At 60.0% G+C, this 134,870-nt stretch overlaps 2 long non-coding RNA genes across 6 annotated transcripts; both read left to right on the forward strand.

Annotated features, from left to right (window-relative positions):
* The first annotated feature begins 47,232 nt into the window (after positions 1-47,232).
* Positions 47,233-103,016, forward strand: LOC135311218 (uncharacterized). Of its 3 annotated transcripts, XR_010371007.1 has the most exons (6): positions 47,233-47,302; positions 73,583-73,692; positions 80,330-80,439; positions 96,945-97,136; positions 97,395-97,504; positions 102,911-103,016. It is a non-coding gene; the product is annotated as an uncharacterized LOC135311218 (long non-coding RNA). The 3 variants fall into 3 exon arrangements; XR_010371006.1 differs by lacking the exon at positions 96,945-97,136; XR_010371008.1 differs by lacking the exon at positions 96,945-97,136 and having other exon boundaries at positions 102,908-103,010.
* An 8,697-nt stretch (positions 103,017-111,713) lies between these two features.
* LOC135311219 (uncharacterized) lies at positions 111,714-113,503 on the forward strand. Of its 3 annotated transcripts, none has more exons than XR_010371011.1 (5): positions 111,714-111,743; positions 112,779-112,938; positions 113,160-113,228; positions 113,318-113,373; positions 113,459-113,503. It is a non-coding gene; the product is annotated as an uncharacterized LOC135311219 (long non-coding RNA). The 3 variants fall into 3 exon arrangements; XR_010371010.1 differs by lacking the exon at positions 111,714-111,743 and adding an exon at positions 112,025-112,173; XR_010371009.1 differs by lacking the exon at positions 111,714-111,743 and having other exon boundaries at positions 112,646-112,938.
* The last annotated feature ends 21,367 nt before the right edge of the window (positions 113,504-134,870 follow it).

A 134,870-nucleotide genomic window follows, 5' to 3' on the forward strand; every position in this document is an offset into this window, starting at 1 on the left:
GCTCCGGTTTTTGCGCGGCGGCCCCGATCCGCTCCGGTTTTTGCGCGGCGGCCCGTTCCGCGGGCCGGATCCGCTCCGGTTTTTGCGCGGCGGGCCCCATCCACTCCGGTTTTTGCGCGGCGGCCCATTCCGCGGGCCGGATCCGCTCCGGTTTTTGCGCGGCGGCCCCGATCCGGTCCGATTTTTGCGCGGCGGCCCGTTCCGCGGGCCGGATCCGCTCTGGTTTTTGCGCGGCAGCCCCGATCCGATCCGGTTTTTGCGCGGTGGCCCGTTCCGTGGGCCGGATCCGCTCCGCTTTTTGCGCGGCGGCCACGATCCGCTCCGGTTTTTGCGCGGCGGCCCGTTCCGCGGGCCGGATCCGGTCCGGTTTTTGCGCGGCGGCCCCGATCCCGTACAGTTTTTGTGCGGCAGCCCGTTCCGCGGGCCGGAGCCGGTCCGGTTTTTGCACGGCGGCCCCGATCCGCTCCGGTTTTTGCGCGGCGGCCCGTTCCGCGGGCCGGATCCGCTCCGGTTTTTGCGCAGTTGCCCCGAGCCGGTCCGGTTTTTGCGCGGCGGCCCGTTCTGCGGGCCGGATCCGCTCCGCTTTTTGCGCGGCGGTCCCGATCCGCTCCGGTTTTTCCGCGGTGGCCCGTTCCGCGGGCTGGATCCGCTCCGGTTTTTGCGCGGCGGCCCCGATCCGCTCCGGTTTTTGCGCGGCGGCCCGTTCTGCGGGCCGGATCCGCTCCGGTTTTTGCGCGGCGGCCCCGATCCGCTCCGGTTTTTGCGGGGCGGCCCGTTCCGCGGGCCGGATCCGGTCCGGTTTTTGCGCGGCGGCCCCGATCCGCTCCGGTTTTTGCGCGGCGGCCCCTTCCGCGGGCCGGATCCGCTCCGGTTTTTGCGCGGTGGCTCCGATCCAGTCCGGTTTTTGCCCGGCGGCCCGTTCCGTGGGCCGCATCCAGTCCGGTTTTTGCGCGGCGGCCCATTCCGCGGGCCGGATCCGCTCCGGTTTTTGTGCGGCGGCCCCGATCCACTCCGGTTTTTGCGCGGCGGACCCTTCCGCGGGCCGGATCCGCTCCGGTTTTTGCGCGGTGGCCCCGATCCGGTCCGGTTTTTGCGCGGCGGCCCGTTCCGCGGGCCGGATCCGCTCCGGTTTTTGCGCGGCGGCCCCAATCCGCTCCGGTTTTTGTGCGGCAGCCCGTTCCGCGGGCCGGATCCGGTCCGGTTTTTGCGCGGCGGCCCCGATCCGCTCCGGTTTTTGCGCGGCGGCCCGTTCCGCGGGCCGGATCCGCTCCGGTTTTTGCGCGGCGGCCCCGATCCGCTCCGGTTTTTGCGCGGCGGCCCGTTCCGCGGGCCGGATCCGCTCCGGTTTTTGCGCGGTGGCCCCGATCCGCTCCGGTTTTTCCGCCGCGGCCCGTTCCGCGGGCTGGATCCGGTCCGGTTTTTGCGCGGCGGCCCCGATCCACTCCGGTTTTTGCGCGGCGGCCCGTTCTGCGGGCCGGATCCGCTCCGGTTTTTGCGCGGCGGCCCCGATCCGGTCCGGTTTTTGCGCCGCGGCCTGTTCCGCGGGCCGGATCCGCTCCGGTTTTTGCGCGGCGGCCCCGAGCCGGTCCGGTTTTTGCGCGGCGGCCCGTTCCGCGGGCCGGATCCGCTCCGGTTTTTGCGCGGCGGCCCCGTTCCGCTCCTGTTTTTGTGCCGCGGCCCGTTCCGCGGGCCGGATCCGCTCCGGTTTTTGCGCGGTGGCTCCGATCCGGTCCGGTTTTTGCGCGGTGGCCCGTTCCGCGGGCCGCATCCAGTCCGGTTTTTGCGCGGCGGCCCCGATACGGTCCGGTTTTTGCGCCGCGGCCCGTTCCGCGGGCCGGATCCGGTCCGGTTTTTGCGCGGCGGCTCCGATCCGCTCCGGTTTTTGCGCGGCGGCCCGTTCCGCGGGCCGGATCCGCTCCGGTTTTTGCGCGGCGGGCCCGATCCGGTCCGGTTTTTGCGCGGCGGCCCGTTCCGCGGGCCGGATCCGATCCGGTTTTTGCGCGGCGGCCCCGATCCTGTCCGGTTTTTGCGCGGCGGCCCGTTCCACGGGCCGCATCCGCTCCGGTTTTTGCGCGGCGGCCCCGATCCTGTCCGGTTTTTGCGCGGCGGCCCGTTCCGCGGGCCGGATCCGGTCCAGTTTTTGCGCAGCGGCCCCGATCCAGTCCGGTTTTTGCGCGGCGGCTCGTTCCGCGGGCCGGATCCGCTCCGGTTTTTGCGCGGTGGCTCCGATCCGGTCCGATATTTGCGCGGCGGCCCGTTCCGCGGGCCGCATCCGCTCCGGTTTTTGCGCGGCGGCCCCGATCCCGTACGGTTTTTGCGCGGCAGCCCGTTCCGCGGGCCGGATCCGGTCCGGTTTTTGCGCGGCGGCCCCGATCCGGTCCGGTTTTTGGGCGGCAGCCCGTTCCGCGGGCTTGAGCCGGTCCGGTTTTTGCACGGTGGCCCCGATCCGCTCCGGTTTTTGCGCGGCGGCCCGTTCCGCGGGCCGGATCCGGTCCGGTTTTTGCGCGGTTGCCCCGAGCCGCTCCGGTTTTTGCGCGGCGGCCCGTTCCGCGGGCCGGATCCGCTCCGGTTTTTGCGCGGCGGCCCCGATCCGGTCCGGTTTTTGCGCGGCGGCCCGTTCCGCGGGCTGGATCCGCTCCGGTTTTTGCGCGGCGGCCCCGATCCGCTCCGGTTTTTGCGCGGCGGCCCGTTCCGCGGGCCGGATCCGGTCCGGTTTTTGCGCGGCGGCCCCGATCCGCTCCGGTTTTTGTGCGGCAGCCCGTTCCGCGGGCCGGAGCCGGTCCGGTTTTTGCACGGCGGCCCCGGTCCTGTCCGGTTTTTGCGCGGCGGCCCGTTCCGCGGGCCGGATCCGCTCCGGTTTTTGCGCGGCGGCCCCGATCCGCTCCGGTTTTTGCACGGCGGCCCGTTCCACGGGCTGGATCCGGTCCGGTTTTTGCGCGGCGGCCACGATCCGCTCCGGTTTTTGCGCGGCGGCCCGTTCTGCGGGCCGGATCCGGTCCGGTTTTTGCGCGGCGGCCCCGATCCACTCTGGTTTTTGCGCGGCGGCCCGTTCCGCGGGCCGGTTCCGCTCCGGTTTTTGCGCGGCGGCCCCGATCCGCTCCTGTTTTTGTGCCGCGGCCCGTTCCGCGGGCCGGATCCGCTCCGGTTTTTGCGCGGTGGCTCCGATCCGGTCCGGTTTTTGCGCGGTGGCCCGTTCCGCGGTCCGCATCCAGTCCGGTTTTTGCGCGGCGGCCCCGATACGGTCCGGTTTTTGCGCCGCGGCCCGTTCCGCGGGCCGGATCCGCTCCGCTTTTTGCGCGGCGGCCCCGATCCGCTCCGGTTTTTGCGCGGCGGCCCGTTCCGCGGGCCGGATCCGCTCCGGTTTTTGCGCGGCGGGCCCCAGCCGGTCCGGTTTTTGCGCGGCGGCCCGTTCCGCGGGCCGGATCCGCTCCGGTTTTTGCGCGGCGGCCCCGATCCGCTCCGGTTTTTGCACGGCGGCCCGTTCCACGGGCTGGATCCGGTCCGGTTTTTGCGCGGCGGCCACGATCCGCTCCGGTTTTTGCGCGGCGGCCCGTTCTGCGGGCCGGATCCGGTCCGGTTTTTGCGCGGCGGCCCCGATCCACTCTGGTTTTTGCGCGGCGGCCCGTTCCGCGGGCCGGATCCGCTCCGGTTTTTGCGCGGCGGCCCCGATCCGCTCCTGTTTTTGTGCCGCGGCCCGTTCCGCGGGCCGGATCCGCTCCGGTTTTTGCGCGGTGGCTCCGATCCGGTCCGGTTTTTGCGCGGTGGCCCGTTCCGCGGTCCGCATCCAGTCCGGTTTTTGCGCGGCGGCCCCGATACGGTCCGGTTTTTGCGCCGCGGCCCGTTCCGCGGGCCGGATCCGCTCTGGTTTTTGCGCGGCGGCCCCGATCCTGTCCGGTTTTTGCACGGCGGCCCGTTCCGCGGGCCGCATCCGCTCCGGTTCTTGCGCGGCGGCCCCGATCCGCTCCGGTTTTTGCGCGGCGGCCCGTTCCGCGGGCCGCATCCGCTCCGGTTTTTGCGCGGCGGCCCCGATCCGCTCCGGTTTTTGCACGGCGGCCCGTTCCGCGGGCCGCATCCGCTCCGGTTTTTGCGCGGCGGCCCCGATCCTGTCCGGTTTTTGCGCGGCGGCCCGTTCCGCGGGCCGGATCCGCTCCGCTTTTTGCGCGGCGGCCCCGAGCCTGTCCGGTTTTTGCGCGGCGGCCCGTTCCGCGGGCTGGATCCGCTCCGGTTTTTGCACGGCGGCCCCGATCCGCTCCGGTTTTTGCGCGGCGGCCCGTTCCGCGGGCCGGATCCGCTCCGGTTTTTGCGCGGCGGCCCCGATCCACTCCGGTTTTTGCACGGCGGCCCCTTCCGCGGGCCGGATCCGCTCCGGTTTTTGCGCGGTGGCTCCGATCCGGTCCGGTTTTTGCCCGGCGGCCCGTTCCGTGGGCCGCATCCGGTCCGATTTTTGCGCGGCGGCCCGTTCCGCGGGCCGGATCCGCTCCGGTTTTTGCGCGGCGGCCCCGATCCGCTCCGGTTTTTGCGCGGCGGCCCGTTCCACGGGCCGGATCCGCTCCGCTTTTTGCGCGGCGGCCCCGATCCGCTCCGGTTTTTCCGCGGCGGCCCGTTCCACGGGCTGGATCCGGTCCGGTTTTTGCGCGGCGGCCACGATCCGCTCCGGTTTTTGCGCGGCGGCCCGTTCTGCGGGCCGGATCCGGTCCGGTTTTTGCGCGGCGGCCCCGATCCACTCTGGTTTTTGCGCGGCGGCCCGTTCCGCGGGCCGGATCCGCTCCGGTTTTTGCGCGGCGGCCCCGATCCGCTCCTGTTTTTGTGCCGCGGCCCGTTCCGCGGGCCGGATCCGCTCCGGTTTTTGCGCGGTGGCTCCGATCCGGTCCGGTTTTTGCGCGGTGGCCCGTTCCGCGGTCCGCATCCAGTCCGGTTTTTGCGCGGCGGCCCCGATACGGTCCGGTTTTTGCGCCGCGGCCCGTTCCGCGGGCCGGATCCGCTCCGGTTTTTGCGCGGCGGCCCCGATCCGCTCCGGTTTTTGCGCGGCGGCCCGTTCCGCGGGCCGGATCCGCTCCGGTTTTTGCGCGGCGGCCCCGATACTGTCCGGTTTTTGCGCCGCGGCCCGTTCCGCGGGCCGGATCCGCTCCGGTTTTTGCGCGGCGGCCCCGATCCGCTCCGGTTTTTGCGCGGCGGCCCGTTCCGCGGGCCGGATCCGCTCCGGTTTTTGCGCGGCGGGCCCGATCCGCTCCGGTTTTTGCGCGGCGGCCCGTTCCGCGGGCCGGATCCGCTCCGGTTTTTGCGCGGCGGCCCCGATCCGCTCCGGTTTTTGCGCGGCGGCCCGTTCCGCGGGCCGGATCCGCTCCGGTTCTTGCGCGGCGGCCCCGATCCGCTCCGGTTTTTGCGCGGCGGCCCATTCCGCGGGCCGGATCCCCTCCGGTTTTTGCGCGGCGGCCCCGATACGGTCCGGTTTTTGCGCGGCGGCCCGTTCCGCGGGCCGCATCCGCTCCGGTTTTTGCGCGGCGGCCCCGATCCTGTCCGGTTTTTGCGCGGCGGCCCGTTCCGCGGGCCGGATCCGCTCCGGTTTTTGCGCGGTGGCTCCGATCCGGTCCGGTTTTTGCGCGGCGGCCCGTTCCGCGGGCCGGATCCGATCCGGTTTTTGCGCGGTGGCTCCGATCCGGTCCGATATTTGCGCGGCGGCCCGTTCCGCGGGCTGCATCCGCTCCGGTTTTTGCGCGGCGGCCCCGATCCGGTCCGGTTTTTGCGCGGTGGCCCGTTCCGCTGGCCGGATCCGTCCGGTTTTTGCGCGGCGGCCCCGATCCGCTCCGGTTTTTGTGCGGCAGCCCATTCCGCGGGCCGGATCTGCTCCGGTTTTTGCACGGTGGCCCCGATCCGCTCCGGTTTTTGCGCGGCGGCCCGTTCCGTGGGCCGGATCCGCTCCGGTTTTTGCGCAGTTGCCCCGATCCGCTCCGGTTTTTGCGCGGCGGCCCGTTCCGCGGGCCGGATCCGGTCCGCTTTTTGCGCGGCGGCCCCGAGCCTGTCCGGTTTTTGCGCGGCGGCCCGTTCCGCGGGCTGGATCCGCTCCGGTTTTTGCGCGGCGGCCACGATCCGCTCCGGTTTTTGCGCGGCGGCCCGTTCCGCGGGCCGGATCCGCTCCGGTTTTTGCGCGGCGGCCCCGATCCACTCCGGTTTTTGCACGGCGGCCCCTTCCGCGGGCCGGATCCGCTCCGCTTTTTGCGCGGTGGCTCCGATCCGGTCCGGTTTTTGCCCGGCGGCCCGTTCCGTGGGCCGCATCCGGTCCGATTTTTGCGCGGCGGCCCGTTCCGCGGGCCGGATCCGCTCCGGTTTTTGCGCGGCGGCCCCGATCCGCTCCGGTTTTTGCGCGGCGGCCCGTTCCACGGGCCGGATCCGCTCCGCTTTTTGCGCGGCGGCCCCGATCCGCTCCGGTTTTTCCGCGGCGGCCCGTTCCACGGGCTGGATCCGGTCCGGTTTTTGCGCGGCGGCCACGATCCGCTCCGGTTTTTGCGCCGCGGCCCGTTCTGCGGGCCGGATCCGGTCCGGTTTCTGCGCGGCGGCCCCGATCCACTCTGGTTTTTGCGCGGCGGCCCGTTCCGCGGGCCGGATCCGCTCCGGTTTTTGCGCGGCGGCCCCGATCCGCTCCGGTTTTTGTGCCGCGGCCCGTTCCGCGGGCCGGATCCGCTCCGGTTTTTGCGCGGTGGCTCCGATCCGGTCCGGTTTTTGCGCGGCGGCCCCGATACGGTCCGGTTTTTCCGCCGCGGCCCGTTCCGCGGGCCGGATCCGCTCCGGTTTTTGCGCGGCGGCCCCGATCCGCTCCGGTTTTTGCACGGCGGGCCCGATCCGCTCCGGTTTTTGCGCGGCGGCCCGTTCCGCGGGCCGGATCCGCTCCGGTTTTTGCGCGGCGGGCCCGATCCGCTCCGGTTTTTGCGCGGCGGCCCGTTCCGCGGGCCGGATCCCCTCCGGTTTTTGCGCGGCGGCCCCGATCCTGTCCGGTTTTTGCGCGGCGGCCCGTTCCGCGGGCCGCATCCGCTCCGGTTTTTGCGCGGCGGCCCCGATCCTGTCCGGTTTTTGCGCGGCGGCCCGTTCCGCGGGCCGGATCCGCTCCGGTTTTTGCGCGGTGGCTCCGATCCGGTCCGGTTTTTGCGCGGCGGCCCGTTCCGTGGGCCGGATCCGATCCGGTTTTTGCGCGGTGGCTCCGATCCGGTCCGATATTTGCGCGGCGGCCCGTTCCGCGGGCTGCATCCGCTCCGGTTTTTGCGCGGCGGCCCCGATCCGGTCCGGTTTTTGCGCGTTGGCCCGTTCCGCGGGCCAGATCCGGTCCGGTTTTTGCGCGGCGGCCCCGATCCGCTCCGGTTTTTGTGCGGCAGCCCATTCCGCGGGCCGGAGCCGGTCCGGTTTTTGCACGGCGGCCCCGATCCGCTCCGGTTTTTGCGCGGCGGCCCGTTCCGCGGGCCGGATCCGCTCCGGTTTTTGCGCAGTTGCCCCGAGCCGGTCCGGTTTTTGCGCGGCGGCCCGTTCCGCGGGCCGGATCCGCTCCGCTTTTTGCGCGGCGGCCCCGAGCCTGTCCGGTTTTTGCGCGGCGGCCCGTTCCGCGGGCTGGATCCGCTCCGGTTTTTGCGCGGCGGCCACGATCCGCTCCGGTTTTTGCGCGGCGGCCCGTTCCGCGGGCCGGATCCGCTCCGGTTTTTGCGCGGCGGCCCCGATCCACTCCGGTTTTTGCACGGCGGCCCCTTCCGCGGGCCGGATCCGCTCCGCTTTTTGCGCGGTGGCTCCGATCCGGTCCGGTTTTTGCCCGGCGGCCCGTTCCGTGGGCCGCATCCGGTCCGATTTTTGCGCGGCGGCCCGTTCCGCGGGCCGGATCCGCTCCGCTTTTTGCGCGGCGGCCCCGATCCGCTCCGGTTTTTGCGCGGCGGCCCGTTCCGCGGGCCGGATCCGCTCCGGTTTTTGCGCGGTGGCCCCGATCCTGTCCGGTTTTTGCGCGGCGGCCCGTTCCGCGGGCCGGATCCGTCCGGTTTTTGCGCGGCGGCCCCGATCCGATCCGGTTTTTGTGCGGCAGCCCGTTCCGCGGGCCGGAGCCGGTCCGGTTTTTGCGCGGCGGCCCCGATCCACTCTGGTTTTTGCGCGGCGGCCCGTTCCGCGGGCCGGATCCGCTCCGGTTTTTGCGCGGCGGCCCCGATCCGCTCCTGTTTTTGTGCGGCGGCCCCTTCCGCGGTCCGGATCCGCTCCGGTTTTTGCGCGGTGGCTCCGATCCGGTCCGGTTTTTGCGCGGTGGCCCGTTCCGCGGTCCGCATCCAGTCCGGTTTTTGCGCGGCGGCCCCGATACGGTCCGGTTTTTGCGCCGCGGCCCGTTCCGCGGGCCGGATCCGCTCCGGTTTTTGCGCGGCGGCCCCGATCCGCTCCGGTTTTTGCGCGGCGGCCCGTTCCGCGGGCCGCATCCGCTCCGGTTTTTGCGCGGCGGGCCCGATCCGCTCCGGTTTTTGCACGGCGGCCCGTTCCGCGGGCCGGATCCGCTCCGGTTTTTGCGCGGCGGCCCCGATCCTGTCCGGTTTTTGCGCGGCGGCCCGTTCCGCGGGCCGGATCCGCTCCGGTTCTTGCGCGGCGGCCCCGATCCGCTCCGGTTTTTGCGCGGCGGCCCGTTCCGCGGGCCGGATCCTGTCCGGTTTTTGCGCGGCGGCCCCGATCCTGTCCGGTTTTTGCGCGGCGGCCCGTTCCGCGGGCCGCATCCGCTCCGGTTTTTGCGCGGCGGCCCCGATCCTGTCCGGTTTTTGCGCGGCGGCCCGTTCCGCGGGCCGGATCCGCTCCGGTTTTTGCGCGGTGGCTCCGATCCGGTCCGGTTTTTGCGCGGCGGCCCGTTCCGCGGGCCGGATCCGATCCGGTTTTTGCGCGGTGGCTCCGATCCGGTCCGATATTTGCGCGGCGGCCCGTTCCGCGGGCTGCATCCGCTCCGGTTTTTGCGCGGCGGCCCCGATCCGGTCCGGTTTTTGCGCGGTGGCCCGTTCCGCGGGCCGGATCCGTCCGGTTTTTGCGCGGCGGCCCCGATCCGCTCCGGTTTTTGTGCGGCAGCCCATTCCGCGGGCCGGATCTGCTCCGGTTTTTGCACGGTGGCCCCGATCCGCTCCGGTTTTTGCGCGGCGGCCCGTTCCGCGGGCCGGATCCGCTCCGGTTTTTGCGCAGTTGCCCCGAGCCGGTCCGGTTTTTGCGCGGCGGCCCGTTCCGCGGGCCGGATCCGCTCCGCTTTTTGCGCGGCGGCCCCGAGCCTGTCCGGTTTTTGCGCGGCGGCCCGTTCCGCGGGCTGGATCCGCTCCGGTTTTTGCGCGGCGGCCACGATCCGCTCCGGTTTTTGCGCGGCGGCCCGTTCCGCGGGCCGGATCCGCTCCGGTTTTTGCGCGGCGGCCCCGATCCACTCCGGTTTTTGCACGGCGGCCCCTTCCGCGGGCCGGATCCGCTCCGCTTTTTGCGCGGTGGCTCCGATCCGGTCCGGTTTTTGCCCGGCGGCCCGTTCCGTGGGCCGCATCCGGTCCGATTTTTGCGCGGCGGCCCGTTCCGCGGGCCGGATCCGCTCCGGTTTTTGCACGGCGGCCCCGATCCGCTCCGGTTTTTGCGCGGCGGCCCGTTCCGTGGGCCGGATCCGCTCCGGTTTTTGCGCGGCGGCCCCGATCCGCTCCGGTTTTTCCGCGGCGGCCCGTTCCACGGGCTGGATCCGGTCCGGTTTTTGCGCGGCGGCCACGATCCGCTCCGGTTTTTGCGCGGCGGCCCGTTCCGCGGGCCGGATCCGGTCCGGTTTTTGCGCGGCGGCCCCGATCCACTCTGGTTTTTGCGCGGCGGCCCGTTCCGCGGGCCGGATCCGCTCCGGTTTTTGCGCGGCGGCCCCGATCCGCTCCTGTTTTTGTGCCGCGGCCCGTTCCGCGGGCCGGATCCGCTCCGGTTTTTGCGCGGTGGCTCCGATCCGCTCCGGTTTTTGCGCGGTGGCCCGTTCCGCGGTCCGCATCCAGTCCGGTTTTTGCGCGGCGGCCCCGATACGGTCCGGTTTTTGCGCCGCGGCCCGTTCCGCGGGCCGGATCCGCTCCGGTTTTTGCGCGGCGGCCCCGAGCCGGTCCGGTTTTTGCGCGGCGGGCCCGATCCGCTCCGGTTTTTGCGCGGCGGCCCCGATCCGGTCCGGTTTTTGCGCGGTGGCCCGTTCCGCGGGCCGGATCCGTCCGGTTTTTGCGCGGTGGCTCCGATCCGGTCCGATATTTGCGCGGCGGCCCGTTCCGCGGTCCGCATCCAGTCCGGTTTTTGCGCGGCGGCCCCGATACGGTCCGGTTTTTGCGCCGCGGCCCGTTTCGCGGGCCGGATCCGCTCCGGTTTTTGCGCGGCGGCCCCGATCCGCTCCGGTTTTTGCGCGGCGGCCCGTTCCGCGGGCCGCATCCGCTCCGGTTTTTGCGCGGCGGGCCCGATCCGCTCCGGTTTTTGCGCGGCGGCCCGTTCCGCGGGCCGGATCCGCTCCGGTTTTTGCGCGGCGGCCCCGATCCGCTCCGGTTTTTGCGCGGCGGCCCGTTCCGCGGGCCGGATCCGCTCCGGTTCTTGCGCGGCGGCCCCGATCCGCTCCGGTTTTTGCGCGGCGGCCCGTTCCGCGGGCCGGATCCCCTCCGGTTTTTGCGCGGCGGCCCCGATCCTGTCCGGTTTTTGCGCGGCGGCCCGTTCCGCGGGCCGCATCCGGTCCGGTTTTTGCGCGGCGGCCCCGATCCTGTCCGGTTTTTGCGCGGCGGCCCGTTCCGCGGGCCGGATCCGCTCCGGTTTTTGCGCGGTGGCTCCGATCCGGTCCGGTTTTTGCGCGGCGGCCCGTTCCGCGGGCCGGATCCGATCCGGTTTTTGCGCGGTGGCTCCGATCCGGTCCGATATTTGCGCGGCGGCCCGTTCCGCGGGCTGCATCCGCTCCGGTTTTTGCGCGGCGGCCCCGATCCGGTCCGGTTTTTGCGCGGTGGCCCGTTCCGCGGGCCGGATCCGTCCGGTTTTTGCGCGGCGGCCCCGATCCGCTCCGGTTTTTGTGCGGCAGCCCATTCCGCGGGCCGGATCTGCTCCGGTTTTTGCACGGTGGCCCCGATCCGCTCCGGTTTTTGCGCGGCGGCCCGTTCCGCGGGCCGGATCCGCTCCGGTTTTTGCGCAGTTGCCCCGAGCCGGTCCGGTTTTTGCGCGGCGGCCCGTTCCGCGGGCCGGATCCGCTCCGCTTTTTGCGCGGCGGCCCCGAGCCTGTCCGGTTTTTGCGCGGCGGCCCGTTCCGCGGGCTGGATCCGCTCCGGTTTTTGCGCGGCGGCCACGATCCGCTCCGGTTTTTGCGCGGCGGCCCGTTCCGCGGGCCGGATCCGCTCCGGTTTTTGCGCGGCGGCCCCGATCCACTCCGGTTTTTGCACGGCGGCCCCTTCCGCGGGCCGGATCCGCTCCGGTTTTTGCGCGGTGGCTCCGATCCGGTCCGGTTTTTGCCCGGCGGCCCGTTCCGTGGGCCGCATCCGGTCCGATTTTTGCGCGGCGGCCCGTTCCGCGGGCCGGATCCGCTCCGGTTTTTGCGCGGTGGCCCCGATCCGCTCCGGTTTTTGCGCGGCGGCCCGTTCCGCGGGCCGGATCCGTCCGGTTTTTGCGCGGCGGCCCCGATCCGATCCGGTTTTTGTGCGGCAGCCCGTTCCGCGGGCCGGAGCCGGTCCGGTTTTTGCACGGCGGCCCCGATCCGCTCCGGTTTTTTGCGCGGCGGCCCGTTCCGCGGGCCGGATCCGCTCCGGTTTTTGCGCGGCGGCCCCGATCCTCTCCGGTTTTTGCGCGGCGGCCCGTTCCGCGGGCCGGAGCCGGTCCGGTTTTTGCACGGCGGCCCCGATCCGCTCCGGTTTTTGCGCGGCGGCCCCGATCCGCTCCGGTTTTTCCGCGGCGGCCCGTTCCACGGGCTGGATCCGGTCCGGTTTTTGCGCGGCGGCCCCGATCCGCTCCGGTTTTTTCCGCGGCGGCCCGTTCCACGGGCTGGATCCGGTCCGGTTTTTGCGCGGCGGCCACGATCCGCTCCGGTTTTTGCGCGGCGGCCCATTCTGCGGGCCGGATCCGGTCCGGTTTTTGCGCGGCGGCCCCGATCCGATCCGGTTTTTGCGCGGCGGCCCGTTCCACGGGCTGGATCCGCTCCGCTTTTTGCGCGGCGGCCCCGATCCGCTCCGGTTTTTTCCGCGGCGGCCCGTTCCACGGGCTGGATCCGCTCCGCTTTTTGCGCGGCGGCCACGATCCGCTCCGGTTTTTGCGCGGCGGCCCGTTCTGCGGGCCGGATCCGGTCCGGTTTTTGCGCGGCGGCCCCGATCCGGTCCGGTTTTTGCGCGGCGGCCCGTTCCACGGGCCGGATCCGCTCCGCTTTTTGCGCGGCGGCCCCGAGCCGCTCCGGTTTTTCCGCGGCGGCCCGTTCCACGGGCTGGATCCGGTCCGGTTTTTGCGCGGCGGCCACGATCCGCTCCGGTTTTTGCGCGGCGGCCCGTTCTGCGGGCCGGATCCGGTCCGGTTTTTGCGCGGCGGCCCCGATCCGCTCCGGTTTTTGCGCGGCGGCCTGTTCCGCGGGCCGGATCCGGTCCGGTTTTTGCGCGGCGGCCCCGATCCACTCTGGTTTTTGCGCGGCGGCCCGTTCCGCGGGCCGTATCTGCTCCGGTTTTTGCGCGGCGGCCCCGATCCGCTCCTGTTTTTGTGCCGCGGCCCGTTCCGCGGGCCGGATCCGCTCCGGTTTTTGCGCGGTGGCTCCGATCCACTCCGGTTTTTGCGGGGTGGCCCGTTCCGCGGTCCGCATCCACTCCGGTTTTTGCGCGGCGGCCCCGATACGGTCCGGTTTTTGCGCGGCGGCCCGTTCCGCGGGCCGCATCCGCTCCGGTTTTTGCGCGGCGGCCCCGATCCGCTCCGGTTTTTGCGCGGCGGCCCGTTCCGCGGGCCGGATCCGCTCCGGTTTTTGCGCGGCGGCCCCGATCCGATCCGGTTTTTGTGCGGCAGCCCGTTCCGCGGGCCGGAGCCTGTCCGGTTTTTGCACGGCGGCCCGTTCTGCGGGCCGGATCCGCTCCGCTTTTTGCGCGGCGGCCCCGATCCGCTCCGGTTTTTCCGCGGCGGCCCGTTCCGCGGGCTGGATCCGCTCCGGTTTTTGCGCTGCGGCCCCGATCCACTCTGGTTTTTGCGCGGCGGCCCGTTCCGCGGGCCGGATCCGCTCCGGTTTTTGCGCGGCGGCCCCGATCCGCTCCTGTTTTTGTGCCGCGGCCCGTTCCGCGGGCCGGATCCGCTCCGGTTTTTGCGCGGTGGCTCCGATCCAGTCCGGTTTTTGCGCGGTGGCCCGTTCCGCGGGCCGCATCCAGTCCGGTATTTGCGCGGCGGCCCCGATACGGTCCGTTTTTTTGCGCGGCGGCCCGTTCCGCGGGCCGGATCCGCTCCGGTTTTTGCGCGGCGGCCCCGATCCGCTCCGGTTTTTGCGCGGCGGCCCGTTCCGCGGGCCGGATCCGCTCCGGTTTTTGCGCGGCCGGCCCGATCCGCTCCGGTTTTTGCGCGGCGGCCCGTTCCGCGGGCCGGATCCGCTCCGGTTTTTGCGCGGCGGCCCCGATCCTGTCCGGTTTTTGCGCGGCGGCCCGTTCCGCGGGCCGGATCTGCTCCGGTTTTTGCGCGGCGGCCCCGATCCGCTCCGGTTTTTGCGCGGCGGCCCGTTCCGCGGGCCGGGTCCGCTCCGGTTTTTGCGCGGCGGCCCCGATCCTGTCCGGTTTTTGCGCGGCGGCCCGTTCCGCGGGCCGGATCCGGTCCGGTTTTTGCGCGGCGGCCCCGATCCTCTCCGGTTTTTTGCGCGGCGGCCCGTTCCGCGGGCCGGATCCGGTCCGGTTTTTGCGCGGCGGCCCCGAGCCTGTCCGGTTTTTGCGCGGCGGCCCGTTCCGCGGGCCGCATCCGCTCCGGTTTTTGCGCGGTGGCTCCGATCCGGTCCGGTTTTTGCGCGGCGTCCCGTTCCGCGGGCCGGATCCGGTCCGGTTTTTGCGCGGCGGCCCCGAGCCGGTCCGGTTTTTGCGCGGCGGCCCGTTCCGCGGGCCGGATCCGGTCCGGTTTTTGCGCGACGGCCCCGATTCGGTCCGGTTTTTGTGCCGCGGCCATTTCCGCGGGCCGGATACGCTCCGGTTTTTGCGCGGCGGCCCGTTCCGCGGGCCGGATCCGCTCCGGTTTTTGCGCGGCGGCCCCGAGCCGGTCCGGTTTCTGCGCGGCGGCCCGTTCCGCGGGCCGGATCCGCTCCGGTTTTTGCGCAGTGGCCCCGATCCGGTCCGGTTTTTGCGCGGCGGCCCGTTCCGCGGGCCGGATCCGATCCGGTTTTTGCGCGGCGGCCCCGATCCGCTCCGGTTTTTGCGCGGCGGCCCGTTCCGCGGGCCGCATCCGCTCCGGTTTTTGCGCGGCGGACACGATCCGCTCCGGTTTTTGCGCGGCGGCCCGTTCCGCGGGCCGGATCCGCTCCGCTTTTTGCGCGGCGGCCCCGATCCGCTCCGGTTTTTGCACGGCGGCCCGTTCCGCGGGATGGATCCGGTCCGGTTTTTGCGCGGCGGCCACGATCCGCTCCGGTTTTTGCGCCGCGGCCCGTTCCGCGGGCCGGATCCGCTCCGGTTTTTGCGCGGCGGCCCCGATCCGCTCCGGTTTTTGCGCGGCGGCCCGTTCCGCGGGCCGGATCCGCTCCGGTTTTTGCGCGGCGGCCCCGATCCGCTCCGGTTTTTGCGCGGCGGCCCGTTCCGCGGGCCGGATCCGCTCCGGTTCTTGCGCGGCGGCCCCGATCCGCTCCGGTTTTTGCGCGGCGGCCCGTTCCGCGGGCCGGATCCCCTCCGGTTTTTGCGCGGCGGCCCCGATCCTGTCCGGTTTTTGCGCGGCGGCCCGTTCCGCGGGCCGCATCCGCTCCGGTTTTTGCGCGGCGGCCCCGATCCGCTCCGGTTTTTGCGCGGCGGCCCGTTCCGCGGGCCGGATCCGCTCCGGTTTTTGCGCGGTGGCTCCGATCCGGTCCGGTTTTTGCGCGGCGGCCCGTTCCGCGGGCCGGATCCGATCCGGTTTTTGCGCGGTGGCTCCGATCCGGTCCGATATTTGCGCGGCGGCCCGTTCCGCGGGCTGCATCCGCTCCGGTTTTTGCGCGGCGGCCCCGATCCGGTCCGGTTTTTGCGCGGTGGCCCGTTCCGCGGGCCGGATCCGTCCGGTTTTTGCGCGGCGGCCCCGATCCGCTCCGGTTTTTGTGCGGCAGCCCATTCCGCGGGCCGGATCTGCTCCGGTTTTTGCACGGTGGCCCCGATCCGCTCCGGTTTTTGCGCGGCGGCCCGTTCCGCGGGCCGGATCCGCTCCGGTTTTTGCGCAGTTGCCCCGAGCCTGTCCGGTTTTTGCGCGGCGGCCCGTTCCGCGGGCCGGATCCGCTCCGCTTTTTGCACGGCGGCCCCGAGCCTGTCCGGTTTTTGCGCGGCGGCCCGTTCCGCGGGCTGGATCCGCTCCGGTTTTTGCGCGGCGGCCACGATCCGCTCCGGTTTTTGCGCGGCGGCCCGTTCCGCGGGCCGGATCCGCTCCGGTTTTTGCGCGGCGGCCCCGATCCACTCCGGTTTTTGCACGGCGGCCCCTTCCGCGGGCCGGATCCGCTCCGGTTTTTGCGCGGTGGCTCCGATCCGGTCCGGTTTTTGCCCGGCGGCCCGTTCCGTGGGCCGCATCCGGTCCGATTTTTGCGCGGCGGCCCGTTCCGCGGGCCGGATCCGCTCCGGTTTTTGCACGGCGGCCCCGATCCGCTCCGGTTTTTGCGCGGCGGCCCGTTCCGTGGGCCGGATCCGCTCCGCTTTTTGCGCGGCGGCCCCGATCCGCTCCGGTTTTTCCGCGGCGGCCCGTTCCACGGGCTGGATCCGGTCCGGTTTTTGCGCGGCGGCCACGATCCGCTCCGGTTTTTGCGCGGCGGCCCGTTCTGCGGGCCGGATCCGGTCCGGTTTTTGCGCGGCGGCCCCGATCCACTCTGGTTTTTGCGCGGCGGCCCGTTCCGCGGGCCGGATCCGCTCCGGTTTTTGCGCGGCGGCCCCGATCCGCTCCTGTTTTTGTGCCGCGGCCCGTTCCGCGGGCCGGATCCGCTCCGGTTTTTGCGCGGTGGCTCCGATCCGCTCCGGTTTTTGCGCGGTGGCCCGTTCCGCGGTCCGCATCCAGTCCGGTTTTTGCGCGGCGGCCCCGATACGGTCCGGTTTTTGCGCCGCGGCCCGTTCCGCGGGCCGGATCCGCTCCGGTTTTTGCGCGGCGGCCCCGAGCCGCTCCGGTTTTTGCGCGGCGGGCCCGATCCGCTCCGGTTTTTGCGCGGCGGCCCGTTCCGCGGGCCGGATCCGCTCCGGTTTTTGCGCGGCGGGCCCGATCCGCTCCGGTTTTTGCGCGGCGGCCCGTTCCGCGGGCCGGATCCCCTCCGGTTTTTGCGCGGCGGCCCCGATCCTGTCCGGTTTTTGCGCGGCGGCCCGTTCCGCGGGCCGCATCCGCTCCGGTTTTTGCGCGGCGGCCCCGATCCTGTCCGGTTTTTGCGCGGCGGCCCATTCCGCGGGCCGGATCCGCTCCGGTTTTTGCGCGGTGGCTCCGATCCGCTCCGGTTTTTGCGCGGCGGCCCCTTCCGCGGGCCGGATCCGATCCGGTTTTTGCGCGGTGGCTCCGATCCGGTCCGATATTTGCGCGGCGGCCCGTTCCGCGGGCTGCATCCGCTCCGGTTTTTGCGCGGCGGCCCCGATCCGGTCCGGTTTTTGCGCGGCAGCCCATTCCGCGGGCCGGAGCCGGTCCGGTTTTTGCACGGCGGCCCCGATCCGCTCCGGTTTTTGCGCGGCGGCCCGTTCCGTGGGCCGGATCCGCTCCGGTTTTTGCGCAGTTGCCCCGAGCCGGTCCGGTTTTTGCGCGGCGGCCCGTTCCGCGGGCCGGATCCGCTCCGCTTTTTGCGCGGCGGCCCCGAGCCTGTCCGGTTTTTGCGCGGCGGCCCGTTCCGCGGGCTGGATCCGCTCCGGTTTTTGCGCGGCGGCCCCGATCCGCTCCGGTTTTTGCGCGGCGGCCCGTTCCGCGGGCCGGATCCGCTCCGGTTTTTGCGCGGCGGCCCCGATCCACTCCGGTTTTTGCACGGCGGCCCGTTCCGCGGGCCGGATCCGCTCCGGTTTTTGCGCGGTGGCTCCGATCCGGTCCGGTTTTTGCCCGGCGGCCCGTTCCGTGGGCCGCATCCGGTCCGATTCTTGCGCGGCGGCCCGTTCCGCGGGCCGGATCCGCTCCGGTTTTTGCGCGGCGGCCCCGATCCGCTCCGGTTTTTGCGCGGCGGCCCGTTCCGCGGGCCGGATCCGCTCCGGTTTTTGCGCGGTGGCCCCGATCCGGTCCGGTTTTTGCGCGGCGGCCCGTTCCGCGGGCCGGATCCGTCCGGTTTTTGCGCGGCGGCCCCGATCCGATCCGGTTTTTGTGCGGCAGCCCGTTCCGCGGGCCGGAGCCGGTCCGGTTTTTGCACGGCGGCCCCGATCCGCTCCGGTTTTTGCGCGGCGGCCCGTTCCGCGGGCCGGATCCGCTCCGGTTTTTGCGCGGCGGCCCTGATCCTCTCCGGTTTTTGCGCGGCGGCCCGTTCCGCGGGCCGGAGCCGGTCCGGTTTTTGCACGGCGGCCCCGATCCGCTCCGGTTTTTGCGCGGCGGCCCCGATCCGCTCCGGTTTTTTCCGCGGCGGCCCGTTCCACGGGCTGGATCCGGTCCGGTTTTTGCGCGGCGGCCCCGATCCGCTCCGGTTTTTCCGCGGCGGCCCGTTCCACGGGCTGGATCCGGTCCGGTTTTTGCGCGGCGGCCACGATCCGCTCCGGTTTTTGCGCGGCGGCCCATTCTGCGGGCCGGATCCGGTCCGGTTTTTGCGCGGCGGCCCCGATCCGCTCCGGTTTTTGCGCGGCGGCCTGTTCCGCGGGCCGGATCCGGTCCGGTTTTTGCGCGGCGGCCCCGATCCACTCTGGTTTTTGCGCGGCGGCCCGTTCCGCGGGCCGGATCTGCTCCGGTTTTTGCGCGGCGGCCCCGATCCGCTCCTGTTTTTGTGCCGCGGCCCGTTCCGCGGGCCGGATCCGCTCCGGTTTTTGCGCGGTGGCTCCGATCCACTCCGGTTTTTGCGGGGTGGCCCGTTCCGCGGGCCGCATCCACTCCGGTTTTTGCGCGGCGGCCCCGATACGGTCCGGTTTTTGCGCGGCGGCCCGTTCCGCGGGCCGCATCCGCTCCGGTTTTTGCGCGGCGGCCCCGATCCGCTCCGGTTTTTGCGCGGCGGCCCGTTCCGCGGGCCGGATCCGCTCCGGTTTTTGCGCGGCGGCCCCGATCCGATCCGGTTTTTGTGCGGCAGCCCGTTCCGCGGGCCGGAGCCGGTCCGGTTTTTGCACGGCGGCCCGTTCTGCGGGCCGGATCCGCTCCGCTTTTTGCGCGGCGGCCCCGATCCGCTCCGGTTTTTCCGCGGCGGCCCGTTCCGCGGGCTGGATCCGCTCCGGTTTTTGCGCTGCGGCCCCGATCCACTCTGGTTTTTGCGCGGCGGCCCGTTCCGCGGGCCGGATCCGCTCCGGTTTTTGCGCGGCGGCCCCGATCCGCTCCTGTTTTTGTGCCGCGGCCCGTTCCGCGGGCCGGATCCGCTCCGGTTTTTGCGCGGTGGCTCCGATCCAGTCCGGTTTTTGCGCGGTGGCCCGTTCCGCGGGCCGCATCCAGTCCGGTATTTGCGCGGCGGCCCCGATACGGTCCGTTTTTTGCGCGGCGGCCCGTTCCGCGGGCCGGATCCGCTCCGGTTTTTGCGCGGCGGCCCCGAGCCGCTCCGGTTTTTGCGCGGCGGCCCGTTCCGCGGGCCGGATCCGCTCCGGTTTTTGCGCGGCCGGCCCGATCCGCTCCGGTTTTTGCGCGGCGGCCCGTTCCGCGGGCCGGATCCGCTCCGGTTTTTGCGCGGCGGCCCCGATCCTGTCCGGTTTTTGCGCGGCGGCCCGTTCCGCGGGCCGGATCTGCTCCGGTTTTTGCGCGGCGGCCCCGATCCGCTCCGGTTTTTGCGCGGCGGCCCGTTCCGCGGGCCGGGTCCGCTCCGGTTTTTGCGCGGCGGCCCCGATCCTGTCCGGTTTTTGCGCGGCGGCCCGTTCCGCGGGCCGGATCCGGTCCGGTTTTTGCGCGGCGGCCCCGATCCTCTCCGGTTTTTGCGCGGCGGCCCGTTCCGCGGGCCGGATCCGGTCCGGTTTTTGCGCGGCGGCCCCGAGCCTGTCCGGTTTTTGCGCGGCGGCCCGTTCCGCGGGCCGCATCCGCTCCGGTTTTTGCGCGGTGGCTCCGATCCGGTCCGGTTTTTGCGCGGCGTCCCGTTCCGCGGGCCGGATCCGGTCCGGTTTTTGCGCGGCGGCCCCGAGCCGGTCCGGTTTTTGCGCGGCGGCCCGTTCCGCGGGCCGGATCCGCTCCGGTTTTTGCGCGACGGCCCCGATTCGGTCCGGTTTTTGTGCCGCGGCCATTTCCGCGGGCCGGATACGCTCCGGTTTTTGCGCGGCGGCCCGTTCCGCGGGCCGGATCCGCTCCGGTTTTTGCGCGGCGGCCCCGAGCCGGTCCGGTTTCTGCGCGGCGGCCCGTTCCGCGGGCCGGATCCGCTCCGGTTTTTGCGCAGTGGCCCCGATCCGGTCCGGTTTTTGCGCGGCGGCCCGTTCCGCGGGCCGGATCCGATCCGGTTTTTGCGCGGCGGCCCCGATCCGCTCCGGTTTTTGCGCGGCGGCCCGTTCCGCGGGCCGCATCCGCTCCGGTTTTTGCGCGGCGGCCCCGAGCCGGTCCGGTTTTTGCGCGGCGGCCCGTTCCGCGGGCCGGATCCGCTCCGCTTTTTGCGCGGCGGCCCCGATCCGCTCCGGTTTTTGCACGGCGGCCCGTTCCGCGGGATGGATCCGGTCCGGTTTTTGCGCGGCGGCCACGATCCGCTCCGGTTTTTGCGCCGCGGCCCGTTCCGCGGGCCGGATCCGCTCCGGTTTTTGCGCGGCGGCCCCGATTCGCTCCGGTTTTTGCGCGGCGGCCTGTTCCGCGGGCCGGATCCGCTCCGGTTTTTGCGCGGCGGCCCCGATCCCGTACGGTTTTTGTGCGGCAGCCCGTTCCGCGGGCCGGAGCCGGTCCGGTTTTTGCACGGCGGCCCCGATCCGCTCCGGTTTTTGCGCGGCGGCCCGTTCCGCGGGCCGGATCCGCTCCGGTTTTTGCGCAGTTGCCCCGAGCCGGTCCGGTTTTTGCGCGGCGGCCCGTTCTGCAGGCCGGATCCGCTCCGCTTTTTGCGCGGCGGCCCCGATCCGCTCCGGTTTTTGCGCGGCGGCCCGTTCCGCGGGCTGGATCCGCTCCGGTTTTTGCGCGGCGGCCCCGATCCGCTCCGGTTTTTGCGCGGCGGCCCGTTCTGCGGGCCGGATCCGCTCCGGTTTTTGCGCGGCGGCCCAGATCCGCTCCGGTTTTTGCGCGGCGGCCCGTTCCGCGGGCCGGATCCGCTCCGCTTTTTGCGCGGCGGCCCCGATCCGCTCCGGTTTTTCCGCGGCGGCCCGTTCCGCGGCCTGGATCCGGTCCGGTTTTTGCGCGGCGGCCACGATCCGCTCCGGTTTTTGCGCGGCGGCCCGTTCTGCGGGCCGGATCCGGTCCGGTTTTTGCGCGGCGGCCCCGATCCGGTCCGGTTTTTGCGCGGCGGCCTGTTCCGCGGGCCGGATCCGGTCCGGTTTTTGCGCGGCGGCCCCGATCCACTCTGGTTTTTGCGCGGCGGCCCGTTCCGCGGGCCGGATCCGCTCCGCTTTTTGCGCGGCGGCCCCGATCCGCTCCGGTTTTTGTGCCGCGGCCCGTTCCGCGGGCCAGATCCGCTCCGTTTTTTGCGCGGTGGCTCCGATCCTGTCCGGTTTTTGCGCGGCGGCCCGTTCCGCGGGCCGCATCCGCTCCGGTTTTTGCGCGGCGGCCCCTATTCGGTCCGGTTTTTGCGCCGCGGCCCGTTCCGCGGGCCGGATCCGCTCCGGTTTTTGCGCGGCGGCCCTAGCCGGTCCGGTTTTTGCGCGGCGGCCCGTTCCGCGGGCCGGATCCGCTCCGGTTTTTGCGCGGCGGGCCCGATCCGCTCCGGTTTTTGCGCGGCGGCCCGTTCCGCGGGCCGGATCCGCTCCGGTTTTTGCGTGGCGGCCCCGAGCCGGTCCGGTTTTTGCGCGGCGGCCCGTTCCGCGGGCCGGATCCGCTCCGGTTTTTGCGCGGTGGCCCCGAGCCGGTCCGGTTTTTTGCGCGGCGGCCCGTTCCGCGCGCCGGATCCGCTCCGGTTTTTGCGCGGCGGCCCGTTCCGCGGGCCGGATCCGCTCCGGTTTTTGCGCGGCGGCCCCGAGCCGGTCCGGTTTTTGCGCGGCGGCCCGTTCCGCGGGCCGGATCCGCTCCGGTTTTTGCGCGGTGGCTCCAATCCGGTCCGGTTTTTGCGCGGCGGCCCGTTCCGCGGGCCGGATCCGGTCCGGTTTTTGCGCAGCGGCCCCGAGCCTGTCCGGTTTTTGTGCGGCGGCCCGTTCCGCGGGCCAGAGCCGGTCCGGTTTTTGCGCGGCGGCCCCGATCCGCTCCGGTTTTTGTGCCGCGGCCCTTTTCGCGGACCGGATCCGCTCCGGTTTTTGCGCGGCGGCCCCGATCCTCTCCGGTTTTTGCGCGGCGGCCCGTTCCGCGGGCCGGATCCGCTCCGGTTTTTGCGCGGCGGCCCCGATCCGCTCCGGTTTTTGCGCGGCGGCCCGTTCTGCGGGCCGGATCCGCTCCGGTTTTTGCGCGGCGGCCCAGATCCGCTCCGGTTTTTGCGCGGCGGCCCGTTCCGCGGGCCGGATCCGCTCCGCTTTTTGCGCGGCGGCCCCGATCCGCTCCGGTTTTTCCGCGGCGGCCCGTTCCGCGGCCTGGATCCGGTCCGGTTTTTGCGCGGCGGCCACGATCCGCTCCGGTTTTTGCGCGGCGGCCCGTTCTGCGGGCCGGATCCGGTCCGGTTTTTGCGCGGCGGCCCCGATCCGGTCCGGTTTTTGCGCGGCGGCCTGTTCCGCGGGCCGGATCCGGTCCGGTTTTTGCGCGGCGGCCCCGATCCACTCTGGTTTTTGCGCGGCGGCCCGTTCCGCGGGCCGGATCCGCTCCGCTTTTTGCGCGGCGGCCCCGATCCGCTCCTGTTTTTGTGCCGCGGCCCGTTCCGCGGGCCGGATCCGCTCCGTTTTTTGCGCGGTGGCTCCGATCCTGTCCGGTTTTTGCGCGGCGGCCCGTTCCGCGGGCCGCATCCGCTCCGGTTTTTGCGCGGCGGCCCCTATTCGGTCCGGTTTTTGCGCCGCGGCCCGTTCCGCGGGCCGGATCCGCTCCGGTTTTTGCGCGGCGGCCCTAGCCGGTCCGGTTTTTGCGCGGCGGCCCGTTCCGCGGGCCGGATCCGCTCCGGTTTTTGCGCGGCGGGCCCGATCCGCTCCGGTTTTTGCGCGGCGGCCCGTTCCGCGGGCCGGATCCGCTCCGGTTTTTGCGCGGCGGCCCCGAGCCGGTCCGGTTTTTGCGCGGCGGCCCGTTCCGCGGGCCGGATCCGCTCCGGTTTTTGCGCGGTGGCCCCGAGCCGGTCCGGTTTTTGCGCGGCGGCCCGTTCCGCGCGCCGGATCCGCTCCGGTTTTTGCGCGGCGGCCCGTTCCGCGGGCCGGATCCGCTCCGGTTTTTGCGCGGCGGCCCCGAGCCGGTCCGGTTTTTGCGCGGCGGCCCGTTCCGCGGGCCGGATCCGCTCCGGTTTTTGCGCGGTGGCTCCAATCCGGTCCGGTTTTTGCGCGGCGGCCCGTTCCGCGGGCCGGATCCGGTCCGGTTTTTGCGCAGCGGCCCCGAGCCTGTCCGGTTTTTGTGCGGCGGCCCGTTCCGCGGGCCGGATCCGCTCCGGTTTTTGCGCGGCGGCCCCGATCCGCTCCGGTTTTTGTGCCGCGGCCCTTTTCGCGGACCGGATCCGCTCCGGTTTTTGCGCGGCGGCCCGTTCCGCGGGCCGGATCCGGTCCGGTTTTTGCGCGGCGGCCCCGATCCTCTCCGGTTTTTGCGCGGCGGCCCGTTCCGCGGGCCGGATCCGCTCCGGTTTTTGCGCGGCGGCCCCGAGCCGGTCCGGTTTTTGCGCGGCGGCCCGTTCCGCGGGCCGCATCCGCTCCGGTTTTTGCGCGGCAGCCCCGATCCGGTCCGGTTTTTGCGCGGCGGCCCGTTCCGCGGGCCGGATCCGATCCGGTTTTTGCGCGGCGGCCCCGATCCGCTCCGGTTTTTGCGCGGCGGCCCGTTCCGCGGGCCGGATCCGCTCCGGTTTTTGCGCGGCGGCCCCGATCCTGTCCGGTTTTTGCGCGGCGGCCCGTTCCGCGGGCCGGATCCGCTCCGGTTTTTGCGCGGTGGCTCCGATCCGGTCCGGTTTTTGCGCGGCGGCCCTTTCCGCGGGCCGCATCCGCTCCGGTTTTTGCGCGGCGGCCCCGAGCCTGTCCGGTTTTTGCGCGGCGGCCCGTTCCGCGGGCCGGATCCGCTCCGGTTTTTGCGTGGTGGCCCCGAGCCGGTCCGGTTTTTGTGCCGCGGCCCTTTCCGCGGGCCGGATCCGCTCCGGTTTTTGCGCGGCGGCCCGTTCCGCGGGCCGGATCTGCTCCGGTTTTTGCGCGGCGGCCCCGATCCGCTCCGGTTTTTGCGCCGCGGCCCGTTCCGCGGGCCGGATCCGCTCCGGTTTTTGCGCGGCGGCCCCGAGCCGGTCCGGTTTTTGCGCGGCGGCCCGTTCCGCGGGCCGGATCCGCTCTGGTTTTTGCGCGGTGGCTCCGATCCGCTCCGGTTTTTGCGCGGCGGCCCGTTCCGCGGGCCGGATCCGCTCCGGTTTTTGCGCGGCGGCCCCGATCCGCTCCGGTTTTTTTGCGGCAGCCCGTTCCGCGGGCCGGATCCGCTCCGGTTTTTGCGCGGCGGCCCCGAGCCGGTCCGGTTTTTGCGCGGCGGCCCGTTCCACGGGCCGGATCCGCTCCGGTTTTTGCGCGGCGGCCCCGATCCGCTCCGGTTTTTGCGCGGCGGCCCGTTCCGCGGGCCGGATCCGCTCCGGTTTTTGCGCGGTGGCTCCGATCCGGTCCGGTTTTTGCGCGGCGGCCCGTTCCGCGAGCCGGATCCGGTCCGGTTTTTGCGCGGCGGCCCCGAGCCTGTCCGGTTTTTGCGCGGCGGCCCGTTCCGCGGGCCGGATCCGCTCCGGTTTTTGCGTGGTGGCCCCGAGCCGGTCCGGTTTTTGTGCCGCGGCCCTTTCCGCGGGCCGGATCCGCTCCGGTTTTTGCGCGGCGGCCCGTTCCGCGGGCCGGATCTGCTCCGGTTTTTGCGCGGCGGCCCCGATCCGCTCCGGTTTTTGCGCCGCGGCCCGTTCCGCGGGCCGGATCCGCTCCGGTTTTTGCGCGGCGGCCCCGAGCCGCTCCGGTTTTTGCGCGGCGGCCCGTTCCGTGGGCCGGATCCGCTCCGGTTTTTGCGCGGTGGCTCCGATCCGCTCCGGTTTTTGCGCGGCGGCCCGTTCCGCAGGCCGGATCCGCTCCGGTTTTTGCGCGGCGGCCTCGAGCCTGTCCGGTTTTTGCGCGGCGGCCTGTTCCGCGGGCCGGATCCGCTCCGGTTTTTGCGCTGCGGCCCCGATCCACTCTGGTTTTTGCGCGGCGGCCCGTTCCGCAGGCCGGATCCGCTCCGGTTTTTGCGCGGCGGCCCCGATCCGCTCCTGTTTTTGTGCCGCGGCCCGTTCCGCGGGCCGGATCCGCTCCGGTTTTTGCGCGGTGGCTCCGATCCAGTCCGGTTTTTGCGCGGTGGCCCGTTCCGCGGGCCGCATCCAGTCCGGTTTTTGCGCGGCGGCCCCGATCCTGTCCGGTTTTTGCGCGGCGGCCCGTTCCGCGGGCCGGATCCGGTCCGGTTTTTGCGCGGCGGCCCCGATCCGCTCCGGTTTTTGCGCGGCGGCCCGTTCCGCGGGCCGGATCCGCTCCGGTTTTTGCGCGGCGGGCCCGATCCGCTCCGGTTTTTGCGCGGCGGCCCGTTCCGCGGGCCGGATCCGCTCCGGTTTTTGCACGGCGGCCCCGATCCTGTCCGGTTTTTGCACGGCGGCCCGTTCCGCGGGCCGGATCTGCTCCGGTTTTTGCGCGGCGGCCCCGATCCGGTCCGGTTTTTGCGCGGCGGCCCGTTCCGCGGGCCGGGTCCGCTCCGGTTTTTGCGCGGCGGCCCCGATCCTGTCCGGTTTTTGCGCGGCGGCCCGTTCCGCGGGCCGGATCCGGTCCGGTTTTTGCGCGGCGGCCCCGATCCTCTCCGGTTTTTGCGCGGCGGCCCGTTCCGCGGGCCGGATCCGGTCCGGTTTTTGCGCGGCGGGCCCGATCCGCTCCGGTTTTTGCGCGGCGGCCCGTTCCGCGGGCCGCATCCGCTCCGGTTTTTGCGCGGTGGCTCCGATCCGGTCCGGTTTTTGCGCGGCGTCCCGTTCCGCGGGCCGGATCCGGTCCGGTTTTTGCGGGGCGGCCCCGAGCCGGTCCGGTTTTTGCGCGGCGGCCCGTTCCGCGGGCCGGATCCGGTCCGGTTTTTGCGCGACGGCCCCGATTCGGTCCGGTTTTTGTGCCGCGGCCATTTCCGCGGGCCGGATACGCTCCGGTTTTTGCGCGGCGGCCCGTTCCGCGGGCCGGATCCGCTCCGGTTTTTGCGCGGCGGCCCCGAGCCGGTCCGGTTTTTGCGCGGCGGCCCGTTCCGCGGGCCGGATCCTGTCCGGTTTTTGCGCGGTGGCCCCGATCCGGTCCGGTTTTTGCGCGGCGGCCCGTTCCGCGGGCCGGATCCGATCCGGTTTTTGCGCGGCGGCCCCGATCCGCTCCGGTTTTTGCGCGGCGGCCCGTTCCGCGGGCCGCATCCGCTCCGGTTTTTGCGCGGCGGCCCCGAGCCGGTCCGGTTTTTGCGCGGCGGCCCGTTCCGCGGGCCGGATCCGCTCCGCTTTTTGCGCGGCGGCCCCGATCCGCTCCGGTTTTTCTGCGGCGGCCCGTTCCGCGGGATGGATCCGGTCCGGTTTTTGCGCGGCGGCCACGATCCGCTCCGGTTTTTGCGCCGCGGCCCGTTCCGCGGGCCGGATCCGCTCCGGTTTTTGCGCGGCGGCCCCGATTCGCTCCGGTTTTTGCGCGGCGGCCTGTTCCGCGGGCCGGATCCGGTCCGGTTTTTGCGCGGCGGCCCCGATCCCGTACGGTTTTTGTGCGGCAGCCCGTTCCGCGGGCCGGAGCCGGTCCGGTTTTTGCACGGCGGCCCCGATCCGCTCCGGTTTTTGCGCGGCGGCCCGTTCCGCGGGCCGGATCCGCTCCGGTTTTTGCGCAATTGCACCGAGCCGGTCCGGTTTTTGCGCGGCGGCCCGTTCTGCGGGCCGGATCCGCTCCGCTTTTTGCGCGGCGGCCCCGATTCGCTCCGGTTTTTGCGCGGCGGCCCGTTCCGCGGGCTGGATCCGCTCCGGTTTTTGCGCAGTGGCCCCGATCCGGTCCGGTTTTTGCGCGGCGGCCCGTTCCGCGGGCCGGATCCGATCCGGTTTTTGCGCGGCGGCCCCGATCCGCTCCGGTTTTTGCGCGGCGGCCCGTTCCGCGGGCCGCATCCGCTCCGGTTTTTGCGCGGCGGCCCCGAGCCGGTCCGGTTTTTGCGCGGCGGCCCGTTCCGCGGGCCGGATCCGCTCCGCTTTTTGCGCGGCGGCCCCGATCCGCTCCGGTTTTTGCACGGCGGCCCGTTCCGCGGGATGGATCCGGTCCGGTTTTTGCGCGGCGGCCACGATCCGCTCCGGTTTTTGCGCCGCGGCCCGTTCCGCGGGCCGGATCCGCTCCGGTTTTTGCGCGGCGGCCTGTTCCGCGGGCCGGATCCGGTCCGGTTTTTGCGCGGCGGCCCCGATCCCGTACGGTTTTTGTGCGGCAGCCCGTTCCGCGGGCCGGAGCCGGTCCGGTTTTTGCACGGCGGCCCCGATCCGCTCCGGTTTTTGCGCGGCGGCCCGTTCCGCGGGCCGGATCCGCTCCGGTTTTTGCGCAGTTGCCCCGAGCCGGTCCGGTTTTTGCGCGGCGGCCCGTTCTGCAGGCCGGATCCGCTCCGCTTTTTGCGCGGCGGCCCCGATCCGCTCCGGTTTTTGCGCGGCGGCCTGTTCCGCGGGCTGGATCCGCTCCGGTTTTTGCGCGGCGGCCCCGATCCGCTCCGGTTTTTGCGCGGCGGCCCGTTCTGCGGGCCGGATCCGCTCCGGTTTTTGCGCGGCGGCCCAGATCCGCTCCGGTTTTTGCGCGGCGGCCCGTTCCGCGGGCCGGATCCGCTCCGCTTTTTGCGCGGCGGCCCCGATCCGCTCCGGTTTTTCCGCGGCGGCCCGTTCCGCGGCCTGGATCCGGTCCGGTTTTTGCGCGGCGGCCACGATCCGCTCCGGTTTTTGCGCGGCGGCCCGTTCTGCGGGCCGGATCCGGTCCGGTTTTTGCGCGGCGGCCCCGATCCGGTCCGGTTTTTGCGCGGCGGCCTGTTCCGCGGGCCGGATCCGGTCCGGTTTTTGCGCGGCGGCCCCGATCCACTCTGGTTTTTGCGCGGCGGCCCGTTCCGCGGGCCGGATCCGCTCCGCTTTTTGCGCGGCGGCCCCGATCCGCTCCGGTTTTTGTGCCGCGGCCCGTTCCGCGGGCCAGATCCGCTCCGTTTTTTGCGCGGTGGCTCCGATCCTGTCCGGTTTTTGCGCGGCGGCCTGTTCCGCGGGCCGCATCCGCTCCGGTTTTTGCGCGGCGGCCCCTATTCGGTCCGGTTTTTGCGCCGCGGCCCGTTCCGCGGGCCGGATCCGCTCCGGTTTTTGCGCGGCGGCCCTAGCCGGTCCGGTTTTTGCGCGGCGGCCCGTTCCGCGGGCCGGATCCGCTCCGGTTTTTGCGCGGCGGGCCCGATCCGCTCCGGTTTTTGCGCGGCGGCCCGTTCCGCGGGCCGGATCCGCTCCGGTTTTTGCGCGGCGGCCCCGAGCCGGTCCGGTTTTTGCGCGGCGGCCCGTTCCGCGGGCCGGATCCGCTCCGGTTTTTGCGCGGTGGCCCCGAGCCGGTCCGGTTTTTGCGCGGCGGCCCGTTCCGCGCGCCGGATCCGCTCCGGTTTTTGCGCGGCGGCCCGTTCCGCGGGCCGGATCCGCTCCGGTTTTTGCGCGGCGGCCCCGAGCCGGTCCGGTTTTTGCGCGGCGGCCCGTTCCGCGGGCCGGATCCGCTCCGGTTTTTGCGCGGTGGCTCCAATCCGGTCCGGTTTTTGCGCGGCGGCCCGTTCCGCGGGCCGGATCCGGTCCGGTTTTTGCGCAGCGGCCCCGAGCCTGTCCGGTTTTTGTGCGCCGCGGCCCGTTCCGCGGGCCAGAGCCGGTCCGGTTTTTGCGCGGCGGCCCCGATCCGCTCCGGTTTTTGTGCCGCGGCCCTTTTCGCGGACCGGATCCGCTCCGGTTTTTGCGCGGCGGCCCCGATCCTCTCCGGTTTTTGCGCGGCGGCCCGTTCCGCGGGCCGGATCCGCTCCGGTTTTTGCGCGGCGGCCCCGATCCGCTCCGGTTTTTGCGCGGCGGCCCGTTCTGCGGGCCGGATCCGCTCCGGTTTTTGCGCGGCGGCCCAGATCCGCTCCGGTTTTTGCGCGGCGGCCCGTTCCGCGGGCCGGATCCGCTCCGCTTTTTGCGCGGCGGCCCCGATCCGCTCCGGTTTTTCCGCGGCGGCCCGTTCCGCGGCCTGGATCCGGTCCGGTTTTTGCGCGGCGGCCCCGATCCTCTCCGGTTTTTGCGCGGCGGCCCGTTCTGCGGGCCGGATCCGGTCCGGTTTTTGCGCGGCGGCCCCGATCCGGTCCGGTTTTTGCGCGGCGGCCTGTTCCGCGGGCCGGATCCGGTCCGGTTTTTGCGCGGCGGCCCCGATCCACTCTGGTTTTTGCGCGGCGGCCCGTTCCGCGGGCCGGATCCGCTCCGGTTTTTGCGCGGCGGCCCCGATCCGCTCCTGTTTTTGTGCCGCGGCCCGTTCCGCGGGCCGGATCCGCTCCGTTTTTTGCGCGGTGGCTCCGATCCTGTCCGGTTTTTGCGCGGCGGCCCGTTCCGCGGGCCGCATCCGCTCCGGTTTTTGCGCGGCGGCCCCTATTCGGTCCGGTTTTTGCGCCGCGGCCCGTTCCGCGGGCCGGATCCGCTCCGGTTTTTGCGCGGCGGCCCTAGCCGGTCCGGTTTTTGCGCGGCGGCCCGTTCCGCGGGCCGGATCCGCTCCGGTTTTTGCGCGGCGGGCCCGATCCGCTCCGGTTTTTGCGCGGCGGCCCGTTCCGCGGGCCGGATCCGCTCCGGTTTTTGCGCGGCGGCCCCGAGCCGGTCCGGTTTTTGCGCGGCGGCCCGTTCCGCGGGCCGGATCCGCTCCGGTTTTTGCGCGGTGGCCCCGAGCCGGTCCGGTTTTTGCGCGGCGGCCCGTTCCGCGCGCCGGATCCGCTCCGGTTTTTGCGCGGCGGCCCGTTCCGCGGGCCGGATCCGCTCCGGTTTTTGCGCGGCGGCCCCGATCCGCTCCGGTTTTTGCGCGGCGGCCCGTTCCGCGGGCCGGATCCGCTCCGGTTTTTGCGCGGTGGCTCAAATCCGGTCCGGTTTTTGCGCGGCGGCCCGTTCCGCGGGCCGGATCCGGTCCGGTTTTTGCGCAGCGGCCCCGAGCCTGTCCGGTTTTTGTGCGGCGGCCCGTTCCGCGGGCCAGAGCCGGTCCGGTTTTTGCGCGGCGGCCCCGATCCGCTCCGGTTTTTGTGCCGCGGCCCTTTTCGCGGACCGGATCCGCTCCGGTTTTTGCGCGGCGGCCCGTTCCGCGGGCCGGATCCGGTCCGGTTTTTGCGCGGCGGCCCAGATCCTCTCCGGTTTTTGCGCGGCGGCCTGTTCCGCGGGCCGGATCCGCTCCGGTTTTTGCGCGGCGGCCCCGAGCCGGTCCGGTTTTTGCGCGGCGGCCCGTTCCGCGGGCCGCATCCGCTCCGGTTTTTGCGCGGCAGCCCCGATCCGGTCCGGTTTTTGCGCGGCGGCCCGTTCCGCGGGCCGGATCCGATCCGGTTTTTGCGCGGCGGCCCCGATCCGCTCCGGTTTTTGCGCGGCGGCCCGTTCCGCGGGCCGGATCCGCTCCGGTTTTTGCGCGGCGGCCCCGATCCTGTCCGGTTTTTGCGCGGCGGCCCGTTCCGCGGGCCGGATCCGCTCCGGTTTTTGCGCGGTGGCTCCGATCCGGTCCGGTTTTTGCGCGGCGGCCCTTTCCGCGGGCCGGATCCGCTCCGGTTTTTGCGCGGCGGCCCCGAGCCTGTCCGGTTTTTGTGCCGCGGCCCTTTCCGCGGGCCGGATCCGCTCCGGTTTTTGCGCGGCGGCCCGTTCCGCGGGCCGGATCTGCTCCGGTTTTTGCGCGGCGGCCCCGATCCGCTCCGGTTTTTGCGCCGCGGCCCGTTCCGCGGGCCGGATCCGCTCCGGTTTTTGCGCGGCGGCCCCGAGCCGGTCCGGTTTTTGCGCGGCGGCCCGTTCCGCGGGCCGGATCCGCTCCGGTTTTTGCGCGGTGGCTCCGATCCGCTCCGGTTTTTGCGCGGCGGCCCGTTCCGCGGGCCGGATCCGCTCCGGTTTTTGCGCGGCGGCCCCGATCCGCTCCGGTTTTTTTTGCGGCAGCCCGTTCCGCGGGCCGGATCCGCTCCGGTTTTTGCGCGGCGGCCCCGATCCGCTCCGGTTTTTGCGCGGCGGCCCGTTCCACGGGCCGGATCCGCTCCGGTTTTTGCGCGGCGGCCCCGATCCGCTCCGGTTTTTGCGCGGCGGCCCGTTCCGCGGGCCGGATCCGCTCCGGTTTTTGCGCGGTGGCTCCGATCCGGTCCGGTTTTTGCGCGGCGGCCCGTTCCGCGGGCCGGATCCGGTCCGGTTTTTGCGCGGCGGCCCCGAGCCTGTCCGGTTTTTTGCGCGGCGGCCCGTTCCGCGGGCCGGATCCGCTCCGGTTTTTGCGTGGTGGCCCCGAGCCGGTCCGGTTTTTGTGCCGCGGCCCTTTCCGCGGGCCGGATCCGCTCCGGTTTTTGCGCGGCGGCCCGTTCCGCGGGCCGGATCTGCTCCGGTTTTTGCGCGGCGGCCCCGATCCGCTCCGGTTTTTGCGCCGCGGCCCGTTCCGCGGGCCGGATCCGCTCCGGTTTTTGCGCGGCGGCCCCGAGCCGCTCCGGTTTTTGCGCGGCGGCCCGTTCCGTGGGCCGGATCCGCTCCGGTTTTTGCGCGGTGGCTCCGATCCGCTCCGGTTTTTGCGCGGCGGCCCGTTCCGCAGGCCGGATCCGCTCCGGTTTTTGCGCGGCGGCCTCGAGCCTGTCCGGTTTTTGCGCGGCGGCCTGTTCCGCGGGCCGGATCCGCTCCGGTTTTTGCGCTGCGGCCCCGATCCACTCTGGTTTTTGCGCGGCGGCCCGTTCCGCGGGCCGGATCCGCTCCGGTTTTTGCGCGGCGGCCCCGATCCGCTCCTGTTTTTGTGCCGCGGCCCGTTCCGCGGGCCGGATCCGCTCCGGTTTTTGCGCGGTGGCTCCGATCCAGTCCGGTTTTTGCGCGGTGGCCCGTTCCGCGGGCCGCATCCAGTCCGGTTTTTGCGCGGCGGCCCCGATACGGTCCGGTTTTTGCGCGGCGGCCCGTTCCGCGGGCCGGATCCGGTCCGGTTTTTGCGCGGCGGCCCCGATCCGCTCCGGTTTTTGCGCGGCGGCCCGTTCCGCGGGCCGGATCCGCTCCGGTTTTTGCGCGGCGGGCCCGATCCGCTCCGGTTTTTGCGCGGCGGCCCGTTCCGCGGGCCGGATCCGCTCCGGTTTTTGCACGGCGGCCCCGATCCTGTCCGGTTTTTGCGCGGCGGCCCGTTCCGCGGGCCGGATCTGCTCCGGTTTTTGCGCGGCGGCCCCGATCCGGTCCGGTTTTTGCGCGGCGGCCCGTTCCGCGGGCCGGGTCCGCTCCGGTTTTTGCGCGGCGGCCCCGATCCTGTCCGGTTTTTGCGCGGCGGCCCGTTCCGCGGGCCGGATCCGGTCCGGTTTTTGCGCGGCGGCCCCGATCCTCTCCGGTTTTTGCGCGGCGGACCGTTCCGCGGGCCGGATCCGGTCCGGTTTTTGCGCGGCGGGCCCGATCCGCTCCGGTTTTTGCGCGGCGGCCCGTTCCGCGGGCCGCATCCGCTCCGGTTTTTGCGCGGTGGCTCCGATCCGGTCCGGTTTTTGCGCGGCGTCCCGTTCCGCGGGCCGGATCCGGTCCGGTTTTTGCGGGGCGGCCCCGAGCCGGTCCGGTTTTTGCGCGGCGGCCCGTTCCGCGGGCCGGATCCGGTCCGGTTTTTGCGCGACGGCCCCGATTCGGTCCGGTTTTTGTGCCGCGGCCATTTCCGCGGGCCGGATACGCTCCGGTTTTTGCGCGGCGGCCCGTTCCGCGGGCCGGATCCGCTCCGGTTTTTGCGCGGCGGCCCCGAGCCGGTCCGGTTTTTGCGCGGCGGCCCGTTCCGCGGGCCGGATCCTGTCCGGTTTTTGCGCGGTGGCCCCGATCCGGTCCGGTTTTTGCGCGGCGGCCCGTTCCGCGGGCCGGATCCGATCCGGTTTTTGCGCGGCGGCCCCGATCCGCTCCGGTTTTTGCGCGGCGGCCCGTTCCGCGGGCCGCATCCGCTCCGGTTTTTGCGCGGCGGCCCCGAGCCGGTCCGGTTTTTGCGCGGCGGCCCGTTCCGCGGGCCGGATCCGCTCCGCTTTTTGCGCGGCGGCCCCGATCCGCTCCGGTTTTTCTGCGGCGGCCCGTTCCGCGGGATGGATCCGGTCCGGTTTTTGCGCGGCGGCCACGATCCGCTCCGGTTTTTGCGCCGCGGACCGTTCCGCGGGCCGGATCCGCTCCGGTTTTTGCGCGGCGGCCCCGATTCGCTCCGGTTTTTGCGCGGCGGCCTGTTCCGCGGGCCGGATCCGGTCCGGTTTTTGCGCGGCGGCCCCGATCCCGTACGGTTTTTGTGCGGCAGCCCGTTCCGCGGGCCGGAGCCGGTCCGGTTTTTGCACGGCGGCCCCGATCCGCTCCGGTTTTTGCGCGGCGGCCCGTTCCGCGGGCCGGATCCGCTCCGGTTTTTGCGCAGTTGCCCCGAGCCGGTCCGGTTTTTGCGCGGCGGCCCGTTCTGCGGGCCGGATCCGCTCCGCTTTTTGCGCGGCGGCCCCGATCCGCTCCGGTTTTTTGCGCGGCGGCCCGTTCCGCGGGCTGGATCCGCTCCGGTTTTTGCGCGGCGGCCCCGATCCGCTCCGGTTTTTGCGCGGCGGCCCGTTCTGCGGGCCGGATCCGCTCCGGTTTTTGCGCGGCGGCCCAGATCCGCTCCGGTTTTTGCGCGGCGGCCCGTTCCGCGGGCCGGATCCGCTCCGCTTTTTGCGCGGCGGCCCCGATCCGGTCCGGTTTTTCCGCGGCGGCCCGTTCCGCGGCCTGGATCCGGTCCGGTTTTTGCGCGGCGGCCACGATCCGCTCCGGTTTTTGCGCGGCGGCCCGTTCTGCGGGCCGGATCCGGTCCGGTTTTTGCGCGGCGGCCCCGATCCGGTCCGGTTTTTGCGCGGCGGCCTGTTCCGCGGGCCGGATCCGGTCCGGTTTTTGCGCGGCGGCCCCGATCCACTCTGGTTTTTGCGCGGCGGCCCGTTCCGCGGGCCGGATCCGCTCCGCTTTTTGCGCGGCGGCCCCGATCCGCTCCTGTTTTTGTGCCGCGGCCCGTTCCGCGGGCTGGATCCGCTCCGTTTTTTGCGCGGTGGCTCCGATCCTGTCCGGTTTTTGCGCGGCGGCCCGTTCCGCGGGCCGCATCCGCTCCGGTTTTTGCGCGGCGGCCCCTATTCGGTCCGGTTTTTGCGCCGCGGCCCGTTCCGCGGGCCGGATCCGCTCCGGTTTTTGCGCGGCGGCCCTAGCCGGTCCGGTTTTTGCGCGGCGGCCCGTTCCGCGGGCCGCATCCGCTCCGGTTTTTGCGCGGCGGGCCCGATCCGCTCCGGTTTTTGCGCGGCGGCCCGTTCTGCGGGCCGGATCCGCTCCGGTTTTTGCGCGGCGGCCCCGATCCGCTCCGGTTTTTCCGCGGCGGCCCGTTCCGCGGCCTGGATCCGGTCCGGTTTTTGCGCGGCGGCCACGATCCGCTCCGGTTTTTGCGCGGCGGCCCGTTCTGCGGGCCGGATCCGGTCCGGTTTTTGCGCGGCGGCCCCGATCCGGTCCGGTTTTTGCGCGGCGGCCTGTTCCGCGGGCCGGATCCGGTCCGGTTTTTGCGCGGCGGCCCCGATCCACTCTGGTTTTTGCGCGGCGGCCCGTTCCGCGGGCCGGATCCGCTCCGCTTTTTGCGCGGCGGCCCCGATCCGCTCCTGTTTTTGTGCCGCGGCCCGTTCCGCGGGCCGGATCCGCTCCGTTTTTTGCGCGGTGGCTCCGTCCTGTCCGGTTTTTGCGCGGCGGCCCGTTCCGCGGGCCGCATCCGCTCCGGTTTTTGCGCGGCGGCCCCTATTCGGTCCGGTTTTTGCGGGGTGGCCCGTTCCGCGGGCCGGATCCGCTCCGGTTTTTGCGCGGCGGCCCTAGCCGGTCCGGTTTTTGCGCGGCGGCCCGTTCCGCGGGCCGGATCCGCTCCGGTTTTTGCGCGGCGGGCCCGATCCGCTCCGGTTTTTGCGCGGCGGCCCGTTCCGCGGGCCGGATCCGCTCCGGTTTTTGCGCGGCGGCCCCGAGCCGGTCCGGTTTTTGCGCGGCGGCCCGTTCCGCGGGCCGGATCCGCTCCGGTTTTTGCGCGGTGGCCCCGAGCCGGTCCGGTTTTTGCGCGGCGGCCCGTTCCGCGGGCCGGATCAGCTCCGGTTTTTGTGCGGCGGCCCGTTCCGCGGGCCGGATCCGCTCCGGTTTTTGCGCGGCGGCCCCGATCCTGTCCGGTTTTTGCGCGGCGGCCCGTTCCGCGGGCCGGATCCGCTCCGGTTTTTGCGCGGTGGCTCCAATCCGGTCCGGTTTTTGCGCGGCGGCCCGCTCCGCGGGCCGGATCCGGTCCGGTTTTTGCGCGGCGGCCCCGAGCCTGTCCGGTTTTTCTGCGGCGGCCCGTTCCGCGGGCCAGAGCCGGTCCGGTTTTTGCGCGGCGGCCCCGATCCGCTCCGGTTTTTGTGCCGCGGCCCTTTCCGCGGACCGGATCCGCTCCTGTTTTTGCGCGGCGGCCCGTTCCGCGGGCCGGATCCGGTCCGGTTTTTGCGCGGCGGCCCCGATCCTGTCCGGTTTTTGCGCGGCGGCCCGTTCCGCGGGCCGGATCCGGTCCGGTTTTTGCGCGGCGGCCCCGAGCCGGTCCGGTTTTTGCGCGGCGGCCCGTTCCGCGGGCCGCATCCGCTCCGGTTTTTGCGCGGCAGCCCCGATCCGGTCCGGTTTTTGCGCGGCGGCCCGTTCCGCGGGCCGGATCCGATCCGGTTTTTGCGCGGCGGCCCCGATCCGCTCCGGTTTTTGCGCGGCGGCCCGTTCCGCGGGCCGGATCCGCTCCGGTTTTTGCGCGGCGGCCCCGATCCTGTCCGGTTTTTGCGCGGCGGCCCGTTCCGCGGGCCGGATCCGCTCCGGTTTTTGCGCGGTGGCTCCGATCCGCTCCGGTTTTTGCGCGGCGGCCCGTTCCGCGGGCCGGATCCGCTCCGGTTTTTGCGCGGCGGCCCCGAGCCTGTCCGGTTTTTGCGCGGCGGCCCGTTCCGCGGGCCGGATCCGCTCCGGTTTTTGCGTGGTGGCCCCGAGCCGGTCCGGTTTTTGTGCCGCGGCCCTTTCCGCGGGCCGGATCCGCTCCGGTTTTTGCGCGGCGGCCCGTTCCGCGGGCCGGATCTGCTCCGGTTTTTGCGCGGCGGCCCCGATCCGCTCCGGTTTTTGCGCCGCGGCCCGTTCCGCGGGCCGCATCCGCTCCGGTTTTTGCGCGGCGGCCCCGAGCCGGTCCGGTTTTTGCGCGGCGGCCCGTTCCGCGGGCCGGATCCGCTCCGGTTTTTGCGCGGTGGCTCCGATCCGCTCCGGTTTTTGCGCGGCGGCCCGTTCCGCGGGCCGGATCCGCTCCGGTTTTTGCGCGGCGGCCTCGAGCCTGTCCGTTTTTTGCGCGGCGGCCCGTTCCGCGGGCCGCATCCGCTCCGGTTTTTGCGCGGCGGCCCCGAGCCGGTCCGGTTTTTGCGCGGCGGCCCGTTCCGCGGGCCGGATCCGCTCCGGTTTTTGCGCGGCGGCCCCGATCCTGTCCGGTTTTTGCGCGGCGGCCCGTTCCGCGGGCCGGATCCGCTCCGGTTTTTGCGCGGTGGCTCCGATCCGGTCCGGTTTTTGCGCGGCGGCCCGTTCCGTGGGCCGGATCCGCTCCGGTTTTTGCGCGGTGGCTCCGATCCGCTCCGGTTTTTGCGCGGCGGCCCGTTCCGCGGGCCGGATCCGCTCCGGTTTTTGCGCGGCGGCCTCGAGCCTGTCCGGTTTTTGCGCGGCGGCCCGTTCCGTGGGCCGGATCCGCTCCGGTTTTTGCGCGGCGGCCCCTATTCGGTCCGGTTTTTGTGCCGCGGCCCTTTCCGCGGGCCGGATCCGCTCCGGTTTTTGCGCGGCGGCCCGTTCCGCGGGCCGGATCCGCTCCGGTTTTTGCACGGCGGCCCCGATCCGCTCCGGTTTTTGCGCGGCGGCCCGTTCCGCGGGCCGCATCCGCTCCGGTTTTTGCGCGGCAGCCCCGATCCGCTCCGGTTTTTGCGCCGCGGCCCGTTCCGCGGGCCGGATCCGCTCCGGTTTTTGCGCGGCGGCCCCGAGCCGGTCCGGTTTTTGCGCGGCGGCCCGTTCCGCGGGCCGGATCCGCTCCGGTTTTTGCGCGGTGGCTCCGATCCGCTCCGGTTTTTGCGCCGCGGCCCGTTCCGCGGGCCGGATCCGCTCCGGTTTTTGCGCGGCGGCCCCGAGCCGGTCCGGTTTTTGCGCGGCGGCCCGTTCCGCGGGCCGGATCCGCTCCGGTTTTTGCGCGGTGGCTCCGATCCGCTCCGGTTTTTACGCGGCGGCCCGTTCCGCGGGCCGGATCCGCTCCGGTTTTTGCGCGGCGGCCTCGAGCCTGTCCGGTTTTTGCGCGGCGGCCCGTTCCGCGGGCCGGATCCGCTCCGGTTTTTGCGCGGCGGCCCCGAGCCGGTCCGGTTTTTGTGCCGCGGCCCTTTCCGCGGGCCGGATCCGCTCCGGTTTTTGCACGGCGGCCCGTTCCGCGGGCCGGATCCGCTCCGGTTTTTGCGCGGCGGCCCCGATCCGGTCCGGTTTTTCCGCGGCGGCCCGTTCCGCGGCCTGGATCCGGTCCGGTTTTTGCGCGGCGGCCACGATCCGCTCCGGTTTTTGCGCGGCGGCCCGTTCTGCGGGCCGGATCCGGTCCGGTTTTTGCGCGGCGGCCCCGATCCGGTCCGGTTTTTGCGCGGCGGCCTGTTCCGCGGGCCGGATCCGGTCCGGTTTTTGCGCGGCGGCCCCGATCCACTCTGGTTTTTGCGCGGCGGCCCGTTCCGCGGGCCGGATCCGCTCCGCTTTTTGCGCGGCGGCCCCGATCCGCTCCTGTTTTTGTGCCGCGGCCCGTTCCGCGGGCCGGATCCGCTCCGTTTTTTGCGCGGTGGCTCCGATCCTGTCCGGTTTTTGCGCGGCGGCCCGTTCCGCGGGCCGCATCCGCTCCGGTTTTTGCGCGGCGGCCCCTATTCGGTCCGGTTTTTGCGCCGCGGCCCGTTCCGCGGGCCGGATCCGCTCCGGTTTTTGCGCGGCGGCCCTAGCCGGTCCGGTTTTTGCGCGGCGGCCCGTTCCGCGGGCCGCATCCGCTCCGGTTTTTGCGCGGCGGGCCCGATCCGCTCCGGTTTTTGCGCGGCGGCCCGTTCCGCGGGCCGGATCCGCTCCGGTTTTTGCGCGGCGGCCCCGATCCGCTCCGGTTTTTCCGCGGCGGCCCGTTCCGCGGCCTGGATCCGGTCCGGTTTTTGCGCGGCGGCCACGATCCGCTCCGGTTTTTGCGCGGCGGCCCGTTCTGCGGGCCGGATCCGGTCCGGTTTTTGCGCGGCGGCCCCGATCCGGTCCGGTTTTTGCGCGGCGGCCTGTTCCGCGGGCCGGATCCGGTCCGGTTTTTGCGCGGCGGCCCCGATCCACTCTGGTTTTTGCGCGGCGGCCCGTTCCGCGGGCCGGATCCGCTCCGCTTTTTGCGCGGCGGCCCCGATCCGCTCCTGTTTTTGTGCCGCGGCCCGTTCCGCGGGCCGGATCCGCTCCGTTTTTTGCGCGGTGGCTCCGTCCTGTCCGGTTTTTGCGCGGCGGCCCGTTCCGCGGGCCGCATCCGCTCCGGTTTTTGCGCGGCGGCCCCTATTCGGTCCGGTTTTTGCGCCGCGGCCCGTTCCGCGGGCCGGATCCGCTCCGGTTTTTGCGCGGCGGCCCTAGCCGGTCCGGTTTTTGCGCGGCGGCCCGTTCCGCGGGCCGCATCCGCTCCGGTTTTTGCGCGGCGGGCCCGATCCGCTCCGGTTTTTGCGCGGCGGCCCGTTCCGCGGGCCGGATCCGCTCCGGTTTTTGCGCGGCGGCCCCGAGCCGGTCCGGTTTTTGCGCGGCGGCCCGTTCCGCGGGCCGGATCCGCTCCGGTTTTTGCGCGGTGGCCCCGAGCCGGTCCGGTTTTTGCGCGGCGGCCCGTTCCGCGGGCCGGATCAGCTCCGGTTTTTGTGCGGCGGCCCGTTCCGCGGGCCGGATCCGCTCCGGTTTTTGCGCGGCGGCCCCGATCCTGTCCGGTTTTTGCGCGGCGGCCCGTTCCGCGGGCCGGATCCGCTCCGGTTTTTGCGCGGTGGCTCCAATCCGGTCCGGTTTTTGCGCGGCGGCCCGCTCCGCGGGCCGGATCCGGTCCGGTTTTTGCGCGGCGGCCCCGAGCCTGTCCGGTTTTTCTGCGGCGGCCCGTTCCGCGGGCCAGAGCCGGTCCGGTTTTTGCGCGGCGGCCCCGATCCGCTCCAGTTTTTGTGCCGCGGCCCTTTCCGCGGACCGGATCCGCTCCTGTTTTTGCGCGGCGGCCCGTTCCGCGGGCCGGATCCGGTCCGGTTTTTGCGCGGCGGCCCCGATCCTGTCCGGTTTTTGCGCGGCGGCCCGTTCCGCGGGCCGGATCCGGTCCGGTTTTTGCGCGGCGGCCCCGAGCCGGTCCGGTTTTTGCGCGGCGGCCCGTTCCGCGGGCCGCATCCGCTCCGGTTTTTGCGCGGCAGCCCCGATCCGGTCCGGTTTTTGCGCGGCGGCCCGTTCCGCGGGCCGGATCCGATCCGGTTTTTGCGCGGCGGCCCCGATCCGCTCCGGTTTTTGCGCGGCGGCCCGTTCCGCGGGCCGGATCCGCTCCGGTTTTTGCGCGGCGGCCCCGATCCTGTCCGGTTTTTGCGCGGCGGCCCGTTCCGCTGGCCGGATCCGCTCCGGTTTTTGCGCGGTGGCTCCGATCCGCTCCGGTTTTTGCGCGGCGGCCCGTTCCGCGGGCCGGATCCGCTCCGGTTTTTGCGCGGCGGCCCCGAGCCTGTCCGGTTTTTGCGCGGCGGCCCGTTCCGCGGGCCGGATCCGCTCCGGTTTTTGCGTGGTGGCCCCGAGCCGGTCCGGTTTTTGTGCCGCGGCCCTTTCCGCGGGCCGGATCCGCTCCGGTTTTTGCGCGGCGGCCCGTTCCGCGGGCCGGATCCGGTCCGGTTTTTGCGCGGCGGCCCCGATCCGCTCCGGTTTTTGCGCCGCGGCCCGTTCCGCGGGCCGCATCCGCTCCGGTTTTTGCGCGGCGGCCCCGAGCCGGTCCGGTTTTTGCGCGGCGGCCCGTTCCGCGGGCCGGATCCGCTCCGGTTTTTGCGCGGTGGCTCCGATCCGCTCCGGTTTTTGCGCGGCGGCCCGTTCCGCGGGCCGGATCCGCTCCGGTTTTTGCGCGGCGGCCTCGAGCCTGTCCGTTTTTTGCGCGGCGGCCCGTTCCGCGGGCCGCATCCGCTCCGGTTTTTGCGCGGCGGCCCCGAGCCGGTCCGGTTTTTGCGCGGCGGCCCGTTCCGCGGGCCGGATCCGCTCCGGTTTTTGCGCGGCGGCCCCGATCCTGTCCGGTTTTTGCGCGGCGGCCCGTTCCGCGGGCCGGATCCGCTCCGGTTTTTGCGCGGTGGCTCCGATCCGGTCCGGTTTTTGCGCGGCGGCCCGTTCCGTGGGCCGGATCCGCTCCGGTTTTTGCGCGGTGGCTCCGATCCGCTCCGGTTTTTGCGCGGCGGCCCGTTCCGCGGGCCGGATCCGCTCCGGTTTTTGCGCGGCGGCCTCGAGCCTGTCCGGTTTTTGCGCGGCGGCCCGTTCCGCGGGCCGGATCCGCTCCGGTTTTTGCGCGGCGGCCCCGAGCCGGTCCGGTTTTTGTGCCGCGGCCCTTTCCGCGGGCCGGATCCGCTCCGGTTTTTGCGCGGCGGCCCGTTCCGCGGGCCGGATCCGCTCCGGTTTTTGCACGGCGGCCCCGATCCGCTCCGGTTTTTGCGCGGCGGCCCGTTCCGCGGGCCGCATCCGCTCCGGTTTTTGCGCGGCAGCCCCGATCCGCTCCGGTTTTTGTGCCGCGGCCCGTTCCGCGGGCCGGATCCGCTCCGGTTTTTGCGCGGCGGCCCCGAGCCGGTCCGGTTTTTGCGCGGCGGCCCGTTCCGCGGGCCGGATCCGCTCCGGTTTTTGCGCGGTGGCTCCGATCCCTCCGGTTTTTGCGCCGCGGCCCGTTCCGCGGGCCGGATCCGCTCCGGTTTTTGCGCGGCGGCCCCGAGCCGGTCCGGTTTTTGCGCGGCGGCCCGTTCCGCGGGCCGGATCCGCTCCGGTTTTTGCGCGGTGGCTCCGATCCGCTCCGGTTTTTGCGCGGCGGCCCGTTCCGCGGGCCGGATCCGCTCCGGTTTTTGCGCGGCGGCCTCGAGCCTGTCCGGTTTTTGCGCGGCGGCCCGTTCCGCGGGCCGGATCCGCTCCGGTTTTTGCGCGGCGGCCCCGAGCCGGTCCGGTTTTTGTGCCGCGGCCCTTTCCGCGGGCCGGATCCGCTCCGGTTTTTGCACGGCGGCCCGTTCCGCGGGCCGGATCCGCTCCGGTTTTTGCGCGGCGGCCCCGATCCTGTCCGGTTTTTGCGCGGCGGCCCGTTCCGCGGGCCGGATCCGCTCCGGTTTTTGCGCGGTGGCTCCGATCCGGTCCGGTTTTTGCGCGGCGGCCCGTTCCGCGGGCCGGATCCGGTCCGGTTTTTGCGCGGCGGCCCCGAGACGCTCCGGTTTTTGTGCGGCGGCCCGTTCCGCGGGCCGGATCCGCTCCGGTTTTTGCGTGGTGGCCCCGAGCCGGTCCGGTTTTTGTGCCGCGGCCCTTTCCGCGGGCCGGATCCGCTCCGGTTTTTGCGCGGCGGCCCGTTCCGCGGGCCGGATCTGCTCCGGTTTTTGCGCGGCGGCCCCGATCCGCTCCGGTTTTTGCGCGGCGGCCCGTTCCGCGGGCCGGATCCGCTCCGGTTTTTGCGCGGCGGCCCCGAGCCGGTCCGGTTTTTGCGCGGCGGCCCGTTCCGCGGGCCGGATCCGCTCCGGTTTTTGCGCGGTGGCTCCGATCCGCTCCGGTTTTTGCGCGGCGGCCCGTTCCGCGGGCCGGATCCGCTCCAGTTTTTGCGCGGCGGCCTCGAGCCTGTCCGGTTTTTGCGCGGCGGCCCGTTCCGCGGGCCGGATCCGCTCCGGTTTTTGCGCGGCGGCCCCGAGCCGGTCCGGTTTTTGTGCCGCGGCCCTTTCCGCGGGCCGGATCCGCTCCGGTTTTTGCGCGGCGGCCCGTTCCGCGGGCCGGATCCGCTCCGGTTTTTGCACGGCGGCCCCGATCCGCTCCGGTTTTTGCGCGGCGGCCTGTTCCGCGGGCCGCATCCGCTCCGGTTTTTGCGCGGCAGCCCCGATCCGGTCCGATTTTTGCGCGGCGGCCCTTTCCGCGGGCCGGATCCGGTCCGGTTTTTGCGCGGCGGCCCCGATCCGCTCCGGTTTTTGCGCGGCGGCCCGTTCCGCGGGCCGGAGCCGGTCCGGTTTTTGCGCGGCGGCCTCGAGCCTGTCCGGTTTTTGCGCGGCGGCCCGTTCCGCGGGCCGGATCCGCTCCGGTTTTTGTGCGGCGGCCCCGATCCGCTCCGATTTTTGCGCGGCGGCCCGTTCCGCGGGCCGGATCCGATCCGGTTTTTGCGCGGCGGCCCCGATCCGCTCCGGTTTTTGCGCGGCGGCCCGTTCCGCGGGCCGGATCCGGTCCGGTTTTTGCGCGGCGGCCCCGATCCTGTCCGGTTTTTGTGCGGCGGCCCGTTCCGCGGGCCGCATCCGCTCCGGTTTTTGCGCGGCGGCCCCGATCCGCTCCGGTTTTTGCGCGGCGGCCCGTTCCGCGGGCCGCATCCGCTCCGGTTTTTGCGCGGTGGCTCCGATCCGGTCCGGTTTTTGCGCGGCGGCCCGTTCCGCGGGCCGGATCCGGTCCGGTTTTTGCGCGGCGGCCCGTTCCGCGGGCCGGATCCGCTCCGGTTTTTGCGTGGCGGCCCCGAGCCGGTCCGGTTTTTGTGCCGCGGCCCTTTCCGCGGGCCGGATCCGCTCCGGTTTTTGCGCGGCGGCCCGTTCCGCGGGCCGGATCCACTCCGGTTTTTGCGCGGCGGCCCCGATCCGCTCCGGTTTTTGCGCCGCGGCCCGTTCCGCGGGCCGGATCCGCTCCGGTTTTTGCGCGGCGGCCCCGAGCCGCTCCGGTTTTTGCGCGGTGGCCCGTTCCGCGGGCCGCATCCGCTCCGGTTTTTGCGTGGTGGCTCCGATCCGGTCCGGTTTTTGCGCGGCGGCCCGTTCCGCGGGCCGGATCCGCTCCGGTTTTTGCGCGGCGGCCCCGAGCCGGTCCGGTTTTTGTGCCGCGGCCCTTTCCGGGGGCCGGATCCGCTCCGGTTTTTGCGCGGCGGCCCGTTCCGCGGGCCGGATCCGCTCCGGTTTTTGCACGGCGGCCCCGATCCGCTCCGGTTTTTGCGCGGCGGCCCGTTCCGCGGGCCGCATCCGCTCCGGTTTTTGCGCGGCAGCCCCGATCCGGTCCGATTTTTGCGCGGCGGCCCGTTCCGCGGGCCGGATCCGATCCGGTTTTTGCGCGGCGGCCCCGATCCGGTCCGATTTTTGCGCGGCGGCCCGTTCCGTGGGCCGGATCCGCTCCGGTTTTTGCGCGGTGGCCCGTTCCGCGGGCCGGATCCGCTCCGGTTTTTGCGCGGCGGCCCCGATCCGCTCCGGTTTTTGCGCGGCGGCCCGTTCCGTGGGCCGCATCCGCTCCGGTTTTTGTGCGGCGGCCCCGATACGGTCCGGTCTTTGCGTGGCGGCCCTTTCCGCGGGCCGCATCCGGTCCGGTTTTTGCGCGGTGGCTCCGATCCGGTCCGATATTTGCGCGGCGGCCCGTTCCGCGGGCCGCATCCGCTCCGGTTTTTGCACGGCGGCCCCGAGCCGGTCCGATTTTTGCGCGGTGGCCCGTTCCGCGGGCCGGATCCGCTCCGGTTTTTGCGCGGCGGCCCCGATCCCGTACGGTTTTTGCGCGGCAGCCCGTTCCGCGGGCCGGATCCGCTCCGGTTTTTGCGCGGCGGCCCCGATCCACTCTGGTTTTTGCGCGGCGGCCCGTTCCGCGGGCCGGATCCAGTCCGGTTTTTGCGCGGTGGCCCCGATCCGCTCCGGTTTTTGTGCCGCGGCCTGTTCCGCGGGCCGGATCCGCTCCGGTTTTTGCGCGGTGGCTCCGATCCGGTCCGGTTTTTGCGCGGTGGCCCGTTCCGCGGGCCGCATCCAGTCCGGTTTTTGCGCGGCGGCCCCGATTCGGTCCGGTTTTTGCGCGGTGGCCCGTTCCGCGGGCCGGATCCGCTCCGGTTTTTGCGCGGCGGCCCCGAGCCGCTCCGGTTTTTGCGCGGCGGCCCGTTCCGCGGGCCGGATCCGGTCCGGTTTTTGCGCGGCGGGCCCGATCCGCTCCGGTTTTTGCGCGGCGGCCCGTTTCGCTGGCCGGATCCGCTCCGGTTTTTGTGCGGTGGCCCCGATCCTGTCCGGTTTTTGCGCGGCGGCCCGTTCCGCGGGCCGGATCTGCTCCGGTTTTTGCGCGGCGGCCCCGATCCGCTCCGGTTTTTGCGCGGCGGCCCGTTCCGCGGGCCGGATCCGCTCCGGTTTTTGCGCGGCGGCCCCGATCCGCTCCGGTTTTTGCGCGGCGGCCCGTTCCGCGGGCCGGATCCGGTCCGCTTTTTGCGCGGCGGCCCCGAGCCGGTCCGGTTTTTGCGCGGCGGCCCGTTCCGCGGGCCGGATCCGCTCCGGTTTTTGCGCGGCGGGCCCGATCCGGTCCGGTTTTTGCGCGGCGGCCCGTTCCGCGGGCCGGATCCGCTCCGCTTTTTGCGCGGCGGCCCCGATCCTGTCCGGTTTTTGCGCGGCGGCCCGTTGCGCGGGCCGGATCCGGTCCGGTTTTTGCGCGGCGGCCCCGAGCCTGTCCAGTTTTTGCGCGGCGGCCCGTTCCGCGGGCCGCATCCGCTCCGGTTTTTGCGCGGCGGCCCCGATCCTCTCTGGTTTTTGCGCGGCGGCCCGTTCCGCGGGCCGGATCCGCTCCGGTTTTTGCGCGGCGGCCCCGATCCGCTCCGGTTTTTGCGCGGCGGCCCGTTCTGCGGGCCGCATCCGCTCCGGTTTTTGCGCGGTGGCTCCGATCCGGTCCGGTTTTTGCGCGGCGGCCCGTTCCGCGGGCTGGATCCGGTCCGGTTTTTGCGCGGCGGCCCCGAGCCTGTCCGGTTTTTGCGCGGCGGCCCGTTCCGCGGGCCGGATCCGCTCCGGTTTTTGCGCGGCGGCCCCGAGCCGGTCCGGTTTTTGTGCCGCGGCCCTTTCCGCGGGCCGGATCCTCTCCGGTTTTTGCACGGCGGCCCGTTCCGCGGGCCGGATCCGCTCCGGTTTTTGCGCGGCGGCCCCGATACGGTCCGGTTTTTGCGCGGCGGCCCGTTCCGCGGGCCAGATCCGCTCCGGTTTTTGCGCGGTGGCCCCGAGACGGTCCGATTTTTGCGCGGCGGCCCGTTCCACGGGCCGCATCTGCTCCGGTTTTTGCGCGGCGGCCCCGATCCGCTCCGGTTTTTGCGCGGCGGCCCGTTCCGTGGGCCGCATCCGGTCCGGTTTTTGCGCGGTGGCTCCGATCCGGTCCGATATTTGCGCGGCGGCCCGTTCCGCGGGACGCATCCGCTCCGGTTTTTGCGCGGCAGCCCCGATCCGGTCCGATTTTTGCGCGGCGGCCCGTTCCGCGGGCCGGATCCGGTCCTGTTTTTGCGCGGCGGCCCCGATACGGTCCGGTTTTTGCGCCGTGGCCCGTTCCGCGGGCCGGATCCGCTCCGGTTTTTGCGCGGCGGCCCCGATCCACTCCGGTTTTTGTGCGGCGGCCCGTTCCGCGGGCCGGATCCGCTCCGGTTTTTGCGCGGTGGCTCCGATATGCTCCGGTTTTTGCCCGGCGGCCCGTTCCGTGGGCCGCATCCAGTCCGGTTTTTGCGCCGCGGCCCGTTCCGCGGGCCGGATCCGCTCCGGTTTTTGCGCGGCGGCCCCGAGCCGGTCCGGTTTTTGCGCGGCGGCCCGTTCCGCGGGCCGGATCCGCTCCGGTTTTTGCGCGGCGGCCCCGATCCGCTCCGGTTTTTGCGCGGCGGCCCGTTCCGCGGGCCGGATCCGCTCCGGTTTTTGCGCGGCGGCCCCGATCCGCTCCGGTTTCTGTGCGGCAGCCCGTTCCGCGGGCCGGAGCCGCTCCGGTTTTTGCACGGCGGCCCCGATCCGCTCCGGTTTTTGCGCGGCGGCCCGTTCCGCGGGCCGGATCCGGTCCGGTTTTTGCGCGGCGGCCCCGAGCCTGTCCGGTTTTTGCGCGGCGGCCCGTTCCGCGGGCCGGATCCGCTCCGGTTTTTGCGCGGCGGCCCCGATCCGATCCGGTTTTTGCGCGGTGGCCCGTTCTGCGGGCCGGATCCGCTCCACTTTTTGCGCGGCGGCCCCGATCCGCTCCGATTTTTGCGCGGCGGCCCGTTCCGTGGGCCGCATCCAGTCCGGTTTTTGCGCGGCGGCCCGTTCCGCGGGCCGCATCCGCTCCGGTTTTTGCGCGGCGGCTCCGATCCGCTCCGGTTTTTGCGCGGCGGCCCGTTCCGCGGGCCGGATCCGCTCCGGTTTTTGCGCGGCGGCCCCGATCCGCTCCGGTTTTTGCGCGGCGGCCCGTTCCGCGGGCCGGATCCGCTCCGGTTTTTGCGCGGCGGCCCGTTCCGCGGGCCGGAGACGGTCCGGTTTTTGCACGGCGGCCCGTTCCGCGGGCCGGATCTGCTCCGGTTTTTGCGCGGCGGCCCCGATCCGCTCCGGTTTTTGTGCGGCGGCCCGTTCCGCGGGCCGGATCCGCTCCGGTTTTTGCGCGGCGGCCCCAATCCTGTCCGGTTTTTCTGTGTCACTGCATTCTGGGGTGAGGTTTTTCATCGCTGGCCATTCCAGGTCCGCTTTTACGCCTAATTCATGTCAAGTGTGAACACTTAAAGTTATTTCCAGGTGTCTGCATTCATCGCCCTACAGCACTTTGCCTCGTCGAAAGCTTACTCTTTTACGTGTTTTATCATTATCAGACTTTCCTGACTGGATCTTCCTAAGGATTACAGAGACGACCGGAAGTGCTCGGCTGTAGCCATATTAAGAGTTCCACTGACTCATGTAGGTGTCTGTCCGGGTGACACTGTCTTCCAAATACCGGAAGTACCTTGTAGGATCCTTTTAACTTCTGCGTCGTCTCCGGAAAAGCCCGGTAGGACACCATTAGCTGTTGCCTACGTGAAATAATGTCGCGAAAGCGACTAAATTTTGCGCAGGTGACTGCAGATACCCTGCAGGAAGGCATTAATTTCTGCACCACGTAGTAGAAGAGCGTATCCAAATGACAGCAAGTGTTGACTTACAACGGGAAGATCCCGGCGGGATGACATTAGTTGTCGCATTGACTACCGGAAATGCCAGGCCGGGCACTTTTACTTGTTTTGCCGCCTAACAAAAGTGCCTGGTAGGATCCCGTTAAATGTTTCTGCGGCGAACAGATGTGCCTGGCCGAACCCCGTTAATTGTTTCACCGACACAGGCGGGTTAACGCATAACCTACCATGTTTGCTCCCACAACTAAGTGGCCATGCCATGACACATTGCCGGGACTCTCCGTCCTCCAGGGACACACGAGCACACACAGGTTGGATCTCTGAACCTGCATAGCCTCCCACTAAGCAAAACCTTCTTATTCCGGGCTACTGCATTTTTCTGTTATATTAGTGCCCCATAGGCCAGATTTTACCCACACCAAAAGGCAATGTCCAAAGTTGTAACTGGGTCTCTGCGACATCTGGTGGAGCAAGCGCATGCAAAAGAATACTTGTGCTTTGCTCCTTGCTCCATGCTAAAGGCGCCTCTTCTAGGGTAAGAGTATTTTTTGCAATAAACACTCAGAACATGGAGCTGCAGAAAAGAAATGGAGTAGAGAAGGGGAAAGAAGCATCTGAACGGCTAAATTGTGCCAGCAGCGCTGAGAGCCAGAGTCACGGTGAGTCCTGGGCCACAGGGGCCCCATTGCCTCTCTTGTGCGTCCTGGGCCCTCCCTCTCTCTCCCCTGGCCCCCTCTCTTTACCCGCGCCGTCTTTCTCCATCTAGCTCTGAGTGGCTGCATGCCTCCCTGTCTTTTCAGTCCTCCCTCTCTCTGTCCTGTCGCTACTTTTTCTTTCTCTGCCTCTCTCTGCCTGGCTCTGGCTCTGGTTTTTTGTATTCCTCCTGCTCTGTCCTGTAGCCTGTCGGTATTTTGTCTTTCTCTGGCTCTCTTGGTGTGACTCCCTGTGTTACTGAAAAACGTGGTAAAATTGGAAACAACTCTGTAACTCCAATTTAGTATTAAAGAGCAGGGATTCTTTATTCACGGCGCCAGATGCACGGGGGATCGCTCCTCCTAACGTGCGTACCTCACGCACCTTTCCCCTACAATTTATAGCTCAAAATTTTACGTAGTCAGACATATTCATTATTGTCCTGTCTACTGATTGGTACAAACTTGCTCTTTCCTTATGTAAATTACTGCGCAGGCTCGGTTGTCCTCTTCTGAGTAGGTGGTGTTACTTGAGTCGGTGGTGGTCCGTGAGTCGGTGGTCGCGATCTTCCCCCTGCCGGAATTACCTTTTACCTTCTTGGCTCTTAATCTTGCCAGTCTTGGCTAGTTTTCTCAGTCCGCTACACGAAACCGCGTTTTGTCATCCTTTTCTGACAGAAGCACATTGCCTATTGTTCTGTTCACATTAATGATTACCTAGGGACTAAAATGCAGATCAACAGATACACTGATTCGTACGCTCCATGTTCCCATAGTGTAACAACGTCTCTGGTTGATTGATTTCATCGCTTTGGTTACACTTGTTCCTGTTGTTCTGTTTCTTCTTTTTTGGCTTTGTGTGATCCTGTTTTTCTCTGCCTCTCGCTTTTCCCAGCTCCCCGTCCCTCACTTTTAATGCCCGTTATCCTTCACCAACTCACTCTTCCTTGGTTCCCGTCCCCGTTTCTGAATTCCTCCTGCTTTGCCACGTAGCCCGTGACATTTTCTTAATCTCTCTGTCTGCCTCAACGCTCCCCCCGCGCTTTTTATTCGTCTTCTCTGCTCTGTACCCTGCTACTGTTCTTGCCTTTCTGAGTTCTTCTCTGTCCAGCTCCCTTTCCCTATTCTTGAATTCCTGCTCTTCCTGCACCCACCGCTGTTTCCTGTGATCTCCATCTCTCTGTCCAGCTCCCTGTCCCTAGGTTTTAATTCCTGCCTCTGCCCACTGTAGCCTATCTAGATTTCTCTCGGCCCCTCTCTGTCCGGCTCTCTCTGTGTTCTAATTCCACGTAGACCCGTCCCTATTTAGAATTGTTTTTCTTTTCTTTCTGTACGCATTGCGATTCCTTTTGCTCTCCATCTCCCTTTTGGTGTATTTTCTTTTTCCTCTGGCTCCCTGTCCCTAAATGTTAATTCCCTCCCTGCTCATGCTCTGTACCACGTTGCCCCGTCGTTCGTTTTGTGGTGTTCCCTTCCCTGCCCCTTCCCTCCATCGTGGCTGTCTCGCCTACCTGCCCCTGTGGCTTATTCTTCCCTCTCTGCCCTGTTCTTGTCGCTTTTCTTGTCTTTCTCCGTCTTGCTTTGTCAGCTTTCTGCCCCTATTCTTCATTCCTCCTTCGCTGTCGTGCTACCTCCCCCAGGTTCTTTGTGTGTTTCCAGTATGATCCACATCGTTCTTTCTTGGTCTCTGTCCTGCTCTTCCCACTTTCTGCTGCCTCTCTTCCCCTCTCTGCTGCTTTTATCTCCACCTCTGACAGGCTCCCTCTCTGTGTTCTAATTCCAAGTTCTCTGTCACGTAGACCCGTGCTGTTTGTTTGTCCTCATCTCTCTGTCCAGCTCCTTGCTGCTATGATTTATTGCCCAATTTCCTCCCTCTCTGTCTTGCTAGCCCATTGCTGTTGGTTTGTTTTCACTTGTTTCTTCGTTTGTCTCTGTCTGCCTCCCAGTGCCTGATCTTTAATTCCTCCTTCCCCCTAGGCCGCTGTTCCTTTTTTCCATACTACATTGTGTTCTCTTTGGCCTCTTTCTCATTCCTCGGTTCCCTCCTCGCTGCCCTGTGGCCCGTCCCCATTTTATTGTTGCCTCTCCCTCCCTCTCTCTGGCTTCTTGCCCCTGTTTTTTAAATTCCTCCCTCTCTTCCCTGGTGGCCGTGTGATCTTTAGCCTTTCTCCGTCTCTTCCTGCCCAGCTCTCTGTGTCTATTCGTTAATTCTTCCCTCTCTGCCCTGTAGCCTGTAGCTTTTGTCCTTTCTGGCTTCCCCATGTCCCTATTTTAGAATTGGTTCTCTCGTCTTTCTGTACGCAATGCGATTCCTTTTGCTCTCCATCTCCCTTTTGGTGTATTTTCTTTTTCCTCTGGCTCCCTGTCCCTAATTGTTAATTCCCTCCCTGCTCATGCTCTGTACCACGTAGCCCCGTGGTTTGTTTTGTGGTTTTCCCTCCCCGGCCCCTTCCCTCCGTCGTTGCCTGTCTCGGCTCCCTGTCCCTGTGGCTTCTTTCTTCCCTCTCTGCCCTGTTCTTGTCGCTTTTCTTGTCTTTCTCCATCTTGCTCTGTCAGCTTTCTGCCCCTAGTCTTCATTCCTCCCTCGCTGTCGTGCTGCCTGCCCCAGGTTCTTTGTGTGTTTCCAGCCTGCTCCTCATCGTTCTTTCTTGGTCTCTGTCCTGCTCTTCCCTCTTTCTGCTGCCTCTCTTCCCCTCTCTGCTGCTTTTATCTCCACCTCTGACAGGCTCCCTCTCTGTGTTCTAATTCCACGTTCTCTGTCACGTAGACCCGTGCTGTTTGTTTGTCCTCATCTCTCTCTGTCCAGCTCCTTGCTGCTATGATTTATTGCCCAATTTCCTCCCTCTCTGTCTTGCTAGCCCATTGCTGTTGGTTTTTCTTCGTTTGTCTCTGTCTGCCTCCCAGTGCCTGATCTTTAATTCCTCCTTCCCCATAGGCCGCTGTTCCTTTTTTCCATACTACATTGTGTTCTCTTTGGCATCTTTTCCTTATTCCTCGGTTCCCTCCTCGCTGCCCTGTGGACCGTCGCCATTTATTGTTGCCTCTCCCTCCCTCTCTCTGGCTTCTTACCCCTGTTTTTTAAATTCCTCCCTCTCTTCCCTGGTGGCCGTGAGATCTTTAGCCTTTCTCCGTCTCTTTCTGCCCAGCTCTCTGTGTCTATTCGTTAATTCTTCCCTCTCTGCCCTGTAGCCTGTAGCTTTTGTCCTTTCTGGCTTCCCCATGTCCCTATTTTAGAATTGGTTCTCTCTCTTCTTTCTGTACGCATTGCGATTCCTGTTGCTCTCCATCTCCCTTTTGGTGTATTTTCTTTTTCCTCTGGCTCCCTGTCCCTAATTGTTAATTCTCTCCCCGCTCATGATCTGCACCACGTTGCCCCGTGGTTCGTTTTGTGGTGTTCCCTTCCCGGCCCCTTCCCTCCGCCGTTGCCTGTCTCGGTTCCCTGTCCCTGTGGCTTCTTTCTTCCCTCTCTGCCCTGTTCTTGTCGCTTTTCTTGTCTTTCTCCATCTTGCTCTGTCAGCTTTCTGCCCCAGTCTTCATTCCTCCCTCGCTGTCGTGCTGCCTGCCCCAGGTTCTTTGTGTGTTTCCAGCCTGCTCCACATCGTTCTTTCTTGGTCTCTGTCCTGCTCTTCCCTCTTTCTGCTGCCTCTCTTCCCCTCTCTGCTGCTTTTATCTCCACCTCTGACAGGCTCCCTCTCTGTGTTCTAATTCCACGGTCTCTGTCACGTAGACCCGTGCTGTTTGTTTGTCCTCATCTCTCTCTGTCCAGCTCCTTGCTGCTATGTTTTATTGCCCAATTTCCTCCCTCTCTGTCTTGCTAGCCCATTGCTGTTGGTTTTTCTTCGTTTGTCTCTGTCTGCCTCCCAGTGCCTGATCTTTAATTCCTCCTTCCCCATAGGCCGCTGTTCCTTTTTTCCATACTACATTGTGTTCTCTTTGGCATCTTTTCCTTATTCCTCGGTTCCCTCCTCGCTGCCCTGTGGACCGTCCCCATTTTATTGTTGCCTCTCCCTCCCTCTCTCTGGCTTCTTACCCCTGTTTTTTAAATTCCTCCCTCTCTTCCCTGGTGGCCGTGAGATCTTTAGCCTTTCTCCGTCTCTTTCTGCCCAGCTCTCTGTGTCTATTCGTTAATTCTTCCCTCTCTGCCCTGTAGCCTGTAGCTTTTGTCCTTTCTGGCTTCCCCATGTCCCTATTTTAGAATTGTTTCTCTCTCTTCTTTCTGTACGCATTGCGATTCCTTTTGCTCTCCATCTCCCTTTTGGTGTATTTTCTTTTTCCTCTGGCTCCCTGTCCCTAATTGTTAATTCTCTCCCCGCTCATGCTCTGTACCACGTAGCCCCGTGGTTCGTTTTGTGGTGTTCCCTTCCCTCCGTCGTTGGCTGTCTCGGCTCCCTGTCCCTGTGGCTTCTTACTTCCCTCTCTGCCCTGTTCTTGTCGCTTTTCTTGTCTTTCTCCATCTTGCTCTGTCAGCTTTCTGCCCCTAGTCTTCATTCCTCCCTCGCTGTCGTGCTGCCTGCCCCAGGTTCTTTGTGTGTTTCCAGCCTGCTCCACATCGTTCTTTCTTGGTCTCTGTCCTGCTCTTCCCTCTTTCTGCTGCCTCTCTTCCCCTCTCTGCTGCTTTTATCTCCACCTCTGACAGGCTCCCTCTCTGTGTTCTAATTCCACGTTCTCTGTCACGTAGACCCGTGCTGTTTGTTTGTCCTCATCTCTCTCTGTCCAGCTCCTTGCTGCTATGATTTATTGCCCAATTTCCTCCCTCTCTGTCTTGCTAGCCCATTGCTGTTGGTTTTTCTTCGTTTGTCTCTGTCTGCCTCCCAGTGCCTGATCTTTAATTCCTCCTTCCCCATAGGCCGCTGTTCCTTTTTTCCATACTACATTGTGTTCTCTTTGGCATCTTTTCCTTATTCCTCGGTTCCCTCCTCGCTGCCCTGTGGACCGTCCCCATTTATTGTTGCCTCTCCTTCCCTCTCTCTGGCTTCTTACCCCTGTTTTTTAAATTCTTCCCTCTCTTCCCTGGTGGCCGTGTGATCTTTAGCCTTTCTCCGTCTCTTTCTGCCCAGCTCTCTGTGTCTATTCGTTAATTCTTCCCTCTCTGCCCTGTAGCCTGTAGCTTATGTCCTTTCTGGCTTCCCCATGTCCCTATTTTAGAATTGGTTCTCTCTCTTCTTTCTGTACGCATTGCGATTCCTTTTGCTCTCCATCTCCCTTTTGGTGTATTTTCTTTTTCCTCTGGCTCCCTGTCCCTAATTGTTAATTCTCTCCCTGCTCATGCTCTGTACCACGTTGCCCCGTGGTTCGTTTTGTGGTGTTCCCTTCCCGGCCCCTTCCCTCCGCCGTTGCCTGTCTCGGTTCCCTGTCCCTGTGGCTTCTTTCTTCCCTCTCTGCCCTGTTCTTGTCGCTTTTCTTGTCTTTCTCCATCTTGCTCTGTCAGCTTTCTGCCCCAGTCTTCATTCCTCCCTCGCTGTCGTGCTGCCTGCCCCAGGTTCTTTGTGTGTTTCCAGCCTGCTCCACATCGTTCTTTCTTGGTCTCTGTCCTGCTCTTCCCTCTTTCTGCTGCCTCTCTTCCCCTCTCTGCTGCTTTTATCTCCACCTCTGACAGGCTCCCTCTCTGTGTTCTAATTCCACGGTCTCTGTCACGTAGACCCGTGCTGTTTGTTTGTCCTCATCTCTCTCTGTCCAGCTCCTTGCTGCTATGTTTTATTGCCCAATTTCCTCCCTCTCTGTCTTGCTAGCCCATTGCTGTTGGTTTTTCTTCGTTTGTCTCTGTCTGCCTCCCAGTGCCTGATCTTTAATTCCTCCTTCCCCATAGGCCGCTGTTCCTTTTTTCCATACTACATTGTGTTCTCTTTGGCATCTTTTCCTTATTCCTCGGTTCCCTCCTCGCTGCCCTGTGGACCGTCCCCATTTTATTGTTGCCTCTCCCTCCCTCTCTCTGGCTTCTTACCCCTGTTTTTTAAATTCCTCCCTCTCTTCCCTGGTGGCCGTGAGATCTTTAGCCTTTCTCCGTCTCTTTCTGCCCAGCTCTCTGTGTCTATTCGTTAATTCTTCCCTCTCTGCCCTGTAGCCTGTAGCTTTTGTCCTTTCTGGCTTCCCCATGTCCCTATTTTAGAATTGGTTCTCTCTTCTTTCTGTACGCATTGCGATTCCTTTTGCTCTCCATCTCCCTTTTGGTGTATTTTCTTTTTCCTCTGGCTCCCTGTCCCTAATTGTTAATTCTCTCCCCGCTCATGCTCTGTACCACGTAGCCCCGTGGTTCGTTTTGTGGTGTTCCCTTCCCTCCGTCGTTGGCTGTCTCGGCTCCCTGTCCCTGTGGCTTCTTACTTCCCTCTCTGCCCTGTTCTTGTCGCTTTTCTTGTCTTTCTCCATCTTGCTCTGTCAGCTTTCTGCCCCTAGTCTTCATTCCTCCCTCGCTGTCGTGCTGCCTGCCCCAGGTTCTTTGTGTGTTTCCAGCCTGCTCCACATCGTTCTTTCTTGGTCTCTGTCCTGCTCTTCCCTCTTTCTGCTGCCTCTCTTCCCCTCTCTGCTGCTTTTATCTCCACCTCTGACAGGCTCCCTCTCTGTGTTCTAATTCCACGGTCTCTGTCACGTAGACCCGTGCTGTTTGTTTGTCCTCATCTCTCTCTGTCCAGCTCCTTGCTGCTATGATTTATTGCCCAATTTCCTCCCTCTCTGTCTTGCTAGCCCATTGCTGTTGGTTTGTTTTCACTTGTTTCTTCGTTTGTCTCTGTCTGCCTCCCAGTGCCTGATCTTTAATTCCTCCTTCCCCATAGGCCGCTGTTCCTTTTTTCCATACTACATTGTGTTCTCTTTGGCCTCTTTCTCATTCCTCGGTTCCCTCCTCGCTGCCCTGTGGCCCGTCCCCATTTTATTGTTGCCTCTCCCTCCCTCTCTCTGGCTTCTTACCCCTGTTTTTTAAATTCCTCCCTCTCTTCCCTGGTGGCCGTGAGATCTTTAGCCTTTCTCCGTCTCTTTCTGCCCAGCTCTCTGTGTCTATTCGTTAATTCTTCCCTCTCTGCCCTGTAGCCTGTAGCTTTTGTCCTTTCTGGCTTCCCCATGTCCCTATTTTAGAATTGGTTCTCTCTCTTCTTTCTGTACGCATTGCGATTCCTGTTGCTCTCCATCTCCCTTTTGGTGTATTTTCTTTTTCCTCTGGCTCCCTGTCCCTAATTGTTAATTCTCTCCCCGCTCATGCTCTGTACCACGTAGCCCCGTGGTTCGTTTTGTGGTGTTCCCTTCCCTCCGTCGTTGCCTGTCTCGGCTCCCTGTCCCTGTGGCTTCTTACTTCCCTCTCTGCCCTGTTCTTGTCGCTTTTCTTGTCTTTCTCCATCTTGCTCTGTCAGCTTTCTGCCCCTAGTCTTCATTCCTCCCTCGCTGTCGTGCTGCCTGCCCCAGGTTCTTTGTGTGTTTCCAGCCTGCTCCTCATCGTTCTTTCTTGGTCTCTGTCCTGCTCTTCCCTCTTTCTGCTGCCTCTCTTCCCCTCTCTGCTGCTTTTATCTCCACCTCTGACAGGCTCCCTCTCTGAGTTCTAATTCCACGGTCTCTGTCACGTAGACCCGTGCTGTTTGTTTGTCCTCATCTCTCTCTGTCCAGCTCCTTGCTGCTATGATTTATTGCCCAATTTCCTCCCTCTCTATCTTGCTAGCCCATTGCTGTTGGTTTTTCTTCGTTTGTCTCTGTCTGCCTCCCAGTGCCTGATCTTTAATTCCTCCTTCCCCATAGGCCGCTGTTCCTTTTTTCCATACTACATTGTGTTCTCTTTGGCATCTTTTCCTTATTCCTCGGTTCCCTCCTCGCTGCCCTGTGGCCCGTCCCCATTTTATTGTTGCCTCTCCCTCCCTCTCTCTGGCTTCTTGCCCCTGTTTTTTAAATTCTTCCCTCTCTTCCCTGGTGGCCGTGTGATCTTTAGCCTTTCTCCGTCTCTTCCTGCCCAGCTCTCTGTGTCTATTCGTTAATTCTTCCCTCTCTGCCCTGTAGCCTGTAGCTTTTGTCCTTTCTGGCTTCCCCATGTCCCTATTTTAGAATTGGTTCTCTCTTCTTTCTGTACGCATTGCGATTCCTGTTGCTCTCCATCTCCCTTTTGGTGTATTTTCTTTTTCCTCTGGCTCCCTGTCCCTAATTGTTAATTCTCTCCCCGCTCATGCTCTGTACCACGTAGCCCCGTGGTTCGTTTTGTGGTGTTCCCTTCCCTCCGTCGTTGCCTGTCTCGGCTCCCTGTCCCTGTGGCTTCTTACTTCCCTCTCTGCCCTGTTCTTGTCGCTTTTCTTGTCTTTCTCCATCTTGCTCTGTCAGCTTTCTGCCCCTAGTCTTCATTCCTCCCTCGCTGTCGTGCTGCCTGCCCCAGGTTCTTTGTGTGTTTCCAGCCTGCTCCACATCGTTCTTTCTTGGTCTCTGTCCTGCTCTTCCCTCTTTCTGCTGCCTCTCTTCCCCTCTCTGCTGCTTTTATTTCCACCTCTGACAGGCTCCCTCTCTGTGTTCTAATTCCACGGTCTCTGTCACGTAGACCCGTGCTGTTTGTTTGTCCTCATCTCTCTCTGTCCAGCTCCTTGCTGCTATGATTTATTGCCCAATTTCCTCCCTCTCTGTCTTGCTAGCCCATTGCTGTTGGTTTGTTTTCACTTGTTTCTTCGTTTGTCTCTGTCTGCCTCCCAGTGCCTGATCTTTAATTCCTCCTTCCCCCTAGGCCGCTGTTCCTTTTTTCCATACTACATTGTGTTCTCTTTGGCCTCTTTCTCATTCCTCGGTTCCCTCCTCGCTGCCCTGTGGCCCGTCCCCATTTTATTGTTGCCTCTCTCTCCCTCTCTCTGGCTTCTTGCCCCTGTTTTTTAAATTCCTCCCTCTCTTCCCTGGTGGCCGTGTGATCTTTAGCCTTTCTCCGTCTCTTCCTGCCCAGCTCTCTGTGTCTATTCGTTAATTCTTCCCTCTCTGCCCTGTAGCCTGTAGCTTGTGTCCTTTCTGGCTTCCCCATGTCCCTATTTTAGAACTGGTTCTCTCGTCTTTCTGTACGCAATGCGATTCCTTTTGCTCTCCGTCTCCCTTTTGGTGTATTTTCTTTTTCCTCTGGCTCCCTGTCCCTAATTGTTAATTCCCTCCCTGCTCATGCTCTGTACCACATAGCCCCGTGGTTCGTTTTGTGGTGTTCCCTTCCCGGCCCCTTCCCTCCGTCGTTGCCTGTCTCGGCTCCCTGTCCCTGTGGCTTCTTTCTTCCCTCTCTGCCCTGTTCTTGTCGCTTTTCTTGTCTTTCTCCATCTTGCTCTGTCAGCTTTCTGCCCCTAGTCTTCATTCCTCCCTCGCTGTCGTGCTGCCTGCCCCAGGTTCTTTGTGTGTTTCCAGCCTGCTCCACATCGTTCTTTCTTGTCTCTGTCCTGCTCTTCCCTCTTTCTGCTCCCTCTCTTCCCCTCTCTGCTGCTTTTATCTCCACCTCTGACAGGCTCCCTCTCTGTGTTCTAATTCCACGGTCTCTGTCACGTAGACCCGTGCTGTTTGTTTGTCCTCATCTCTCTCTGTCCAGCTCCTTGCTGCTATGATTTATTGCCCAATTTCCTCCCTCTCTGTCTTGCTAGCCCATTGCTGTTGGTTTTTCTTCGTTTGTCTCTGTCTGCCTCCCAGTGCCTGATCTTTAATTCCTCCTTCCCCCTAGGCCGCTGTTCCTTTTTTCCATACTACATTGTGTTCTCTTTGGCCTCTTTCTCATTCCTCGGTTCCCTCCTCGCTGCCCTGTGGCCCGTCCCCATTTTATTGTTGCCTCTCTCTCCCTCTCTCTGGCTTCTTACCCCTGTTTTTTAAATTCCTCCCTCTCTTCCCTGGTGGCCGTGAGATCTTTAGCCTTTCTCCGTCTCTTTCTGCCCAGCTCTCTGTGTCTATTCGTTAATTCTTCCCTCTCTGCCCTGTAGCCTGTAGCTTTTGTCCTTTCTGGCTTCCCCATGTCCCTATTTTAGAATTGGTTCTCTCTCTTCTTTCTGTACCATTGCGATTCCTTTTGCTCTCCATCTCCCTTTTGGTGTATTTTCTTTTTCCTCTGGCTCCCTGTCCCTAATTGTTAATTCTCTCCCTGCTCATGCTCTGTACCACGTAGCCCCGTGGTTCGTTTTGTGGTGTTCCCTTCCCTCCGTCGTTGCCTGTCTCGGCTCCCTGTCCCTGTGGCTTCTTACTTCCCTCTCTGCCCTGTTCTTGTCGCTTTTCTTGTCTTTCTCCATCTTGCTCTGTCAGCTTTCTGCCCCTAGTCTTCATTCCTCCCTCGCTGTCGTGCTGCCTGCCCCAGGTTCTTTGTGTGTTTCCAGCCTGCTCCTCATCGTTCTTTCTTGGTCTCTGTCCTGCTCTTCCCTCTTTCTGCTTCCTCTCTTCCCCTCTCTGCTGCTTTTATCTCCACCTCTGACAGGCTCCCTTTCTGTGTTCTAATTCCACGTTCTCTGTCACGTAGACCCGTGCTGTTTGTTTGTCCTCATCTCTCTGTCCAGCATCTTGCTGCTATGATTTATTGCCCAATTTCCTCCCTCTCTGTCTTGCTAGCCCATTGCTGTTGGTTTGTTTTCACTTGTTTCTTCGTTTGTCTCTGTCTGCCTCCCAGTGCCTGATCTTTAATTCCTCCTTCCCCCTAGGCCGCTGTTCCTTTTTTCCATACTACATTGTGTTCTCTTTGGCCTCTTTCTCATTCCTCGGTTCCCTCCTCGCTGCCCTGTGGACCGTCCCCATTTTATTGTTGCCTCTCCCTCCCTCTCTCTGGCTTCTTGCCCCTGTTTTTTAAATTCCTCCCTCTCTTCCCTGGTGGCCGTGTGATCTTTAGCCTTTCTCCGTCTCTTCCTGCCCAGCTCTCTGTGTCTATTCGTTAATTCTTTCCTCTCTGCCCTGTAGCCTGTAGCTTGTGTCCTTTCTGGCTTCCCCATGTCCCTATTTTAGAATTGGTTCTCTCGTCTTTCTGTACGCATTGCGATTCCTGTTGCTCTCCGTCTCCCTTTTGGTGTATTTTCTTTTTCCTCTGGCTCCCTGTCCCTAATTGTTAATTCCCTCCCTGCTCATGCTCTGTACCACGTAGCCCCGTGGTTTGTTTTGTGGTGTTCCCTCCCCGGCCCCTTCCCTCCGTCGTTGCCTGTCTCGGCTCCCTGTCCCTGTGGCTTCTTTCTTCCCTCTCTGCCCTGTTCTTGTCGCTTTTCTTGTCTTTCTCCATCTTGCTCTGTCAGCTTTCTGCCCCTAGTCTTCATTCCTCCCTCGCTGTCGTGCTGCCTGCCCCAGGTTCTTTGTGTGTTTCCAGCCTGCTCCACATCGTTCTTTCTTGTCTCTGTCCTGCTCTTCCCTCTTTCTGCTCCCTCTCTTCCCCTCTCTGCTGCTTTTATCTCCACCTCTGACAGGCTCCCTCTCTGTGTTCTAATTCCACGGTCTCTGTCACGTAGACCCGTGCTGTTTGTTTGTCCTCATCTCTCTCTGTCCAGCTCCTTGCTGCTATGATTTATTGCCCAATTTCCTCCCTCTCTGTCTTGCTAGCCCATTGCTGTTGGTTTTTCTTCGTTTGTCTCTGTCTGCCTCCCAGTGCCTGATCTTTAATTCCTCCTTCCCCATAGGCCGCTGTTCCTTTTTTCCATACTACATTGTGTTCTCTTTGGCATCTTTTCCTTATTCCTCGGTTCCCTCCTCGCTGCCCTGTGGCCCGTCCCCATTTTATTGTTGCCTCTCCCTCCCTCTCTCTGGCTTCTTACCCCTGTTTTTTAAATTCCTCCCTCTCTTCCCTGGTGGCCGTGAGATCTTTAGCCTTTCTCCGTCTCTTTCTGCCCAGCTCTCTGTGTCTATTCGTTAATTCTTCCCTCTCTGCCCTGTAGCCTGTAGCTTTTGTCCTTTCTGGCTTCCCCATGTCCCTATTTTAGAATTGGTTCTCTCTTCTTTCTGTACGCATTGCGATTCCTGTTGCTCTCCATCTCCCTTTTGGTGTATTTTCTTTTTCCTCTGGCTCCCTGTCCCTAATTGTTAATTCTCTCCCCGCTCATGCTCTGTACCACGTAGCCCCGTGGTTCGTTTTGTGGTGTTCCCTTCCCTCCGTCGTTGCCTGTCTCGGCTCCCTGTCCCTGTGGCTTCTTACTTCCCTCTCTGCCCTGTTCTTGTCGCTTTTCTTGTCTTTCTCCATCTTGCTCTGTCAGCTTTCTGCCCCTAGTCTTCATTCCTCCCTCGCTGTCGTGCTGCCTGCCCCAGGTTCTTTGTGTGTTTCCAGCCTGCTCCACATCGTTCTTTCTTGGTCTCTGTCCTGCTCTTCCCTCTTTCTGCTGCCTCTCTTCCCCTCTCTGCTGCTTTTATCTCCACCTCTGACAGGCTCCCTCTCTGTGTTCTAATTCCACGGTCTCTGTCACGTAGACCCGTGCTGTTTGTTTGTCCTCATCTCTCTCTGTCCAGCTCCTTGCTGCTATGATTTATTGCCCAATTTCCTCCCTCTCTGTCTTGCTAGCCCATTGCTGTTGGTTTGTTTTCACTTGTTTCTTCGTTTGTCTCTGTCTGCCTCCCAGTGCCTGATCTTTAATTCCTCCTTCCCCCTAGGCCGCTGTTCCTTTTTTCCATACTACATTGTGTTCTCTTTGGCCTCTTTCTCATTCCTCGGTTCCCTCCTCGCTGCCCTGTGGCCCGTCCCCATTTTATTGTTGCCTCTCTCTCCCTCTCTCTGGCTTCTTACCCCTGTTTTTTAAATTCCTCCCTCTCTTCCCTGGTGGCCGTGAGATCTTTAGCCTTTCTCCGTCTCTTTCTGCCCAGCTCTCTGTGTCTATTCGTTAATTCTTCCCTCTCTGCCCTGTAGCCTGTAGCTTTTGTCCTTTCTGGCTTCCCCATGTCCCTATTTTAGAATTGGTTCTCTCTCTTCTTTCTGTACCATTGCGATTCCTTTTGCTCTCCATCTCCCTTTTGGTGTATTTTCTTTTTCCTCTGGCTCCCTGTCCCTAATTGTTAATTCTCTCCCTGCTCATGCTCTGTACCACGTAGCCCCGTGGTTCGTTTTGTGGTGTTCCCTTCCCTCCGTCGTTGCCTGTCTCGGCTCCCTGTCCCTGTGGCTTCTTACTTCCCTCTCTGCCCTGTTCTTGTCGCTTTTCTTGTCTTTCTCCATCTTGCTCTGTCAGCTTTCTGCCCCTAGTCTTCATTCCTCCCTCGCTGTCGTGCTGCCTGCCCCAGGTTCTTTGTGTGTTTCCAGCCTGCTCCTCATCGTTCTTTCTTGGTCTCTGTCCTGCTCTTCCCTCTTTCTGCTTCCTCTCTTCCCCTCTCTGCTGCTTTTATCTCCACCTCTGACAGGCTCCCTTTCTGTGTTCTAATTCCACGTTCTCTGTCACGTAGACCCGTGCTGTTTGTTTGTCCTCATCTCTCTGTCCAGCATCTTGCTGCTATGATTTATTGCCCAATTTCCTCCCTCTCTGTCTTGCTAGCCCATTGCTGTTGGTTTGTTTTCACTTGTTTCTTCGTTTGTCTCTGTCTGCCTCCCAGTGCCTGATCTTTAATTCCTCCTTCCCCCTAGGCCGCTGTTCCTTTTTTCCATACTACATTGTGTTCTCTTTGGCCTCTTTCTCATTCCTCGGTTCCCTCCTCGCTGCCCTGTGGACCGTCCCCATTTTATTGTTGCCTCTCCCTCCCTCTCTCTGGCTTCTTGCCCCTGTTTTTTAAATTCCTCCCTCTCTTCCCTGGTGGCCGTGTGATCTTTAGCCTTTCTCCGTCTCTTCCTGCCCAGCTCTCTGTGTCTATTCGTTAATTCTTTCCTCTCTGCCCTGTAGCCTGTAGCTTGTGTCCTTTCTGGCTTCCCCATGTCCCTATTTTAGAATTGGTTCTCTCGTCTTTCTGTACGCATTGCGATTCCTGTTGCTCTCCGTCTCCCTTTTGGTGTATTTTCTTTTTCCTCTGGCTCCCTGTCCCTAATTGTTAATTCCCTCCCTGCTCATGCTCTGTACCACGTAGCCCCGTGGTTTGTTTTGTGGTGTTCCCTCCCCGGCCCCTTCCCTCCGTCGTTGCCTGTCTCGGCTCCCTGTCCCTGTGGCTTCTTTCTTCCCTCTCTGCCCTGTTCTTGTCGCTTTTCTTGTCTTTCTCCATCTTGCTCTGTCAGCTTTCTGCCCCTAGTCTTCATTCCTCCCTCGCTGTCGTGCTGCCTGCCCCAGGTTCTTTGTGTGTTTCCAGCCTGCTCCACATCGTTCTTTCTTGTCTCTGTCCTGCTCTTCCCTCTTTCTGCTCCCTCTCTTCCCCTCTCTGCTGCTTTTATCTCCACCTCTGACAGGCTCCCTCTCTGTGTTCTAATTCCACGGTCTCTGTCACGTAGACCCGTGCTGTTTGTTTGTCCTCATCTCTCTCTGTCCAGCTCCTTGCTGCTATGATTTATTGCCCAATTTCCTCCCTCTCTGTCTTGCTAGCCCATTGCTGTTGGTTTTTCTTCGTTTGTCTCTGTCTGCCTCCCAGTGCCTGATCTTTAATTCCTCCTTCCCCATAGGCCGCTGTTCCTTTTTTCCATACTACATTGTGTTCTCTTTGGCATCTTTTCCTTATTCCTCGGTTCCCTCCTCGCTGCCCTGTGGCCCGTCCCCATTTTATTGTTGCCTCTCCCTCCCTCTCTCTGGCTTCTTACCCCTGTTTTTTAAATTCCTCCCTCTCTTCCCTGGTGGCCGTGAGATCTTTAGCCTTTCTCCGTCTCTTTCTGCCCAGCTCTCTGTGTCTATTCGTTAATTCTTCCCTCTCTGCCCTGTAGCCTGTAGCTTTTGTCCTTTCTGGCTTCCCCATGTCCCTATTTTAGAATTGGTTCTCTCTTCTTTCTGTACGCATTGCGATTCCTGTTGCTCTCCATCTCCCTTTTGGTGTATTTTCTTTTTCCTCTGGCTCCCTGTCCCTAATTGTTAATTCTCTCCCCGCTCATGCTCTGTACCACGTAGCCCCGTGGTTCGTTTTGTGGTGTTCCCTTCCCTCCGTCGTTGCCTGTCTCGGCTCCCTGTCCCTGTGGCTTCTTACTTCCCTCTCTGCCCTGTTCTTGTCGCTTTTCTTGTCTTTCTCCATCTTGCTCTGTCAGCTTTCTGCCCCTAGTCTTCATTCCTCCCTCGCTGTCGTGCTGCCTGCCCCAGGTTCTTTGTGTGTTTCCAGCCTGCTCCACATCGTTCTTTCTTGGTCTCTGTCCTGCTCTTCCCTCTTTCTGCTGCCTCTCTTCCCCTCTCTGCTGCTTTTATCTCCACCTCTGACAGGCTCCCTCTCTGTGTTCTAATTCCACGGTCTCTGTCACGTAGACCCGTGCTGTTTGTTTGTCCTCATCTCTCTCTGTCCAGCTCCTTGCTGCTATGATTTATTGCCCAATTTCCTCCCTCTCTGTCTTGCTAGCCCATTGCTGTTGGTTTGTTTTCACTTGTTTCTTCGTTTGTCTCTGTCTGCCTCCCAGTGCCTGATCTTTAATTCCTCCTTCCCCCTAGGCCGCTGTTCCTTTTTTCCATACTACATTGTGTTCTCTTTGGCCTCTTTCTCATTCCTCGGTTCCCTCCTCGCTGCCCTGTGGCCCGTCCCCATTTTATTGTTGCCTCTCTCTCCCTCTCTCTGGCTTCTTGCCCCTGTTTTTTAAATTCCTCCCTCTCTTCCCTGGTGGCCGTGTGATCTTTAGCCTTTCTCCGTCTCTTCCTGCCCAGCTCTCTGTGTCTATTCGTTAATTCTTCCCTCTCTGCCCTGTAGCCTGTAGCTTGTGTCCTTTCTGGCTTCCCCATGTCCCTATTTTAGAACTGGTTCTCTCGTCTTTCTGTACGCAATGCGATTCCTTTTGCTCTCCGTCTCCCTTTTGGTGTATTTTCTTTTTCCTCTGGCTCCCTGTCCCTAATTGTTAATTCCCTCCCTGCTCATGCTCTGTACCACATAGCCCCGTGGTTCGTTTTGTGGTGTTCCCTCCCCGGCCCCTTCCCTCCGTCGTTGCCTGTCTCGGCTCCCTGTCCCTGTGGCTTCTTTCTTCCCTCTCTGCCCTGTTCTTGTCGCTTTTCTTGTCTTTCTCCATCTTCCTCTGTCAGCTTTCTGCCCCTAGTCTTCATTCCTCCCTCGCTGTCGTGCTGCCTGCCCCAGGTTCTTTGTGTGTTTCCAGCCTGCTCCACATCGTTCTTTCTTGTCTCTGTCCTGCTCTTCCCTCTTTCTGCTCCCTCTCTTCCCCTCTCTGCTGCTTTTATCTCCACCTCTGACAGGCTCCCTCTCTGTGTTCTAATTCCACGGTCTCTGTCACGTAGACCCGTGCTGTTTGTTTGTCCTCATCTCTCTCTGTCCAGCTCCTTGCTGCTATGATTTATTGCCCAATTTCCTCCCTCTCTGTCTTGCTAGCCCATTGCTGTTGGTTTTTCTTCGTTTGTCTCTGTCTGCCTCCCAGTGCCTGATCTTTAATTCCTCCTTCCCCCTAGGCCGCTGTTCCTTTTTTCCATACTACATTGTGTTCTCTTTGGCCTCTTTCTCATTCCTCGGTTCCCTCCTCGCTGCCCTGTGGCCCGTCCCCATTTTATTGTTGCCTCTCTCTCCCTCTCTCTGGCTTCTTACCCCTGTTTTTTAAATTCCTCCCTCTCTTCCCTGGTGGCCGTGAGATCTTTAGCCTTTCTCCGTCTCTTTCTGCCCAGCTCTCTGTGTCTATTCGTTAATTCTTCCCTCTCTGCCCTGTAGCCTGTAGCTTTTGTCCTTTCTGGCTTCCCCATGTCCCTATTTTAGAATTGGTTCTCTCTCTTCTTTCTGTACCATTGCGATTCCTTTTGCTCTCCATCTCCCTTTTGGTGTATTTTCTTTTTCCTCTGGCTCCCTGTCCCTAATTGTTAATTCTCTCCCTGCTCATGCTCTGTACCACGTAGCCCCGTGGTTCGTTTTGTGGTGTTCCCTTCCCTCCGTCGTTGCCTGTCTCGGCTCCCTGTCCCTGTGGCTTCTTACTTCCCTCTCTGCCCTGTTCTTGTCGCTTTTCTTGTCTTTCTCCATCTTGCTCTGTCAGCTTTCTGCCCCTAGTCTTCATTCCTCCCTCGCTGTCGTGCTGCCTGCCCCAGGTTCTTTGTGTGTTTCCAGCCTGCTCCTCATCGTTCTTTCTTGGTCTCTGTCCTGCTCTTCCCTCTTTCTGCTTCCTCTCTTCCCCTCTCTGCTGCTTTTATCTCCACCTCTGACAGGCTCCCTTTCTGTGTTCTAATTCCACGTTCTCTGTCACGTAGACCCGTGCTGTTTGTTTGTCCTCATCTCTCTGTCCAGCATCTTGCTGCTATGATTTATTGCCCAATTTCCTCCCTCTCTGTCTTGCTAGCCCATTGCTGTTGGTTTGTTTTCACTTGTTTCTTCGTTTGTCTCTGTCTGCCTCCCAGTGCCTGATCTTTAATTCCTCCTTCCCCCTAGGCCGCTGTTCCTTTTTTCCATACTACATTGTGTTCTCTTTGGCCTCTTTCTCATTCCTCGGTTCCCTCCTCGCTGCCCTGTGGACCGTCCCCATTTTATTGTTGCCTCTCCCTCCCTCTCTCTGGCTTCTTGCCCCTGTTTTTTAAATTCCTCCCTCTCTTCCCTGGTGGCCGTGTGATCTTTAGCCTTTCTCCGTCTCTTCCTGCCCAGCTCTCTGTGTCTATTCGTTAATTCTTTCCTCTCTGCCCTGTAGCCTGTAGCTTGTGTCCTTTCTGGCTTCCCCATGTCCCTATTTTAGAATTGGTTCTCTCGTCTTTCTGTACGCATTGCGATTCCTGTTGCTCTCCGTCTCCCTTTTGGTGTATTTTCTTTTTCCTCTGGCTCCCTGTCCCTAATTGTTAATTCCCTCCCTGCTCATGCTCTGTACCACGTAGCCCCGTGGTTTGTTTTGTGGTGTTCCCTCCCCGGCCCCTTCCCTCCGTCGTTGCCTGTCTCGGCTCCCTGTCCCTGTGGCTTCTTTCTTCCCTCTCTGCCCTGTTCTTGTCGCTTTTCTTGTCTTTCTCCATCTTGCTCTGTCAGCTTTCTGCCCCTAGTCTTCATTCCTCCCTCGCTGTCGTGCTGCCTGCCCCAGGTTCTTTGTGTGTTTCCAGCCTGCTCCACATCGTTCTTTCTTGTCTCTGTCCTGCTCTTCCCTCTTTCTGCTCCCTCTCTTCCCCTCTCTGCTGCTTTTATCTCCACCTCTGACAGGCTCCCTCTCTGTGTTCTAATTCCACGGTCTCTGTCACGTAGACCCGTGCTGTTTGTTTGTCCTCATCTCTCTCTGTCCAGCTCCTTGCTGCTATGATTTATTGCCCAATTTCCTCCCTCTCTGTCTTGCTAGCCCATTGCTGTTGGTTTTTCTTCGTTTGTCTCTGTCTGCCTCCCAGTGCCTGATCTTTAATTCCTCCTTCCCCATAGGCCGCTGTTCCTTTTTTCCATACTACATTGTGTTCTCTTTGGCATCTTTTCCTTATTCCTCGGTTCCCTCCTCGCTGCCCTGTGGCCCGTCCCCATTTTATTGTTGCCTCTCCCTCCCTCTCTCTGGCTTCTTACCCCTGTTTTTTAAATTCCTCCCTCTCTTCCCTGGTGGCCGTGAGATCTTTAGCCTTTCTCCGTCTCTTTCTGCCCAGCTCTCTGTGTCTATTCGTTAATTCTTCCCTCTCTGCCCTGTAGCCTGTAGCTTTTGTCCTTTCTGGCTTCCCCATGTCCCTATTTTAGAATTGGTTCTCTCTTCTTTCTGTACGCATTGCGATTCCTGTTGCTCTCCATCTCCCTTTTGGTGTATTTTCTTTTTCCTCTGGCTCCCTGTCCCTAATTGTTAATTCTCTCCCCGCTCATGCTCTGTACCACGTAGCCCCGTGGTTCGTTTTGTGGTGTTCCCTTCCCTCCGTCGTTGCCTGTCTCGGCTCCCTGTCCCTGTGGCTTCTTACTTCCCTCTCTGCCCTGTTCTTGTCGCTTTTCTTGTCTTTCTCCATCTTGCTCTGTCAGCTTTCTGCCCCTAGTCTTCATTCCTCCCTCGCTGTCGTGCTGCCTGCCCCAGGTTCTTTGTGTGTTTCCAGCCTGCTCCACATCGTTCTTTCTTGGTCTCTGTCCTGCTCTTCCCTCTTTCTGCTGCCTCTCTTCCCCTCTCTGCTGCTTTTATCTCCACCTCTGACAGGCTCCCTCTCTGTGTTCTAATTCCACGGTCTCTGTCACGTAGACCCGTGCTGTTTGTTTGTCCTCATCTCTCTCTGTCCAGCTCCTTGCTGCTATGATTTATTGCCCAATTTCCTCCCTCTCTGTCTTGCTAGCCCATTGCTGTTGGTTTGTTTTCACTTGTTTCTTCGTTTGTCTCTGTCTGCCTCCCAGTGCCTGATCTTTAATTCCTCCTTCCCCCTAGGCCGCTGTTCCTTTTTTCCATACTACATTGTGTTCTCTTTGGCCTCTTTCTCATTCCTCGGTTCCCTCCTCGCTGCCCTGTGGCCCGTCCCCATTTTATTGTTGCCTCTCCCTCCCTCTCTCTGGCTTCTTACCCCTGTTTTTTAAATTCCTCCCTCTCTTCCCTGGTGGCCGTGAGATCTTTAGCCTTTCTCCGTCTCTTTCTGCCCAGCTCTCTGTGTCTATTCGTTAATTCTTCCCTCTCTGCCCTGTAGCCTGTAGCTTTTGTCCTTTCTGGCTTCCCCATGTCCCTATTTTAGAATTGGTTCTCTCTCTTCTTTCTGTACGCATTGCGATTCCTTTTGCTCTCCATCTCCCTTTTGGTGTATTTTCTTTTTCCTCTGGCTCCCTGTCCCTAATTGTTAATTCTCTCCCTGCTCATGCTCTGTACCACGTAGCCCCGTGGTTCGTTTTGTGGTGTTCCCTTCCCTCCGTCGTTCCCTGTCTCGGCTCCCTGTCCCTGTGGCTTCTTACTTCCCTCTCTGCCCTGTTCTTGTCGCTTTTCTTGTCTTTCTCCATCTTGCTCTGTCAGCTTTCTGCCCCTAGTCTTCATTCCTCCCTCGCTGTCGTGCTGCCTGCCCCAGGTTCTTTGTGTGTTTCCAGCCTGCTCCTCATCGTTCTTTCTTGGTCTCTGTCCTGCTCTTCCCTCTTTCTGCTTCCTCTCTTCCCCTCTCTGCTGCTTTTATCTCCACCTCTGACAGGCTCCCTTTCTGTGTTCTAATTCCACGTTCTCTGTCACGTAGACCCGTGCTGTTTGTTTGTCCTCATCTCTCTGTCCAGCTCCTTGCTGCTATGATTTATTGCCCAATTTCCTCCCTCTCTGTCTTGCTAGCCCATTGCTGTTGGTTTTTCTTCGTTTGTCTCTGTCTGCCTCCCAGTGCCTGATCTTTAATTCCTCCTTCCCCATAGGCCGCTGTTCCTTTTTTCCATACTACATTGTGTTCTCTTTGGCATCTTTTCCTTATTCCTCGGTTCCCTCCTCGCTGCCCTGTGGCCCGTCCCCATTTTATTGTTGCCTCTCCCTCCCTCTCTCTGGCTTCTTACCCCTGTTTTTTAAATTCCTCCCTCTCTTCCCTGGTGGCCGTGAGATCTTTAGCCTTTCTCCGTCTCTTTCTGCCCAGCTCTCTGTGTCTATTCGTTAATTCTTCCCTCTCTGCCCTGTAGCCTGTAGCTTTTGTCCTTTCTGGCTTCCCCATGTCCCTATTTTAGAATTGGTTCTCTCTTCTTTCTGTACGCATTGCGATTCCTTTTGCTCTCCATCTCCCTTTTGGTGTATTTTCTTTTTCCTCTGGCTCCCTGTCCCTAATTGTTAATTCTCTCCCCGCTCATGCTCTGTACCACGTAGCCCCGTGGTTCGTTTTGTGGTTTTCCCTCCCCGGCCCCTTCCCTCTGTCGTTGGCTGTCTCGGCTCCCTGTCCCTGTGGCTTCTTACTTCCCTCTCTGCCCTGTTCTTGTCGCTTTTCTTGTCTTTCTCCATCTTGCTCTGTCAGCTTTCTGCCCCTAGTCTTCATTCCTCCCTCGCTGTCGTGCTGCCTGCCCCAGGTTCTTTGTGTGTTTCCAGCCTGCTCCACATCGTTCTTTCTTGGTCTCTGTCCTGCTCTTCCCTCTTTCTGCTGCCTCTCTTCCCCTCTCTGCTGCTTTTATCTCCACCTCTGACAGGCTCCCTCTCTGTGTTCTAATTCCACGGTCTCTGTCACGTAGACCCGTGCTGTTTGTTTGTCCTCATCTCTCTCTGTCCAGCTCCTTGCTGCTATGATTTATTGCCCAATTTCCTCCCTCTCTGTCTTGCTAGCCCATTGCTGTTGGTTTGTTTTCACTTGTTTCTTCGTTTGTCTCTGTCTGCCTCCCAGTGCCTGATCTTTAATTCCTCCTTCCCCCTAGGCCGCTGTTCCTTTTTTCCATACTACATTGTGTTCTCTTTGGCCTCTTTCTCATTCCTCGGTTCCCTCCTCGCTGCCCTGTGGACCGTCCCCATTTTATTGTTGCCTCTCCCTCCCTCTCTCTGGCTTCTTGCCCCTGTTTTTTAAATTCCTCCCTCTCTTCCCTGGTGGCCGTGTGATCTTTAGCCTTTCTCCGTCTCTTCCTGCCCAGCTCTCTGTGTCTATTCGTTAATTCTTTCCTCTCTGCCCTGTAGCCTGTAGCTTGTGTCCTTTCTGGCTTCCCCATGTCCCTATTTTAGAATTGGTTCTCTCGTCTTTCTGTACGCATTGCGATTCCTGTTGCTCTCCGTCTCCCTTTTGGTGTATTTTCTTTTTCCTCTGGCTCCCTGTCCCTAATTGTTAATTCCCTCCCTGCTCATGCTCTGTACCACGTAGCCCCGTGGTTTGTTTTGTGGTGTTCCCTCCCCGGCCCCTTCCCTCCGTCGTTGCCTGTCTCGGCTCCCTGTCCCTGTGGCTTCTTTCTTCCCTCTCTGCCCTGTTCTTGTCGCTTTTCTTGTCTTTCTCCATCTTGCTCTGTCAGCTTTCTGCCCCTAGTCTTCATTCCTCCCTCGCTGTCGTGCTGCCTGCCCCAGGTTCTTTGTGTGTTTCCAGCCTGCTCCACATCGTTCTTTCTTGTCTCTGTCCTGCTCTTCCCTCTTTCTGCTCCCTCTCTTCCCCTCTCTGCTGCTTTTATCTCCACCTCTGACAGGCTCCCTCTCTGTGTTCTAATTCCACGGTCTCTGTCACGTAGACCCGTGCTGTTTGTTTGTCCTCATCTCTCTCTGTCCAGCTCCTTGCTGCTATGATTTATTGCCCAATTTCCTCCCTCTCTGTCTTGCTAGCCCATTGCTGTTGGTTTTTCTTCGTTTGTCTCTGTCTGCCTCCCAGTGCCTGATCTTTAATTCCTCCTTCCCCATAGGCCGCTGTTCCTTTTTTCCATACTACATTGTGTTCTCTTTGGCATCTTTTCCTTATTCCTCGGTTCCCTCCTCGCTGCCCTGTGGCCCGTCCCCATTTTATTGTTGCCTCTCCCTCCCTCTCTCTGGCTTCTTGCCCCTGTTTTTTAAATTCCTCCCTCTCTTCCCTGGTGGCCGTGAGATCTTTAGCCTTTCTCCGTCTCTTTCTGCCCAGCTCTCTGTGTCTATTCGTTAATTCTTCCCTCTCTGCCCTGTAGCCTGTAGCTTTTGTCCTTTCTGGCTTCCCCATGTCCCTATTTTAGAATTGGTTCTCTCTCTTCTTTCTGTACGCATTGCGATTCCTTTTGCTCTCCATCTCCCTTTTGGTGTATTTTCTTTTTCCTCTGGCTCCCTGTCCCTAATTGTTAATTCTCTCCCTGCTCATGCTCTGTACCACGTAGCCCCGTGGTTCGTTTTGTGGTGTTCCCTTCCCTCCGTCGTTGGCTGTCTCGGCTCCCTGTCCCTGTGGCTTCTTACTTCCCTCTCTGCCCTGTTCTTGTCGCTTTTCTTGTCTTTCTCCATCTTGCTCTGTCAGCTTTCTGCCCCTAGTCTTCATTCCTCCCTCGCTGTCGTGCTGCCTGCCCCAGGTTCTTTGTGTGTTTCCAGCCTGCTCCTCATCGTTCTTTCTTGGTCTCTGTCCTGCTCTTCCCACTTTCTGCTGCCTCTCTTCCCCTCTCTCTGCTGCTTTTATCTCCACCTCTGTCAGGCTCCCTGTCCTTCTCTGGCTGTCCTGTTCCCTGCCTTGTGCCTTCTCACTACATGCACACACCCCCCCCGCCCCGTCCAACCGCATGCCGCTTTTCTCTTCTCTCTTCCTACTGTCCTGTGCCCTGCTCCTCACCTTTGGTGGCCTCCCCCTCTGCCCAGCAGCCCGTCGCTCCAGGAGCCAGGCAATGGACGGTCCGCTCCCTGCCAAACGAGGACAAGCGTGTGCCGTGGTTTAGCCCCAGCTGGCAACTCTGCACCAGGGAGCTGCTTGCTCACTCCACCCTCAGTGGGCTGGGGGAGAGAGCTGGAAGGGTAAAAGTGAGAAAAATCATGGGTGTTTAATAGGTAGAGCAACAGCTGTGCGTGAAAGCAAAGCAAGGAATTAATTCACTCCTCCTTTTCGGTGGGCAGGTGTTGAGCCTTCTCTGGGAAAGCAGGGCTCTGTCAAGTGTAATGGTTACTTAGGGAGTGAAATGCCGTAGCCCCTAAGGACTCCCCCTTCTTCCCCAGCTGCATGTACTCAGCGTGATGTCAAATGGTATTGAATATCCCTTTGGTCAGTTAGCTGGGAAAGCTTTCCCAGCTGTGTCCTCTCCCAGCTTACTTGCTGGTGGGGCACTGAGAGAACCAGAAGAGGCTCTGACTGTGGAAGCAGTGCTCAGCACATCTCTACATTGTTAACGCTGTTTTGAACATAAATCCAAAACTTATCCTTTCCTAGCTACTATGGAGAAAATGAGCACTATCCTAGCCAAAACCAGCTCCGTGCGGCTCTGGCAATGGCGGCCGAGGTGGCCTGGGGGCAGGGGGAGCTTTGGGGACCCTGAGCCACGAATCGCTCCTGGGACTTGTTACATGCGCGCTGCCTGCACAAACACCTGCCCTCTCCTTTGCCCTCGGGGCTGCGTTTGCGCTCCCTTTGCGTGGGGCAAGGGGCTGTGATGGAGCCCGGGGAGGAGGTGGTGCACTGTGGGGGTGAGGGGAGGGGGCCCCCCGTTGCTGCTGCGCCTCAGCTGTGGGCGGGGTCTGGATGGAGGAGCCCCAGGTGCGGGCAGTGGGGCTGCCGGTGCCGGCTCCTCCCTGGAAAAGGGGTGGTGCCCTGCTCCGGGGGGCCAGTGCGAGCCGAGGGCGGGACGGGGCGGAGCTGTGGCCGAGCGTCAGCGGGCTGCGACTGTAGCGAGGGGGGAGGTGAGCGGGAGCTGGGTGGTGGACGGCTGGGTCCCGGGTGAAGCCCCGAGGAGGGCTGCGGCGGGGCAGCGCCGGGTCGGAGCGGGCGGTGGGGAGAGCGAGGCTGTGCTGAGGGCTCGGTGGGGCTTCCGGGTGCATCGGCGGGAGGGGCGGTGCCCCGCAGGGTGAGAGAGCGGGGAGGGCGGGCTCGCGGCGTGCCGGGAGCTGTAGTCCTTGTGGCGCGCGGCCGCCGGCCCTGTCACGTGGTTCGCCGGGGCGCGGCGGGAGGCGCGGTGTTCCGGCGCTCGGGTGGCGGGCGGCCGTGCCGCGTACGGACCGCGAGGTGTATTTTTGGGGTTGGATTCGTGTTGATTTCTGGGGGCTTCCAGGTGCGGCCGCTCCCCGAGAAGCGGTGAGTTCCCCGAGAGCTGACAGAAGGGAGGAGGATGATGCTCTTTTCCCCTGCCCAGGACGCCTAAGATGGCCGCCTCCCCGGCTCACCGGAGCTCCCCCTCAGCCTCCCCTGGCCCGCCTTGCCCGCGCGCCTGCCCCCCCCCCCTCGCCCCGCGCGCTTGCCCCCCCTCCGGCGCCTGCCCCCCCCCACCCCCTCGCCCCGCGCGCTTGCCCCCCCTCCGGCGCCTGCCCCCCCCCACCCCCTCGCCCCGCGCGCCTGCCCCCCCTCCGGCGCCTGCCCCCCCTCCGGCGCCTGCGCCCCACCGTCGCCCCTCGCGCCTGCCCCCCCTCCGGCGCCTGCCCCCCCCACCCCGTCGCCCCGCGCGCCTGCCCCCCCTCCGGCGCCTGCCCCCCCTCCGGCGCCTGCCCCCCCCCCCACCCCCTCGCCCCGCGCGCCTGCCCCCCCCTCCGGCGCCTGCCCCCCCCACCCCCTCGCGCCTGCCCCCCCTCCGGCGCCTGCCCCCCCCCACCCCCTCGCCCCGCGCTTGGCCCCCCTCCGGCGCCTGCCCCCCCCCCCCCACCCCCTCACCCCGCGCGCCTGCCCCCCCTCCGGCGCCTGCCCCCCCCACCCCCTCGCCCCGCGCGCCTGCCCCCCTTCCGGCGCCTGCCCCCCCCCCCACCCCGTCGCCCCGCGCGCCTGCCCCCCCTCCGGCGCCTGCCCCCCCCCACCCCCTCGCCCCGCGCGCCTGCCCCCCCTCCGGCGCCTGCCCCCCCCACCCCCTCGCGCCTGCCCCCCCTCCGGCGCCTGCCCCCCCCACCCCCTCGCCCTGCGCTTGGCCCCCCTCCGGCGCCTGCCCCCCCCCCACCCCCTCGCCCCGCGCGCCTGCCCCCCCTCCGGCGCCTGCCCCCCCCCCACCCCCTCGCCCCGCGCGCCTGCCCCCCTTCCGGCGCCTGCCCCCCCCCCCCCCACCCCCTCACCCCGCGCGCCTGCCCCCCCTCCGGCGCCTGCCCCCGCCCCACCCCCTCGCCCCGCGCGCCTGCCCCCCCTCCGGCGCCTGCCCCCCCCCCCGCGCACCTGCCCCTGCCCCCCCTCCGGCGCCTGCCCCTTCCCCCCCTCCCCGCGCGCCTGCCCCCCCCCCCGCCCTCGCCCCACGCGCCTGCCCGCAGCCCCGGCACCTCTCCTGAAGCGTGCTGCGTAGGCCTAGGCCGTCCCCAGGCCCTGTCGTGAAGGCAGCGAGCCGGCCCTCAAGCGCACTGGATTCCCCCTCGGCGCAGGGGCCCTTAGCACTAGCGCAGGGAAGGAGCGGGGGGTCCAGAAGCCCCCTGCGCAAGGAGAGGCTTTGGCCAGGGTCGATCGACGGTAATGATGGTCGCTCTTTCTTCTTTCCCTCTCCCAGAGACCTTGCTGCGGACGTGGTTGTCTGTCCTTCCCCCGGGGATGCCGTTGACTGTGGCCGTCTCAGGCTCGCGTGGCTTCTCTCTGCCCGGCCTCGCCGTCCTCGCAGCGCGGGGCTCAAAAGGGATAGACAAAGCCCTTCCCGGCTGTGGACAGGACCTGCCTCAGCTGAAGCTGGAGACACCAACGAAAGGTAAAGAAGAAGAAATTGAAGGCGCTCTGGCTGACAGCTGCCTTCCTGCCGCAGGCAAGAGAGAGCCTGTCCCTGCAGGTGAGGGAGGGAGGATCCCCCTTCGTAGTCCGCAGCGGGCCAGGCCACCGACGTGCACCGCAGGGTCTGTACGCGTAACCCGGAGTTCGGTACGGGCGTGTAGTGCACGAGCGAGCTAGGCCACGTGCCTAGGAAGCCTCATCTTGTAAGAGCTGTAAGACACCCATGTATTCTCTTTAGGTGGAGGATGGCCTAGAGTCTGGAGCTGCAGAAGAGGCAGGGAGGAGAGAAGGGGAAACAAGCATCTGAACGGCTAAATTGTGCCAGCAGCGCTGAGAGCGAGAGTCACGGTGAGTCTTGGGCCACTGGGGCCCCATTGCCTCTCTTGTGCGTCCTGGGCCCTCCCTGTCTCTCCCCTGGCCCCCTCTCTTTCCTTACCTGCTGCAAAATTTTTTTTTTTGCGCTCCCCCCCCCGCACAGTCTTTCTCCATCTCGCTCTGAGTGGCTCCCTGCCTCCCTGTCTTTTCAGTCCTCCCTCTCTCTGTCCTGTAGCCTGTGGCTACTTTTTCTTTCTCTCCCTCTCTCTCCCTGGCTCTGGCTCTGTTTTTTTGTATTCCTCCTGCTCTGTCCTGTAGCCTGTCGGTATTTTGTCTTTCTCTGGCTCTCTTGGTGTGACTCCCTGTGTTACTGAAAAACGTGGTAAAATTGGAAACAACTCTGTAACTCCAATTTAGTATTAAAGAGCAGGCATTCTTTATTCACGGCGCCAGATGCACGGGGGATCGCTCCTCCTAACGTGCGTACCTCACGCACCTTTCCCCTACAATTTATAGCTCAAAATTTTACGTAGTCAGACATATTCATTATTGTCCTGTCTACTGATTGGTACAAACTTGCTCTTTCCTTATGTAAATTACTGCGCAGGCTCGGTTGTCCTCTTCTGAGTAGGTGGTGTTACTTGAGTCGGTGGTGGTCCGTGAGTCGGTGGTCGCGATCTTCCCCCTGCCGGAATTACCTTTTACCTTCTTGGCTCTTAATCTTGCCAGTCTTGGCTAGTTTTCTCAGTCCGCTACACGAAACCGCGTTTTGTCATCCTTTTCTGACAGAAGCACATTGCCTATTGTTCTGTTCACATTAATGATTACCTAGGGACTAAAATGCAGATCAACAGATACACTGATTCGTACGCTCCATGTTCCCATAGTGTAACAACGTCTCTGGTTGATTGATTTCATCGCTTTGGTTACACTTGTTCCTGTTGTTCTGTTTCTTCTTTTTTGGCTTTGTGTGATCCTGTTTTTCTCTGCCTCTCGCTTTTCCCAGCTCCCCGTCCCTCACTTTTAATGCCCGTTATCCTTCACCAACTCACTCTTCCTTGGTTCCCGTCCCCGTTTCTGAATTCCTCCTGCTTTGCCACGTAGCCCGTGACATTTTCTTAATCTCTCTGTCTGCCTCAACGCTCCCCCCGCGCTTTTTATTCGTCTTCTCTGCTCTGTACCCTGCTACTGTTCTTGCCTTTCTGAGTTCTTCTCTGTCCAGCTCCCTTTCCCTATTCTTGAATTCTTGCTCTTCCTGCACCCGCCGCTGTTCCCTGTGATCTCCATCTCCCTCTGTCCAGCTCCCTGTCCCTAGGTTTTAATTCCTGCCTCTGCCCGCCGTAGCCTGTCTAGATTTTTCTCTCGGCCCCTCTCTGTCCGGCTCCCTCTCTCTGTGTTCTAATTCCACGTTCTCTGTCACGTAGACCCGTGCTGTTTGTTTGTCCTCATCTCTCTCTGTCCAGCTCCTTGCTGCTATGATTTATTGCCCAGTTTCCTCCCTCTCTGTCTTGCTAGCCCATTGCTGTTGGTTTGTTTTCACTTGTTTCTTCGTTTGTCTCTGTCTGCCTCCCAGTGCCTGATCTTTAATTCCTCCTTCCCCCTAGGCCGCTGTTCCTTTTTTCCATACTACATTGTGTTCTCTTTGGCATCTTTCTCATTCCTCGGTTCCCTCCTCGCTGCCCTGTGGCCCGTCCCCATTTTATTGTTGCCTCTCTCTCCCTCTCTCTGGCTTCTTGCCCCTGTTTTTTAAATTCCTCCCTCTCTTCCCTGGTGGCCGTGTGATCTTTAGCCTTTCTCCGTCTCTTCCTGCCCAGCTCTCTGTGTCTATTCGTTAATTCTTCCCTCTCTGCCCTGTAGCCTGTAGCTTTTGTCCTTTCTGGCTTCCCCATGTCCCTATTTTAGAATTGGTTCTCTCTCTTCTTTCTGTACGCATTGCGATTCCTTTTGCTCTCCGTCTCCCTTTTGGTGTATTTTCTTTTTCCTCTGGCTCCCTGTCCCTAATCGTTAATTCCCTCCCTGCTCATGCTCTGTACCACGTAGCCCCGTGGTTCGTTTTGTGGTTTTCCCTCCCCGGCCCCTTCCCTCTGTCGTTGCCTGTCTAGGCTCCCTGTCCCTGTGGCTTCTTTCTTCCCTCTCTGCCCTGTTCTTGTCGCTTTTCTTGTCTTTCTCCATCTTGCTCTGTCAGCTTTCTGCCCCTATTCTTCATTCCTCCCTCGCTGTCGTGCTGCCTGCCCCAGGTTCTTTGTGTGTTTCCAGCCTGCTCCTCATCGTTCTTTCTTGGTCTCTGTCCTGCTCTTCCCACTTTCTGCTGCCTCTCTTCCCCTCTCTGCTGCTTTTATCTCCACCTCTGACAGGCTCCCTCTCTGTGTTCTAATTCCACGTTCTCTGTCACGTAGACCCGTGCTGTTTGTTTGTCCTCATCTCTCTCTGTCCAGCTCCTTGCTGCTATGATTTATTGCCCAATTTCCTCCCTCTCTGTCTTGCTAGCCCATTGCTGTTGGTTTGTTTTCACTTGTTTCTTCGTTTGTCTCTGTCTGCCTCCCAGTGCCTGATCTTTAATTCCTCCTTCCCCCTAGGCCGCTGTTCCTTTTTTCCATACTACATTGTGTTCTCTTTGGCCTCTTTTCCTTATTCCTCGGTTCCCTCCTCGCTGCCCTGTGGCCCGTCCCCATTTTATTGTTGCCTCTCTCTCCCTCTCTCTGGCTTCTTGCCCCTGTTTTTTAAATTCCTCCCTCTCTTCCCTGGTGGCCGTGTGATCTTTAGCCTTTCTCCGTCTCTTTCTGCCCAGCTCTCTGTGTCTATTCGTTAATTCTTCCCTCTCTGCCCTGTAGCCTGTAGCTTTTGTCCTTTCTGGCTTCCCCATGTCCCTATTTTAGAATTGGTTCTCTTTTCTTTCTGTACGCATTGCGATTCCTTTTGCTCTCCGTCTCCCTTTTGGTGTATTTTCTTTTTCCTCTGGCTCCCTGTCCCTAATTGTTAATTCCCTCCCTGCTCATGCTCTGTACCACGTAGCCCCGTGGTTCGTTTTGTGGTTTTCCCTCCCCGGCCCCTTCCCTCTGTCGTTGGCTGTCTCAGCTCCCTGTCCCTGTGAATTCTTTCTTCCCTCTCTGCCCTGTTCTTGTCGCTTTTCTTGTCTTTCTCCATCTTGCTCTGTCAGCTTTCTGCCCCTAGTCTTCATTCCTCCCTCGCTGTCGTGCTGCCTGCCCCAGGTTCTTTGTGTGTTTCCAGCCTGCTCCTCATCGTTCTTTCTTGGTCTCTGTCCTGCTCTTCCCACTTTCTGCTGCCTCTCTTCCCCTCTCTCTGCTGCTTTTATCTCCACCTCTGACAGGCTCCCTGTCCTTCTCTGGCTGTCCTGTTCCCTGCCTTGTGCCTTCTCACTACATGCACACACCCCCCCCGCCCCGTCCAGCCGCATGCCGCTTTTCTCTTCTCTCTTCCTACTGTCCTGTGCCCTGCTCCTCACCTTTGGTGGCCTCCCCCTCTGCCCAGCAGCCCGTCGCTCCAGGAGCCAGGTAATGGACGGTCCGCTCCCTGCCAAACGAGGACAAGCGTGTGCCGTGCTTTAGCCCCAGCTGGCAACTCTGCACCAGGGAGCTGCTTGCTCACTCCACCCTCAGTGGGCTGGGGGAGAGAGCTGGAAGGGTAAAAGTGAGAAAAATCATGGGTGTTTAATAGGTAGAGCAACAGCTGTGCGTGAAAGCAAAGCAAGGAATTAATTCACTCCTCCTTTTCGGTGGGCAGGTGTTGAGCCTTCTCTGGGAAAGCAGGGCTCTGTCAAGTGTAATGGTTACTTAGGGAGTGAAATGCCGTAGCCCCTAAGGACTCCCCCTTCTTCCCCAGCTGCATGTACTCAGCGTGATGTCAAATGGTATTGAATATCCCTTTGGTCAGTTAGCTGGGAAAGCTTTCCCAGCTGTGTCCTCTCCCAGCTTACTTGCTGGTGGGGCACTGAGAGAACCAGAAGAGGCTCTGACTGTGGAAGCAGTGCTCAGCACATCTCTACATTGTTAACGCTGTTTTGAACATAAATCCAAAACTTATCCTTTCCTAGCTACTATGGAGAAAATGAGCACTATCCTAGCCAAAACCAGCTCCGTGCGGCTCTGGCAATGGCGGCCGAGGTGGCCTGGGGGCAGGGGGAGCTTTGGGGACCCTGAGCCACGAATCGCTCCTGGGACTTGTTACATGCGCGCTGCCTGCACAAACACCTGCCCTCTCCTTTGCCCTCGGGGCTGCGTTTGCGCTCCCTTTGCGTGGGGCAAGGGGCTGTGATGGAGCCCGGGGAGGAGGTGGTGCACTGTGGGGGTGAGGGGAGGGGGCCCCCCGTTGCTGCTGCGCCTCAGCTGTGGGCGGGGTCTGGATGGAGGAGCCCCAGGTGCGGGCAGTGGGGCTGCCGGTGCCGGCTCCTACCTGGAAAAGGGGTGGTGCCCTGCTCCGGGGGGCCAGTGCGAGCCGAGGGCGGGACGGGGCGGAGCTGTGGCCGAGCGTCAGCGGGCTGCGACTGTAGCGACGGAGGAGGTGAGCGGGGGCTGGGTGGGGGGCCGCTGCGTGCCGGGTGAAGCCCCGAGGAGGGCTGCGGCGGGGCAGCGCCGGGTCGGAGCGGGCGGTGGGGAGAGCGAGGCTGTGCTGAGGGCTCGGTGGGGCTTCCGGGTGCATCGGCGGGAGGGGCGGTGCCCCGCAGGGTGAGAGAGCGGGGAGGGCGGGCTCGCGGCGTGCCGGGAGCTGTAGTCCTTGTGGCGCGCGGCCGCCGGCCCTGTCACGTGGTTCGCCGGGGCGCGGCGGGAGGCGCGGTGTTCCGGCGCTCGGGTGGCGGGCGGCCGTGCCGCGTACGGACCGCGAGGTGTATTTTTGGGGTTGGATTCGTGTTGATTTCTGGGGGCTTCCAGGTGCGGCCGCTCCCCGAGAAGCGGTGAGTTCCCCGAGAGCTGACAGAAGGGAGGAGGATGATGCTCTTTTCCCCTGCCCAGGACGCCTAAGATGGCCGCCTCCCCGGCTCACCGGAGCTCCCCCTCAGCCTCCCCTGGCCCGCCTTGCCCGCGCGCCTGCCCCCCCCCCCCTCGCCCCGCGCGCTTGCCCCCCCTCCCTCGCCCCGCGCGCCTGCCCCCCCCACCCCCTCCCCCGCGCGCCTGCCCCCCCCCCCACCCCCCTCGCCCCGCGCGCCTGCCCCCCCCTCCGGCGCCTGCCCCCCCCTCCGGCGCCTGCCCCCCCCCACCCCCGCGCGCCTGCCCCCCCTCCGGCGCCTGCCCCCCCTCCGGCGCCTGCCCCCCCACACCCCCTCGCGCCTGCCCCCCCTCCGGCGCCTGCCCCCCCCACCCCCTCCCCCGCGCGCCTGCCCCCCCTCCGGCGCCTGCCCCCCCCCCCACCCCCTCGCCCCGCGCGCCTGCCCCCCCTCCGGCGCCTGCCCCCCCCTCGCCCCGCGCGCCTGCCCCCCCCCCCTCGCCCCGCGCGCCTGCCCCCCCTCCGGCGCCTGCCCCCCCCTCGCCCCGCGCGCCTGCCCCCCCCCCCTCGCCCCGCGCGCCTGCCCCCCCCCCCCCCGCCCCGCGCGCCTGCCCCCCCTCCGGCGCCTGCCCCCCCCTCGCCCCGCGCGCCTGCCCCCCCCCCCTCGCCCCGCGCGCCTGCCCCCCCTCCGGCGCCTGCCCCCCCCCCCCCACCCCCTCGCCCCGCGCGCCTGCCCCCCCCCCCCCCCTCGCCCTGCGCGCTTGGCCCCCCTTCCGGCGCCTGCCCCCCCCCCACCCCCTCGCCCCGCGCGCCTGCCCCCCTTCCGGCGCCTGCCCCCCTCGCCCCGCGCGCCTGCCCCCCTTCCGGCGCCTGCCCCCCCCCCACCCCCTCACCCCGCGCGCCTGCCCCCCCTCCGGCGCCTGCCCCCCCCCCCCCTCGCCCCGCGCGCCTGCCCCCCCTCCGGCGCCTGCCCCCCCCCCCGCGCGCCTGCCCCTTCCCCCCCTCCCCGCGCGCCTGCCCCCCCCCGCCCTCGCCCCACGCGCCTGCCCCCAGCCCCGGCACCTCCCCTGAAGCGTGCTGCGTAGGCCTAGGCCGTCCCCAGGCCCTGTCGTGAAGGCAGCGAGCCGGCCCTCAAGCGCACTAGATTCCCCCTCGGCGCAGGGGCCCTTAGCACTAGCGCAGGGAAGGAGCGGGGGGTCCAGAAGCCCCTGCGCAAGGAGAGGCTTTGGCCAGGGTCGATCGACGGTAATGATGGTCGCTCTTTCTTCTTTCCCTCTCCCAGAGACCTTGCTGCGGACATGGTTGTCTGTCCTTCCCCCGGGGATGCCGTTGACTGTGGCCGTCTCAGGCTCGCGTGGCTTCTCTCTGCCCGGCCTCACCGTCCTCGCAGCGCGGGGGCGAAAAGGGACACACAGAGCCCTTCCCGGCTGTGGACAGGAGCTGCCTCGGCTGAAGCTGGAGACACCAACGAAAGGTAAAGAAGAAGAAATTGAAGGCGCTCTGGCTGACAGCTGCCTTCCTGCCGCAGGCAAGAGAGAGCCTGTCCCTGCAGGTGAGGGAGGGAGGATCCCCCTTCGTAGTCCGCAGCGGGCCAGGCCACCGACGTGCACCGCAGGGTCTGTACGCGTAACCGGGAGTTGGGTACAGGCGTGTAGTGCACGAGCGAGCTAGGCCACGTGCCTAGGAAGCCTCATCTTGTAAGAGCTGTAAGACACCCATGTATTCTCTTTAGGTGGAGGACGGCCTAGAGTCTGGAGCTGCAGAAGAGGCAGGGAGGAGAGAAGGGGAAACAAGCATCTGAACGGCTAAATTGTGCCAGCAGCGCTGAGAGCGAGAGTCACGGTGAGTCCTGGGCCACTGGGGCCCCATTGCCTCTCTTGTGCGTCCTGGGCCCTCCCTGTCTCTCCCCTGGCCCCCTCTCTTTCCTTACCTGCCGCAAAATTTTTTTTTTTGCGCTCCCCCCCCCCGCACCGTCTTTCTCCATCTCGCTCTGAGTGGCTCCCTGCCTCCCTGTCTTTTCAGTCCTCCCTCTCTCTGTCCTGTAGCCTGTGGCTACTTTTTCTTTCTCTGCCTCTCTCTGCCTGGCTCTGGCTCTGTTTTTTTGTATTCCTCCTGCTCTGTCCTGTAGCCTGTCGGTATTTTGTCTTTCTCTGGCTCTCTTGGTGTGGCTCCCTGTGTTACTGAAAAACGTGGTAAAATTGGAAACAACTCTGTAACTCCAATTTAGTATTAAAGAGCAGGCATTCTTTATTCACGGCGCCAGATGCACGGGGGATCGCTCCTCCTAACGTGCGTACCTCACGCACCTTTCCCCTACAATTTATAGCTCAAAATTTTACGTAGTCAGACATATTCATTATTGTCCTGTCTACTGATTGGTACAAACTTGCTCTTTCCTTATGTAAATTACTGCGCAGGCTCGGTTGTCCTCTTCTGAGTAGGTGGTGTTACTTGAGTCGGTGGTGGTCCGTGAGTCGGTGGTCGCGATCTTCCCCCTGCCGGAATTACCTTTTACCTTCTTGGCTCTTAATCTTGCCAGTTTTGGCTAGTTTTCTCAGTCCGCTACACGAAACCGCGTTTTGTCATCCTTTTCTGACAGAAGCACATTGCCTATTGTTCTGTTCACATTAATGATTACCTAGGGACTAAAATGCAGATCAACAGATACACTGATTCGTACGCTCCATGTTCCCATAGTGTAACAACGTCTCTGGTTGATTGATTTCATCGCTTTGGTTACACTTGTTCCTGTTGTTCTGTTTCTTCTTTTTTGGCTTTGTGTGATCCTGTTTTTCTCTGCCTCTCGCTTTTCCCAGCTCCCCGTCCCTCACTTTTAATGCCCGTTATCCTTCACCAACTCACTCTTCCTTGGTTCCCGTCCCCGTTTCTGAATTCCTCCTGCTTTGCCATGTAGCCCGTGACATTTTCTTAATCTCTCTGTCTGCCTCAACGCTCCCCCCGCGCTTTTTATTCGTCTTCTCTGCTCTGTACCCTGCTACTGTTCTTGCCTTTCTGAGTTCTTCTCTGTCCAGCTCCCTTTCCCTATTCTTGAATTCTTGCTCTTCCTGCACCCGCCGCTGTTCCCTGTGATCTCCATCTCCCTCTGTCCAGCTCCCTGTCCCTAGGTTTTAATTCCTGCCTCTGCCCGCCGTAGCCCGTCTAGATTTTTCTCTCGGCCCCTCTCTGTCCGGCTCCCTCTCTCTGTGTTCTAATTCCACGTTCTCTGTCACGTAGACCCGTGCTGTTTGTTTGTCCTCATCTCTCTCTGTCCAGCTCCTTGCTGCTATGTTTTATTGCCCAATTTCCTCCCTCTCTGTCTTGCTAGCCCATTGCTGTTGGTTTGTTTTCACTTGTTTCTTCGTTTGTCTCTGTCTGCCTCCCAGTGCCTGATCTTTAATTCCTCCTTCCCCCTAGGCCGCTGTTCCTTTTTTCCATACTACATTGTGTTCTCTTTGGCCTCTTTCTCATTCCTCGGTTCCCTCCTCGCTGCCCTGTGGCCCGTCCCCATTTTATTGTTGCCTCTCTCTCCCTCTCTCTGGCTTCTTACCCCTGTTTTTTAAATTCCTCCCTCTCTTCCCTGGTGGCCGTGAGATCTTTAGCCTTTCTCCGTCTCTTTCTGCCCAGCTCTCTGTGTCTATTCGTTAATTCTTCCCTCTCTGCCCTGTAGCCTGTAGCTTTTGTCCTTTCTGGCTTCCCCATGTCCCTATTTTAGAATTGGTTCTCTCTCTTCTTTCTGTACGCATTGCGATTCCTTTTGCTCTCCATCTCCCTTTTGGTGTATTTTCTTTTTCCTCTGGCTCCCTGTCCCTAATTGTTAATTCTCTCCCTGCTCATGCTCTGTACCACGTAGCCCCGTGGTTCGTTTTGTGGTGTTCCCTCCCCCGCCCCTTCCCTCTGTCGTTGGCTGTCTCGGCTCCCTGTCCCTGTGGCTTCTTTCTTCCCTCTCTGCCCTGTTCTTGTCGCTTTTCTTGTCTTTCTCCATCTTGCTCTGTCAGCTTTCTGCCCCTAGTCTTCATTCCTCCCTCGCTGTCGTGCTGCCTGCCCCAGGTTCTTTGTGTGTTTCCAGCCTGCTCCTCATCGTTCTTTCTTGGTCTCTGTCCTGCTCTTCCCACTTTCTGCTGCCTCTCTTCCCCTCTCTGCTGCTTTTATCTCCACCTCTGACAGGCTCCCTCTCTGTGTTCTAATTCCACGTTCTCTGTCACGTAGACCCGTGCTGTTTGTTTGTCCTCATCTCTCTCTGTCCAGCTCCTTGCTGCTATGATTTATTGCCCAATTTCCTCCCTCTCTGTCTTGCTAGCCCATTGCTGTTGGTTTGTTTTCACTTGTTTCTTCGTTTGTCTCTGTCTGCCTCCCAGTGCCTGATCTTTAATTCCTCCTTCCCCCTAGGCCGCTGTTCCTTTTTTCCATACTACATTGTGTTCTCTTTGGCCTCTTTCTCATTCCTCGGTTCCCTCCTCGCTGCCCTGTGGCCCGTCCCCATTTTATTGTTGCCTCTCTCTCCCTCTCTCTGGCTTCTTGCCCCTGTTTTTTAAATTCCTCCCTCTCTTCCCTGGTGGCCGTGTGATCTTTAGCCTTTCTCCGTCTCTTTCTGCCCAGCTCTCTGTGTCTATTCGTTAATTCTTCCCTCTCTGCCCTGTAGCCTGTAGCTTTTGTCCTTTCTGGCTTCCCCATGTCCCTATTTTAGAATTGGTTCTCTCTCTTCTTTCTGTACGCATTGCGATTCCTTTTGCTCTCCGTCTCCCTTTTGGTGTATTTTCTTTTTCCTCTGGCTCCCTGTCCCTAATTGTTAATTCCCTCCCTGCTCATGCTCTGTACCACGTAGCCCCATGGTTCGTTTTGTGGTGTTCCCTCCCCGGCCCCTTCCCTCTGTCGTTGGCTGTCTCAGCTCCCTGTCCCTGTGGCTTCTTTCTTCCCTCTCTGCCCTGTTCTTGTCGCTTTTCTTGTCTTTCTCCATCTTGCTCTGTCAGCTTTCTGCCCCTAGTCTTCATTCCTCCCTCGCTGTTGTGCTGCCTGCCCCAGGTTCTTTGTGTGTTTCCAGCCTGCTCCTCATCGTTCTTTCTTGGTCTCTGTCCTGCTCTTCCCTCTTTCTGCTGCCTCTCTTCCCCTCTCTGCTGCTTTTATCTCCACCTCTGACAGGCTCCCTCTCTGTGTTCTAATTCCACGTTCTCTGTCACGTAGACCCGTGCTGTTTGTTTGTCCTCATCTCTCTCTGTCCAGCTCCTTGCTGCTATGATTTATTGCCCAATTTCCTCCCTCTCTGTCTTGCTAGCCCATTGCTGTTGGTTTGTTTTCACTTGTTTCTTCATTTGTCTCTGTCTGCCTCCCAGTGCCTGATCTTTAATTCCTCCTTCCCCCTAGGCCGCTGTTCCTTTTTTCCATACTACATTGTGTTCTCTTTGGCCTCTTTCTCATTCCTCGGTTCCCTCCTCGCTGCCCTGTGGCCCGTCCCCATTTTATTGTTGCCTCTCTCTCCCTCTCTCTGGCTTCTTGCCCCTGTTTTTTAAATTCCTCCCTCTCTTCCCTGGTGGCCGTGTGATCTTTAGCCTTTCTCCGTCTCTTTCTGCCCAGCTCTCTGTGTCTATTCATTAATTCTTCCCTCTCTGCCCTGTAGCCTGTAGCTTTTGTCCTTTCTGGCTTCCCCATGTCCCTATTTTAGAATTGTTTCTCTCTTCTTTCTGTACGCATTGCGATTCCTGTTGCTCTCCGTCTCCCTTTTGGTGTATTTTCTTTTTCCTCTGGCTCCCTGTCCCTAATTGTTAATTCCCTCCCTGCTCATGCTCTGTACCACGTAGCCCCATGGTTCGTTTTGTGGTTTTCCCTCCCCGGCCCCTTCCCTCTGTCGTTGGCTGTCTAGGCTCCCTGTCCCTGTGGCTTCTTTCTTCCCTCTCTGCCCTGTTCTTGTCGCTTTTCTTGTCTTTCTCCATCTTGCTCTGTCAGCTTTCTGCCCCTATTCTTCATTCCTCCCTCGCTGTCGTGCTGCCTGCCCCAGGTTCTTTGTGTGTTTCCAGCCTGCTCCTCATCGTTCTTTCTTGGTCTCTGTCCTGCTCTTCCCACTTTCTGCTGCCTCTCTTCCCCTCTCTGCTGCTTTTATCTCCACCTCTGACAGGCTCCCTCTCTGTGTTCTAATTCCACGTTCTCTGTCACGTAGACCCGTGCTGTTTGTTTGTCCTCATCTCTCTCTGTCCAGCTCCTTGCTGCTATGATTTATTGCCCAATTTCCTCCCTCTCTGTCTTGCTAGCCCATTGCTGTTGGTTTGTTTTCACTTGTTTCTTCGTTTGTCTCTGTCTGCCTCCCAGTGCCTGATCTTTAATTCCTCCTTCCCCCTAGGCCGCTGTTCCTTTTTTCCATACTACATTGTGTTCTCTTTGGCCTCTTTCTCATTCCTCGGTTCCCTCCTCGCTGCCCTGTGGCCCGTCCCCATTTTATTGTTGCCTCTCTCTCCCTCTCTCTGGCTTCTTGCCCCTGTTTTTTAAATTCCTCCCTCTCTTCCCTGGTGGCCGTGTGATCTTTAGCCTTTCTCCGTCTCTTTCTGCCCAGCTCTCTGTGTCTATTCGTTAATTCTTCCCTCTCTGCCCTGTAGCCTGTAGCTTTTGTCCTTTCTGGCTTCCCCATGTCCCTATTTTAGAATTGTTTCTCTCTCTTCTTTCTGTACGCATTGCGATTCCTTTTGCTCTCCATCTCCCTTTTGGTGTATTTTCTTTTTCCTCTGGCTCCCTGTCCCTAATTGTTAATTCCCTCCCTGCTCATGCTCTGTACCACGTAGCCCCGTGGTTTGTTTTGTGGTTTTCCCTCCCCGGCCCCTTCCCTCTGTCGTTGGCTGTCTAGGCTCCCTGTCCCTGTGAATTCTTACTTCCCTCTCTGCCCTGTTCTTGTCGCTTTTCTTGTCTTTCTCCATCTTGCTCTGTCAGCTTTCTGCCCCTATACTTCATTCCTCCCTCGCTGTCGTGCTGCCTGCCCCAGGTTCTTTGTGTGTTTCCAGCCTGCTCCACATCGTTCTTTCTTGTCTCTGTCCTGCTCTTCCCTCTTTCTGCTGCCTCTCTTCCCCTCTCTGCTGCTTTTATCTCCACCTCTGACAGGCTCCCTTTCTGTGTTCTAATTCCACGGTCTCTGTCACGTAGACCCGTGCTGTTTGTTTGTCCTCATCTCTCTCTGTCCAGCTCCTTGCTGCTATGATTTATTGCCCAATTTCCTCCCTCTCTGTCTTGCTAGCCCATTGCTGTTGGTTTTTCTTCGTTTGTCTCTGTCTGCCTCCCAGTGCCTGATCTTTAATTCCTCCTTCCCCCTAGGCCGCTGTTCCTTTTTTCCATACTACATTGTGTTCTCTTTGGCATCTTTTCCTTATTCCTCGGTTCCCTCCTCGCTGCCCTGTGGCCCGTCCCCATTTTATTGTTGCCTCTCCCTCCCTCTCTCTGGCTTTTTACCCCTGTTTTTTAAATTCTTCCCTCTCTTCCCTGGTGGCCGTGTGATCTTTAGCCTTTCTCCGTCTCTTTCTGCCCAGCTCTCTGTGTCTATTCGTTAATTCTTCCCTCTCTGCCCTGTAGCCTGTAGCTTTTGTCCTTTCTGGCTTCCCCATGTCCCTATTTTAGAATTGTTTCTCTCTCTTCTTTCTGTACGCATTGCGATTCCTGTTGCTCTCCATCTCCCTTTTGGTGTATTTTCTTTTTCCTCTGGCTCCCTGTCCCTAATTGTTAATTCCCTCCCTGCTCATGCTCTGTACCACGTAGCCCCGTGGTTTGTTTTGTGGTGTTCCCTCCCCGGCCCCTTCCCTCCGTCGTTGCCTGTCTAGGCTCCCTGTCCCTGTGGCTTCTTTCTTCCCTCTCTGCCCTGTTCTTGTCGCTTTTCTTGTCTTTCTCCATCTTGCTCTGTCAGCTTTCTGCCCCTAGTCTTCATTCCTCCCTCGCTGTCGTGCTGCCTGCCCCAGGTTCTTTGTGTGTTTCCAGCCTGCTCCACATCGTTCTTTCTTGTCTCTGTCCTGCTCTTCCCTCTTTCTGCTCCCTCTCTTCCCCTCTCTGCTGCTTTTATCTCCACCTCTGACAGGCTCCCTCTCTGTGTTCTAATTCCACGTTCTCTGTCACGTAGACCCGTGCTGTTTGTTTGTCCTCATCTCTCTGTCCAGCTCCTTGCTGCTATGATTTATTGCCCAATTTCCTCCCTCTCTGTCTTGCTAGCCCATTGCTGTTGGTTTTTCTTCGTTTGTCTCTGTCTGCCTCCCAGTGCCTGATCTTTAATTCCTCCTTCCCCATAGGCCGCTGTTCCTTTTTTCCATACTACATTGTGTTCTCTTTGGCATCTTTTCCTTATTCCTCGGTTCCCTCCTCGCTGCCCTGTAGCCCGTCCCCATTTTATTGTTGCCTCTCCCTCCCTCTCTCTGGCTTCTTACCCCTGTTTTTTAAATTCCTCCCTCTCTTCCCTGGTGGCCGTGTGATCTTTAGCCTTTCTCCGTCTCTTTCTGCCCAGCTCTCTGTGTCTATTCGTTAATTCTTCCCTCTCTGCCCTGTAGCCTGTAGCTTTTGTCCTTTCTGGCTTCCCCATGTCCCTATTTTAGAATTGGTTCTCTCTTCTTTCTGTACGCATTGCGATTCCTTTTGCTCTCCATCTCCCTTTTGGTGTATTTTCTTTTTCCTCTGGCTCCCTGTCCCTAATTGTTAATTCTCTCCCTGCTCATGCTCTGTACCACGTAGCCCCGTGGTTCGTTTTGTGGGGTTCCCTTCCCTCTGTCGTTGGCTGTCTCGGCTCCCTGTCCCTGTGAATTCTTACTTCCCTCTCTGCCCTGTTCTTGTCGCTTTTCTTGTCTTTCTCCATCTTGCTCTGTCAGCTTTCTGCCCCTATACTTCATTCCTCCCTCGCTGTCGTGCTGCCTGCCCCAGGTTCTTTGTGTGTTTCCAGCCTGCTCCTCATCGTTCTTTCTTGGTCTCTGTCCTGCTCTTCCCTCTTTCTGCTGCCTCTCTTCCCCTCTCTGCTGCTTTTATCTCCACCTCTGACAGGCTCCCTCTCTGTGTTCTAATTCCACGGTCTCTGTCACGTAGACCCGTGCTGTTTGTTTGTCCTCATCTCTCTCTGTCCAGCTCCTTGCTGCTATGATTTATTGCCCAATTTCCTCCCTCTCTGTCTTGCTAGCCCATTGCTGTTGGTTTGTTTTCACTTGTTTCTTCGTTTGTCTCTGTCTGCCTCCCAGTGCCTGATCTTTAATTCCTCCTTCCCCCTAGGCCGCTGTTCCTTTTTTCCATACTACATTGTGTTCTCTTTGGCATCTTTTCCTTATTCCTCGGTTCCCTCCTCGCTGCCCTGTGGACCGTCCCCATTTTATTGTTGCCTCTCCCTCCCTCTCTCTGGCTTCTTACCCCTGTTTTTTAAATTCCTCCCTCTCTTCCCTGGTGGCCGTGAGATCTTTAGCCTTTCTCCGTCTCTTTCTGCCCAGCTCTCTGTGTCTATTCGTTAATTCTTCCCTCTCTGCCCTGTAGCCTGTAGCTTTTGTCCTTTCTGGCTTCCCCATGTCCCTATTTTAGAATTGTTTCTCTCTCTTCTTTCTGTACGCATTGCGATTCCTTTTGCTCTCCATCTCCCTTTTGGTGTATTTTCTTTTTCCTCTGGCTCCCTGTCCCTAATTGTTAATTCTCTCCCTGCTCATGCTCTGTACCACGTAGCCCCGTGGTTCGTTTTGTGGTGTTCCCTTCCCTCCGTCGTTGCCTGTCTCGGCTCCCTGTCCCTGTGGCTTCTTACTTCCCTCTCTGCCCTGTTCTTGTCGCTTTTCTTGTCTTTCTCCATCTTGCTCTGTCAGCTTTCTGCCCCTATTCTTCATTCCTCCCTCGCTGTCGTGCTGCCTGCCCCAGGTTCTTTGTGTGTTTCCAGCCTGCTCCTCATCGTTCTTTCTTGTCTCTGTCCTGCTCTTCCCTCTTTCTGCTTCCTCTCTTCCCCTCTCTGCTGCTTTTATCTCCACCTCTGACAGGCTCCCTTTCTGTGTTCTAATTCCACGTTCTCTGTCACGTAGACCCGTGCTGTTTGTTTGTCCTCATCTCTCTCTGTCCAGCTCCTTGCTGCTATGATTTATTGCCCAATTTCCTCCCTCTCTGTCTTGCTAGCCCATTGCTGTTGGTTTTTCTTCGTTTGTCTCTGTCTGCCTCCCAGTGCCTGATCTTTAATTCCTCCTTCCCCATAGGCCGCTGTTCCTTTTTTCCATACTACATTGTGTTCTCTTTGGCATCTTTTCCTTATTCCTCGGTTCCCTCCTCGCTGCCCTGTGGCCCGTCCCCATTTTATTGTTGCCTCTCCCTCCCTCTCTCTGGCTTCTTGCCCCTGTTTTTTAAATTCTTCCCTCTCTTCCCTGGTGGCCGTGTGATCTTTAGCCTTTCTCCGTCTCTTTCTGCCCAGCTCTCTGTGTCTATTCGTTAATTCTTCCCTCTCTGCCCTGTAGCCTGTAGCTTTTGTCCTTTCTGGCTTCCCCATGTCCCTATTTTACAATTGTTTCTCTCTCTTCTTTCTGTACGCATTGCGATTCCTGTTGCTCTCCGTCTCCCTTTTGGTGTATTTTCTTTTTCCTCTGGCTCCCTGTCCCTAATTGTTAATTCCCTCCCTGCTCATGCTCTGTACCACGTAGCCCCGTGGTTTGTTTTGTGGTGTTCCCTCCCCGGCCCCTTCCCTCCGTCGTTGCCTGTCTAGGCTCCCTGTCCCTGTGGCTTCTTTCTTCCCTCTCTGCCCTGTTCTTGTCGCTTTTCTTGTCTTTCTCCATCTTGCTCTGTCAGCTTTCTGCCCCTAGTCTTCATTCCTCCCTCGCTGTCGTGCTGCCTGCCCCAGGTTCTTTGTGTGTTTCCAGCCTGCTCCACATCGTTCTTTCTTGTCTCTGTCCTGCTCTTCCCTCTTTCTGCTCCCTCTCTTCCCCTCTCTGCTGCTTTTATCTCCACCTCTGACAGGCTCCCTCTCTGTGTTCTAATTCCACGTTCTCTGTCACGTAGACCCGTGCTGTTTGTTTGTCCTCATCTCTCTGTCCAGCTCCTTGCTGCTATGATTTATTGCCCAATTTCCTCCCTCTCTGTCTTGCTAGCCCATTGCTGTTGGTTTTTCTTCGTTTGTCTCTGTCTGCCTCCCAGTGCCTGATCTTTAATTCCTCCTTCCCCATAGGCCGCTGTTCCTTTTTTCCATACTACATTGTGTTCTCTTTGGCATCTTTTCCTTATTCCTCGGTTCCCTCCTCGCTGCCCTGTGGCCCGTCCCCATTTTATTGTTGCCTCTCCCTCCCTCTCTCTGGCTTCTTACCCCTGTTTTTTAAATTCCTCCCTCTCTTCCCTGGTGGCCGTGTGATCTTTAGCCTTTCTCCGTCTCTTTCTGCCCAGCTCTCTGTGTCTATTCGTTAATTCTTCCCTCTCTGCCCTGTAGCCTGTAGCTTTTGTCCTTTCTGGCTTCCCCATGTCCCTATTTTAGAATTGGTTCTCTCTTCTTTCTGTACGCATTGCGATTCCTTTTGCTCTCCATCTCCCTTTTGGTGTATTTTCTTTTTCCTCTGGCTCCCTGTCCCTAATTGTTAATTCTCTCCCTGCTCATGCTCTGTACCACGTAGCCCCGTGGTTCGTTTTGTGGGGTTCCCTTCCCTCTGTCGTTGGCTGTCTCGGCTCCCTGTCCCTGTGAATTCTTACTTCCCTCTCTGCCCTGTTCTTGTCGCTTTTCTTGTCTTTCTCCATCTTGCTCTGTCAGCTTTCTGCCCCTATACTTCATTCCTCCCTCGCTGTCGTGCTGCCTGCCCCAGGTTCTTTGTGTGTTTCCAGCCTGCTCCTCATCGTTCTTTCTTGGTCTCTGTCCTGCTCTTCCCTCTTTCTGCTGCCTCTCTTCCCCTCTCTGCTGCTTTTATCTCCACCTCTGACAGGCTCCCTCTCTGTGTTCTAATTCCACGGTCTCTGTCACGTAGACCCGTGCTGTTTGTTTGTCCTCATCTCTCTCTGTCCAGCTCCTTGCTGCTATGATTTATTGCCCAATTTCCTCCCTCTCTGTCTTGCTAGCCCATTGCTGTTGGTTTGTTTTCACTTGTTTCTTCGTTTGTCTCTGTCTGCCTCCCAGTGCCTGATCTTTAATTCCTCCTTCCCCCTAGGCCGCTGTTCCTTTTTTCCATACTACATTGTGTTCTCTTTGGCATCTTTTCCTTATTCCTCGGTTCCCTCCTCGCTGCCCTGTGGACCGTCCCCATTTTATTGTTGCCTCTCCCTCCCTCTCTCTGGCTTCTTACCCCTGTTTTTTAAATTCCTCCCTCTCTTCCCTGGTGGCCGTGAGATCTTTAGCCTTTCTCCGTCTCTTTCTGCCCAGCTCTCTGTGTCTATTCGTTAATTCTTCCCTCTCTGCCCTGTAGCCTGTAGCTTTTGTCCTTTCTGGCTTCCCCATGTCCCTATTTTAGAATTGTTTCTCTCTCTTCTTTCTGTACGCATTGCGATTCCTTTTGCTCTCCATCTCCCTTTTGGTGTATTTTCTTTTTCCTCTGGCTCCCTGTCCCTAATTGTTAATTCTCTCCCTGCTCATGCTCTGTACCACGTAGCCCCGTGGTTCGTTTTGTGGTGTTCCCTTCCCTCCGTCGTTGCCTGTCTCGGCTCCCTGTCCCTGTGGCTTCTTACTTCCCTCTCTGCCCTGTTCTTGTCGCTTTTCTTGTCTTTCTCCATCTTGCTCTGTCAGCTTTCTGCCCCTATTCTTCATTCCTCCCTCGCTGTCGTGCTGCCTGCCCCAGGTTCTTTGTGTGTTTCCAGCCTGCTCCTCATCGTTCTTTCTTGTCTCTGTCCTGCTCTTCCCTCTTTCTGCTTCCTCTCTTCCCCTCTCTGCTGCTTTTATCTCCACCTCTGACAGGCTCCCTTTCTGTGTTCTAATTCCACGTTCTCTGTCACGTAGACCCGTGCTGTTTGTTTGTCCTCATCTCTCTCTGTCCAGCTCCTTGCTGCTATGATTTATTGCCCAATTTCCTCCCTCTCTGTCTTGCTAGCCCATTGCTGTTGGTTTTTCTTCGTTTGTCTCTGTCTGCCTCCCAGTGCCTGATCTTTAATTCCTCCTTCCCCATAGGCCGCTGTTCCTTTTTTCCATACTACATTGTGTTCTCTTTGGCATCTTTTCCTTATTCCTCGGTTCCCTCCTCGCTGCCCTGTGGCCCGTCCCCATTTTATTGTTGCCTCTCCCTCCCTCTCTCTGGCTTCTTGCCCCTGTTTTTTAAATTCTTCCCTCTCTTCCCTGGTGGCCGTGTGATCTTTAGCCTTTCTCCGTCTCTTTCTGCCCAGCTCTCTGTGTCTATTCGTTAATTCTTCCCTCTCTGCCCTGTAGCCTGTAGCTTTTGTCCTTTCTGGCTTCCCCATGTCCCTATTTTACAATTGTTTCTCTCTCTTCTTTCTGTACGCATTGCGATTCCTGTTGCTCTCCGTCTCCCTTTTGGTGTATTTTCTTTTTCCTCTGGCTCCCTGTCCCTAATTGTTAATTCCCTCCCTGCTCATGCTCTGTACCACGTAGCCCCGTGGTTCGTTTTGTGGTGTTCCCTCCCCGGCCCCTTCCCTCTGTCGTTGGCTGTCTAGGCTCCCTGTCCCTGTGGCTTCTTTCTTCCCTCTCTGCCCTGTTCTTGTCGCTTTTCTTGTCTTTCTCCATCTTGCTCTGTCAGCTTTCTGCCCCTAGTCTTCATTCCTCCCTCGCTGTCGTGCTGCCTGCCCCAGGTTCTTTGTGTGTTTCCAGCCTGCTCCTCATCGTTCTTTCTTGGTCTCTGTCCTGCTCTTCCTACTTTCTGCTGCCTCTCTTCCCCTCTCTCTGCTGCTTTTATCTCCACCTCTGACAGGCTCCCTCTCTGTGTTCTAATTCCACGTTCTCTGTCACGTAGACCCGTGCTGTTTGTTTGTCCTCATCTCTCTCTGTCCAGCTCCTTGCTGCTATGATTTATTGCCCAATTTCCTCCCTCTCTGTCTTGCTAGCCCATTGCTGTTGGTTTGTTTTCACTTGTTTCTTCGTTTGTCTCTGTCTGCCTCCCAGTGCCTGATCTTTAATTCCTCCTTCCCCCTAGGCCGCTGTTCCTTTTTTCCATACTACATTGTGTTCTCTTTGGCCTCTTTCTCATTCCTCGGTTCCCTCCTCGCTGCCCTGTGGCCCGTCCCCATTTTATTGTTGCCTCTCTCTCCCTCTCTCTGGCTTCTTGCCCCTGTTTTTTAAATTCCTCCCTCTCTTCCCTGGTGGCCGTGTGATCTTTAGCCTTTCTCCGTCTCTTTCTGCCCAGCTCTCTGTGTCTATTCGTTAATTCTTCCCTCTCTGCCCTGTAGCCTGTAGCTTTTGTCCTTTCTGGCTTCCCCATGTCCCTATTTTAGAATTGGTTCTCTCTCTTCTTTCTGTACGCATTGCGATTCCTTTTGCTCTCCGTCTCCCTTTTGGTGTATTTTCTTTTTCCTCTGGCTCCCTGTCCCTAATTGTTAATTCTCTCCCTGCTCATGCTCTGTACCACGTAGCCCCGTGGTTCGTTTTGTGGTGTTCCCTCCCCGGCCCCTTCCCTCTGTCGTTGGCTGTCTAGGCTCCCTGTCCCTGTGGCTTCTTTCTTCCCTCTCTGCCCTGTTCTTGTCGCTTTTCTTGTCTTTCTCCATCTTGCTCTGTCAGCTTTCTGCCCCTAGTCTTCATTCCTCCCTCGCTGTCGTGCTGCCTGCCCCAGGTTCTTTGTGTGTTTCCAGCCTGCTCCTCATCGTTCTTTCTTGGTCTCTGTCCTGCTCTTCCCACTTTCTGCTGCCTCTCTTCCCCTCTCTGCTGCTTTTATCTCCACCTCTGACAGGCTCCCTCTCTGTGTTCTAATTCCACGTTCTCTGTCACGTAGACCCGTGCTGTTTGTCCTCATCTCTCTCTGTCCAGCTCCTTGCTGCTATGATTTATTGCCCAATTTCCTCCCTCTCTGTCTTGCTAGCCCATTGCTGTTGGTTTGTTTTCACTTGTTTCTTCGTTTGTCTCTGTCTGCCTCCCAGTGCCTGATCTTTAATTCCTCCTTCCCCCTAGGCCGCTGTTCCTTTTTTCCATACTACATTGTGTTCTCTTTGGCCTCTTTTCCTTATTCCTCGGTTCCCTCCTCGCTGCCCTGTGGCCCGTCCCCATTTTATTGTTGCCTCTCTCTCCCTCTCTCTGGCTTCTTGCCCCTGTTTTTTAAATTCTTCCCTCTCTTCCCTGGTGGCCGTGTGATCTTTAGCCTTTCTCCGTCTCTTTCTGCCCAGCTCTCTGTGTCTATTCGTTAATTCTTCCCTCTCTGCCCTGTAGCCTGTAGCTTTTGTCCTTTCTGGCTTCCCCATGTCCCTATTTTAGAATTGGTTCTCTTTTCTTTCTGTACGCATTGCGATTCCTTTTGCTCTCCGTCTCCCTTTTGGTGTATTTTCTTTTTCCTCTGGCTCCCTGTCCCTAATTGTTAATTCCCTCCCTGCTCATGCTCTGTACCACGTAGCCCCGTGGTTCGTTTTGTGGTTTTCCCTCCCCGGCCCCTTCCCTCTGTCGTTGGCTGTCTCAGCTCCCTGTCCCTGTGAATTCTTTCTTCCCTCTCTGCCCTGTTCTTGTCGCTTTTCTTGTCTTTCTCCATCTTGCTCTGTCAGCTTTCTGCCCCTAGTCTTCATTCCTCCCTCGCTGTCGTGCTGCCTGCCCCAGGTTCTTTGTGTGTTTCCAGCCTGCTCCTCATCGTTCTTTCTTGGTCTCTGTCCTGCTCTTCCCACTTTCTGCTGCCTCTCTTCCCCTCTCTCTGCTGCTTTTATCTCCACCTCAGTCAGGCTCCCTGTCCTTCTCTGGCTGTCCTGTTCCCTGCCTTGTGCCTTCTCACTACATGCACACACCCCCCCCGCCCCGTCCAGCCGCATGCCGCTTTTCTCTTCTCTCTTCCTACTGTCCTGTGCCCTGCTCCTTACCTTTGGTGGCCTCCCCCTCTGCCCAGCAGCCCGTCGCTCCAGGAGCCAGGTAATGGACGGTCCGCTCCCTGCCAAACGAGGACAAGCGTGTGCCGTGCTTTAGCCCCAGCTGGCAACTCTGCACCAGGGAGCTGCTTGCTCACTCCACCCTCAGTGGGCTGGGGGAGAGAGCTGGAAGGGTAAAAGTGAGAAAAATCATGGGTGTTTAATAGGTAGAGCAACAGCTGTGCGTGAAAGCAAAGCAAGGAATTAATTCACTCCTCCTTTTCGGTGGGCAGGTGTTGAGCCTTCTCTGGGAAAGCAGGGCTCTGTCAAGTGTAATGGTTACTTAGGGAGTGAAATGCCGTAGCCCCTAAGGACTCCCCCTTCTTCCCCAGCTGCATGTACTCAGCGTGATGTCAAATGGTATTGAATATCCCTTTGGTCAGTTAGCTGGGAAAGCTTTCCCAGCTGTGTCCTCTCCCAGCTTACTTGCTGGTGGGGCACTGAGAGAACCAGAAGAGGCTCTGACTGTGGAAGCAGTGCTCAGCACATCTCTACATTGTTAACGCTGTTTTGAACATAAATCCAAAACTTATCCTTTCCTAGCTACTATGGAGAAAATGAGCACTATCCTAGCCAAAACCAGCTCCGTGCGGCTCTGGCAATGGCGGCCGAGGTGGCCTGGGGGCAGGGGGAGCTTTGGGGACCCTGAGCCACGAATCGCTCCTGGGACTTGTTACATGCGCGCTGCCTGCACAAACACCTGCCCTCTCCTTTGCCCTCGGGGCTGCGTTTGCGCTCCCTTTGCGTGGGGCAAGGGGCTGTGATGGAGCCCGGGGAGGAGGTGGTGCACTGTGGGGGTGAGGGGAGGGGGCCCCCGTTGCTGCTGCGCCTCAGCTGTGGGCGGGGTCTGGATGGAGGAGCCCCAGGTGCGGGCAGTGGGGCTGCCGGTGCCGGCTCCTACCTGGAAAAGGGGTGGTGCCCTGCTCCGGGGGGCCAGTGCGAGCCGAGGGCGGGACGGGGCGGAGCTGTGGCCGAGCGTCAGCGGGCTGCGACTGTAGCGACGGAGGAGGTGAGCGGGAGCTGGGTGGTGGACGGCTGGGTCCCGGGTGAAGCCCCGAGGAGGGCTGCGGCGGGGCAGCGCCGGGTCGGAGCGGGCGGTGGGGAGAGCGAGGCTGTGCTGAGGGCTCGGTGGGGCTTCCGGGTGGATCGGCGGGAAGAACGGTGCCCCGCAGGGTGAGAGAGCGGGGAGGGCGGGCTCGCGGCGTGCCGGGAGCTGTAGTCCTTGTGGCGCGCGGCCGCCGGCCCTGTCACGTGGTTCGCCGGGGCGCGGCGGGAGGCGCGGTGTTCCGGCGCTCGGGTGGCGGGCGGCCGTGCCGCGTACGGACCGCGAGGTGTATTTTTGGGGTTGGATTCGTGTTGATTTCTGGGGGCTTCCAGGTGCGGCCGCTCCCCGAGAAGCGGTGAGTTCCCCGAGAGCTGACAGAAGGGAGGAGGATGATGCTCTTTTCCCCTGCCCAGGACGCCTAAGATGGCCGCCTCCCCGGCTCACCGGAGCTCCCCCTCAGCCTCCCCTGGCCCGCCTTGCCCGCGCGCCTGCCCCCCCCCCCCTCGCCCCGCGCGCTTGCCCCCCCTCCCTCGCCCCGCGCGCCTGCACCCCCCTCCGGCGCCTGCCCCCCCCACCCCCTCCCCCGCGCGCCTGCCCCCCCTCCGGCGCCTGCCCCCCCCCCCACCCCGTCGCCCCGCGCGCCTGCCCCCCCTCCGGCGCCTGCCCCCCCACACCCCCTCGCGCCTGCCCCCCCTCCGGCGCCTGCCCCCCCCCCCCCGCCCCGCGCGCCTGCCCCCCCCCCACCCCCTCGCCCCGCGCGCCTGCCCCCCCTCCGGCGCCTGCCCCCCCCCACCCCCTCGCCCCGCGCGCCTGCCCCCCCTCCGGCGCCTGCCCCCCCCCCACCCCCTCGCCCTGCGCGCTTGGCCCCCCTCCGGCGCCTGCCCCCCCCCCACCCCCTCGCCCCGCGCGCCTGCCCCCCCTCCGGCGCCTGCCCCCCCCCCCACCCCCTCACCCCGCGTGCCTGCCCCCCCTCCGGCGCCTGCCCCCCCTCCGGCGCCTGCCCCCCCCCCCCCGCCCCGCGCGCCTGCCCCCCCTCCGGCGCCTGCCCCCCCTCCGGCGCCTGCCCCCCCCCCCCGCGCGCCTGCCCCCCCTCCGGCGCCTGCCCCTTCCCCCCCTCCCCGCGCGCCTGCCCCCCCCCCCCCCGCCCTCGCCCCACGCGCCTGCCCCCAGCCCCGGCACCTCCCCTGAAGCGTGCTGCGTAGGCCTAGGCCGTCCCCAGGCCCTGTCGTGAAGGCAGCGAGCCGGCCCTCAAGCGCACTAGATTCCCCCTCGGCGCAGGGGCCCTTAGCACTAGCGCAGGGAAGGAGCGGGGGGTCCAGAAGCCCCTGCGCAAGGAGAGGCTTTGGCCAGGGTCGATCGACGGTAATGATGGTCGCTCTTTCTTCTTTCCCTCTCCCAGAGACCTTGCTGAGGACGTGGTTGTCTGTCCTTCCCCCGGGGATGCCGTTGACTGTGGCCGTCTCAGGCTCGCGTGGCTTCTCTCTGCCCGGCCTCACCGTCCTTGCAGCGCGGGGGCGAAAAGGGACACACAGAGCCCTTCCCGGCTGTGGACAGGAGCTGCCTCGGCTGAAGCTGGAGACACCAACGAAAGGTAAAGAAGAAGAAATTGAAGGCGCTCTGGCTGACAGCTGCCTTCCTGCCGCAGGCAAGAGAGAGCCTGTCCCTGCAGGTGAGGGAGGGAGGATCCCCCTTCGTAGCCCGCAGCGGGCCAGGCCACCAACGTGCACCGCAGGGTCTGTACGCGTAACCGGGAGTTGGGTACAGGCGTGTAGTGCACGAGCGAGCTAGGCTACGTGCCTAGGAAGCCTCATCTTGTAAGAGCTGTAAGACACCCATGTATTCTCTTTAGGTGGAGGATGGCCTAGAGTCTGGAGCTGCAGAAGAGGCAGGGAGGAGAGAAGGGGAAAGAAGCATCTGAACGGCTAAATTGTGCCAGCAGCGCTGAGAGCGAGAGTCACGGTGAGTCCTGGGCCACTGGGGCCCCATTGCCTCTCTTGTGCGTCCTGGGCCCTCCCTGTCTCTCCCCTGGCCCCCTCTCTTTCCTTACCTGCTGCAAAATTTTTTTTTTTGCGCTCCCCCCCCCCCCGCACCGTCTTTCTCCATCTCGCTCTGAGTGGCTCCCTGCCTCCCTGTCTTTTCAGTCCTCCCTCTCTCTGTCCTGTAGCCTGTGGCTACTTTTTCTTTCTCTCCCTCTCTCTGCCTGGCTCTGGCTCTGTTTTTTTGTATTCCTCCTGCTCTGTCCTGTAGCCTGTCGGTATTTTGTCTTTCTCTGGCTCTCTTGGTGTGGCTCCCTGTGTTACTGAAAAACGTGGTAAAATTGGAAACAACTCTGTAACTCCAATTTAGTATTAAAGAGCAGGCATTCTTTATTCACGGCGCCAGATGCACGGGGGATCGCTCCTCCTAACGTGCGTACCTCACGCACCTTTCCCCTACAATTTATAGCTCAAAATTTTACGTAGTCAGACATATTCATTATTGTCCTGTCTACTGATTGGTACAAACTTGCTCTTTCCTTATGTAAATTACTGCGCAGGCTCGGTTGTCCTCTTCTGAGTAGGTGGTGTTACTTGAGTCGGTGGTGGTCCGTGAGTCGGTGGTCGCGATCTTCCCCCTGCCGGAATTACCTTTTACCTTCTTGGCTCTTAATCTTGCCAGTTTTGGCTAGTTTTCTCAGTCCGCTACACGAAACCGCGTTTTGTCATCCTTTTCTGACAGAAGCACATTGCCTATTGTTCTGTTCACATTAATGATTACCTAGGGACTAAAATGCAGATCAACAGATACACTGATTCGTACGCTCCATGTTCCCATAGTGTAACAACGTCTCTGGTTGATTGATTTCATCGCTTTGGTTACACTTGTTCCTGTTGTTCTGTTTCTTCTTTTTTGGCTTTGTGTGATCCTGTTTTTCTCTGCCTCTCGCTTTTCCCAGCTCCCCGTCCCTCACTTTTAATGCCCGTTATCCTTCACCAACTCACTCTTCCTTGGTTCCCGTCCCCGTTTCTGAATTCCTCCTGCTTTGCCACGTAGCCCGTGACATTTTCTTAATCTCTCTGTCTGCCTCAACGCTCCCCCCGCGCTTTTTATTCGTCTTCTCTGCTCTGTACCCTGCTACTGTTCTTGCCTTTCTGAGTTCTTCTCTGTCCAGCTCCCTTTCCCTATTCTTGAATTCTTGCTCTTCCTGCACCCACCGCTGTTCCCTGTGATCTCCATCTCTCTCTGTCCAGCTCCCTGTCCCTAGGTTTTAATTCCTGCCTCTGCCCACTGTAGCCTGTCTAGATTTTTCTCTCGGCCCCTCTCTGTCCGGCTCCCTCTCTCTGTGTTCTAATTCCACGTTCTCTGTCACGTAGACCCGTGCTGTTTGTTTGTCCTCATCTCTCTCTGTCCAGCTCCTTGCTGCTATGATTTATTGCCCAATTTCCTCCCTCTCTGTCTTGCTAGCCCATTGCTGTTGGTTTGTTTTCACTTGTTTCTTCGTTTGTCTCTGTCTGCCTCCCAGTGCCTGATCTTTAATTCCTCCTTCCCCCTAGGCCGCTGTTCCTTTTTTCCATACTACATTGTGTTCTCTTTGGCCTCTTTCTCATTCCTCGGTTCCCTCCTCGCTGCCCTGTGGCCCGTCCCCATTTTATTGTTGCCTCTCTCTCCCTCTCTCTGGCTTCTTGCCCCTGTTTTTTAAATTCCTCCCTCTCTTCCCTGGTGGCCGTGTGATCTTTAGCCTTTCTCCGTCTCTTTCTGCCCAGCTCTCTGTGTCTATTCGTTAATTCTTCCCTCTCTGCCCTGTAGCCTGTAGCTTTTGTCCTTTCTGGCTTCCCCATGTCCCTATTTTAGAATTGGTTCTCTCTCTTCTTTCTGTACGCATTGCGATTCCTGTTGCTCTCCGTCTCCCTTTTGGTGTATTTCTTTTTCCTCTGGCTCCCTGTCCCTAATTGTTAATTCCCTCCCTGCTCATGCTCTGTACCACGTAGCCCCGTGGTTCGTTTTGTGGTGTTCCCTCCCCGGCCCCTTCCCTCTGTCGTTGGCTGTCTAGGCTCCCTGTCCCTGTGGCTTCTTTCTTCCCTCTCTGCCCTGTTCTTGTCGCTTTTCTTGTCTTTCTCCATCTTGCTCTGTCAGCTTTCTGCCCCTAGTCTTCATTCCTCCCTCGCTGTTGTGCTGCCTGCCCCAGGTTCTTTGTGTGTTTCCAGCCTGCTCCTCATCGTTCTTTCTTGGTCTCTGTCCTGCTCTTCCTACTTTCTGCTGCCTCTCTTCCCCTCTCTCTGCTGCTTTTATCTCCACCTCTGACAGGCTCCCTCTCTGTGTTCTAATTCCACGTTCTCTGTCACGTAGACCCGTGCTGTTTGTTTGTCCTCATCTCTCTCTGTCCAGCTCCTTGCTGCTATGATTTATTGCCCAATTTCCTCCCTCTCTGTCTTGCTAGCCCATTGCTGTTGGTTTGTTTTCACTTGTTTCTTCGTTTGTCTCTGTCTGCCTCCCAGTGCCTGATCTTTAATTCCTCCTTCCCCCTAGGCCGCTGTTCCTTTTTTCCATACTACATTGTGTTCTCTTTGGCCTCTTTCTCATTCCTCGGTTCCCTCCTCGCTGCCCTGTGGCCCGTCCCCATTTTATTGTTGCCTCTCTCTCCCTCTCTCTGGCTTCTTGCCCCTGTTTTTTAAATTCCTCCCTCTCTTCCCTGGTGGCCGTGTGATCTTTAGCCTTTCTCCGTCTCTTTCTGCCCAGCTCTCTGTGTCTATTCGTTAATTCTTCCCTCTCTGCCCTGTAGCCTGTAGCTTTTGTCCTTTCTGGCTTCCCCATGTCCCTATTTTAGAATTGGTTCTCTCTCTTCTTTCTGTACGCATTGCGATTCCTGTTGCTCTCCGTCTCCCTTTTGGTGTATTTTCTTTTTCCTCTGGCTCCCTGTCCCTAATTGTTAATTCCCTCCCTGCTCATGCTCTGTACCACGTAGCCCCGTGGTTCGTTTTGTGGTGTTCCCTCCCCGGCCCCTTCCCTCTGTCGTTGGCTGTCTAGGCTCCCTGTCCCTGTGGCTTCTTTCTTCCCTCTCTGCCCTGTTCTTGTCGCTTTTCTTGTCTTTCTCCATCTTGCTCTGTCAGCTTTCTGCCCCTAGTCTTCATTCCTCCCTCGCTGTCGTGCTGCCTGCCCCAGGTTCTTTGTGTGTTTCCAGCCTGCTCCTCATCGTTCTTTCTTGGTCTCTGTCCTGCTCTTCCCACTTTCTGCTGCCTCTCTTCCCCTCTCTCTGCTGCTTTTATCTCCACCTCTGACAGGCTCCCTCTCTGTGTTCTAATTCCACGTTCTCTGTCACGTAGACCCGTGCTGTTTGTTTGTCCTCATCTCTCTCTGTCCAGCTCCTTGCTGCTATGATTTATTGCCCAATTTCCTCCCTCTCTGTCTTGCTAGCCCATTGCTGTTGGTTTGTTTTCACTTGTTTCTTCGTTTGTCTCTGTCTGCCTCCCAGTGCCTGATCTTTAATTCCTCCTTCCCCCTAGGCCGCTGTTCCTTTTTTCCATACTACATTGTGTTCTCTTTGGCCTCTTTCTCATTCCTCGGTTCCCTCCTCGCTGCCCTGTGGCCCGTCCCCATTTTATTGTTGCCTCTCTCTCCCTCTCTCTGGCTTCTTGCCCCTGTTTTTTAAATTCCTCCCTCTCTTCCCTGGTGGCCGTGTGATCTTTAGCCTTTCTCCGTCTCTTTCTGCCCAGCTCTCTGTGTCTATTCGTTAATTCTTCCCTCTCTGCCCTGTAGCCTGTAGCTTTTGTCCTTTCTGGCTTCCCCATGTCCCTATTTTAGAATTGGTTCTCTCTCTTCTTTCTGTACGCATTGCGATTCCTGTTGCTCTCCGTCTCCCTTTTGGTGTATTTTCTTTTTCCTCTGGCTCCCTGTCCCTAATTGTTAATTCTCTCCCTGCTCATGCTCTGTACCACGTAGCCCCGTGGTTCGTTTTGTGGTGTTCCCTCCCCGGCCCCTTCCCTCTGTCGTTGGCTGTCTAGGCTCCCTGTCCCTGTGGCTTCTTTCTTCCCTCTCTGCCCTGTTCTTGTCGCTTTTCTTGTCTTTCTCCATCTTGCTCTGTCAGCTTTCTGCCCCTAGTCTTCATTCCTCCCTCGCTGTCGTGCTGCCTGCCCCAGGTTCTTTGTGTGTTTCCAGCCTGCTCCTCATCGTTCTTTCTTGGTCTCTGTCCTGCTCTTCCCACTTTCTGCTGCCTCTCTTCCCCTCTCTGCTGCTTTTATCTCCACCTCTGACAGGCTCCCTCTCTGTGTTCTAATTCCACGTTCTCTGTCACGTAGACCCGTGCTGTTTGTCCTCATCTCTCTCTGTCCAGCTCCTTGCTGCTATGATTTATTGCCCAATTTCCTCCCTCTCTGTCTTGCTAGCCCATTGCTGTTGGTTTGTTTTCACTTGTTTCTTCGTTTGTCTCTGTCTGCCTCCCAGTGCCTGATCTTTAATTCCTCCTTCCCCCTAGGCCGCTGTTCCTTTTTTCCATACTACATTGTGTTCTCTTTGGCCTCTTTTCCTTATTCCTTGGTTCCCTCCTCGCTGCCCTGTGGCCCGTCCCCATTTTATTGTTGCCTCTCTCTCCCTCTCTCTGGCTTCTTGCCCCTGTTTTTTAAATTCTTCCCTCTCTTCCCTGGTGGCCGTGTGATCTTTAGCCTTTCTCCGTCTCTTTCTGCCCAGCTCTCTGTGTCTATTCGTTAATTCTTCCCTCTCTGCCCTGTAGCCTGTAGCTTTTGTCCTTTCTGGCTTCCCCATGTCCCTATTTTAGAATTGGTTCTCTCTCTTCTTTCTGTACGCATTGCGATTCCTGTTGCTCTCCGTCTCCCTTTTGGTGTATTTTCTTTTTCCTCTGACTCCCTGTCCCTAATTGTTAATTCCCTCCCTGCTCATGCTCTGTACCACGTAGCCCCGTGGTTCGTTTTGTGGTTTTCCCTCCCCGGCCCCTTCCCTCTGTCGTTGGCTGTCTCAGCTCCCTGTCCCTGTGGCTTCTTTCTTCCCTCTCTGCCCTGTTCTTGTCGCTTTTCTTGTCTTTCTCCATCTTGCTCTGTCAGCTTTCTGCCCCTAGTCTTCATTCCTCCCTCGCTGTCGTGCTGCCTGCCCCAGGTTCTTTGTGTGTTTCCAGCCTGCTCCTCATCGTTCTTTCTTGGTCTCTGTCCTGCTCTTCCCTCTTTCTGCTGCCTCTCTTCCCCTCTCTGCTGCTTTTATCTCCACCTCTGACAGGCTCCCTGTCCTTCTCTGGCCGTCCTGTTCCCTGCCTCATGCTTTCTCACTACACGTACACACGTCCCCCCGCCCCATCCAGCCGCATGCCGCTTTTCTCTTCTCTCTTCCTACTGTCCTGTGCCCTGCTCCTTATCTTTGGTGGCCTCCCCCTCTGCCCAGCAGCCCGTCGCTCCAGGAGCCAGGCGACGGACGGTCCCTTCCCTGCCAAACCAGGACAAGCGTGTGCCGTGGTTTAGCCCCAGCTGGCAACTCTGCACCAGGGAGTTGCTTGCTCACTCCACCCGCTATGCTTTTCCCAGTCTCTGTCTGCCTCCTTGCCTGTCCCTGCCTCTGTCTCCTTTTCGGGCTGCACAGTTTTCCAAAGCTTTTTGGTCTTCTGCCAATACTGCCCTGCACCCCGTCGCCTTCTATGTTGCCTTCCTATACCTCTCCTTTTCTGGCTCCACACCTGCTATTATTTCTTTCTTCCCTATTACTTGTAAAAATTGCATTTCCAGGTCTGCCTCTACCCAGCGACCTATCTCCATTGAAGTGACTCCCTCTGCTCTGCCCCGGTTTGCTCTTCCTACGTCCTTTCTCTGTGGCCATCTATCCATCTCCCTCTCTTGATATTTCACTTCTACCCATGTGGCCAGAACCCCGTTGATTTCTACATTTGCGCTGCCTGTCTACGTTGATTTCCACATCCACGTTTGTTTCTTCCTGCCTGTCCTCAACTAAATCACTTTTTCAGTTTTGTTTGTCTTCACTGATTTAGTTTGCGGACCTTATTTCTTACTTTTTCCTGTCTGTCCCTTACCCCATTGCTTTTAAAATTCTCTTTCTAGGTTTAGTTTTACGAAGCTGCCAATCCCTAATTTTAAGGGTTATTTGTTGTCCGTGCACCCCATTGCTTTTAAAATATTTTATCAAGGTCACTGTTTATTTTTTTAATAGACCTAAGGTTGGAAGAGACCTGTGATATCATTGAGTCCAGTCATCAACCCCATACTACCATGGCTCCTAAAGCACGTCCTCAAGTGCCACGTGTACGCATCTTTCTAACGCCTCCAGGGAGGGCAACTGCACCACCTCTCTGGGCAGCCTGTTCCAATACCTGATGACTCTTCAGGTAAAGAAATTTTTCCTAATACCCTATCTGATCATTCCCTGATGGAACTCGACACCATTTCCTCTTGTCCAATCGCTAGCTCATTGGGAAAAGAAACCTACACCCAGTTCACTACAACCTCCTTTGAGCCTTCTCTTCTGCAGACTTAAACCACCCCAGTTCCCTCAGCCGCTCTTCATAAGGCTTGTTTTCCAGACCCTTCCCCAAGCTTTGTTGCCCTTCTCTGGACATACTCCAACTACTCAATGTCCTTTTTGTACTGAAGGGCCCAAAAGGGAACACGATACTCAAGGTACGGCCTCACCAGTGCCAAGTCAGGGGTACAATCACTTCCCTACTCCTGCTGGCCACACTATTTTTGATACAAGGCAGGACCCCATCGGCCTCCTTCCCAACCCAGGCGGACTGCTGCCTCACGTTCAGCCGGCTGTCAACTGGCACCCCCGGGTCCTTCTCTGCCACACAGTTTTCCAGCCGCTATTCCCCAAGCCTATTGCATCGGGTCGTTGTGACCCGAGCACGGGACCTGGCACTCAGCCTTGTTAATTCTCATAGAACTGATGTCAGGCCATGGGTCCAGCCTGTCCAGATCCCTCTGCAGAGCCTTCCTACCCTCAGACAGATGAACACTCCCGGCCAACTTGGTATCATCTGCAAACTTACTGAAGGCACACTGTCCCCTCATTCAGATCATTGATAAAGACATGGAACAAGACTAGTCCTAAAGTTGACCCCTGGGGAACAGCGCTCATGACCAGCCACAAATTTGATTTAACTTCTTTCACCACTACTCTTGGGGCTCAGCCATCCAGCTAGTTTTGTACTCAGCAAAGAGTACACCTGTCCAAGCTAGGAACCACCAGCTTCTCCAGCAAAATGCTGTGGGAGACAGTGTCAAAGGCTTTACTGAAGTACAGGTAGATAACATCCACGGCCCTTCCCTCATCCACTGGGTGGGTCACCTGGTCATAGAAGGAGACTGGGTTGGTCAGGCAGAACCTGCCTTTCAAGAACCTGTGGTGTCTGGGCCTGATCCCCTGGTCATCCTGTACATGCCTGGTGAATGCACTGAAGGTGACCCATTACTACCCTGGTGATAAACAGCCAGTCTACTAGAGACTGAGGCCAAGAAGGCATCAAGTACCTCAGTCTATTCCTCAGTGGCAGCATTCCCCACCCCGGCCCCAGTAGAGGATGGAGATTCTCTTTGGCTCTCTTTCTGCTGTTAGCATATGTGTAAAAGCATGTTTTGTCATCTCTAACAACAGTGGCCAGTTGAGTTCTAGCTGGGCTTTTGCCTTCCTGGTTTGCTCTCCGATTGGCATAACAAGCTCTGTGTTCTGTTCTTGACTTGCCTACCCAGTCTTCAAAAGCAGTAAACTCTCCTTTCCCCTCACCCCCCACCGAGCCACCACAAAAGCTCTCTGTTCAGCCAGGCCTGTCATCTTCCTGCCCGTTTGTCTTACTACACACGGGGACAACCTGGTTCTGTACCTTCCAGATTTCCTTCTTGAACGTCCAGCCTTCCAGGACCCCTTAGCCCTTCAGGACTTCCTCCCAAGGAACCCTTTTAACCAGCGTCCCGAAGAGTCCAAAGCCTGCCCTCCGCAAGTCCACGGTATAGATTTTGCCAGCCCCCCTTCCTTATTTTGCCAGGCATCAGGAATTCCATCAGGGTGCAGTCGCTAGGCACAAAATGGCTTCCAACCCCCACATCTCCCACCAGTTCTTCTGTTTCTAAAGAGCAGGTCAGTCGAGGCACCTCCCCAGTAGGCTCATTTACCAGCTGCATCAGGAAGTTACCTTCCACGTGCTCCACGAACCTCCTAGACAGTTTCCTCTGCTGCGTTTTCTTTCCAGCAGACATCTGGTAAGTTCAAGTGCCCTGTGAAAATAAGGGGTAGCAATTGGGAGAGTTCTGCCAGATGCCTGTAGAATTCTTCAGCTACTTCTTCATTACAGTCAGGTGGTCTACAGCAGACCCCCAGCTGGATACCTGCCTCGTTGGCCTTTCCCCTCATCCTTACCCATAAGCCATCAACCTCATCCTCCCAATCATTGAGCTCTCTACAGCCAAAACAGTACGTAACATACAGAGCCACCCCACCACATCTCCTTCCTTGCCTAACCTTTCGTAAGAGATTAGAGCCATCCGTCACAGCACTGGAATCGTACGAGGCATCCCACCGCATGTGGTGAGAAACCGTACTAGGAGCAGCTAAAGTCACTTGGTTTATTAAGCCTAGAGACAGGGAGACCTCATCTCCCCTCTGCAGCTTCCTCACAAGGGGTGGAGGGGGTGCCAATCATTTTTCTCCGGTGACCAACAATAGGACCTGAGGGAACGGCAGGAGGATGGGCCAGGGGAGGTTTAGGGTGGGTATTAGGAAAAGGTTTTTCACTCAGAGGGCCACAGAACATGGAACAGGCTCCCCAGGGAAGCAGGCACAACGCCAAGCCTGACAATAATCAAGCAGCACTAGGGCAACACCATTGGAGGCGTGGGGTGAATTTTGGGTTGTCCTGTGCAGGGAAAGGAGTTGGACTCTAATCCTCGTGGGTCCCTTCTGACCCAGAATGTTCTATGATTCTGCGATGTCTGCGACGGCAAGAAAACCAAAGCTATCCCGCTGCACAACAGCTTCTATCTCCCGGCTTACGGCATCTATGCTGCGTGCACCAGGATAGACACGCTCAAGCTGGGATATCGATTTCACCCTCGAGCTCGGCACGCCGCCCCTAGGCTCTTCTTTAGCGAGCCTGGCTATATCCCTTCCCCTCCAAGTCTCCCTTAAAGCCGCCTCCCCGAGCCCTGCAAATTCCCAAGGAAGAATGCTTTTCCCCCTTTGAGATAGCGGAACTCCTTATTCAATCCCTTTTAATTTTTTTCCATTGGTACCGTAACCACCCTTGCTTTTATCGTGTTCTCTTTGTGTACTATTATCACCTTTGCTGTGGTCACTTGTTCATTTTCAGCATTTTCCTTAGCACCATCACTTTTTAAATTTTATGTCTGTGTTTTAATTCTGTTACTATTTTTTAGTTATTATTGTCTCTTAATCCCTTGGCTTTTAAAGTTTTCTCCTTTTGTCTCTTTCGCTGGTGTTACTTCTCAATTATTTTTCTTTTTCATAGCGCTCTCGCTTTTTACATTTCCTTTTCATGTCTTTTTTGGGGTCGCTGTCCCTATTTCATAAGATTGTCTTTATTTCCTAATACTCACTGCTTGCTAAGCATTCTTTCTACAGCAACCTCCGTTCCCTTTGCTGTCTTTGCAAAATTATTTCTCGTCTCTCTCTAGCGCCCTCGCTTTTTCCATTTTCTTTCTACCTCTCTTCTAGGTTACCGTCTCTGTTTTAATTTTTTTCTTTTATTTCCCTATAAGCCCTTCCTTTTTAAATGTTATTTGTAAGTTAACTCTCATTCCTTTGGAAGTTTTAAAAAATTATTTCTTCTCTTTCACTAATGACCTTGCTTTTTCCACTTTCTACATTTCCATTTTACTTGACCTTTGCTATTTTTAAATCTTTTGCCTCATTTCTTGAATTGTATTTGCCGCTAAAATTTTGTATAATTTTATCTGGTGTCTTTATGTTTTAGAGTTATTTCTTGTCTTTAGTAGCAGTACCTTTGCTTTTATAATATTTTTCTATTTTTCATCCCTGTTATTAATAGTTTGCTCTCGGTTTCCCTAATCCCCGTCATTTTTCAGATTTCTTCCTTTAGCCAGTGTCCTGTGCTTATTTTGCTCTGTTTTCTTTAAAGTATATGTCTTCCCTTAACACCATCACTTTACCAGTTTTCTTTATCCATCTCTGTTTGCTGTCCCTATGGGTTAAATTTTATCTTTATTTCCATAATCCCCCTTGCTTTTTAAACCTTTTCTATGCCAATTTTAACCCCCTTTGCTGTCTTATTTTAAAATTACTTCTTCTCTTCCCTTAGTGTCACAGATTTAAAAATTTGCTTTCTCTTTTAGATTGCGGTCCCTGTTTATTTTTGCCCTTCCCATTCCTAATGTCTTGCTTCCTAAGTGTTCTGTCTACTGTTATTCCCTTTGCTGTTTCTCAGAATTATTTCTTATCTTTCATTAGTACCGCTGCATTTTAACTTTCTTTTCGCTCCCGTTTCAGTTTGCTGTCTCTGTCTTTTCATTTTTCTCTTTGTTTTTTTAACATCCCTCAGTGTTTAATTTTTTTTTCTACATCTCCAATTCAATTGCCCTTGGGTATTTATGTTTTTCCCTATTTCTTTACTATCAGTTTTTAACCTTTCTGCCTCATGTTATCCATTGGCTGTATTAGCACTTGAATCATTTCTTGTCTTTTGTTAGTGTCACAGCTTTTTAAATTTCTTCTTTTACCTCATCGTCCTTTTACCTCACCGTCTTAGACGTTCCCCAGCGGCACATTGTTGTCACAATCGCACCTCTCCCGAGACATCTGTTCCCAAAAAAGAGCAATCTTTTTCTTTTCTATGCCATCTAGGATGCCTCCCGAGACCTTCCCTGTGCTCCACAGTATTTTGGTAGCATTTACTCTCCTTTTCAATCTCTTACCCCGCGAGCCTTTCGTGACCCCTCCGCTCCCAGTCGCCGTGCGTCCAGAGAGCCCCTTTGCGTCCCACAACCCTGTTTTAGCTCAGTAGCGGACTTTGGTCTTCCCTTGTTATCTCTGAACCCAGTCTTCGGGTTTGCTTGTGCCTCGGAGCACTCTTAGCATACCGTCTGCTGACTACGGTACCTCCAGCCGGTCCCCGGCTCCTGAGGAGATCTGTAATTTGGTCACACCCCTCCAGACCGTATCCTCATTTCCCAGAGCATTCTTTTGTCTCTGCGCCTCATCCGGGACCCCTCAGGGTGCCGCCACACCTACCGGCCCCTTTGAGGTCGCATTCTGCGCACTTTTAGCTTTGCCGCGGCACTCGCGCCCCTCTCTCACCATCTGAAGATTTCCCGAGTCTGTATATGCTGCGCACAGCAGTCATTCTGTCCTTTCTTCTTCCCGTTTGTGCCTCCATTTGTTCCCTGGCTTTCTCACGTTGCGTTTACTGAGCTCAGATGCCCTCTGGATGTAATTGTCACATCCCCAAATAGTTTTCTGTCTCTCTGCCTTCCTCAGGACATCTTCTATCCTAGTCACGGTCCTTTCCTAGACTTCCCTCAGGCTCCCGCTCCAAGGGTTCTTTGGTGTCTCGGGCTCCCTCGGCACTCCTCTGCTCCGTTTGCTGAGTTCCCGTGAGACATCCCCTATAGCCCAGGACTCTGTTCTAGCTCAGAAGGGCACTCTGCACCCCTCTTTACCCTCCAGCTCTATTCCTGAGTCGGTATCTGTTACCCCGATCCCCATTTTGTTTTCTCAATTCTTTGCCGCCCCCCTGTTCCGGCTCCCCCGAGAATATCTGTTAGTTTGGTGAATTCCCTTTTGAGCTTCCTGCATTCTCACCACTGCTTTAGTTTCTCTGGTCCATTAGAAACTATTTCTATCCCTGTGACAACGCCTCTTGTTCTGCCAGAACCTTTCCTAAAGCCATCTTTGTACTCTGCAGTAATTAATTTGTTTTCTGTCTTATTGTATGTTTCTCTTTGGTATCTGGTACCCCAAAAATGTCTACGGGTGGCTCTGATCTTCTCTCGAGGTTCTCGGAGAATCAATAGCGTGGATCTATTTTTAGCAACACACGTCTCAATGAGTTTTTATTGCACTTCCCCATTTATTCTTTATTTAGCTGCTTATATGCTCATTAGGACTCTTCATATAACTTTTGATACCATTCCTGTATTTCCCTTTCGTAATTTTTGTCCTTTGAGACTGCTATCAATCTCTTAAGGAAATCAGTCAGAGAGTGTCAAAATTACTCTGAATTATCAGTGATTTATACAAAATAATTTTGTTTGAACCAGAGATTTAATTCACTTTGCCATTCAGTCATAGCTAGACTATAGCTCTGCTAGTATGTAGATAGTATGTGTGGTTTTGCTAGAAGTGAACCATAACTGTATAACTCTTCTGTTTTACAGAAAAGTAAAACATGCAACTAACGGTCATAATAGTGTTGTTATAATCCAGGAGCTGTTCCTCTCTATAAATTAGTAAGACATGGTTTTTCCCTGTATGCATCCCAAGAAAATGAAATGTAATTTCTTACCTGGCTACGTTGCTGCTGCAATACACGTAGGTGAAGAAAAACAAACGGTAGTATAATTGCAGTAAGAACCACTCTTTTAGTTTTCTTCCATGCTGTAAACATAAAGTACTTGAGAAAACTCCCTGCTGTTCCTTCAGCTGCCTTTATACCCTGTGGTGGTTCACCCCTCCCCTTTCCCAGGTGATTGTGGGAAGGGTGGTGGGCAGGGCCCGGGGTATATGAGCCACAGCCTCTGGTGAGGGAGCTCACTTTCCTCCTGGGTTTCTCCAGTGTGGGTGCTTTAGTGTTCGTGCACTTAATTGTAAGTTTTGAGCTGTTTAAATCTTTTGGATAGGTATGTTTTGATATTTAAAGAAATGCAGATGTTTGTGGGAGGTAAGGCTTTTAGAACTCGATAAGGGTTGGTGGCATTTAAATTTGAAAGATCATTTGTGTCTAAACTTATATGTTTTTCCTTATCTAATACTGCATTGGAGGTTCAGGTGTGGTAAGATGGCTTGATAGTATGCTGTTCTGTTATTTTTTTCTTTTTAGTTTTAAGTATGTTTCTTTTTATTATTGGAATTCTCAACTTTATTGAATCTTAAAATTATTTTCATTAACTCTCTTGTGTAATCTGGAAGGTGTCGACATTAACTGTTAAGGGTATTGATAAGATGCGGTAGGGGTTAGGGTGAGTGTTCCGTATGCTTTTACGTATGGGAATTTATATATGCTGTTTCTTTAGAAAAAGAAGAGCGATACAAGTGGATAGTTAATATCCATAGACTTCTGTAAAACCCTGCGTAGCCTTGTGCAGAGCCGAGAGCCAAAAGCAATGGGAAAGGTCAGTAACATTAGTAGTATTTTGTAGATGTTAAGGGGATGAATGTAGCTGGCAGCTAGAGTGCTAGCTGAGAGTACATCCTAACGGTCTTCAGGTTTGTACGTGTATAGGGTGTAATGCTTGAGTTACCGTATGTCTTTTAACGGCAGGTGGTAGTTGGGCTCTACATGGTATTCCTACGTGGGAGCAAAACCTATGGATCGGTTAAGCTATTGCTGTGCATCCAGGTGACTTCCACCATGTCCTTTTTTTCCAGAGGCGGCGGAGGAGTTGTTCAGGGTGACAGAGGAAAGCCGGGGAAATGCTGTAAGAAGGTAGGCCGGTGTGTGGTATATAGAAGGAAGATGTGACTGATGGCTGAATGAGTCTGCAGTGTGTTTTGGGGGGTTAGAAGGCGGTAGGAACGAGCCAAGTGTGAGCTGGACACGGGAGGGGAGTGGATCAAGGTGAGAGGTGATTGGTGTGCTGAAGTAGCGGTTCTTTCTGAGGTGTTGTGTTGATAGCGAAGGTAAAAGTGACCTGTGTTACTTGTGTGTTACAGGTGATGGGTGAGCCTCAAAGTGGCAGCTGGAACTGACAGAGGCTGGGCAGGCAAGCTGTCAAAGAAAAGATGTGTGAGAACGGGATTCGGCGTGGGTAGGTTGCTGTTGTGGGTAATACCGTAGCATGTATCTTCTTCCTTAAGTTCTTGCACATGCTCCATGTAGGCTTTGTGGGAGAGACACAGTGTGGTGATGAGACCTCAGCGAAGGCTACGGTAAGCGGTGATGGGTGGGCTGAAGCGTAGCGATTCGTCCCGAGGGGTCGCGTTGCAGGTGGTTGTGAGCAACATGCGTTTGGCTCTTGCAGGTGGTGGGCGAGCCGTATCTGAAGGATGGGCAGACCGAGACTCTCGGCCCCTTGAAAGCTAAGTTGAGGCAACGGTGCTGAGGAAGGGGTTGCGGGAGGGAGGGGTTTTAAAGATGGCGCGGCGGAGCGGGCTGTCCGGGAAGCGGTCCCCTTTGGGAGCAGGGAAAAGGAGCAGGTTCCTCTTCAATGTGACGGGAGCGTGTGCCGGGCAGGGCGGCTCCAGGCTGTGTGTGTTACTGTGCAGCGTGTGTGTTTTGTGTTGGGTGTCTCCGACCTTCCTCGGGTCTCGGTTGTTCTCTTTGTTCTTTAGGAGCCAGACAGGTGCCTCGGCAGCGTTACTAGGGCCCGGCGAGGCCCTAGTCGTGGGCTCGGCGCCCATCGGGCGCTTCTCTTCTGGCGTCGCAAGCTTCAGGCGTGGATTGTTTTGGCGTCTCGGACGGTCGTCTTGGGCGTCGTCGTTCCCGGCTGCGTGAGCGGCGCCGCTCTGTCGCTGTGAGTTTTTTGAGGACTGGCATTTCTTCCTCGCGTCCTTAGGCGGTTAGGTCTTGAAGCTGGGCTGCGTGCGCGTCTGTCGTCTCGGTTGTGAGAGGAAGCTCTTGTCACGGTCCGCGAAGCTGTTGGCGTTCTCTGGTGTTGCCGTAGGGCCTGCCGACGTCACCGTCGGGGTCCCGCAGGCGGTCTTGCCGGACGGGGGGTTCCGTCTGGGTGTCGTCGTTCTCTCCGAGAGCTGCCTCTCATCCTTCGGGGTCCGTTGCTTGTAGCGTTCTGCGTAGCGTTGTTCTGCGTTTGTCTTGGAGCCGCCCCGCCCGGGGATGTAGAGTCAGGGCGAGGTGGGTGGTGCTGGCATCTAGGGATGCGCCCAGGCTTTGCGGGGGTGGGGGAGGAGGGGAAGGAATTTTGCAGCCGTCTCGGATCGACTGGCTGTTGTCGGTGGGTGAGGGAAGTAATTCCTGTTGGGTTTTGTGGGCCCCCAGGGAACAACCGTAGGTGTCTGTGGGAGGGAGCTAGAGTCTTAGCCGAGCAGGTAGCATGTCAAGGGTGTTCTGGCTTGTCTGTGTGCTGGGCTTAATGTTTGATGTATTGTGCTCATGTTTAAGAGCCGCCCTAGTTGGGCTCTCGAGGGGTGTTCCTGCATGCGATTGAGACCTGTGTCGTGTTTCAGCTGTCGCCGTGCATGCAGGTGACTTGTTTGACATCGGTTTGGCAGGTGCCGAGGGAGGAGTCGTGCAGGGTGATGGAGGACGGCGCTGTCAGCAGGTGAGTTGGTGTGCGATGTATCTAGAGGGAAGATGCGGCTGTTGGCTCTATGAGCCCATTATGGTGTTTTTCTTTGGGCGCGTGCGAGGAGCCGAGCGGGATCCGGGCACAGGAGGGGAATCGCACAGGGCGAGCGGTGACGGGTGGGCTGAAGCGTAGCGATTCGTCCTGAGGGGTCGCGTTGCAGGTGGTTGTGAACAACATGCGTTTGGCTCTTGCAGGTGGTGGGCGAGCCTCAAGATGGCGACCGTATCTGATGGAGGCCAGGCAGGTGAGCTGTCGAGGAAAAGGTGCGTGTCTGAGATGGGGGGGTTGGTGCGGGTGTCCTGAGACTCCCGCAGCACCTGAGCGGGTCCTTTTTTTGCTTGGGTTCCTGCAGGTGCCGCACGCAGGCTTCGGAGGGGAGACGCCGCATGGCGACGAGAGGTCCGAGAGGTGAGGGGCTTGAAGGCCAGGCTGTTGTCTGAGAGCAAGGTGTCGTACGGCCACCCAATTGAAGCGTTTGTCTTTGGCGTTGCAGGTTGTGCGCCGGCTGCCTTTGGGCCTGGATGCGCATTTGAGGTGAGCTGGGTCGCAGAGGGGAGGGGCGTGGGGCTGGTGTGGTTCGTTCTTCCTTTTTTGGCAGAGCGATGGTAACTTTGTGTATCCTGTGGTATCTCTAGGGGCTGCAGGGGGTGGCGTTCATCCTCGTCCGGAATGGGCACGGAGCAGCCGGGTGAGCGGAGCAGCTGGGCGCATCTGAGGTAGGCGGATGCAGCGGCCTAGGTCTTTGTAGAGCGATGGGATGCTGACTGACAGGGCTGTTGTGTGGGGCTTGTGATAGTTTTTGTTTTTCAGATGACGAAGAGGCAGCTGGTGACTGGAGGAGTGATGTGTGCTTGTCCTTCAGAAGGAAGGGAAGAGGGAGACTCTCGGCCCCTTGAAAGCTAAGTTGAGGCAACGGTGCTGGGGAAGGGGTTGGGGGAGCGAGGGGGGCACGGTTGGCTGTGGCAGGAAGGGGTTTTAAAGAGAGCGTAGGGGAGAGGGTTGTCTAGGAAGCGGTCCCCTTTGAGCAGGGGAATGGAGCGGGTTCCTCTGAAATATGACAGGAACGTGTGCCCTGGGCAGGGCGGTTCCAGGCTGTGCATGTTGTTGCGTAGTGCGTCTGTGTGTTTGGTGTTGGGTGTGTTTGACCTTCCTCGGGTCTCGGTTGTTCGTTCTTCCGTAGGATCGAGGCAGGTGCCTCGGCAGCGTTAGTAGGGCCCGGCGAGGCCCTAGTTGTGGGCACGGCGCCCATCGGGCGCTTCTCTTTTGGCGTCGCAAGCTTCCAGCGTGGATCATTTTGGCGTCTCGGGTGGTTCTGGCTGGCGGTCTTGTGCTGCGCCGTTCCCAGCCGCATGAGCGGCTCTGCTCGCTAGCTGTCGCTTTTAGGGAGTGGCGCTTCTTCCTTGCATCTTCAGGGGCTGAGGTCTTGAAGGCGGGCTGCTTGTGCATCCATCTTGTCAGTTTTGAGAGGAAGCGCTTGTCCCCGCCCACGAAGGTCTCGTCGTTTTCTGCCGTGGCGCTAGGAGCACGCTAGGGTTCTGCGCGTGCTCTTCCCGGATGGAGGTTTTCTGTCTGTGCGTCGTCGCTCTCGCCGACCAACTTGGCTTGTTTTTTTAAGACGTGTTGTTGTTGGCGTTCTGTGTAGGGTTCGCCTGTGGTTGTGGTGTCTTGGCTTGGAGCTGCCCTGCCTGGGGGTGTCGAGTCAGGGCGAGGCGGCACAGAAGCCACAGCCTCTCATCGCTCATGTGTCAAAGTGCCTTGCTTCTTTGGGGGAAAAGATGTGTGGCCCTTTTAGATCGAGCGGCCGTTGTCAGTGGGTGAGAAGAAGAATTCCCATGGTGTTTTGTGGCCTCCCAGGGGATGACGGTAGCTGTCTGGGAGAGGGAGCTCCTGCTTCAGCGGAGCAGAGAGCATCTCAGGGGCATTCCGGCTTGGATGTGGGTCGGGTGTAATGCTTGGTTTACGGTGTTTAGATGGCAGAGCAGGCCTAGCTGGGCTCTCGATGGGCTTGCTACCTGGGAACAAGGCCTGTGGAATGGCTAAGCTATTGCTGTTCATTGATGGGGACTTGTTTGATATTTTTGCAGATGCCGAGGGAGGAGTCGTGCAGGGCGACGGAGGAGGGCCGAGGATAGCGCTGTAAGCAGGTGAGTTGGTGCGTGGTGTATGTAGAAGGAAGTGGTGACTGATGGCTCTGTGAGTGCGATATGGCATTAATATTTGAGGGTGCATGTGGTGGGCCAAGCGGGATCCGGGCACCGGAGGGGAACTGCACGGGGTGAGCAATGTTAGGTGCGCTGAAGTAGCGATGTGTCTCTTTGGGGCTTTGCAGTTAGTCATGAATAACCCCTGTTTGGGTCTTGCAGGTGGTGGTCGAGCTTGAACATGGCAGTTGGATCTGATGGCGTCCAGGTAGGTGAGCTGGTGAGGAAAAGGTGCGAGTCTTAAACGGGGATTGGTGTGGGTAGCTTGTCAGTTCTGCAGCCTCTCAGCAGGTGCCTTTCTGCTTGGATTTTTGCAGGTGCCGCAATCAGCCTTCAGAGGGGAGACGACGCATGGCGACGAGAGGTCCGAGAAGGTGAGGCGATTGCGGTCAGGGCGGCGGTTCCGTACCAAGGTGTTGTGCGGCAAGCGGGTTGAAGCATTTCTGTTTGGTTTTTTAGATGGTGTGCGGCTGCCCTTGGGACTGGATGCGCGTTTGAGGTGAGCTGGGTTGCAGGGAGGAGGGGCGTGGGGCTGGGGAGAACTTCCTTTGGAAGGGCAGTGGTAACATGGTCTCCTGGTATCCCTAGGGGCCACAAGGGAGGACAACAGTGTGAGTTGGGCACGGCCACAGAGCAAGTGAGCAGAGCAGCTGGGCGCATCTGAGGTAGACGGATGCAGCGGCCTAGGTCTTTGTAGAGCGACGGGATGCTGACTGACAGGGCTGTTGTGTGGGGCTTGTGATAGTTTTTGTTTTTCAGATGACGAAGAGGCAGCTGGTGACTGGAGGAGTGACGTGTGCTTGTCCTTCAGAAGGAAGGGAAGAGGGAGACTCTCGGCCCCTTGAAAGCTAAGTTGAGGCAACGGTGCTGGGGAAGGGGTTGGGGGAGCGAGGGGGGCACGGTTGGCTGTGGCAGGAAGGGGTTTTAAAGAGAGCGTAGGGGAGAGGGTTGTCTAGGAAGCGGTCCCCTTTGAGCAGGGGAATGGAGCGGGTTCCTCTGAAATATGACAGGAACGTGTGCCCTGGGCAGGGCGGTTCCAGGCTGTGCATGTTGTTGCGTAGCGCGTCTGTGTGTTTGGTGTTGGGTGTGTTTGACCTTCCTCGGGTGTCGGTTGTTCGTTCTTCCGTAGGATCGAGGCGGGTGCCTCGGCAGCGTTAGTAGGGCCCGGCGAGGCCCTAGTTGTGGGCTCGGCGCCCATCGGGCGCTTCTCTTTTGGCGTCGCAAGCTTCCAGCGTGGATCGTTTTGGCGTCTCGGGTGGTTCTGGCCGGTGGTCTTGTGCCGCGCCGTTCCCGGCTGAATGAGCGGCTCTGCTCGCTAGCTGTCGCTTTTAGGGAGTGGCGCTTCTTCCTTGCATCTTCAGGGGCTGAGGTCTTGAAGGCGGGCTGCTTGTGCATCCATCTTGTCAGTTTTGAGAGGAAGCGCTTGTCCCCGCCCACGAAGGTCTCGTCGTTTTCTGCCGTGGCGCTAGGAGCACGCTAGGGTTCTGCGCGTGCTCTTCCCGGATGGAGGTTTTCTGTCTGTGCGTCGTCGCTCTCGCCGACCAACTTGGCTTGTTTTTTAAGACGTGTTGTTGTTGGCGTTCTGTGTAGAGTTCGCCTCTGGTTGTGGTGTCTTGGCTTGGAGCCGCCCTGCCTGGGGGTGTAGAGTCAGGGCGAGGCGGCACAGAAGCCACAGCCTCTCATCGCTCATGTGTCAAAGTGCCTTGCTTCTTTGGGGGAAAAGATGTGTGGCCCTCTTAGATCGAGCGGCCGTTGTCAGTGGGTGAGAAGAAGAATTCCCATGGTGTTTTGTGGCCTCCCAGGGGATGACGGTAGCTGTCTGGGAGAGGGAGCTCCTGCTTCAGCGGAGCAGAGAGCATCTCAGGGGCATTCCGGCTTGGATGTGGGTCGGGCGTAATGCTTGGTCTACGGTGCTTAGATGGCAGAGCAGGCCTAGCTGGGCTCTCGATGGGCTTGCTACCTGGGAACAAGGCCTGTGGAATGGCTAAGCTATTGCTGTTCATTGAGGGGACTTGTTTGATATTTTTGCAGATGCCGAGGGAGGAGTCGTGCAGGGCGACGGAGGAGGGCCGAGGATAGCGCTGTAAGCAGGTGAGTTGGTGCGTGGTGTATGTAGAAGGAAGTGGTGACTGATGGCTCTGTGAGTGCGATATGGCATTAATATTTGAGGGTGCATGTGGTGGGCCAAGCGGGATCCGGGCACCGGAGGGGAACTGCACGGGGTGAGCAATGTTAGGTGCGCTGAAGTAGCGATGTGTCTCTTTGGGGCTTTGCAGTTAGAGTCATGAACAACCCCTGTTTGGGTCTTGCAGGTGGTGGTCGAGCTTGAACATGGCAGTTGGATCTGATGGCGTCCAGGTAGGTGAGCTGGTGAGGAAAAGGTGCGAGTCTTAAACGGGGATTGGTGTGGGTAGCTTGTCAGTTCTGCAGCCTCTCAGCAGGTGCCTTTCTGCTTGGATTTTTGCAGGTGCCGCAATCAGCCTTCAGAGGGGAGACGACGCATGGCGACGAGGGGTCCGAGAAGGTGAGGCGATTGTGGTCAAGGCGGCGGTTCCGTACCAAGGTGTTGTGCGGCAAGCGGGTCGAAGCATTTCTGTTTGGTTTTTTAGATGGTGTGCGGCTGCCCTTGGGACTGGATGCGCGTTTGAGGTGAGCTGGGTTGCAGGGAGGAGGGGCGTGGGGCTGGGGAGAACTTCCTTTGGAAGTGCAGTGGTAACATGGTCTCCTGGTATCCCTAGGGGCCACAAGGGAGGACAACAGTGTGAGTTGGGCACGGCCACAGAGCAAGTGAGCAGAGCAGCTGGGCGCATCTGAGGTAGACGGATGCAGCGGCCTAGGTCTTTGTAGAGCGACGGGATGCTGACTGACAGGGCTGTTGTGTGGGGCTTGTGATAGTTTTTGTTTTTCAGATGACGAAGAGGCAGCTGGTGACTGGAGGAGTGACGTGTGCTTGTCCTTCAGAAGGAAGGGAAGAGGGAGACTCTCGGCCCCTTGAAAGCTAAGTTGAGGCAACGGTGCTGGGGAAGGGGTTGGGGGAGCGAGGGGGGCACGGTTGGCTGTGGCAGGAAGGGGTTTTAAAGAGAGCGTAGGGGAGAGGGTTGTCTAGGAAGTGGTCCCCTTTGAGCAGGGGAATGGAGCGGGTTCCTCTGAAATATGACAGGAACGTGTGCCCTGGGCAGGGCGGTTCCAGGCTGTGCATGTTGTTGCGTAGCGCGTCTGTGTGTTTGGTGTTGGGTGTGTTTGACCTTCCTCGGGTCTCGGTTGTTCGTTCTTCCGTAGGATCGAGGCAGGTGCCTCGGCAGCGTTAGTAGGGCCCGGCGAGGCCCTAGTTGTGGGCTCGGCGCCCATCGGGCGCTTCTCTTTTGGCGTCGCAAGCTTCCAGCGTGGATCGTTTTGGCGTCTCGGGTGGTTCTGGCCGGTGGTCTTGTGCCGCGCCGTTCCCGGCCGCGTGAGTGGCTCTGCTCGCTAGCTGTCGCTTTTAGGGAGTGGCGCTTCTTCCTTGCATCTTCAGGGGCTGAGGTCTTGAAGGCGGGCTGCTTGTGCATCCATCTTGTCAGTTTTGAGAGGAAGCGCTTGTCCCCGCCCACGAAGGTCTCGTCGTTTTCTGGCGTGGCGCTAGGAGCACGCTAGGGTTCTGCGCGTGCTCTTCCCGGATGGAGGTTTTCTGTCTGTGCGTCGTCGCTCTCGCCGACCAACTTGGCTTGTTTTTTAAGACGTGTTGTTGTTGGCGTTCTGTGTAGGGTTCGCCTGTGGTTGTGGTGTCTTGGCTGGGAGCCGCCCTGCCCGGGGGTGTCGAGTCAGGGCAAGGTGGCACAGGAACGATGAGAGGCTATGGCTTATGTGTCAAAGTGCTTTGCTTCTTTGGGGGAAATGATGTGTGGCCCTCTTAGATCGAGCAGCCGTTGTCAGTGGGTGAGAAGAAGAATTCCCATGGTGTTTTGTGGCTTCCCAGGGGATGACGGTAGCTGTCTGGGAGAGGGAGCTCCTGCTTCAGCGGAGCAGAGAGCATCTCAAGGGCATTCCGGCTTGGATGTGGGTCGGGCGTAATGCTTGGTCTACGGTGTTCAGATGGCAGAGCAGGCCTAGCTGGGCTCTCGATGGGCTTGCTACCTGGGAACAAGGCCTGTGGAATGGCTAAGCTATTGCTGTTCATTGAGGGGACTTGTTTGATATTTTTGCAGATGCCGAGGGAGGAGTCGTGCAGGGCGACGGAGGAGGGCCGAGGATAGCGCTGTAAGCAGGTGAGTTGGTGCGTGGTGTATGTAGAAGGAAATGGTGACTGATGGCTCTGTGAGTGCGATATGGCATTAATATTTGAGGGTGCATGTGGTGGGCCAAGCGGGATCCGGGCACCGGAGGGGAACTGCACGGGGTGAGCAATGTTAGGTGCGCTGAAGTAGCGATGTGTCTCTTTGGGGCTTTGCAGTTAGAGTCATGAACAACCCCTGTTTGGGTCTTGCAGGTGGTGGTCGAGCTTGAACGTGGCAGTTGGATCTGATGGCGTCCAGGTAGGTGAGCTGGTGAGGAAAAGGTGCGAGTCTTAGACGGGGATTGGTGTGGGTAGCTTGTCAGTTCTGCAGCCTCTCAGCAGGTGCCTTTCTGCTTGGATTTTTGCAGGTGCCGCAATCAGCCTTCAGAGGGGAGACGACGCATGGCGACGAGGTGTCTGAGAAGGTGAGGCGATTGCGGTCAGGGCGGCGGTTCCGTACCAAGGTGTTGTGCGGCAAGCGGGTTGAAGCATTTCTGTTTGGTTTTTTAGATGGTGTGCGGCTGCCCTTGGGACTGGATGCGCGTTTGAGGTGAGCTGGGTTGCAGGGAGGAGGGGCGTGGGGCTGGGGAGAACTTCCTTTGGAAGGGCAGTGGTAACATGGTCTCCTGGTATCCCTAGGGGCCACAAGGGAGGACAACAGTGTGAGTTGGGCACGGCCACAGAGCAAGTGAGCAGAGCAGCTGGGCGCATCTGAGGTAGACGGATGCAGCGGCCTAGGTCTTTGTAGAGCGACGGGATGCTGACTGACAGGGCTGTTGTGTGGGGCTTGTGATAGTTTTTGTTTTTCAGATGACGAAGAGGCAGCTGGTGACTGGAGGAGTGACGTGTGGTTGTCCTTCAGAAGGAAGGGAAGAGGGAGACTCTCGGCCCCTTGAAAGCTAAGTTGAGGCAACGGTGCTGGGGAAGGGGTTGGGGGAGCGAGGGGGGCACGGTTGGCTGTGGCAGGAAGGGGTTTTAAAGAGAGCGTAGGGGAGAGGGTTGTCTAGGAAGCGGTCCCCTTTGAGCAGGGGAATGGAGCGGGTTCCTCTGAAATATGACAGGAACGTGTGCCCTGGGCAGGGCGGTTCCAGGCTGTGCATGTTGTTGCGTAGTGCGTCTGTGTGTTTGGTGTTGGGTGTGTTTGACCTTCCTCGGGTCTCGGTTGTTCGTTCTTCCGTAGGATCGAGGCGGGTGCCTCGGCAGCGTTAGTAGGGCCCGGCGAGGCCCTAGTTGTGGGCTCGGCGCCCATCGGGCGCTTCTCTTTTGGCGTCGCAAGCTTCCAGCGTGGATCGTTTTGGCGTCTCGGGTGGTTCTGGCCGGTGGTCTTGTGCCGCGCCGTTCCCGGCCGCGTGAGTGGCTCTGCTCGCTAGCTGTCGCTTTTAGGGAGTGGCGCTTCTTCCTTGCATCTTCAGGGGCTGAGGTCTTGAAGGCGGGCTGCTTGTGCATCCATCTTGTCAGTTTTGAGAGGAAGCGCTTGTCCCCGCCCACGAAGGTCTCGTCGTTTTCTGGCGTGGCGCTAGGAGCACGCTAGGGTTCTGCGCGTGCTCTTCCCGGATGGAGGTTTTCTGTCTGTGCGTCGTCGCTCTCGCCGACCAACTTGGCTTGTTTTTTAAGACGTGTTGTTGTTGGCGTTCTGTGTAGAGTTCGCCTCTGGTTGTGGTGTCTTGGCTTGGAGCCGCCCTGCCCGGGGGTGTAGAGTCAGGGCGAGGCGGCACAGAAGCCACAGCCTCTCATCGCTCATGTGTCAAAGTGCCTTGCTTCTTTGGGGGAAAAGATGTGTGGCCCTCTTAGATCGAGCGGCCGTTGTCAGTGGGTGAGAAGAAGAATTCCCATGGTGTTTTGTGGCCTCCCAGGGGATGACGGTAGCTGTCTGGGAGAGGGAGCTCCTGCTTCAGCGGAGCAGAGAGCATCTCAGGGGCATTCCGGCTTGGATGTGGGTCGGGCGTAATGCTTGGTCTACGGTGCTTAGATGGCAGAGCAGGCCTAGCTGGGCTCTCGATGGGCTTGCTACCTGGGAACAAGGCCTGTGGAATGGCTAAGCTATTGCTGTTCATTGAGGGGACTTGTTTGATATTTTTGCAGATGCCGAGGGAGGAGTCGTGCAGGGCGACGGAGGAGGGCCGAGGATAGCGCTGTAAGCAGGTGAGTTGGTGCGTGGTGTATGTAGAAGGAAATGGTGACTGATGGCTCTGTGAGTGCGATATGGCATTAATATTTGAGGGTGCATGTGGTGGGCCAAGCGGGATCCGGGCACCGGAGGGGAACTGCACGGGGTGAGCAATGTTAGGTGCGCTGAAGTAGCGATGTGTCTCTTTGGGGCTTTGCAGTTAGAGTCATGAACAACCCCTGTTTGGGTCTTGCAGGTGGTGGTCGAGCTTGAACGTGGCAGTTGGATCTGATGGCGTCCAGGTAGGTGAGCTGGTGAGGAAAAGGTGCGAGTCTTAAACGGGGATTGGTGTGGGTAGCTTGTCAGTTCTGCAGCCTCTCAGCAGGTGCCTTTCTGCTTGGATTTTTGCAGGTGCCGCAATCAGCCTTCAGAGGGGAGACGACGCATGGCGACGAGGGGTCCGAGAAGGTGAGGCGATTGCGGTCAAGGCGGCGGTTCCGTACCAAGGTGTTGTGCGGCAAGCGGGTTGAAGCATTTCTGTTTGGTTTTTTAGATGGTGTGCGGCTGCCCTTGGGACTGGATGCGCGTTTGAGGTGAGCTGGGTTGCAGGGAGGAGGGGCGTGGGGCTGGGGAGAACTTCCTTTGGAAGTGCAGTGGTAACATGGTCTCCTGGTATCCCTAGGGGCCACAAGGGAGGACAACAGTGTGAGTTGGGCACGGCCACAGAGCAAGTGAGCAGAGCAGCTGGGCGCATCTGAGGTAGACGGATGCAGCGGCCTAGGTCTTTGTAGAGCGACGGGATGCTGACTGACAGGGCTGTTGTGTGGGGCTTGTGATAGTTTTTGTTTTTCAGATGACGAAGAGGCAGCTGGTGACTGGAGGAGTGACGTGTGCTTGTCCTTCAGAAGGAAGGGAAGAGGGAGACTCTCGGCCCCTTGAAAGCTAAGTTGAGGCAACGGTGCTGGGGAAGGGGTTGGGGGAGCGAGGGGGGCACGGTTGGCTGTGGCAGGAAGGGGTTTTAAAGAGAGCGTAGGGGAGAGGGTTGTCTAGGAAGCGGTCCCCTTTGAGCAGGGGAATGGAGCGGGTTCCTCTGAAATATGACAGGAACGTGTGCCCTGGGCAGGGCGGTTCCAGGCTGTGCATGTTGTTGCGTAGCGCGTCTGTGTGTTTGGTGTTGGGTGTGTTTGACCTTCCTCGGGTCTCGGTTGTTCGTTCTTCCGTAGGATCGAGGCAGGTGCCTCGGCAGCGTTAGTAGGGCCCGGCGAGGCCCTAGTTGTGGGCTCGGCGCCCATCGGGCGCTTCTCTTTTGGCGTCGCAAGCTTCCAGCGTGGATCGTTTTGGCGTCTCGGGTGGTTCTGGCCGGTGGTCTTGTGCCGCGCCGTTCCCGGCCGCGTGAGTGGCTCTGCTCGCTAGCTGTCGCTTTTAGGGAGTGGCGCTTCTTCCTTGCATCTTCAGGGGCTGAGGTCTTGAAGGCGGGCTGCTTGTGCATCCATCTTGTCAGTTTTGAGAGGAAGCGCTTGTCCCCGCCCACGAAGGTCTCGTCGTTTTCTGGCGTGGCGCTAGGAGCACGCTAGGGTTCTGCGCGTGCTCTTCCCGGATGGAGGTTTTCTGTCTGTGCGTCGTCGCTCTCGCCGACCAGCTTGGCTTGTTTTTTGAGGCGTGTTGTTGTTGGCGTTCTGTGTAGGGTTCGCCTGTGGTTTTGGTGTCTTGGCTTGGAGCCGCCCTGCCCGGGGGTGTCGAGTCAGGGCAAGGTGATACAGGAGCGTTTGAGGTGAACTGGGTTGCAGAGAAGGGGGTGGTGTAGCTGGTGATTTTTTTAGGAATTGCAGTGGCAACTCTGTGCTTTTATCTCCAGGGGGCCGCAAAGGATGGTGACCATCCAAGTCCAGCACGGGTAAGGAGCAAGTGAGAGGAGAAGCCAGGTGCATGTGAGGTGGGGGATGTTGCGCGGTAGGTCCTTGTGGAGCGATGTGATTGTGACATCGCTATTGAGTGTGAATTGTTGTGGTCTTTTTTTTTAGGTGAAGGAATATGTGTTCCTCCCTCTGGTAACCATCATCTTTGGGTGACTGCACGCTACTAAATTTCCTCCGACACTTGTACGGTTGAGTTCACGTACTGTTGTATTGGTGTATGTATATGTCTGCACAGATTCCTCCAGCTCTTGTTTGTTGGAACATATCTATGTAGTTTCCATTGTGCAGTTCTTTATTGTTGTGTATCTGTATAGCTGTCCTGTGTGACTCGTGTGGCTGAGTGTGTGTACCTAGGCACTTACCTCCGCTGTCTTGTACGGTTGCACATATGTAGTGCTTGTTGTACCCTCTTTGCCTGTTGTAGGTGAGTGAATGTCCATAGTTAATCTACCACTGTGGCGTGGCGGAAGTATCCGCCCGTGTACATCATTGCTGCGTGTGATAGATTAGAGCCGGTGTGGTATCGTTGGATGTACATTCACACATCCTTGCGTAGTGAGGTTGAGTGAATGCGGAAGTCAATATTGGCTGCCTGTGTTCTATGGGTGAATGTAGTTTGAAATGAACCAGGGCCATGGGTAGTTACATATATTTTGTAGAAACTGTCTTTGATAGGGTTGTGCAGTGTGGGGTGTTCACGGTGTTTTGAGGGTTGGGTTTGGTGGTGGTAACTAACAGCAAACTTGTTACTCCTGTGGAAAAACAAAAATCACAATAAAAAAACCCCACCTGGGGGATTTTTTTTTTTCTCCCCCGGCTGGGGTTTTTTTTCCCCGGTCCCGGCCACTCTGCGAGGCGACGTTCATCGCCAACGTTTGGGCGGAGGTCAGGCTCTGGGACGGGGTTTTGGCAGGCAGGGCAATTTTTTGAGGCGCCTGGGAGCAGAGTTCCCAGGGAGTGCCGGAGGAGCAGGGCGACAGGCGGCGGAACGGCTCGGTGGAGAGGAAGGGGCGATGGACCCGGTGGGCGGATGAGCGGTCTGTTTGCAACCTTTGTGAGGTTGCCGGGTTGAATGCGTGCTTCGGTAGGGTTGTGAGGCTTGGTGATATGGGTTTTTTGCAGGCAGGGCCCTTTCTTGAGGCCCTGGGTTGTGTGGGTGAATGTAGGTATGGGACTACATGCGTCCCTGGTATGTGGCAGTCCTTTGCATCTACCTCCTTTGATAGGGTTGTGCGGCGTGGGGTGTTCACGGTGTTTTGAGGGTTGGGTTTGGTGGTGGTAGCTAACAGCAAACTTTTTCCACAGGAGTAAAAATAAAATTAGAATAAAAAAACCCCAGCTGGGGGATTTTTTTTTTTCTCCCCCGGCTGGGGTTTTTTTTCCCCGGTCCCGGCCACTCTGCGAGGCGACGTTCATCGCCAATGTTTGGGCGGAGGTCAGGCTCTGGGACGGGGTTTTGGCAGGCAGGGCAATTTTTTGAGGCGCCTGGGAGCGGAGTTCCCAGGGAGTGCCGGAGGAGCAGGGCGACAGGCGGCGGAACGGCTCGGTGGAGAGGAAGGGGCGATGGACCCGGTGGGCGGATGAGCGGTCTGTTTGAAACCTTTGTGAGGTTGCCGGGTTGAATGCGTGCTTCGGTAGGGTTGTTGAGGCTTGGTGATATGGGTTTTTTGCAGGCAGGGCCCTTTCTTGAGGCCCTGGGTTGTGTGGGTGAATGTAGGTATGGGACTACATGCGTCCCTGGTATGTGGCAGTCCTTTGCATCTACCTCCTTTGATAGGGTTGTGCGGCGTGGGGTGTTCACGGTGTTTTGAGGGTTGGGTTTGGTGGTGGTAGCTAACAGCAAACTTTGTCCACAGGAGTAAAAATAAAATTAGAATAAAAAAACCCCAGCTGGGGGATTTTTTTTTTCCTCCCCCGGCTGGGGTTTTTTTTCCCCGGTCCCGGCCACTCTGCGAGGCGACGTTCATCGCCAATGTTTAGGCGGAGGTCAGGCTCTGGGACGGGGTTTTGGCAGGCAGGGCAATTTTTTGAGGCGCCTGGGAGCGGAGTTCCCAGGGAGTGCCGGAGGAGCAGGGCGACAGGCGGCGGAACGGCTCGGTGGAGAGGAAGGGGCGATGGACCCGGCGGGCGGATGAGCGGTCTGTTTGCAACCTTTGTGAGGTTGCCGGGTTGAATGCGTGCTTCGGTAGGGTTGTGAGGCTTGGTGATATGGGTTTTTTGCAGGCAGGGCCCTTTCTTGAGGCCCTGGGTTGTGTGGGTGAATGTAGGTATGGGACTACATGCGTCCCTGGTATGTGGCAGTCCTTTGCATCTACCTCCTTTGATAGGGTTGTGCGGCGTGGGGTGTTCACGGTGTTTTGAGGGTTGGGTTTGGTGGTGGTAGCTAACAGCAAACTTTTTCCACAGGAGTAAAAATAAAATTAGAATAAAAAAACCCCAGCTGGGGGATTTTTTTTTTTCTCCCCCGGCTGGGGTTTTTTTTCCCCGGTCCCGGCCACTCTGCGAGGCGACGTTCATCGCCAATGTTTGGGCGGAGGTCAGGCTCTGGGACGGGGTTTTGGCAGGCAGGGCAATTTTTTGAGGCGCCTGGGAGCGGAGTTCCCAGGGAGTGCCGGAGGAGCAGGGCGACAGGCGGCGGAACGGCTCGGTGGAGAGGAAGGGGCGATGGACCCGGTGGGCGGATGAGCGGTCTGTTTGAAACCTTTGTGAGGTTGCCGGGTTGAATGTGTGTGTCAGTAGAGGTCTGATGTTTGGTGGTGTGGGGTGTTGTTGGAGATGTTCTTGTGGGGCTGAGATGCAGTCTTTGAAGAGGCTTAGAGATGGGGGATTTCTGAATCTGGGTTTTGTCTTCCATGGCCGGTGCTGGTTTCCTGAAGCGTTTATAGGCATTCTACAGCCAGTGTGTCAGGCAATGCGTAATAGGCACGTTTGGGTAGCTGTCCCGCTAGGCATAGGGTTTTGTGTGCTGTCTGGGTATATGGCATTGAAGGGTTGATGTTGGGATGTACGATACGATAGGTCTGGCTCGGTGTTGATGAAATTGCATACGGTGGGTTTTGGGTATGGGGAGTTGGAGTAGGTGTCCATCGTTTAGGTGGGGCAGCTTGAGAATGATGTGGGTTTATGGTAATTGTGTATGCCTAGGGTGTAGGGAAGTACCTTTTGTGCGGTTAGCGTATGTTATAAGGATGCCGGTTTGTCTGTCATAGGGGCATTGAAGTCTAAGGTCCGCAGAGATGCGAGGAGGCATGTCGTCATCACAGAGGCAGTGTGGTTTGGGAGAGGAAAAGCTATATTAGCAGAGCAGTAAGTGGACTACATAATGAGAGCGAGCTTTGTGCCTAAGGTAACAGGGTCTGAGGCTCGGGTGGTAAGCGCTTGCTAGGAGCCTAAAGGAGTTACAGTTGTAGTACAATTAGAGGACTATTGAGTAAGAGTTGACCCAATTAGTAGGGATGGGAAGTGTCGGACCTAGGGAGGTAATGTTATCCTTGCAGGAGAAGTGAATTATGGCAATGAGAGGAGACAGGTACCGCTCGGTAGATGAATGAACAGCGGAAATGGATTTATCCAGGGGGAAAAAGGGGTTTAAGCGTAGGAGATGTTGTCTAGTACAGTGATTGTATTAGTAACAGCAAATAACTGCACGGGCCTAAGCGCTAGCACTCGGCCTCAGTGCAAGGATGAGATCGAAGCGTGGATGTGGAGATGTGTACAAGCACGTAGAGGTGTTGCCGGGGAGCTAGGTAAGGAACGACTCGATGCATCAAGGGTAATGATGAAGCTGGTATCGGAGGGAGAGGAGCGAGGCAGGCCGAGTAAACGTAGTCGTGTGAGGAGGAAAAGAAATGTTGCCGCAGTAGGTATTGTAAGTATCGTAAGTTGTGGAAACACATGTTGTTTACATGCAGTGAGGGGGGGTTAGGTGGGGGGAGGCGGGGCACTTTGAGGTTTTCCCATGCTAACGATATGGTAACAATGTGGTGTAGTAACAGAAATGAAGGCTGTTAGGAGTTGTGCTTATCATGCCTCTGTTCCATTGCAGGTGGAGAGGTCCTAGAGGAATGCGACAGGTGGAAAAGCACGCTTTATGTCCAGTGTTTCCCAAAACTGGAGGCATAATAAAAGAGCATTACTCATACAATAATAAAGTAAATGAAAACACGTGTCTCACTGTTTTATTCAGGCTTCCTGTGCGTTATTTGTGGGCAGGGTGTAATTTCCAGTGGGTGGGATTTAATGACAGGGCTCTGTGTAGCCCTTAAACTCTATGGGAGGTAATTAAAGGAAAAAAAGCAGCAGTAGGGAACAGCTTTTGGCTCTTTGAGTAAATTAAAAAAACTTAAATGTTATCAATCAAAATAAAAAAATTTACTCCCAGAGCCAAAAGCCGTTCCCTACTGCTGCACCACTATTATTATTTTTCATTTTTTTTTTCATTCCCTAATGACATTAATACCAAATAAAAAAAGCAATCCCCCCCAACCTGAAACACCTGACACAACAATCAACAACAAAAAAAGCAAAACCACACCAGCGTCACAGTAAATGAAAGAAAAAACTACACAGAAATAACCACTCAAGAACCAAAACCACCACACAAAACAACCACTACCCACCAGAAGCAGCCCTGCAACAACTACACAGACCACAACAATCACCAATACACAGCCTTGACAAAGAACACCACCTACCGGAACTCTCTACCAGACGCACATCTAGGCACCAAACACAAAACAGGAAACAACCACACAGACACAGTTATATGTTGCACCACCTACCAGAACTACCCAGCAGAACACAGCAACCACAACATACTCTACCAGAAACACACACAGCACCAAAAAAACACACAGCAGACAAAACTACTAACACTCAAACCAACCAACCACTACAACACACACCACCTAGAAACCCAAATACAGGAGAATGCTTTACAACTTCACATAATACAAAGGAGCTACCATTTCCACTTCCAGGGTTGAGGATTTACACATCAGGGGTCAGATGACAGCTACAGCTGAAGGCCTGGGGGTTACAGTTGGGGTTAACAGTTGGGGTTGGGGGTGACAGCTGACGGGTGAGGGGTTAGGGTCATTAGGGGTTGCAGGGTTAGGGGTTGCAGGGTTAGGGGTTGCAGGGTTAGGGGTTGCAGGGTTAGGGTTAGGGGTTGCAGGGTTAGGGTTAGGGGTTGCAGGGTTAGGGTTAGGGGTTGCAGGGTTAGGGTTAGGGTTAGGGTTAGGGTTAGGGTTAGGGTTAGGGTTAGGGTTAGGGTTAGGGTTAGGGGTTAGGGTTAGGGTTAGGGTTAGGGTTAGGGTTAGGGTTAGGGTTAGGGTTAGGGTTAGGGTTAGGGTTAGGGTTAGGGTTAGGGTTAGGGTTAGGGTTAGGGTTAGGGTTAGGGTTAGGGTTAGGGTTAGGGTTAGGGTTAGGGTTAGGGTTAGGGTTAGGGTTAGGGTTAGGGTTAGGGTTAGGGTTAGGGTTAGGGTTAGGGTTAGGGTTAGGGTTAGGGTTAGGGTTAGGGTTAGGGTTAGGGTTAGGGTTAGGGTTAGGGTTAGGGTTAGGGTTAGGGTTAGGGTTAGGGTTAGGGTTAGGGTTAGGGTTAGGGTTAGGGTTAGGGTTAGGGTTAGGGTTAGGGTTAGGGTTAGGGTTAGGGTTAGGGTTAGGGTTAGGGTTAGGGTTAGGGTTAGGGTTAGGGTTAGGGTTAGGGTTAGGGTTAGGGTTAGGGTTAGGGTTAGGGTTAGGGTTAGGGTTAGGGTTAGGGTTAGGGTTAGGGTTAGGGTTAGGGTTAGGGTTAGGGTTAGGGTTAGGGTTAGGGTTAGGGTTAGGGTTAGGGTTAGGGTTAGGGTTAGGGTTAGGGTTAGGGTTAGGGTTAGGGTTAGGGTTAGGGTTAGGGTTAGGGTTAGGGTTAGGGTTAGGGTTAGGGTTAGGGTTAGGGTTAGGGTTAGGGTTAGGGTTAGGGTTAGGGTTAGGGTTAGGGTTAGGGTTAGGGTTAGGGTTAGGGTTAGGGTTAGGGTTAGGGTTAGGGTTAGGGTTAGGGTTAGGGTTAGGGTTAGGGTTAGGGTTAGGGTTAGGGTTAGGGTTAGGGTTAGGGTTAGGGTTAGGGTTAGGGTTAGGGTTAGGGTTAGGGTTAGGGTTAGGGTTAGGGTTAGGGTTAGGGTTAGGGTTAGGGTTAGGGTTAGGGTTAGGGTTAGGGTTAGGGTTAGGGTTAGGGTTAGGGTTAGGGTTAGGGTTAGGGTTAGGGTTAGGGTTAGGGTTAGGGTTAGGGTTAGGGTTAGGGTTAGGGTTAGGGTTAGGGTTAGGGTTAGGGTTAGGGTTAGGGTTAGGGTTAGGGTTAGGGTTAGGGTTAGGGTTAGGGTTAGGGTTAGGGTTAGGGTTAGGGTTAGGGTTAGGGTTAGGGTTAGGGTTAGGGTTAGGGTTAGGGTTAGGGTTAGGGTTAGGGTTAGGGTTAGGGTTAGGGTTAGGGTTAGGGTTAGGGTTAGGGTTAGGGTTAGGGTTAGGGTTAGGGTTAGGGTTAGGGTTAGGGTTAGGGTTAGGGTTAGGGTTAGGGTTAGGGTTAGGGTTAGGGTTAGGGTTAGGGTTAGGGTTAGGGTTAGGGTTAGGGTTAGGGTTAGGGTTAGGGTTAGGGTTAGGGTTAGGGTTAGGGTTAGGGTTAGGGTTAGGGTTAGGGTTAGGGTTAGGGTTAGGGTTAGGGTTAGGGTTAGGGTTAGGGTTAGGGTTAGGGTTAGGGTTAGGGTTAGGGTTAGGGTTAGGGTTAGGGTTAGGGTTAGGGTTAGGGTTAGGGTTAGGGTTAGGGTTAGGGTTAGGGTTAGGGTTAGGGTTAGGGTTAGGGTTAGGGTTAGGGTTAGGGTTAGGGTTAGGGTTAGGGTTAGGGTTAGGGTTAGGGTTAGGGTTAGGGTTAGGGTTAGGGTTAGGGTTAGGGTTAGGGTTAGGGTTAGGGTTAGGGTTAGGGTTAGGGTTAGGGTTAGGGTTAGGGTTAGGGTTAGGGTTAGGGTTAGGGTTAGGGTTAGGGTTAGGGTTAGGGTTAGGGTTAGGGTTAGGGTTAGGGTTAGGGTTAGGGTTAGGGTTAGGGTTAGGGTTAGGGTTAGGGTTAGGGTTAGGGTTAGGGTTAGGGTTAGGGTTAGGGTTAGGGTTAGGGTTAGGGTTAGGGTTAGGGTTAGGGTTAGGGTTAGGGTTAGGGTTAGGGTTAGGGTTAGGGTTAGGGTTAGGGTTAGGGTTAGGGTTAGGGTTAGGGTTAGGGTTAGGGTTAGGGTTAGGGTTAGGGTTAGGGTTAGGGTTAGGGTTAGGGTTAGGGTTAGGGTTAGGGTTAGGGTTAGGGTTAGGGTTAGGGTTAGGGTTAGGGTTAGGGTTAGGGTTAGGGTTAGGGTTAGGGTTAGGGTTAGGGTTAGGGTTAGGGTTAGGGTTAGGGTTAGGGTTAGGGTTAGGGTTAGGGTTAGGGTTAGGGTTAGGGTTAGGGTTAGGGTTAGGGTTAGGGTTAGGGTTAGGGTTAGGGTTAGGGTTAGGGTTAGGGTTAGGGTTAGGGTTAGGGTTAGGGTTAGGGTTAGGGTTAGGGTTAGGGTTAGGGTTAGGGTTAGGGTTAGGTTAGGGTTAGGGTTAGGGTTAGGGTTAGGGTTAGGGTTAGGGTTAGGGTTAGGGTTAGGGTTAGGGTTAGGGTTAGGGTTAGGGTTAGGGTTAGGGTTAGGGTTAGGGTTAGGGTTAGGGTTAGGGTTAGGGTTAGGGTTAGGGTTAGGGTTAGGGTTAGGGTGGGTTAGGGTTAGGGTTAGGGTTAGGGTTAGGGTTAGGGTTAGGGTTAGGGTTAGGGTTAGGGTTAGGGTTAGGGTTAGGGTTAGGGTTAGGGTTAGGGTTAGGGTTAGGGTTAGGGTTAGGGTTAGGGTTAGGGTTAGGGTTAGGGTTAGGGTTAGGGTTAGGGTTAGGGTTAGGGTTAGGGTTAGGGTTAGGGTTAGGGTTAGGGTTAGGGTTAGGGTTAGGGTTAGGGTTAGGGTTAGGGTTAGGGTTAGGGTTAGGGTTAGGGTTAGGGTTAGGGTTAGGGTTAGGGTTAGGGTTAGGGTTAGGGTTAGGGTTAGGGTTAGGGTTAGGGTTAGGGTTAGGGTTAGGGTTAGGGTTAGGGTTAGGGTTAGGGTTAGGGTTAGGGTTAGGGTTAGGGTTAGGGTTAGGGTTAGGGTTAGGGTTAGGGTTAGGGTTAGGGTTAGGGTTAGGGTTAGGGTTAGGGTTAGGGTTAGGGTTAGGGTTAGGGTTAGGGTTAGGGTTAGGGTTAGGGTTAGGGTTAGGGTTAGGGTTAGGGTTAGGGTTAGGGTTAGGGTTAGGGTTAGGGTTAGGGTTAGGGTTAGGGTTAGGGTTAGGGTTAGGGTTAGGGTTAGGGTTAGGGTTAGGGTTAGGGTTAGGGTTAGGGTTAGGGTTAGGGTTAGGGTTAGGGTTAGGGTTAGGGTTAGGGTTAGGGTTAGGGTTAGGGTTAGGGTTAGGGTTAGGGTTAGGGTTAGGGTTAGGGTTAGGGTTAGGGTTAGGGTTAGGGTTAGGGTTAGGGTTAGGGTTAGGGTTAGGGTTAGGGTTAGGGTTAGGGTTAGGGTTAGGGTTAGGGTTAGGGTTAGGGTTAGGGTTAGGGTTAGGGTTAGGGTTAGGGTTAGGGTTAGGGTTAGGGTTAGGGTTAGGGTTAGGGTTAGGGTTAGGGTTAGGGTTAGGGTTAGGGTTAGGGTTAGGGTTAGGGTTAGGGTTAGGGTTAGGGTTAGGGTTAGGGTTAGGGTTAGGGTTAGGGTTAGGGTTAGGGTTAGGGTTAGGGTTAGGGTTAGGGTTAGGGTTAGGGTTAGGGTTAGGGTTAGGGTTAGGGTTAGGGTTAGGGTTAGGGTTAGGGTTAGGGTTAGGGTTAGGGTTAGGGTTAGGGTTAGGGTTAGGGTTAGGGTTAGGGTTAGGGTTAGGGTTAGGGTTAGGGTTAGGGTTAGGGTTAGGGTTAGGGTTAGGGTTAGGGTTAGGGTTAGGGTTAGGGTTAGGGTTAGGGTTAGGGTTAGGGTTAGGGTTAGGGTTAGGGTTAGGGTTAGGGTTAGGGTTAGGGTTAGGGTTAGGGTTAGGGTTAGGGTTAGGGTTAGGGTTAGGGTTAGGGTTAGGGTTAGGGTTAGGGTTAGGGTTAGGGTTAGGGTTAGGGTTAGGGTTAGGGTTAGGGTTAGGGTTAGGGTTAGGGTTAGGGTTAGGGTTAGGGTTAGGGTTAGGGTTAGGGTTAGGGTTAGGGTTAGGGTTAGGGTTAGGGTTAGGGTTAGGGTTAGGGTTAGGGTTAGGGTTAGGGTTAGGGTTAGGGTTAGGGTTAGGGTTAGGGTTAGGGTTAGGGTTAGGGTTAGGGTTAGGGTTAGGGTTAGGGTTAGGGTTAGGGTTAGGGTTAGGGTTAGGGTTAGGGTTAGGGTTAGGGTTAGGGTTAGGGTTAGGGTTAGGGTTAGGGTTAGGGTTAGGGTTAGGGTTAGGGTTAGGGTTAGGGTTAGGGTTAGGGTTAGGGTTAGGGTTAGGGTTAGGGTTAGGGTTAGGGTTAGGGTTAGGGTTAGGGTTAGGGTTAGGGTTAGGGTTAGGGTTAGGGTTAGGGTTAGGGTTAGGGTTAGGGTTAGGGTTAGGGTTAGGGTTAGGGTTAGGGTTAGGGTTAGGGTTAGGGTTAGGGTTAGGGTTAGGGTTAGGGTTAGGGTTAGGGTTAGGGTTAGGGTTAGGGTTAGGGTTAGGGTTAGGGTTAGGGTTAGGGTTAGGGTTAGGGTTAGGGTTAGGGTTAGGGTTAGGGTTAGGGTTAGGGTTAGGGTTAGGGTTAGGGTTAGGGTTAGGGTTAGGGTTAGGGTTAGGGTTAGGGTTAGGGTTAGGGTTAGGGTTAGGGTTAGGGTTAGGGTTAGGGTTAGGGTTAGGGTTAGGGTTAGGGTTAGGGTTAGGGTTAGGGTTAGGGTTAGGGTTAGGGTTAGGGTTAGGGTTAGGGTTAGGGTTAGGGTTAGGGTTAGGGTTAGGGTTAGGGTTAGGGTTAGGGTTAGGGTTAGGGTTAGGGTTAGGGTTAGGGTTAGGGTTAGGGTTAGGGTTAGGGTTAGGGTTAGGGTTAGGGTTAGGGTTAGGGTTAGGGTTAGGGTTAGGGTTAGGGTTAGGGTTAGGGTTAGGGTTAGGGTTAGGGTTAGGGTTAGGGTTAGGGTTAGGGTTAGGGTTAGGGTTAGGGTTAGGGTTAGGGTTAGGGTTAGGGTTAGGGTTAGGGTTAGGGTTAGGGTTAGGGTTAGGGTTAGGGTTAGGGTTAGGGTTAGGGTTAGGGTTAGGGTTAGGGTTAGGGTTAGGGTTAGGGTTAGGGTTAGGGTTAGGGTTAGGGTTAGGGTTAGGGTTAGGGTTAGGGTTAGGGTTAGGGTTAGGGTTAGGGTTAGGGTTAGGGTTAGGGTTAGGGTTAGGGTTAGGGTTAGGGTTAGGGTTAGGGTTAGGGTTAGGGTTAGGGTTAGGGTTAGGGTTAGGGTTAGGGTTAGGGTTAGGGTTAGGGTTAGGGTTAGGGTTAGGGTTAGGGTTAGGGTTAGGGTTAGGGTTAGGGTTAGGGTTAGGGTTAGGGTTAGGGTTAGGGTTAGGGTTAGGGTTAGGGTTAGGGTTAGGGTTAGGGTTAGGGTTAGGGTTAGGGTTAGGGTTAGGGTTAGGGTTAGGGTTAGGGTTAGGGTTAGGGTTAGGGTTAGGGTTAGGGTTAGGGTTAGGGTTAGGGTTAGGGTTAGGGTTAGGGTTAGGGTTAGGGTTAGGGTTAGGGTTAGGGTTAGGGTTAGGGTTAGGGTTAGGGTTAGGGTTAGGGTTAGGGTTAGGGTTAGGGTTAGGGTTAGGGTTAGGGTTAGGGTTAGGGTTAGGGTTAGGGTTAGGGTTAGGGTTAGGGTTAGGGTTAGGGTTAGGGTTAGGGTTAGGGTTAGGGTTAGGGTTAGGGTTAGGGTTAGGGTTAGGGTTAGGGTTAGGGTTAGGGTTAGGGTTAGGGTTAGGGTTAGGGTTAGGGTTAGGGTTAGGGTTAGGGTTAGGGTTAGGGTTAGGGTTAGGGTTAGGGTTAGGGTTAGGGTTAGGGTTAGGGTTAGGGTTAGGGTTAGGGTTAGGGTTAGGGTTAGGGTTAGGGTTAGGGTTAGGGTTAGGGTTAGGGTTAGGGTTAGGGTTAGGGTTAGGGTTAGGGTTAGGGTTAGGGTTAGGGTTAGGGTTAGGGTTAGGGTTAGGGTTAGGGTTAGGGTTAGGGTTAGGGTTAGGGTTAGGGTTAGGGTTAGGGTTAGGGTTAGGGTTAGGGTTAGGGTTAGGGTTAGGGTTAGGGTTAGGGTTAGGGTTAGGGTTAGGGTTAGGGTTAGGGTTAGGGTTAGGGTTAGGGTTAGGGTTAGGGTTAGGGTTAGGGTTAGGGTTAGGGTTAGGGTTAGGGTTAGGGTTAGGGTTAGGGTTAGGGTTAGGGTTAGGGTTAGGGTTAGGGTTAGGGTTAGGGTTAGGGTTAGGGTTAGGGTTAG

Source organism: Phalacrocorax carbo, unplaced genomic scaffold (genome assembly GCF_963921805.1).
Source record: "Phalacrocorax carbo unplaced genomic scaffold, bPhaCar2.1 SCAFFOLD_71, whole genome shotgun sequence".
Lineage (NCBI taxonomy): Eukaryota > Metazoa > Chordata > Aves > Suliformes > Phalacrocoracidae > Phalacrocorax > Phalacrocorax carbo.